The following is a 121,896-nucleotide window of genomic DNA, read 5'->3' as shown; positions in this document are numbered from 1 at the left end:
TGTCTGTTGGTCATCTGTGTAGTCTTCCTTGGAGAAATGTCTGTTCAAGTCGCTTGCCCATTTTTAAATCAGATTGTTTTTGGTAGTACAACTTTTTACTTAAGAACTGTTAGGCAGAAGTTGGATATTTTAAGCAGATTAAAATGGGACTGAGGCCGAGGTGGCCATATGGCACTTTAGAGAATCTCTGTTAGAGTTTTACTACTGCAGGTCGGAGGCGTGAAGCTGGCTCTGGGCGGGCTGGCTTCAGGTGGGCAGCCTTAAGCCCCACAGGCGCCCAGGCAGGAGGGAAGGTACTGAGACCCTCATGGACGTGATGAGGTGGACGTGGCCCCGTGAGGCCTGTGCGGGCAGCAGCTCCTGGGAGTGAGCGGAGCAAAGCTGGGGCAGGGCGGGTGTCCAGCCTACAGGCTGGGGTCGGTCGGGCAGGCTGGGTGCGAGCCACACCGTACTGCAGCCCGAACGCCGGGACTGAATTCTTTAGGGAGAAATGAACGCCGTCTACACCAGAGAGATGAGCAGTCTAGGGAGAGTCAGGGAGCTTTGGGGCTGGGCTAAGCGGGGTCTGGCGCCCAAGATCCGCCTTCAGCACAGTGTTTGTTAGGGTCGCGATGAGCGCTGGCCACACACTGTCTCCGGTGGGTGACATGGCGGGACCCACTTCAGAGAGGAGGCAATAAAAGCTGACGTTCCACAGGCCGTGCAGCTACTGGGTGGCCGAGCTGGGTGAAAGTCTGGAGATGCCCACCCGCATCGCCGTGTGTTTCCACCGCGACGAGCTGCTTCACTTCCGGGCCCTGCGGGAGCCTGATGCTGCTTTCTCGTGAGGCCTCATCCTCTGTAACGTAAAACAGGAGTATCCCGCCCATTGGATAGAAATTTTCTAAAACACATCAGACCATGTTTTTGTTGCTTTCTAAGACAGAGTATGTGGAAGTTAGCAAAATATCTGAAGAATAATTTTGCCCTTTTTCATATATTCAAATAGATTTTTCTAAAAACATCAGTTTTGGCCCAGCGCTGTAACTTAAGTCCTTCGGTCTTCACTTTGTCCCGTGAAGCAGACACCGAACCGCGGTTCCCACGTCATCTGACGCTTCTCATGGATGCTGAGTTTGTTTCTCCTGAGCACGTTGCAAACTCCCACGGTGGATTTGGAAATAAAATCACGGATTGTTTTTTCTTTGCGTCCATCAGGATTCTTCTTGTGCTGGACGGAAACCCCACTGCAAGGAGCTTCAGCAAAGAGGGACTTTGTTGTCCCGTGATTGGGACGTCTTGGGGAGAATGCCACACTGCGTGTCTCCAAGCATGTCGGCGGGTTCCACACACACGCACGCACACACACGCACACGCACGCAAGTGCGGCGCCCATGGCCTCATCCTCAGAGGACAGTCCTGGCCGCACTAACACAGATGAGACCTCACAGGCGGTGGGGCAGGGTCTTCCCCGATGGTGGTGAGTGACGCTCTCCCCCGTCAGGGCCAGCTCTGTCCCAGCTCCGCGCTCTGCCGCTCTGCGCAGCCTCTCCGAGAGGCAGCCTCCTCGGAGGTGAGCTGCCTGCGTTGAGGAGGGGCTGGGGCAGTTCTGAAATTTACCGTGAGGAGCCTGTAGGCCTCTGGTCTCTCCCTGGAAGTGAGACTGTTTTGTCAGGAGAGGCTAGTTTCCTGGGACTCAGGTGACCGAGATGCCATTTGATAGGAGATGGGGCCCTATAATCGTCCCTTTTTGCCTGGAGGGGCCACCCATGTGGGCGGGGAGCCGCGGACCATGGTAGGCGGTCCTACGGGACCTCACCGGGGAGGGCAGTGCTGGATTCCTTCTGGAAGGGATACTGATATGCAGAAATAACACGCCAACTGCCTGTGTTTGTTCGATACTCCTTTACCGAACATGTATTAAATGCTAGGCCGTTGGAGTGCTAAAGGGGAGAAGACACAAGGTAAAAGTGTGTAGCCCCCGCTTCAGTATTTGTGGGACTCTCAGATGAGTCACGTGAATGACTCCCGCTCTGTATCTTTGTAGTATTTCACGGATACATTCGTTGACTCCTTTAGCTGGTCTGGTCCTTGGCTATGTTCCTGATACATCATGCATGTGAACGTGGAGATTTCTCGAGAGCCTGGGCACTTCCCGCATAGCATTTCCTCTAACTGTTGTAACAAACCGAAAGCTAGTTTTACAGGTGGGGAGAACGGAGAGGTAGACCAGTTGGCCGACAGTCACACCCTCTTCACGCTGAGCTGTGGGTTGAACGGAGTTCTCTGGATTCTAAGGTCCGGGGCCACCCCACGCGGCCCTCCTCTTGGTGACACGTGCCCGGGTCCAGCCCCTGGCCATGCCGGGCTTGTGTGGTTTATATTTGGACATGTGCTGTGCAAAACGATGGACACCCTGTGATTATCCGGTTGTTAGATGCAGTGCACATCTGTGCTAATAACTATAAATAAGATGTAACTTGGCGACTGGGCACGGCTCCTCTTTTAGGAAAGGCCGTCCTGCTAAATTAACCTCAGCATGAGACCAGTGAAAGCTTGAGTAGTTTCTGGAATAAAAACAAAACCAAAAAACCTCCCCAACACACAACCCCCCCATGAGGCCTCCTTTTCTTTCCTCTGGGGCTCGCATCTCTCGAGTTGAGTGCTCTGCACAACAAGTGGTAACCCGCCCCCCCAAATTCGAGCAGCTCTTAGACTCATCTGGAAGCACCAGCGAATGGTCCAGGGAACCGGCAGCTCAACAGGATTTAAAAGAGGTCTGAAAACTTGTGCGTAAACATTGAAAGGGGTCGGAGGAGAGCCAGGCATGGTGGAACGTTGGCCCTACCCTCTTGTCCTGAGAGGAGAGAGACACCTTCTGTTGCTCTGGACAGGCACTTGGCACTTTCTGATTTTCATTTTTTCCAACTCGTTGACTTTTCCTTCCCAGGATCAGGCTGATGACTGATGATGCAGGTCATGAATTTGGGGCGAGGCCGTCCCTGTGGCTATATATAGCATCTTCCCAGGCCATAAATGGGAGGGAAGGCTGGGCATTTGGAGGGAGAAATAGCTTTGCCTTCTTCAGCCAGAGCCTCGTCGTGGGTGAGCCGGGCGAGGCAGGGCTTCTCTCCTCTTGGCCCTTTTCCTTTCTCTCTGGGTAAGTTTTCTTTTCTCCGTTCCTTTTCTGATGTGGGGCTTTGCAAGGAGGACTAGCAATGTGTGCTGTGGCTGGGAGCAGTCCGCTCTCCCAGGTGGACCTGTTTCTGGGGGAGGCAGGGTTAGCTAGCATGCTCCCTGAAGCACAGAGGAGACAGCCAGTGATTCGGCCTGAGGTCCGCATTTCTGGGACTAGATTTCAGGCCTTGCTTTGCTTCTCACGGTCACGATCTGGACTGTCATCACGTGCGGTCCCCTCAGAGCCCTGGCCGTCCACCCGAGGTCTGTGGCATCTCCTGCGGGGCCCCGAGCCCATCATTGCGGTCTGAGCTTTCACGAGAGCCTGGGCCATGAAGGAGTCTGTGGGCACTGTGCAGATTTGAAAAGGTGTGGAATAAAACTGGCTATTTTCTGAAGAGACGGAGAGTCATTAGGTCATTAGCATCGCCCTGGACGCTGGTGTCTGGGGGCCGGGAAGGCAGGCAGCTCTCAGCCTCTGAGGCTGTCAGCTTAGCCCGACAGCGCCTCTCAGCTGTCTTCTCGTCTGTGCGTTCTGATGAGCTGTCATCCTGCAGAGTCCCTCGGCTCGGTGCCCCTGCTGGAGCCTGGTGCCCCGCCCCCCCCGCGGCCTTGGAGCTGGGCCTGCAGGGAGGGTGGTGGGGCGGGGGCCCGCGGGGAGGGCAGCAGGGCTCGGGGAAGCGGGGCTCCGGCTAGGAGGGCTTCACTTTCCCACCTCCCGGGCTCAACCCTTGCTTCCCGAGCACCAGTGACGCAGGTATACAGAGTAAGTGGAGCAAAGATCATTTAAATGGATTTTTAAGTAAACCAGGTCTGGTTACACTTGCAGCGAGTGTATGTGGAGCAAGTGCTGAATGAGGGACGCCGGTCCTTTACTGAGACAGGGAGAATCCGGGGGTAAACTGCAATGTCTCTGATTGGAGATGATGGCAACTGTGTGGGTTGCTGGAAAGTTCTCCTGTCCAGGAAGCTGCACATGATCTGGTGGCTCAATTGAATTTGATCTGCTGGAGCGTCAGGACAGGAGCACTCAGGGTCCTTGGAAGCCGGAGAAATCTGTGGCTGCAGGACAGCCCTCTGCCTCTCCTGCCACGGCTCGGAAAGGTTATTTGAGAAACGCCGCAGAAATTTAGCTGCCAGGAATCAGATGTCACACCATGTAGGGTTTCTCATTGAGGGTGATTTTAAGAGGATTTTGTGCTCAGTGACTATTTCTTTTGGTGCTGAGCAGTGTGGAAAAAGCTTCGGGGCAAGTGGACCCCAGTGCCAACGAGCTTGGGCAGAGCCCATCTTGGGGTCCGAGGGTTTCGTTACTTGGGGGCCTGGGCCAACTGTGTGTGTCAACTAATCCTTCTCGTTCCTCTTGAAAAGCTTTCATTTGGTGTGTTCATCGACTTCGACATTTTTAGGTGCACAAACGACAGTGTCTTTTATTAGGTGGAAGTCAGTGCATTGTAGTTGAAGTTTCCATGAATTAAAATCCTTCTTGGTGCATGGAAGATGGGCTCCAGATACCCTTCGCAGGAAAGCGTTAGGTCTGAGCATGTCACAGACGCACGGTCCCCTGTACTTGAGGATGGGCTCACGTTTCACTTTGGTGTCATCATTCTGAGATGTGTGGGAAGCCTTCGTGAGCGGTGGGGACGGGTGGGGGCAGTGGGCCGGGTGCAGAGGCAGAAGGGCGGCGAGGTGGGACGTTGGCTCTGTGTCCAACGGACCACGGACCTGGGCGGATGATTTTCGCCCCCCAGAGCTCCGTTTCCTTGCAGGGAAGGCCAACATTCACCCAGGACAGAATGAGCTCATCCATGTCCAGTTGTGGAGTCTCCTGTGGTTTCAGGTGAATGCCTTGTGCCCCGGGCTGCAGCTGCCAAGCCTGTGCTGAGTCTGCAGGGAGCAGGTTTCCAAGAGAGCTCCTCGCTCCAGCTCCAGGGTGCTCAGGGACAACGGGGGAGGCTCTGAGACATGAGGCTCCCTGAGTGGCCTGGACGTGGGCGTGGCTGCACGGTGGGCCTGCTGCTCTGTCTGGGTTGCCCACGGCATTGAGGAAAGCCAGCCCAGGCCGGGGAGGGGGGTTGGCGATGACACAGTGGCACAAGGGTCCACTGTCTAGGAGACGGAGCTTGCTACCACCCACGGAGCCGGGGGCTCCGAGATGGTCCTATCCTTGAGATGCTGTGGTCTGTGATGCAGGTGTGGCTGCCCCGGGCAGGTGCTCCACGTGTCTGTGGAGTAAGAGATGGGTAGAAGTCAGGATAATCCCATTGGCAGAGTCCCGGATAGCTCCTGACAGTGATGGCCCTCGGCACGGTGTTTCATTAGGTGGGAATAAATGCAGAGACGTTCTATTACTGCCGTGGCCCCCAGCTGCCTTGGGGGGGGGGGGAAGAAGCTATAGCAGGCGTTCTGGTCAGAGCGAGGAGCGCGGGAGCCCCATGCCCTTGATCCCAGCCCCACGGTGCTGACTGTTACGAGGTGTATGCTCCTCACACAGGAAGCGTTGAGTGCCGGCAGGCCGACAAGCGCACGCCGGCTGAGGTCAGCAACGTGGCGAGTGCTGATCGTCCGTGGAGCATGGGACAGGACGCCGCGAGATAGTTCAGGGGTCACCGGGCTGTGAGGGAAGCTGACCTTTCACACTCAGAACAAAAGCACAGGTCCCACTGAGTGCGTCTTGCCCCCTTTTGGGTTGTGAGCTCCCCCAGTTTAAGCATGTCAAGATAGCCTATCCTCTCTTATCACCTGGGCCATTTTTGGACTCTTCCCTTGGCCAAGAAAGGCAAACAGGCCTGAAGGTCAACTCGGCATAAATGTAAGAGAATACTGAGACGGGACGCGACCACGGGCACGATTGCGCCTACAGGCCGCGTTCCTCATTGCACTGTCGCAGCCTTTTACTCCGTCGGAGCAGGTGTGCTTGGCGAGAGGAGGCTGCCCCAGACTGCGGAGACGCAGCCCCCGACCTGGTCTGACTTCAGCTCAGGGAGCTGACCCCAGCACACCCATGGACTCCAGAGACAGTCAATGGAATGCTTGCCATTATGGGCGGAAGGCTTTTCTTGATGATTCGTCTTGATGGACTCCCTGGAAAACCCGCTGAGGTGCAGTTGAGGATATTTCAGATAGTAAAGTGACCAGATGCATTTGTTTCAGATACGTTTTCCTACCTACACCACTCCCTTCATAACAACAACGGCAAAGTCAGTGTGGTAGGGACAACTACCAGTTTTGGCTGTTTGATACCCCATGCCAAGCACAGTGCCAAGCATTCCATAGAAGCAGTATGGAGTATCAGAGTTCGGAGGTGAGAAGGGCACCCAAGGCCATGTCCCTGTGCAGGCTCAGAATTCAGTCCCAGGTCTATCAGTCCCTGCTCTTGACCTTCACGTTATGACACCTCTTTCAAAGCTGGGGTGGAACGGAGACACTCTGTTTGCATTGAGTTCCATTAAATGCGGCATTCTGTTGCATACTTATCATCAGATTGATGCTAACGTGCTATAAAACACGTGCTGGACCCTCAATGAATATGAGGTGGTTGCTTGACTAGTTGATTTTTAGGAGAAAAAATTGGTATTGCTGTGGCAAAGTATAAAAGGCCCAGAAATAGACGTCTGATGGCCTCTGGGTGGACCAGCCCTTTCTACATGTTTTTAGGGAAATCCTTTCTCCTCCCTGGCATCCTGTCCCCACCCCCAGTACAATAGGGGTTTGGATAATCCCTAAGGATCTTTCCAAGCTCTGTAATTCTGTGCTTCCCGTGAGGAGTCCGCTTGGAGGACGGTCTGTATTTGGTTGGCTTTCTAACGCACACTCCAAATGCTGAACGGCAGGGTTTGGAGGGAGCAGGTGAAGGTTCTCCCATCTCAGGACGGCACCTGCCCCTTGTCCACTGCTGGGCCGTGTCCCTCTTGTCCCTGGCGCTGGGCCGTGGGGACTTGCCTTAGAGTTCCTTCTTTGAATTGGGGCAGATTATTCTAATTTGAACACCAAGGACAAAAGTGGAGCTCAGGGGCGCCTGGGTGGCTCAGTTGGTTAAGCAACTGCCTTCGGCTCAGGTCATGATCCTGGAGTCCCGGGATCGAGTCCCGCATCGGGTTCCCTGCTCAGTGGGGAGTCTGCTTCTCCCTCTGATCCTCCCCCTCTCATGCTCTCTGTCTCCCATTCTCTCTGAGATAAAAAAAAAAAAAAAAGTGGAGCTCAGATTTGGAATTCCTTTGCTCCTTTATTTTGGAAGTTAGTGCTCACCGAGAATTAGGAATACTGTCTATGTTATATTTAAAGAGTTGAGTAAGCCCTAAGTTGGCGCTGTATTTATTTTGAGTGAGCATAGGCTGCAAATGGCCTGGGGTCCAATGCCTGCCCTACTTCAGTTCTCAGACTCCACACCACAGTATGGATCTCAGTCATTCCTTGTTTCCAGAGAATTTAACCAAAATGTGCTCACTTGCCCACATCCCCCCGGCTTTCTTGCTGGCCCCAGCCCTGCTCGCTGCCCACCCCTGCCATGCGAATCTACATGTAACTGGTGAGATGCGATTTTAGAAGAATGGATCTGGACAGTGTCCTGGAGACGAGTTCCCTTTCTACGTCCCCTTTCGAGCAGTGAAGACCCCTGGCTCCCGGGGCAGACGCCGAAAGCCCCTGTGTATGGTTGCAGTCTTTCCAGAGCGATCTCTTTTTATGTCTCTTAAAGCATCCTGAGATGCTGTGTTTTCCTGCCTCCTACCTTTGCTCATGGGATGCCCCGCCCCCCGCCCCATCTCCGCCTGTCAGCCTGTCCATGGTCTAGGCTCTTCTCAAGCATCGCCTCCTTCAGGGGCCCTCGCTTGGCTGCCGTCTGTCCTGTTACATGTGTTCCCTCCTCGCTTCCCAGAGCAGTTTGGATCTCCTGCTCTTATCTTGCATTCTAAGTATTTGTTTACTTCTCTAATCTGTGTTTTATTTTTATCCTTATCACTCACATTGCTTTTCATGTTGCCTTGAACAAGCTGGGTGTTCTATAAATATTTGTTGAGCTCACAATTAATTATTAAAAGAAGCATAGTCCAGTCTTCTGATTTTCACAGAAGCAAACCAAACACTGTATCTGGTCCCAGGGAACTTACTAGGAATCCAGACTCGTAGCCTGAGATTATTTCCACTTATATAATGTTTCTTCCATCCCCTGTCCCCTGAACGAGTGTTACTAATTGAAGTGATTTTCCCCTTTGGAACAACTGGAAATGCTGGTGTAGAAATTGCAGGAGCAGGACTGCATTTGAGAAGGAGCTCAGCGCTGTTTGACATACTCTTTGCTCGTAGGTGCACACCAAGATGTCGCTTGTCACAGTGCCCTTTTACCAAAAGCGACACAAACACTTCGACCAGTCGTACCGCAATGTTCAGACGAGGTACCTCCTGGATGAATATGCTGCGAAAAAGTAAGTTGAAATTCAGTGGTTGGGCCAGTAGAGCTTTGGTTGTGGGTGTCTGGTGTTAAAGGAGCTTTATCCAGTCCCCTGCAGCCTGGACATGAACTGGTTTGGGGGGCTCAGGGATGGCATGCTCCCTGATGCCCATGCCTCGCACTGGTGGGGACATTCAGCTCTCCTGGCTGCACAGCAAACTCCGTGTGGGAGTACTGCTGGGATCCCGGTGGATCCCGGTGGATCCCGGTAGACTGGCTCTGAGCCCCTCATTTAGATTATGAAGGCAGAGACTTTTTAGTAAGTGCTGTTTGACTTTGTGCCTCTTCACACATTTTGCAGAACTAGGATCTAAAAAGTCACCAACACAGAAGGGCAGCAAGAAGGGACAATGGGAAGAATACCAGTGGGAGAGAAGCTTATGGGGGCAAAGTAAAGACCACATGGAGGCTAGGGCGCCTGGGTGGCTCAGTCGGTTAAGCGACTGCCTTCGGCTCAGGTCATGATCCTGGAGTCCCAGGATCGAGTCCCACATCGGGCTCCCTGCTCGGCGGGGAGCCTGCTTCTCCCTCTGACCCTCCCCCCTCTCATGTACTCTCTCTCATTCTCACTCTCTCAAATAAATAAATAAAATCTTTATAAAAAAATAATAAATAAATAAAGTTTCATTGGGCGCCTGGGTGGCTCAGTTGGTTAAGCGACTGCCTTTGGTTCAGGTCAGGATCCCGGAGTCCCAGGATCGAGTCCCGCATCGGGCTCCCTGCTCGGCGGGGAGTCTGCTTCTCCCTCTGACCCTCCCCTCTCATGCTCTCTGTCTCTCATTCTCTCTCTCGCAAATAAATAAAATCTTAAAAAAAAAAAGATCACATGGAGGCTGATGTCAGTCGTTTTGCTACAATAATAATAAATGTAGCGGAAAGGTAAATGTATTCACTGCATCAGGGGCTCGTGTGAAGCCACAGATCTGCCAGCTTCGGAAGCACAGGGTCCTCAGGGACGTGCCACACCTGCCTGGGGACAGCCGTGCTGACCAACGGAAGACACTGCGGGCGTGCTGTGCCGTGGCCTCCGGGGCTTGTGCATGTCCCTGGCACCCTATATTTAGACCTGCCTATGGCCCTTGTGTTCCGTTGCCATCCCTGTAACAAGCAGCCAAACATCCACAGCCCTCCCAGCAGCCTCTGGGAGCTTCAGATCCCTTGAGATATTTATAATCGTGGCATTAGGCCAGAAGCGTGGCAGAAGGCACTCGCGGGCACGTGTGGAAAATGGCAAGGGTAGGAGAGGAGCTCATGTGTGAAGGCGCCCCTCTGAGGACACATGTGTGCAGCTGGGGGCAGTGCCTTGCAGGGATGTAGCTTTCTGTGTGTGTGCACGTGTGTGTGAGAGCGCATGCGTGTGAGTGTGCATGCGTGTGAGTGTGCAGCTGGGGGCAGTGCCTGCACAGGGATGTAGGTTTCTGTGGGTGTGCACGCGTGTGTGAGAGCGCATGCGTGTGAGTGTGCATGCGTGTGAGTGTGCAGCTGGGGGCAGTGCCTGTGCAGGGACGTAGCTTTCTGTGAGTGTGCATGAGCGTGTGAGAGTGCATGCATGTGTGAGTGTGCAGCCGGGGGCACTGCCTGTGTAGGGACGTAGCTTTCTGTGGGTGTGCATGCGTGTATGTACACACATGTGCTGGTGTGGTCAGGAGGGCATGTACACGTGTGTGCCTGCACACATGTGTGCACGTGCTCCTTCGTGTTCGTGTGCCGGCACGGTTCAAGGCTGACGTGCGTGCAGGAGAAACGGGGTGTGGTTTGTTAGGATGAATTTGCACCCTCCTCTAACACGTCGGATTGTTTCCGCGTCCCATCCAGGCGCACCTCCAGCCACTCATCTTCCCAGAAGTCTTTCTCGCAGAAGTCGTCTTCCCAGAGAGCGGCCGGCCAGACGGCGTTTCGGGGGGCGACCTGCAGTATCTGCGCGAAGAGACTGAGCACCGAGGCGCTGGAAGAGGAGGAGCAGGAGAAGAAGAGGCGGTACGCTCTGTCCCCCTCTCCCGCCCCACCCCACCCAGCACCGCGGCCGGGGGCTCCGGGGAGGGTCTGCGGCCACAGAGGGAACGGTGACGGGCGTTTAGCCGAGAGCCCGCCCGAGAGCCTGGAGGGTCACCCTTGCCTCTGCGAAGGCCATCGGCTGCCGCTGTGCGGTGCCCGGCGTATCGTTCCCCGTCTCTAGCTCAGTGAGTCCTACAGCATAACCATGTGGGGCATTTTCCAGCTCGTTCTGCACAACCGAACTTGCCCACGGGGCCACGCACGCGGTGGATCCCGTGTCCGCGCTCTGTCCTGTCCCACGCTTCTCCCATGAAAGTGCCGAGACCTGACAGGTTGAAGTTCATGTCGAGTTTCCCCCGACAGCCTCTTTAGCTGGGACGCAGGGCAGTGAGGTTGTTGGCCAGCAAGGTGATCTTCCAAACAGGCTGGCATTTCCAGCGGGTGTCTGAGTGGAAACATTGTGACGGCCGTGCCCGGCATTGCAGGGGACTCAGCTCATAGGGGAAAATGTCCCAGGAATGACATGGATTAATGAGGACGTCAGTCTTCGAATTGTTTCCAGATCACAGAGAAACAGGTGGTGATCTTACAAGAACAAAATAGTGAAGCATCTCATGAACACTTTGTGTTATACCTGCTCTGTTTTCCCCCTCACCTCCCCCGGTTATTTCTAGAAAATGTTTTCTGTATTCTAACACACTTAAAACCTGAAGGAGAAAATGAGAATTTGGCAAACATGTTTCATTTTGAACCTTGCACTACAATGAAGGGACCTGTGTAACAAAAACGGGCAGCTGGAAAGATCAGGCTTTATTTTGCACTTTGAATGATCTTTTAGATGCCTTCTGCAAATTTTGCCGTGTACATTTTATGGTAAAGTGAGGATTTCTTTTGTGAGAGAGTCACTTCAAAATGTGCACATTACCCAAATCTGGATTTTCTGTTACTGGACTATTTAAAAAATGGTTCTATCTTTATTTAGTGTGTGGGTATGGGAGTGAGAAGTTTAGACCTTTATAATTTTATTAATTATTCCTTGTGGTGACCTTGAGCATGTCACAGAAACTTTCTATTCCTCAATTTCCACAGGAGTGAATGGGGGGAATGTCAACTTCTGTTAATTGGAGGGGTCAGGGAGTGTGTTACCGTGATTCACATTGTTTTGGCAATAATGACTTTTGGGACAGTCCCCACTGTTGGAAGTCTTTCTGAGACACACAAGGCTACGTTCCTGCAGTAGTCCTTTGACCCCCAGCATGTATGTGGGTTGTAGCCTGGGTCTCTCCAGCTCATTTTGTTCTTCCCCTCCTGTGGCAGATCCTAGTTTAAGGTATGGGACAAACTGGTCCTTCTCGAAAGATGAATCCGTGGGTGCATCACTCTGATTAACTGCTATGTCTCTGTATAAAATAAAAACCACGGGGGGTGCCTGGGTGGCTCAGTCGGTTAAGCGACTGCCTTCGGCTCAGGTCATGATCCTGGAGTCCCGGGATCGAGTCCCGCATCGGGCTCCCTGCTCGGCGGGGAGTCTGCTTCTCCCTCTGATCTTCCCCCCTCAGGCTCTCTGTCTCCCATTCTCTCTCTCAGATTAAAAAAAAAAAAAAAATCTTTAAAATAAAAACCACGGAAGCATCGCGTGCTTTGAAGATCTCAGCATGGCCTTCTGGAGGATACAGGAGATTAGATGCTTTTCCTTCTGTCCTGGTGAAAGACGGGCCCCCGTGCGTCATGCCCAGGCTGTCCTCGGGGCTTGTCACTAAGCGTCAGTGTGTGATGGGTGACATTCTGCGGGAGAGGCCGAGGCGGGCGTGGCAGTGGGCTGGGCGGTGCTGGGGGCACAAAGACGGCACTCGGGCCAGATCGACGGCACCTCACTCTCGACTCTTACAGATCAAGAAGCTGAATTTTTTATTGAATCCCTTTTATTCTTCCGGAACACAGACTTACTTCTTACCTGCATCTGTTGATTCAGGAGGCTTTCATGCAGCCCTCCAGTCATTCAGAATCAGCAGCCTCCCCAGGAAAACAGGCGGTTCTTAAGAGCGCCATGCAGAAGAAAGCGCACGGGGAGTGGGGTTCAGGCTCTCCTTACATTGTCTGTGTTGGCGTTGGCTTTAAACAGATGCCAGCCCAGCAGGGCCTAAGCACTGGGTGCCAGACCCCCGGGCGGCCAAGCTCCTGGCCTTAGGGACGGGGAGACGGCGTCCTGAGAAGGTGGAGTGAGTTGCTCCGAGGTACAGACTTTACTGAGCATGTGTGAGTCGTCGTGGGGTCCAGAGGTGTAAACAAGTCCGTTTTTAGGGGCCTCACACTCCCTTTGTGACTCTGCGTCCCTTCCTGACGTTGTGCATTATGCGCGTCCCGGGTGCACGTCTGCTCACAGAAATCCGCAGAAGAGCGCCGGCCTCCGAACCGTGTGATTGTGCGCCCCTCCCAGTAAAAGGAGGGTTGGCGCATCTTCTCCCGTAACTGTTTTATTCACGAACCATACGTCTGCCCTTCATACAACTGCTTTGTGTATGGTACTAGCCCTCTGGCCAGACTGTAGTCTTGAAAGAAAGAGATAAAATTAAGCAGAAACAGCTTTTCTGCATTCCTCTTCTTGCTCCCCACGTGAGAAAATCCTGGGGGAGAGCACGTGTGGTCTCCAGACCTTCGATGACCACTCACCCTTTCTGTGTCACGGGAGTAACGTCGCTTCTTCGCCCCGGCAGGTACCAGTCTCTGGTGGCTTCTTATGGGGAAGCCAAGCGGGAGCGTTTCCTCCGGGATCTGGCTGAGATGGAGGAAAACGTGCACCTGGCGCGCACACAGGCTCAGGACAAGCTGGACAAATACGTCATTCAGGAGATGGTAGGGGGACCTCTGGGGCTCCTTGAGAGGCGCGGGTCTGGTCGTGGGTTGTCCGCATGACGTGCGTACGGCCCGTCGGCAGAGGGCCCTGCTTGCCCACGCCACGCCCCTTCCTGCAACGCGCTGAGCTGTCCTTGCTTCCCGGGCAGGTGGAAGACAAGCTGACCGGGCACAGACACTCCTACTTGGAGCGGATGCGCAGGGCCCCCGAGATCCTGGTGCGCCTGAGGTCCCACACCGTCTGGGAGAGAATGTCTGTGAAGCTCTGCTTCACCGTGCAAGGGTTTCCCACCCCTGTGGTGCAGTGGTGAGTGTGGGCGGGCGGCCTGCCCCTGGGTCCGAGGAGGGCTGGACTGCACTCTCTCTCGAGGATCTGGGAACAGCTGGTGCCAATGTGTGGATGAAGAAGAGCCACCTGAAGGGATCGCGGGGCACACCCCCCCTTCCATTGCCCTCCGTGTGTGAAACTCCATGGGACATACATTTATAAACACTCACAGAATGGCCGCCATAAATGCCTTGCCGGCGCTTTTATTTTGGTGAAATCGACTCCGCTGAGTTTTAGAGGAGTTTTATTTGAGAATAAGTTCCTTCAGATGATCTGAAAGGTGGGGCCACATGTGGTGCTGCGGTCGACTGCACCTGGTGACGTCCAGCATCGTCTCCAGGCCCCAGACCCTCGTGTTTCTCCATCTGTTGCATACCTACGTTTGTTGCCCCACTTGCTGGAAGTGGTAATAACATTCCCCAAGTTTATAGCCTGCTGCAAAGACCATACGCATTTTGCTCGTAACCTGACTGGGGCGCTCAGCCCAGGTCAGAAATTTAGTTCCAGGTTCTGTGGTTGTTCGCCAGGCAGGCTGTGGGGGCAGCCACCCACCAACGCTCGGTCTCAGGGAGACGAGGTCCTGCTGTCCCGGGGGGGGCGCGGGGGCCAGCTTCCTGCAGGCAGGATCCCATAGAACTCCCCAGAGAGGCTGGCCTGGGACGCAGCTAACACTGGCAACATTCTTTTCTTAGGGAGTGATTTATCCTGAGTTCCTCACGAAGTCCAAGGACACCCATGGCACGCTCTGCCATAGGTTGAGGACGGCCCAGATAGGCTGAATTCTGCAGGAGCTGCTCTCTACTAAGCGGACAGACAGACCTGGGCCCTGGGTCACCCCTAGTTACTGCACTGTGCCAGCCCGAGGTCCTGGGAAGTGGAGCTCACAGACGCAGGGCGATGCATCCCTAGGGGCCCTGAAGAAGGCGGGGACAAAATGCAAATTCCCCCCTGCCTTTGCAGTAACGTGTTTCCCTCTTGCAGGTATAAGAATGGTAGTTTGATCTGCCAAGCAGGAGAGCCGGGCAAGTACAGAATCGAGAGCAAGTACGGCGTGCACACGCTGGAGATCAACAGGTAAGGTGTCGGGCATGGCGGGCGCCCTGGGACACCTGCTTCAAACACTCAATGATCCAAACACAGGAGAGACCTCACAGTTAGAAACAGGAGGTCAGGGGGCACCACGTCCATTCTATGCCATGGGACTTTGGTGGTATTTCTGACTTAAGCTGTGGGGGAAGCTTCCGGAAGCTTGCTGTCCTTGGTGTCGGACCCCCAGTAGGCAAACCTGCAGCTCTGTCCAGGCTCCCGCTCTGGGAGCAAAGAGAATGGCTGGTTTAGGGACAGACGGTGGCATTCAGGTGCGCAGCTGACCGCAGATGCAGAAGACTTCCCAGACCTGCCCAGCAGGGGGCGCATCGCGTGCCAGGTTTGGGGACCAGTCCCTAACTAAACTCAGGCTCCTCAAAGAAATACAACTTCTATCTTTTTTCATAAATTGAAAAAATGTAGAATACAGATGAGGAAGAGAAAATAAAAATCATTCATATTTCCCACAGCATCAGTATTTTGCTGTAAAGATAGCATTTCATTTTCCTCGCACGGCATGTGCTCACACACACACTTAGATTTTTTTTTTTCAAAAGTGAGATTCTGCATTTCTTTTTCTGCTTCTGTGTGCACACAGTTTTTATTTCATAAGAAGATCATAACATGGTGCAATCCACCTTTTCTCACAGTATATCATGACATTTTCCCATGGCTCAGCTGTTAATCTCGCAGGTAAATGGGGCTCGTTACTGCACTGTAATTAGGGACCGCAACCAGAGACCTGGGTTTGGATCCCCGATCTACCGTGTGCCCTGTGACTTCGGATGGATCATTAACTCTTCCTGAATTGTAATACTTTTATCTGAAAGTCATTATCAAGAGACAGATGATAAAAAATTTTATCTTTTCTGTTGGCTTAATGGGAATGATCATGAAGACCAAATATATTTTTGTATGTTATGTAGACATGTGGTGAGTGTGTGTGAGTGTGTGTGTGTAGTAAGTTATATCAAGTCCTTTCTAGGAAAAGATGAGGGATACTAATATAAATGCAAAAAATCAGTAAGACATTGGGATATATAACTTTATTGATTTTATTATTACTAACTTGTAGAGCGACCACATCATAATTAGGCTCAGTTTACTTAGAGGTAAAATAATCTGCAATAAAATAATTCTCAGTAAAATGGTCCCACTGGAATAATCCCCAAGGTGACTCGGAGAAGTCACGAGTTAGTACGACAGAGCATTCATCACGGAACCTTCTCCCTGATGCATTCTTCGACCGAGGGGATTCTTTCCTTTTTTATTGAGAACTTTTATACATCGGTTCTGCTGAAGAAAAGGTTACTCTGATGTGCTCCTTCTGTGTGACCAGTGTGTTAGGCTCAGGCCCGCACACCAGAAGGGAAGGGGGTGTGCACCCCAGGAGCATGTGGGGGCACGGATGAAAGCCATGGAGAGGAAGCATCAGAGGTTGGGACTCTGCCAGACCAGCCTCGCAGCCTTCTTGCTGAAGGCGAGCCAGACAATGGGATTCATCTGGGGAGGGGTGGTGAGGCACCTGCTCAGACACGGGGGGGGGGGGGTCCCCCTGAGCTGACTCAGCAGGGTTCCTGCACGGGAGGACCAGGCCCAGGGCTGAGGTTCAGAGGAGCCTGACCCACGTTGGTCCAGGAGAGAATTCACCGTGTCCCCGTTTCCACCCCGTGGGAGGATGGTTTTACCGCGTTTCTTTGCTTTTCTGCCTTGCACTCACTGGGTCTTCCTCTCCCTCCTGCCTGAGTTCTTCCTCCTTCTGGTTCCCAACTTCGGACTTGGGTGGGAGCCCAGGCTTGAGCCCCTCCAGGCGCTGCCCGCCCGGCACTCCCAGGCCGCACCTGTGGGGGGCACCGGCCGGCCGCCAGCACCAGGCTGTTCAGCCTCCCCGCTCCTCACGCGGGTGGCGGGCCGGCTGCCTCACCCATCGGACGCGGCCTTGGACGAGCCTCTGGAGGAGGCCTGCCCGGTTCCCCATCACCAGAACCGCTCTCCACCTGCAGACTCTTCAGAACAGGAGTTAGAAGGTTGTGATTAAGATGAACATTTGTGACACGTGGTTTCCCAGGTAAATGTGGGGCTGTTACAAAAAGCTGAAAGGCCAGGCCTTCTGGGCCTTCTGGGGCTGTTTAGTGAGAACCTCCTGTGCGCCAGGCACTGGTCCAGGCACTTGGGATACGGGACAAAACCGAGGTCCTCTTCTTTGAGGTCTTACAATCTGCCGTGAGAAGGTGAACCGTAAGCACAATAAAAAAGTGAATTATATAGTAGATCAGGAAGCCAGGGTACTGGGCGTGGGGAGAGGGGAATCTGTTGGTGTGGGGGTGGGCTGGGCTGTGGGGTGGAGCAGGGTGGTCAGGCCGGCCCTAGCTGAGGAGACATCCTCTGGGCAAGCCTTGGGGTTGGAACACCCTGGCCCCTTGCTGTAATTCTCAGAGAATAAGGTTCTCTCCTTTGATTTCCTAAACATGTGGCTATTTGAGTAGCCAGAAAGCCACACTGTGTAGAAGGAGAACATCGCCTTCACTGTGGAGAGTGGAGAGTTCAGGCTGTCTCTTCTGTACCCGGGTGAGCTGTGGCCGCTTGGGGGTCCCTAGGTCAGCCCGAGTTTTCACCCAGCTCGCTTCCGAGTTAACAACTGCATTTACAAGGGAAAACCATTTCCCGTTCTCAAGTATGAAACTTTTACACTTATCCTGGGGGTAAGACCAGCTTTGAACCCAGCGCACTGACAAACACGTGAGTCTGTCAGCTGTAAGTTTGTAAACTGAGGCCCGGGATGCCATGGTCCGTGGCTCAGCAGCCCAGGTCCCCGTCAGACACCCTTGGAGTTTGCAGAAACGGACTTGCCCAGCACTCCTATCTGCCCGGGGACCCTGTCCGCAGCTGACGAGCGAAGGGGGAGCCTGCTGTCTCCGCACAGCTCAGCTGTTCATACCAAACTGCTGAGTTGCCATCATTTGATCCGTGGCCGTTTTGAGTGCGGTGGAATGTGCTGCCGGCTCGGGAGAGAGGGAGCTCCCCCTTCGGCTGCCGGGGTGACGTTTGCCCCTATGAATACTCCCTGGCTGCTGCCTGAATTCTTCAAGTGCTTCTGACCCTTTGGTGCTGTTCGAACTTAGACTGTAATCGACATGATTTTATATGCTCATAAGATTTTCCCCGGGGACTCATAATGTGAGTCCTGTTTCTTCACATAATTTTAATGCCATGTTCATGTTTTTATGAAAGCGTGAAGGGTGACCTCGTGCGGGTTTTGTGTCCAGCCGCGGCCAGGCTGACCTCCTGGGCACGTTAGTTTAGACTTCCATATGCAAACTCTCATTTGAGTTAAATTCCAGTAAATTCCAGTGTGGACACGGCTTCCAGGGGAAGGACGCTGGGCCTGAGTCCCCAGGACAGGTCACGGGCAATGTAAGCGTTTGTCCAATTACCCTCCTGAAAGGAGATCAGAGGGCATGACTTTCTCCTGTGCAGTTGCCTGGGGGACACCTTGGGACTTGGAGATGCACAAGTGCCCCATGGAAGTTTGTGAAGATTGAGACCTCTGTCTATCCTGGGAACCCGTCCAAACAGAACATAAAACCCTCTGCCTCCTAACCACGTGCATGCAGTTTCTCGCAGCGTGGAGGACGGGCCAGAAGCAGGCTCTGGGGGCCGGCTGCATGCTGTAGCCTTGAGGAGGAGAGAGGAACGGAGTCCTGCTGGGGCGTGGGAAGGCATAAGGGTCCCCAGGTTACCTGTGCACAAAATCTTGCATAGGGCACAGCCTCTTCAAAATCTGCATGCCCAGCCTGTCCACCCCTTGGCTTGTACTCTGCGCCGGCACCCGGGTCCCATCCTTCCCGCAGCCAGCGCAGCTCCATCACGGGGCAACACAGGTGAGCCAGGCCCCCAGTCCAGGCAGGTATGCTTGCTGATGATCATCTCTGTGTGTCCCGGTGTATGTTATGCAACATAAAACACTTGCAAAGGAGAAATGCAGAAACAATGTAACAAGAGTAAACATCACAGAAGTGAGGACTCACACCTCCACACCGGCGGGCTGTGTGTCCCGTGCATCCCCGCCATGGGGCACGGGGATGCACGGGACAATTACAGGAAAGCAGGAGGTCTGCGTATTTGGGGGGCTTGCACTTCCTTACACCCCAGGGGACACCACGGGCACATCCGTTTCTGGAGAAATGCACATGCGCACACCCACACTAAAGGACGTTCCAGCTCCTAAGCGCAGGCTTCCTTCTCCCCAGCCCATCCCTCCCGCTAAGTACTACGTGCTAATCGGTCCCTTGACAGGCTTGTCAATGCTAACGTGTTAGGTGGTTCTCCTCCATGTCTTATTCTCATCTGGAAAACCAGCTCAAGATCTCGTGGGAGGAGCTGCTGTGTGGTGGGCCACCTTGCCCTCCCTGGGGGAGGTCTGGTTTGAAAACTCTGGGGGACAGTTTGAGAACCACTGGTATTAAATCCCACCCAGGAGGGTTTGTGGCAGAGGGATCAAGAATACAATGCCCGACTGGACAATGCCAGTGAGATCTCTATACACTCTGAGGACTTGCGGACCGTGTAGCAGTAGGAGCCGCCCCCCTCTGGGAATTGGTAGGGACACTGGCCGGGGGACAGTGTCTCGGCTCAGCGGGGTCGCCCCCTGGCCAGACCAGCCCTGCTTTCTGTGCTCCGTGGAAGTGTTGGCCGCGTCGCTCCTCCTCCTAAGACTTAGTCCCTGTGTGCTTGCAGTCAGGCTCCAGGTAGGAGACTTGGATCAAGCGGTTTTCACAGGGTGCCATGTAGCTCTGCAGGTGGCCCGGGCCGGTGATGCTCCCGGCTGTGCCTGTGGGATGCCCGGCTCTCCCTCTTCTTACCTGTCATGATATAGCCCGTGGGGTGTTGGTTGGAGGGAAAGGTGTGCGGCTAATCCCAGAAGAAGGATAGCTTCGTGTTTACAGAATGCACTGATGAAAATATAATGGTTTCACTGTTTAGAAGAAATCACACAAGCACAATGCTTAAGGGTAAGGAAGAGAAGTAATCATGCCTTCTGCGTAGACCCCCTGCCCCAGCCGCCCCTGACGGTCTATGTGCCTGAGGGTGCACGTGCTGGCGCGGAACGGTAATGCTCCGAAGCCTCCTCTCCCCGTTACTGGAGGCACTGTGTGCTTTTTGGTCAAAGGAAATATTTTCAGCTCCAAGTGGAATAGGGAAGAAAGTCAAGTTACTAACCATCCCCTAAGAACGGGTTTGTCTCTGGGGCATTGGCTCCTTGACGCATTTTAAAAGAAAGCCTGGAGTCAACTTTTTCTTTTTTTCTTTTTTATCTTTCGTGTGGGATTTTGTGTGTAATTTCTCTCCCCGGATTAATATCACGGCCCTGATGCCCACTTCTTGGACAGGTGGCGGAAGCTGCCAGAAAGAGCGCAGCTCCTGGATTTACGTGCACCTTGTTTACCCAACTTCTTCAAGTGTCAGCGTTCTCACCACGTTAATACATAATCGTGTGTGTTTTCGAGGGCGCTGGAGGCTATTACACAGGATACGTTAAAGTAAAAGTAACCAGCAGAGCGTCTGGTATTTTGTAGAAAAGCTCAGCAGATGCCAGATCCTCCTCCTTACATCCCTGGTCCCGGTGACACTTTCTGGTGGGAACATAGGTCACAGCCAAGAAAATAAGCTTCAGCTTTTGTAAGATCGATCTGGGGGGGAGGGGTTGCAGAGGAGCTCCACCCTGGAGGGACTGGGGTCTGGTCGTTGCTGGGTCATTGTTGTTTCTGGGGTGGACATGCATCCTCCCTGCAACTCCTTAATAATGGCTGCCTCAGGCGGGTCTCGTTCAGACACCAGAACACCCTGGGGTGGCTGCTTCATATCTGGGTGATATTTTGGGGTTTGGGGATAATCTCCCATACACACGGGAATCGCTGGTAGGGAGGGAGGTGGAGTGGATTTTCCTGGAAGTTGAGGCCCGTGGAGCCTTCCCACTGGCAAGATTAAGCCATGAATTCTACCCACGTAGAAAAATGGAACCAGCAGGGAGCAGAGACTTCCCCTTGAGGATGAGACAGGCTTTTCAGAAATGCCCGTCCATACGGTTTCCCTCAAAGACAAAGGCCAACCGTAGTCTGGAGCCAGACCTTGCCGCGTCTATAATTAATACCTTGTTCCGAGGATGGAACTGGCATTGTTCTTCAACAAATCACTCATGAACAAAGGATCCAGATCACACAAGTGGCTTTCGAAGAATGCTAGTGTTTGCGTCTGGGTCACTGGCTTCTGGAGCGGTCCCACAGTGCATTTAGGACACTGCCTTGCTTTCTCCCTCCAAGGGCAAACTTTGACGATACAGCAACCTACTCGGCCGTGGCCACGAACGGGTATGGGCAGGTGTCGACCAACGCCGCCGTGGTGGTGAGAAGTGAGTCGTCCTCCGGGGGTGGGGGGCACGCCTCACGCCTCCCGCGTCTGTCCGTGCCCTTCACCCGGTTCTCTTGCAGGGTTCCACGGAGACGAGGAGCCGTTCCACTCGGTGGGACTCCCGATCGGATGTAAGTCAATGGTTTTCCTTTGTGTGCATAAAAATGTGTAGTGACGTAGCATGTGATTACAAAAAAAGTATTTCTAAGGGTCGAATCTTTTTTTAAATCATATTTCAAAAGACTCTCCCAAGTCTTCCCTGGTGGTGTTAGTCCGCAGATAGTCTGTTCCTGTGTCATTCTGTGGCCAGGTGGAATTTTAAGATGCTGGTGAAATTGGGAGACGTTCCATTTTGAATTGGGCGGAAAAACGCGAATCCAAATTCTTGACTCGAATGCAGGCTCCCGTCATAGTGTCCTGACCCCCAGGCCGGATCTCCGTGCCTGTTTAGAGCAAGCAGCCGCGTAGATCAGGGCGAGGATGTGAGGCGGTGTTTGCTCCGAGGCCGGCTGCGACCTGCCTGGAGAGGGCTTCCTGTTGCTGAGGGGTGTGATGCGTCCCTAGTGTGTGTGTCTTGTCCCCGCTGGCTTGTACCCCCTGCTAAAGCGTTCCTTCTCCGCACTTGGGAGTGTGCGTGCAGGGCCGCCTGCTCCATGGTGCTGGGGAGCCCACCCGCCCGTGCTCTGCTCCTAGGGTGACCTGCAGTGGCCCTGCAATGGGGCGAGTCGGTGTCCCTCTGAGCCGGCAGGTGGGGACGCCGGGCTGACCCGAGGCCGCTGGGCGCCGAGAAGGCAGCCATGCCCGTAGCATCTCTAGGACCAGGACTTGGTAGACCCACGTACTGTGGCTTTTTAATGGTTTGGGAATGAGGTTCAGGATTGACCTGCCCTTCCCAAAGAGTAACCGTGTGCCCCCACAGCAGCTTTGATTGTGTCGTAATTTGGGGTCCAGACGTTACAGGTCAAGCATGGGTGAGGGAAGACCCGATCAGAGCAGCGCCCGAGGGGAAAGCCTTCTGGCAGCCGCTACATACCTGTGTGTCCTTGGCTTTTGGTCATGTCTGTGTCAGTTGTGCGGGATTGTCCTGCGCCCAGCGCTTGGGGGTCGTGCAGGAGCACGGACGGGCGAGCAGGACAAGGTCAGGGCCCCCCGGGGGAGGGGCAGGGCGACCTGAGGATGTGTGTGTCGGTGCCCCCCCGAATCCACGGACGATGCGGGGTCCGCTGGGAGGACGGCCGTGCCGAGGAAGCTGGCGGGGAGCTCAGAAGCCCTCCCGGGTCCCTCTCCTGTTACAATTCTGTCTAAATAAAACCTTGCAACATAATAGATGCCCATGTATTCACCATCTGTATTCAACACATGTGAATATTCCGCCATTTTTTTTCAATTGCTTCTTAAAAACCAAAGTCCAGTTGGCATCACACAGAACTAACCATTTCAGATGTACACTTCGGTGACCCTTGGTTATTTTTAGGCGCTAAGGGCATCGGGAGGTGATGAAACTCCACCCTCCCTCCTCCTTCCTCCCGCCCCTCCCCCACATCCTCCTGGGAAGAAACCATCCTCTGGAAGTTCCCAGCCATTTAGCAAGATCTCCCCTGCGTGCACCTGTTTTAAATCATGAATTTTTTGTATGTTTGTTGGCAAATTTACTGTGCATTTTCTTCTGAAATGTACCCCCCACTAAACATTATATTTTTGAGATTTAATTTTGCTACCCCTGGATGTAGTTAATTCGTTTTGTGCCGATCAATATACCACGGTGTGTTCTGAAGACCAGAACGCTGTTGGCTCAGAGCCGAGGTGACTTTCCCGAAGCCCCACAGGCTGGGGCATTCGGTCTACGGCGCGTGGCTCGGCCTCCACGTGGCCTCCCTGTGCCTCTGCATCCTCTGGCCCGGAGGACGAGCCGCGTCTCCATGACGGGTCTTCCGATTCCTCGGGAGGGGCTCAGTCAGCTCAGCTGCTACCACATGCTCTGTAGCCTGGGGGCTCAGACCACAGGCATCTACTTCTCACAACTGGGGAGAAGTCAGAGGTCATGGTGGTCCGAGTGGGGGGGCCCTCCTCCTGGTGTGCGGGCGGCACCTTCTCGCCGCATCCGCACAAAGAGGAGAGAGCCCGGGTCTCCTCATGGAGCCCACCGTCATGACCTCCTGCTAAACCTCATCACCTTCCAGAGACCCCACCTCCTAATACCTTCTTGCTGGGGCCGAGGGCTTTGACGTGTGAATTTGGGGGACACACGTTTATCCCCCAGTGCAGCTGTCTGGAGGGCACAGATGCGGGTGGTCGTGGGGGAATAGCGCGCCTGCTGCGCGTGCACCAGCCTGCCCCTCCCGCTGTAACCGTGTCCCCCTCATCTGCGCAGTACCCCCTTCGTCTGTGATTCCGTACATGCACTTCGACGTCCAGTTTTTGGAGAAGTTTGGGGTCACCTTCAGGAGAGAAGGCGAGACTGTTACTCTCAAGTGCACACTGCTGGTAACACCAGAGCTGAAGAGGGTGCAGCCACGCGCCGAGTGGTACAGAGACGGTGAGTACTGGGCAGGCACGGCCGCCCCAGCCGGGGACGCTCCTTGGGGCGCCCCGCACCGCTGCACGCACCCTCGGCGTCACCGGGGGCGAGAGTGAACGGGAAGCTTGAGTGGTGCTTTGGCATTCGTGCCCACCACGGTGATGGCCACAGGCAGCACGGCAAGCAGAGAGACTGGGAGCTGGGAGCCTGCCGTGCACCTTGACCTTCACCCCGGGTCAGGGAGAGGTTAACAGGGATGCCCGAATTTAGATGAGTCATAGGAGATTTTTGTATAGCTTCACAAGAAGGGTCTTTCTGCGGTTAAACAGAACAAGCGAGGTGTCTGTATCTGCCTGGTCTTCCTTGGCTGAAACCACCGCTCACACTGATCAGAGGCCGTGGAGTACTGGGCTCTGTTCTCAGTGTGACGCTTTCCTTGCATCCGGTCTGTGAGAGAGGGATGGTGTTGTAGGTCCCTGTGACGGGGGGCCTCCCCCGGGGGCGGGCTGGTGCAGACTCCCCGCCCCTCTCCCACCTGCGCCCTTCTGCGGGGCTGTGCTCACAGCCCTGTGCGTGTGGACGGCGCTTCCCTCTTCTTCTCTGGCCGGGGGGCTCCTGAGGGAAACTGGCCTTCTGTGCAACCCGCGAGACTGTCCTGCTTATATTTACTTGGGACCTAACACAGTTCAGAAGATGACAAAGAAACACACACCAGCCTGCCCAGCAGGTATTTATAATCCAGCCAGGGGAAAATAGAATTACAAAGCAATGTCCTTTTAAAGTGTGAGCAATGTCCCAGAACGGGGTGTGACGATTTGCTAAAGACACGGCACTGACCGCGTGTGCTGACAACGTGGAGCCCAGCGAGGGGGAGAGACTCTTTGTGGTGACAGAGGAGGTTTAATTTGCCCTCTGCAGTTCTAATTTAAGACATAAGATCTGACCGAAGTTCCAAAATTCTCATTTACCCTTTCTGGAGAGAATGCAATAGATTCGAGGAGAGTTTTCTTCGGATCCCCAGCGGACAGTGATGTCCATTTTGGAGTGTTTCCTAGTGACTAGAAAGTCCTGGATTCCCGGGGACGTGGCCACAACAGGTGCGCGAGAACACGCGTGCTCAGAGCCGCCAACAAGCATCTTCCCCACGTCTACTGGATCCTTGCGGAAGTTAGGGGGCTTAGCTGAGCCAGGTGCCCCACGTCCACGGTCATGCTCAGACCTTCACGGGCCCTGGGATTCAAGTGGAGACCAGCGGAGACCATTCTCTGTGGCTTATTTGTAGACATTAAACTGTAAGGAGGTTTTTTTCTTGTTGTTTTTCCCTCTTTAAAATTAATGTGCTTGAGGAACCGGGTGACGGTGCACCCCCAGCTGATGTCAGTCCGAGGAATATCACTGTCTGTCAGGCATGGCAGGTGCGCTGTGCAAACAGGACGTGTGGAATTGGGGCCCTGATTTAAGATAGATTAGGACTCGAATCTAATCAGAGAGGAAAACCAGGGTCACTTATGATAAAACCCGGGACCACCATTGGGTGTAATTTGCACTTGAGGCCGATTTGGCAAGCCACGAGATGGTTATGGAGCCAGTGATGGGGTGGGCCTTTGCTCAGGGAACGGGCTTCTGGCTAGACCTTCCCTCAGACCGAGCCCGAATTCAGCGGACGGCCCGAGGCTCACATTAGACACGTGCTGCCCATTTCCTATGAACATCCAGGTGAGTAACTGGGCAGCTTGAACATCAGACTGACTTCCCATGCTTGTGGGGGCTGGGGGCCCAAGACCCAGGCGCCGGCAGACTCCCCTCCCGGCTTGTAGCCTGGGGAGCCTTCCCTCTCTGCTCCAAATCAATGACTTCATCATCCTGCCCCCCGTTCCTGCCTGGAGTATTACATTTTAAAATTGTATGTTGCATTACATCACGTTATAATATATTTTTATTGCACTTACCTGTGTATCAGGTCCTGTGCTAATTCCTCTGGGAAAGAGAGAAAAATTGATAAAACACCTTAAAATATCTATTTTTCTGACACTTCCTGACACTTTCTATTCACAGTGCTGCTGAGTGGGCTTAGCCCCTTAGGCACCATGAAGGAAAAGTTAATACTCTGTGCCCCAGAGTACTTTGTGGGGCAGAGTACTCCTGAGCCTGCCAGCGAGTTTGAGACATTAAAAATATAAACAAAACTCCTTTTTCTTATACGCATGTGGTTTTTATTGCAAAAAACCCCAAATTATAATTTCATTCACCAAAAATCACTCTTAACCACTCGGCTGTGGAATATATCTCTGTGTCTGTGCGTATATGTTAAAACAGGGAAGATACCTTCACTTGGAAATGTCCTTCGTGTCACAAGACGCCATACCCATGTCTCCACGACGGCAATTATTCTGAGACACCGTTCGCTGGAGGGCCCTGTGCCCCATTACGCAGTGGTCCGTATTTGCCCCGGGTCTCGGTGTTGGAGTCGGTTTATTTTTTTCCCGTTAGGAACAATTCTCAAAGGAAGTCACCATCACGCACCTGTTCACCACCTCGGGGCCCGTTCTCAGAATGTGTGTTGGGCGCCCAGACAGCGCCCCTGCCTGAAGGCTTTCGGCTCACGTTCCCGCTTGTGCATGAGGCCGCGCTCCCGCGGCAGGAGGCGGCCGGCGTCTCTCTGCCCTTTCCAAGCATGGATGTCACCGCGTGGTGGTGGTTGCCCGACGAGGAGGGGGGCAGGGCTCGCTCCTCTTCCGTCTGCTGCTTCCTTGGTTTCCCCCGTTGGATGTTTCTTCCCCAGGCTTGTCCTCTTGTACAGCTGCAAGACCGTTTGTTGCCGCTTCTGCAGTTTGTTGCTAAGGCACAAGGCGGAGGGCTTCCGTTCCACGAAACCTGGCGGTGGACGCGGTGAGACACCGTGGGGCGTGCCGGGCCAGCCGGCTGGGCCCCGGTCCACCGCCATCCCCACAGGCCGACACACGCTGTCTCTGTCCCTCCCGACACTGACCTTGGTCCTGCCCTGCAGATGCCTCTTGCCTCACCATCGGCCACTGTGTGTGTGCTCCTTGTGTAAAACACGGCTGTCCAGTCACTGCGAGGCTGAGGCTTCCTTCCTCCGTGTCAGGCTCGAAAGCCCTGCCCCCCACGCCAGGGCACCTTGTCCACTTTTATAGTCCGATTTCCTTGACGGTTTCTGAAGCAGTCCTGCACTGAACGCTCTTTCAGATGTGCTAGTGAAGGAGTCCAAGTGGACCAAGATGTTCTTCGGAGAAGGCCAGGCCTCCCTGTCCTTCAGCCACCTGAACAAGGACGACGAGGGCCTGTACACCCTGAGGATTGTGTCCAGAGGGGGCATCAGCGAGCACAGCGCCTTCATGTTTGTCCGAGGTACGTGGCCTCAGGTGCGCAGGCAGCATGGCGAGGGCGCGAGCGCGGGGCGACGGGACCCCAGACGAGGATGGAGCAGGTGCACGTGCGGGGCGGCTCGCTGCGCTCCTTGGAAACCTCCTGATGGTGGCGTTGGTGTTCCTGTCCTGTGTGCACGTCAGCTCGTGTCTGATAAGCAGCCCATGATGTAAGGAGATGGGATCGGGAGAGGAGCAGAATCCTAACTTTTGTCTCTGTTGATAAATTGGTAAAATGTGGCAAACGACTTCTAAGCATGAACACACCTCTGCTGCTAATTCTCGGGAAAATTCAATAGTAGAGAGGGGTCCCGAGTAGGGAACGCTGGTTAGGGACACCTGCTCGTGCCCCAGGCTTGCTTATGAGACGAGACCACGATGCTGCGGCTGCTGTTACCACCACCACCGACCTCAGCGCGTGTGCGTTCAAGGCGCCAGCGTGGTGGCTGGCTGCCCAAGAGCCTCACGCGCAGCCGCCCGCGTGCGGCCCCTTTACTCCTCATGCCTTCCCGCTGGGGCTGCGTGACCGCCTTATGGAAAGGAGAACTGGGCCCATGATAAGCAGTAGTGTTAGCCGTTGGGCACGTTATATATGGGCACATGCACATTTCATACTTACGCTGTAGGAAGTGGACACGTGGATCTGTGAACTGGATAAAATTATGTCTATCCCGTGTAGACGATGCACACGGATGTCCATACACACACACACGTGTATCTGTGCATGTACAGAGACACATACAGGCCTGTGCATATATAGTCTGAAGTTCTTACACTGATCCCGTAAGCCAGTGCCCTAATTCTCTGTCTCAAATGCCGATGTGGAGGCTCAGAGGGGACTTCTCCAGGGTGGAGCAACTGGGGGTCAGCTGTCTGGGCCCACAGCTGGAGCCTTCTCTTGCACACTCACAGCCCCCAGGCTTTTCTGAGCCCCTGGTGGAGCCCTGCCCTGCAGCGACTCCCAGGCCCCCTGCGGTGTCTGGCTTAGGGACCCCTCCTCCCCAGGGCCCAGCTGAGCCACCCTGAAGATCCCTTGGTTCTAGTTGGCGGGCACTGCTGTCCTGAGCCTGTGGCCCCCGAGGGGGGCTGCCCTCCGTTCTGACAGCCCGCCCAGTCTTACCCACCCCTTACTCGCTGTTTCCTGCACCTTTATGCCTCCCACCAACTCCAGGTCACATGGGCCTGGAATAACCCTATCAGCATATTATTCTTTCCAAACTGCAACTGTTGGATCAGAGCATAAAAAGAAGGGCTGTATCATCAGGGAATATTATAACTTAAAAAAAAAGGGAACACATGTAAAATAAAGCCACTCGCTCGCCCCACCCCCACGAGACAACACAAACTTGCAGGGCTGGGATTTTAGATCCTTCTACAAAGTTTTACCATCTTTATTAGGTTGGCATTGGAGTGTACCTTCCATTCTCTGTGTATGCCTTCTGGCAAGACGTTCCACCCCATAAAAAGGCAATAAATACAACATAGCCGAGATTGCCTTGCTTATTCAGCACTGGCAGCAGGAAGAAAATAACGCACTTAGGGGGGAGTTTAACTGTCCTGATTACTTTCTGAGGGTTCTGAATGTGAAAGAAAATATCTGGCTCAATGTCAAGGAATCCTTAGCTTTTAGTATGCTGAGGAGAACCGAACAAGACGGTACAACATTCACAGTTACCCAGTAAGGAAGGGCAGACTGCAGATAAGGGAACTGAAGGTTTGCTGTGTCCACTTTCTGACTAGCCCTGCTGGCCTTCAGTGCCCCTGTACCGAGCATCTGAAAACCAAACGTACCTGTGGTGCGCTCACCAACGGGTCAGGAAAGTTTCAGTGCAGCAGGGGCCCAAACATTTGCTCACCACTTGCAGAAAAGAAAAATTTTGTGTCCTCAATCTTGTAAGGACTTTGAGAGATAGAAGCGTCTAAGGTAGTACTTCTCACGCATTAAAAAGGCCATATTATTATCATTATTTCTTCGGTCAGTTTTTGATGTGACGTTATGTGACAACCCGCCATCAAGAGAAGGTGACCTTCAATTTTAGAATCAATCATGAAAAATCATAGACTTGAGTATTTTATAGAGAATAGAGCATTTTTGACTTTAAAAACTCATAAATATGTTTATATTTCTTGTCACCAAGCGATCATAGTCAAAAAATAGTCAAGTCATTTAGACGTGAGGATTAAACAGGGAGTGGACTCGAATCGGGGAGACAGAAGTGTGAGTTTGAAGAATCGGGCAACAGGCTTTCCAGCGCCCCTCCCCCACATGACTTTTCTTCCCTCCCCCGATGGCAGACGCTGACCCGCTGGTCACCGGGGCTCCGGGCGCGCCCATGGACCTTCAGTGCCACGATGCAAACCGCGATTATGTCATTGTGACTTGGAAGCCGCCCAACACCACCACCGAGAGCCCCGTCATCGGCTATTTCATTGATCGGTGAGTGCCCACTGCCTTCTTCCAGGGCTGGAAACGTCCCTGAAACTGATGTTGGCACGGACAACGTCTTTGGGAATTTCTCTAAACTCAAGTTCATGACACTGTTCTTGGTCGGATCAGGTATTTCACTCTGGTTATTTAGCGCTCCTGACTGAGTAAGTGGAACATGGAGGGGTTAAACGAGTAGGTAGATTTCTGGGTGTTGTAATTGTTTGCCTGTTCAACACCCCATATTGAATCCCCTCCAACTTTTCCAGGCAGACTGAACCCCGGTTCTGGGTTCTGGGGAGAGTTCAGTCCTGCTTCTCCATCTAGGGGAGGAGAAAACAGGCAATATGGAAATGTAGCTGGGAAGAATGCCGGCCCATTCGTACCCAGGTTTCATTCTTCCTTTCCATTAAACTATGCTTTCTTATTGCTTCCGAGCAAAAAAATATTGCCATTGCAAAGGAAAAAATGTTGGAATTTACCTTTGAGTTAATCACTTAAACGTGGGTCATCATTAAACTCACTGGAGTCTTAATTCTTTCACGTTCCTTTACTTGGTATGGTGCTCAGGGCCTGGGAAGGAAACCAAGCAGAGCCAGTGAATTTATTGGAAGTGCATTTTATGCCCCAATTACACACTTCAGTCACCGAGAGAAATTGCAGTCCAAGAAAATGAATTCAGAAGTAACACAACAGGGTCTAAGGAGGGTGGCTCTGGGGAGGAATTTTAGATGTTGTATGTATAACACACAGTAAAATAAGATGTTTATTTCAGAAAAATCATTCAAGTCTGGTTGTTTTTTTGGCATTAGGTTGGTTAAATTCCCTTTTCCATACCAACAAAGCTACTTGTTTAGGTAAAACATTCACCATCGGGATAGTATTTGGAAATGTTAAGGTCAGATTTGTGGAGTGCATTGGTCAGAGTTTCCCTTGATTTAAAACACAGAAAAACAAAATAAAGCGATTTTCTGTTTTCCTGTGACATTTGAACATTTTTTCAGCCATTTGACAAAAACCATTTCACAGCCCTTCTCAGCTAATGATCCACCCCCTGCCCTCTTTCATTAAAATGGATGAACACACAGAACCTTCGGGCCGGGGGAGGAGCCTCCCACCCTGCAGCAGCCAGCTGGGGGGTAAGCTGAGGTGCGCCCCCGCCAGACTCTCAGTTTTGACCGTGTTCTGGCCATAACAGGTTAGCACACGTGGGTCACAGAACTTGCATTAAAATTCTGGATTGTTAGGAGAAAAAGAGCTGGTTCTTTCTAAAGCGAAATACACAGCCCTGGCTTGAACAGCTCCGAAAGATGATATTTCTGAACCTGCTATGCTCTCCTGGGGATTTGACATGACATTTTGGTGCTGAAATTTCTCAACCTGTGAAAAATGGAAGGTACTCTCTGCATTTTCAGGTGGCTGGTCAGGACTTAATGTTTTCAAAAGACTTCCAAATTCCACATGTGACGTGCTCGGAAGGCACATCTCACTAACTTTGGAACAGACTGAGCCAACATTCTGGAGAGATTTCACTCCCCGAGGCTCAGTACAGGGGGTGCATGTGGGGGACCAGTGGTGAGGGCCATTTGGTTACCTACGCCCTGGCATTGGGCACGCGGGGGAGCTTAGTGCACCCGCTGATTCTGCCATGTAAGTTGGAAAGAGGACTGTCAAGGATACATCTCCCGTGACTTTTGGAGGAGATTTTGCCTAAATGTGGTTGAAGGCAGGAACTGATCTTCAAGCTCTAAATTATAAAGCTTCTAAATAAATAAATAGATATACTTTACATTTCCTAAATAGCTCTGTCTTTTGCGTTTGTTTATACTTCTGCTTATGTAAATCTAGTACAGTAACAGTATTGATTTCTACAGTGTAAGGAAATTTCCTGTTATAGTTGACCTATGTGTATTTATTAGACCGATATATTTGGTATTCTCTGCTCGGTTTTTTTTTTTGCATTTAGTTTTTTTATTTATTTAGTTTGCAAACATGCATGGGGGTCTTTGTTCTCTGCTCGTTTTTATTTGAAGATGTGAAGTGGGAACAGACAACTGGGTTCAGTGCAATGATACTCCTGTGAAAATCTGCAAATACCCCGTGACCGGACTCTTCGAAGGAAGGTCGTACATCTTCCGTGTGAGGGCGGTCAACAGCGCGGGCATTAGCAGGCCTTCCAGAGTGTCTGAGGCCGTGGCTGCCCTTGACCCTGTTGACCTCAAGAGATTACAAGGTAAGTTGTGCAGATGTCAAGCCGCCGCGGTGCCTTGGAAACTTGGGGCTGTTTTCTGTGATTTGTTCTTTCTCTTCCATGCTCGGCTGCATATGAGTCTTAAGGGCGCCTTCGCGGGCTGAGCGTGGCGCGGTGACATTTTATGGTGTCCGTATGTCCACCAGTGTCACTTTACGAGTGGGTGCGGCCAGGCTCCCGTATATAGTCCGACACCAACCACACCACCTTTCTTTTTTTTTTTTTAAGATTTATTTATTTGACAGAGAGAGACACAGCGAGAGCAGGAACACAAGCAGGGGGAGTGAGGGAGGGAGAAGCAGGCTTCCCGCGGAGCAGGGAGCCCCATGCGGGGCTCGATCCCAGGACCCTGGGACCATGACCTGAGCCGAAGGCAGACGCTTAATGACTGAGCCACCCAGGCGCCCCCACACCACCTTTCTAATGCTCTTCACTGCAATCCAGTCAGATTGGTTCAGAATTAGAATTTTCTTGATGATATAATTTCAACACATGGTAAGACTCCGAAGGCTTTGAAACCAAGCCGCTTTGTTTCCGAATGGTAATTTCACATGACGCGGATTCCTGAAAGGGACTGGGCCCCCAGTTATGGTGTGAAGCGAGCCCCTACGTTTTCCTTACCTGCGTGGTCTTTTGAGCCCAGCGCAAAGATCCGAGAGGCGCTAAATACGAAGACTGCTTCAGAATATCAACTCGGGTTGCTCTGGAGTCGTGGGTGTGTTGGAATCGCAACGCAGAGGGGATTTGGACCTCGTGACGAGTTAGGGAAACTGGGGCTTTCTGGAGGAAGCCTTGGGCTGCCAGATTCATCCTCTGCCTTTCTCTCTGCAGCGGTCCATTTGCAGGGGGATAAAGAAATCGTAATCCACCAGGATGAACCTGAAGGTGAGTGCCCCTTCGGCACCACGGCCCCGCTGCGTGTGCCGTAGGGATTCAGGCTGGTGGTCGGAGCCCAGAGTCGCCGACAGACAGCAAACATCCAGCTGGCGGGTATAGTCTAAATGTGTAAACACTGAAGCCGTAGATCAAGTCTGTGAGCGTGTGGCCTGTAGAAGTTGGAAAACAGGAACGAGGCAGATTGAGGGAGAAGGTTAGGGTCCGGGGTCCTCCCGCGTGGTTTTATCGCTTCCGTATGGGTTCTGGGTTCTCCTGGGGCCTCGCAGAGAAGATCAAATTGAACCCGGGCCTTTGTCACTGGCTGAGGCTGGGCCCTTTCTCTTACACTCTGTGAGTGGAGGACTGTGTCAGTTTTTCTTTTTAAGCAAAAATTTTATCTCTAAGCATTTTAGCCGACATGGACTGAGTTCTTCCCGTCAGTATCCTTGGCCTGACAGTTTGCATTTCCCTCATTTATATTGGATTTTATGAACACTTCTCTTCGATATTCCTTTCAGAGATGGCTAGGAGGATCGATTTATTAAGGAGAGGAATCTGGCAGTAATAATCAGAAATCCAAAGATTTTAAACAGACTTATAATGAGAGTTCATAGGGGACAATGAACAAGTTACAAATGAAGAAACATGAATTTGGAGATGTCTTTTGAAGCTCTCCTTTAAAATTGCTGCAGTCCTAAAAATATATATATATTATATGTATTAAATATATATATTTATATACATGTAAATTTAAAAAATTGCTGCAGTCCCAAGCACTATTTCCCTAGATAGCTGCAGACTCAAGAGTTCATTGGTCAATTTTCATATTTGCCCCCAGATGGTCTCCAGACATTGGATCTTCTGCACCTATAATGGTATCTCGAGAACGCATAATTCCCAGAGGGACACCCCACAGTGACGTATAAAGTCTTAGTTAAGACCTCCACTTCCAGACATACTTAGAAATTGGGGAAGATGCCCAGTAAATAAGTAACAGAAGGAAAATAATTCAGGAAAGGTTGACTTTCTATGACTTCTAAATAACGGATTGAAATGTGGCTATTTGAACACGTAAAATCTGGCTCCTACTTACAGAGGAAGCCGTGTTCTTGTAGCAGGCCTTTACCCGGCCTGGGTAAAACGTGCGTTTTTGACATGAGAGAGGGAAGGGAAGTTCTCTTCGTTACCTCCAGGGGTAGATGGGATCAGTGAGGAGGGAACCTTCTGAGCTCTCCTACGTGGGCATGTAGGCGTTCAAATAAACCTACCCCCAACGAGGAGGCAAGATCTGCATTATGTAAAGGTCACTGTGCCAAGCAGTGGGAGCATGAAACAGTACAATCGAGCTTCCCGCAGGAACTCTTTCTGATGGAAGAGCAGGAACTGTGCTCTTCGGGGGAGAAGAGCCATCTCTCCATACATAGATAGAGATGTGCTGGGCTATAAATAGCCAGCTATGAAGTACCCAATCCAGAACTAACACACTGTAACAGACTTAGCTTTCCAATCGATAAAATGGAAGTTTGGTTTATAGACACAGTAGATCTTCTTTCCGACTGGAATAGAGTCACAGATACCATTTGTCATCTTTCTTCCTACATTTCCTTTCCATTAAAAAAATTTTTTTATTTATTTTATTTTTTAATTTAAATTCACTTAATTAATATAGAGTGTATTATAGTTTCAAGGGTAGAGGTGATTCATCAGTTGCATACAACACCCAGTGCTCATTCCATCACGTGCCCTCTGTAATGTCCATCACCCAGTGACCCCATCCCCCCCCACCTCCCCTCCAGCAACCCTCAGTTTGTTTCCTATGCTTAAGAGTCTTAATGGTTTCTTATGAGAAGGCAGGTTTTCTGGCTCCCTGGGGCCCATGGCTTCATTTTATTTGATGCACTCTCGAATGCGGGCAACATTCCTGAGGCTCTGCTCTTAGAGCTGGGCATGCGGGGCAGAGGCTAGGACCCTCAGCTGGAAGGCTGTCCAGCTGGGACACTGAGCCTTACGGGGCTCCCACTCTTTGGGATGAGGCTTTGCATGCCTCAGACGGGCAGTTCCCATGATCTTGTGCAGACCCGGGAAGAAGCATAAGCTCCTGTGACTGGCTTTAAGGTCTGCAAAGTTCATGAGTTTACTTTACTCTATTTATTTATTTTAAATTTTATTTTATTATGTTGTGTTAGTCACCATGCAGTACATCATTAGTTTTTGATGTGGTGTTCAGTGACTCATGAGGCACGTATAACACCCAGTGCTTATCACAACACATGCCCTCCTTAATGCCCATCACCCACTTACCCTATCCCCCCACCACCCTCCCCTCTAGAACCCTCTGTTTCTCAGAGTCCATAGTCTCTCATGGTTCATCTCTCCCTCCAATCCCCCCCCTTCATTTTCCCCTTCCTTCTCCTAATGTCCTCCATGCTATTCCTTATGTTCCACAAATAAGTGAAACCATATGATAGTTGACTTTCTCTGCTTGACTTATTTCACTTAGCATAATCTCCTCCAGTCCCATCCATGTTGATGTAAAAGTTGGGTATTCAACCTTTCTGATGGCTGAGTAATATTCCATTGTATATATGGACCACATCTTCTTTATCCATTCATCTGCTGAAGGGCATCTCAGCTCTTTCCACAGTTTGGCTATTGTGGACATTGCTGCTATGAACATTGGGCTGCATATGGCCCTTCTTTTCACTACATCTGTGTCTTTGGGGTAAATACCCAGTAGTGCAATTGCTGGGTGGTAGGGTAGTTCTATTTGTAACGTCTTGAAGAAACTCCATACTGTTTTTCAGAGTGGTTGCACCAGCTGGCATTCCCACCAACAATGGAGGAGGGTTCCCCTTTCTCCGCATCCCCGCCAACATCTGTCGTTTCCTGACTTGTTAATTTTAGCCATTCTGACTGGTGTGAGGTGGTATCTCATTGAGGTTTTGACTTGTATTTCCCTGATGGCTAGTGATGTTGAGCATTTTTTGCATGTATCTGTTAGCCATAGCAAATGCCTTTTCTAATTAAAAAAAAAATCCTTAGAGAAAGAGATTTCCTGATGCTTTCAAGCAACCCATTTCTGGGTTCAAGCACGTGCTGTTAGGAGGTTCTTCCTGTTGCTACCCTTACTCTTTTCCTCACAGAGGCCCGTCTGTTTCCTTTGGTGCTGTGTTAGCCAGAAAAGAACTGGTAAATGCCATTACGTCTTAATGAAAAAGGAACACTCCTTTGTTGGTTAAAAAAAATCGCTCCTCTGCTATTTTATGTTTTGTTTTTTTTTTGCTCAGTTTTTCTAATCAGTTTAATCTTTATGTCTTCCGCAAAGGTTTTAATTACTGTGGGTGCTCTTCTCTTCATATCATCCAACTTTTCCAGCCGTTCTTGCGTTGGTCCCTTGAGAAGTGCACAGTGTGTTCTGGAGAAGGCCAGAGCGGGCTTCCACAGACCACAGCCAGACAGGGTTCCTTCTGCTAATTCCACGTCTGGGTGCTCAGGGCACTGTGGCTTTGAGCCGCTGCCTTGAAGGAATCGTGTGCTCTGACCGGTGTGGTGCTCATTATATGTGTGCATTCTCTCGAGCTCTGTCATCTTGGGGATTCTGAAAATTCCAAATACAGTTTGTGCTTCAGTGACTTAGAGAAGAACCTCCTGGCAGCCTGTGGAGGTTGTGGTCTCCTTGGGTGGATAGAACAAAAGGCAGGATTTGCAATCAGGGGACGGAGGCCTGGGCCCCTGTCCCGCCACCCCATAGCCAGGGATCCTGGGAAAGCTTGCGGCTTTCTGAGCCCCATCTTCGCCCCATACGGATGTGACTCATGAGAGCGGGGCTGCAGAGACACGTTATGCTAGCAAAACAGAGGCTCCAGCAGCGCCCGTCACTCAGCGGCACCTGATCTGGGGGAGTACCCCGGGCACGCATGTGAGCTGCCTCTCGTGTTGGCTTTCTTTTCTTTCTTTTTTTTTCTCTTTCTTTCTTTCTTTCTTTCTTTCTCTCTTTCTTTCTTTCTTCCTTTCTTCCTTTCTTCCTTTCTTTCTTCCTTGTTTTCTTTCTCTCTCTCTCTCCCTTCCTTCCAAAGATTTATTTATTTGAGTGGGGGGAGGGGAAGAGGGAGAGAGAGGATCTCAAGCAGACTCCATGCTGAGCATGGAGACCGACACGGGGCTCGATCTCTTGACACTGAAATCACCACCTGAGCTGAAACCAACAGTCGGACGCTCAACCGACTGCACTTCCCAGGCGCCCCTCAGTTTGCTTTCATTTGCTTCTCTGTCTGCATTCTCCTCTCAGCTGTTAGAAGGGTTGGTAATGGAGATCAGCTCAATTCCTTGGCCTCTCCTTGCCCCCCGGGGTCCTTTGAACCCTCTCCTCTTCTGTCCGTAGTTGGGGTCATCTGTGCATCTCTAGCACTCTCGCTGCTGCATGGCCTAGGGTGGTCCCGAAAGGCTCCAGGGCTCAAGCCTCTGACCCCAATCAGGGGTTCCCTGCTGACAAAAACTGGACTCTTTCTTGTTCCCCAGCAGCAAATGAAATGCTCCTTATTCCCTTGTCTCTGGGCCTGGGAGCTCCGTGCTGGGTCTGAAAAGAGCGAGTCGCTCAGATCTGGAAGGCAGCTCTGCGTGCAGGGGCTTGCCTCTTCTCACTGCCTGTACTACCTGTCTAGCCTCCCTCCGGTCCCTGCGTTTGCTTCCTGTGTCGTCCAGCATCTCGGAAGGAACTCGGATTCAGCCCTGGGGGCTCACCATGCTTCACCCTAGGACGAATTCCTGCATATTCTCTCTTGAAGGCCTGTGTCCGCATCTCTGTAGGTGTGGACACAGCACTTGGGTCCAGAGCACGCCTGTTGGGTGTCCTGAGGCCCTGCTCCACCCAGCCCTCACTGGCACTTCCCTGGAGACACCCGGACTCCTTGCTTGAAACCCAACCCACTTGCCAGAACGCTCCTAGATAAGGCTGTGCGGCGTTTCTGTGCCCGTGGGGCCTTTGAAATGGAATGCACTCTGTAACAGGACTGCCGTGAAATGAAACCAGGCTTGTTTGTGCTGTCTCCACGGGCTTGTTCAATGCCTTGCTGGCAGCACAGTCCTGAGGGAGCAACTGGATATCGAGGAGGGCTCAGAGATGTCCTGGGGACGTTCAAACCATTTTAATCATGTGCCAATCTAATTGGAAGCTCATAATATTTTGTATTGCAACGACAGGGACTGTGGGTCTGGAAAACCTCCGCCTCGTAGGAAAAGCTCTCCTATGCAAACATGACGCCCCTGACACCGTAAGTCCCATTAAAACAAGATGTGCCTCATGAGACAGGCATAGGAGACATCTCTGATCGCAAATGTTCCATCCTAGTTGTTTGCAAAAGGCTGAGTGATGTCACTCCAGAATTTCAAACATATAGGTATGGATTACGGTGCTTGGGAAGATGCCGGGGAGGGAGAAGCCGTGCGCTCTGGAAGTTGATACACAGTTTCGGAGCTGTGAGGGCACGGGGCCTGAGGAGCGTACCCGTAAGCGGAGAGGGCCAGTAGAGGAGGGATAATCCCATTCCACAGGCTCCGTGTTGCAGGACACAGACGCTCGGACCTCCTCTGCGCAGGTTCCCAGCGCAGCCAGGGCTCCAGTCCTGGTTAAATGCCCTATTTTTCTGGGTAATTCTTCTGCCTCCCCTTCCAGCTGAAACTCTGGAAGATTTTGGATTAGATTCTTTTTTTTTTCCTTATGAACTGGTTTATATTAGCAACAAAAATAATTAGGTGATCTTAACCAGTGCATTATACTTGGCTTGGAAAATCAGTTGGCTTGCTATCCCAAAATAGAAACGAAGCAAAAGACAGTTTGGCATGGCCGTTTTTGGTGCCTGGTAACGCACCCAAGGGACGGTGCTCTGAAGATGGGCTCCGGCGACCCAGGTGACCTGGGGTTCATCCAGCACTAACCGAGTTTATCACTCCTGCAGGCGACGTTCAGATTCCAGGGCCTCCCACCAACGTGCATGCTTCGGAAATCAGCAGAACATATGTTGTCCTCAGCTGGGACCCACCTGCTCCCCGTGGCAAGGAGCCGCTGATGTATTTCATCGAGAAGGTACTCTGCGGTCGCGTTTCCTGAGACAGCAGCTCTCTGTAGGATTTCACATTGTGCGACTCCGTGTGTTTTAGGGATGCGCAACCATTAGGTCAGTCGTCGCAGCCTTGACCGCTGTTAGTTACTGGGGAGCTGGGGGCGCTGGCTGAGCCATGCATGCGCGGTGAGCCCCGGCCACGCACGTTGGTGTCGGGGGATAGTGTCCTGGTCCAGGCTTTGCTGCCTTCGTGTGAACAAGTGGGTCACTTCACGTCTCCAGGCTCCGGTGCTCCCACCGAAATGGGGCATCTCTAAGTTTTCTTCCTGCTGACACATTCTAGCTCGCAAGTTTTGAGGACGGCGTGAGATCTGGGCTGGAGGGCACTTTGCGGTGGCGCGGCGTTTGTAATAAGCTGCGTGGCCACTTGGTGGCGGTCTCGTACAGGAATTCACTCGAGATGCCAGGCGAAGGAATCGTCGGTTTGAAGACCAGCTGGGGACGCAGGGAAAGAAGTAACTTGCGCAGTGCAGCCCTGCACACACACGCGTGCACACATGCACACATGCGTGCACACACACGCACATGTGTCTAAGCAGCAGGATCACAGACGCACACACACGTGCACACACACATGCGTACAAGCAGCAGGATCTCAGGCACACACACGTGTGCACACACGCACACACGCGTGCACACACACGCGTAGAAGCAACAGGATCAGAGGCACACACGCGTGCACACACACATGCGTACAAGCAGCAGGATCACAGGCACACATGCACACACGCGTGCACACACACGCACATGCGTACAAGCAACAGGATCAGAGGGACACACGCACACACACGCGTGCACACACACGCACATGCGTATAAGCAGCAGGATCACAGGCACACATGCACAGGCGTGCACACACGCACACACGTGTGCACACACTCGCACATGCGTGTAAGCAGCAGGATCACAGGCACACACGCACACACACGCACACACGCGGACACACACATGCACATGCGTATAAGCAGCAGGATCAGAGGCACACATGCGTGCACACACGCACACACGTGTGCACACACGCACATGCGTACAAGCAGCAGGATCACAGGCACTGACGTCCATACTACCTGCTAGGCCTCTCCTGCTTTAGTCCGTCCTATTGGGCCAGATGCAGCCTGGGACCCACTCCTCGGCTTGCCGACCTGCTGGCGGGCTGAGGGCCACGGCGGAAGGAACCGTTAGAGTCCCGCCCGTCCCACGAGTGGCTCTGTGACGCCCCACTTATCCCGCAGTGCAGGCGATGGTGCTGGGAAGGGCGTTGGCGTGGGGGAGCTGGCCGGGGGCGGAGCCTGCCGTAGAGACAGGAGCGCAGGTCAGCAGGTGATGCAGAGCAGACGCAGGGAAGAAACGAGCACGGTGTCCAGGCTCCGGGACGCACACTGGCCCTGCAGCCTTCCATGCTCCCTTATGTGGGGGCTGTCCCTGGAACAACGCAGGGTGGAGAATTCTGGGGGACACCGTGTGGTGTTTGCGTCATGGGAGCGCCGCTGGTCGGCCAGGCAGCTCTGTCCCAGGAGGAAGAGTATGTCCTGGGTCCTCTCCAGAGGCGTCTGCCACCAGGGCCGGAAGCACTGTCTTAGAAGATACATTTCTAAACGGACGACCACATCACCGGGGTTCCTCTGGCTCAGCCACCTGCTGCCCGCAGTGGGAAGGGCTGGGGCCGGGGGGCCGGGGGTCACCGGCCATACGCGTGTTGATGGGGGTGAGGAAGGGGAGCCATGGTGCTCAGCAGTCCCAGGAGGCAGGGAGCCACGTGAGAGCCCAGGGGAGGCCACGCTACGTGTGAGCAAGGAGGTGCAGGCCAGATGGGTGGCATGTCTCCCTGTGTCACAGTCCGCTCCTGGGGGACAGTCCCTCCCCAGCCTGTCCAGGGTGCTCTTTTGGCACCTTAGTTCCTACCAAGGCCCAGAAGGAACCACAGGGTATGCATTCCTCTCACTCCATTTATGCTTAGCCCAGGGATGAACCAGTAGGAGCTGCAGCTCTCCATCGATGCCGTTGAAATGGGGTGGCCTGTTGCATCCCCTGGAGCGGGGTTGTCCCCACGGACATCGTCTTCCAGCCTCCACTTCCTGATGAGCAGCTCCTGACTTAGCTTTGGCTCCCCAGCTTTACTTGGGTTTCTAGAAGCTTCACAGTACAGCTTCCCTTGCTTCCTCCCTGTCCCCATTCCTCCAGCGTGAGGCTCCTTTTCCCTGATCAGCCTCCGCTGGGTGTCCCCCTGATGGAGAGCACATGGGGGCGCCCCGCTTCGGACACCTGTGTCAGCACCAAGAGAGAGACTGCACTTCTGCTAAAATGACAGCTTTAAATGTGGACCTGACTCCTAGAAGCCGGGGTGCTTGAGGTGCTTTCCCAGCCCGGCAGCCGTTAGCAGGGCAATGTGCCCTGCCATTACTTCCTCAGGATTCCCTCAGAAAGGAAGAAACGAAGTGAAACGTGGAATGGAGCCTTCAAAATAATTATCAGTGATAAACCAAATGATAAAAATCAAACCTGCAGTAAAGGTGCAGAGACAGTATAGAGAATAAAATGAAAATCACCGCTAATTCCATCATTTGAAATAGTCACGAATAATGTGAGGTGCAGATATTTATGATCTCTTTCTCTATAGTCTTTTGTATACTTGATACGTCATAGATACAATTTGCATCCCATGTCACATGTAGCGAAATGCTGTAATTACTCTCATCTGATGGAGGATCTTTGTAAGGTGGCCCTAGTGACTCCATTTTCAAATGTACAAATGTAGCATGATGGGTCTCGTGCTACTGCTGGTTATTTAGGTTGCTGTTTTCTTATTATTATGGTAACAGCTGCAAAGTAGTGCAAGTTTTATTCTATTTAGTTATTATTATTATTTAAAAATATTTATTTATTTATTTCAGAGGGAGGAGAGCAGGGGGAAGAGCAGAGGGAGAGGGAGAGAGAGAATCTCAAGCAGACTCCGCAGTCTGCATGGAGCCTGACGCAGGGCTCGATCTCACGACCCTGAGATCACGACCTGAGCTGAACTCAAGAGTCAGATGCTTAACCGACTGAGCTACCCAGGCGGCCCTAAAATAGTGAAAATTTTAAATTGAAATGTGACCAGCTGAGTTATGATGGAATTTTATGAACACCCTAAATTATCTTTAATCCTTTATAGTTCATTTCACTTTACTAAAACTACAACCCTGTGTATTAATTGCCCTAAGTTTTTTTTTACAGTTCATTTGCTTTCATGTAAAGTTTTTTACTGGTAAGCGTTTCCAACTTTGGATAATTTCTTGACTGCTTTTCCAAACTGCCTTCCTTTTTCATAAAATTCAGAAAAGATTTACTGATGGTGCAGGATGTGCTTTACCGTCTGGACATCCCCGAAGATTAATTTGGCTAGCTAGAGCAGAACCTTTCCTCCAACACACCTTTGGGGACTTCCTGGCTTCCTCATGTAAATCCTGTGTCTCTTTGCAGTCCGTGGTTGGGAGTGGGACCTGGCAGCGGGTCAACGCCCAGATGGCCGTGAGGTCCCCTCGGTACGCCGTCTTTGACCTTGCTGAGGGGAAGCAATACGTGTTTCGGGTTTTGTCAGCCAATAAGCATGGCCTGAGTGACCCGTCGGAGATCACCGCCCCCATCCAGGCTCAGGATATGATTGGTGAGTACAGCCTTGTTGGTGAGCAACATGGTTTGAGCCCCGAGTAAGGGACATCAGATACCCTTCCGTGTGCTGAAAAAGACAACTAATGTTGTATATGAGTCAAAATTAAAGCTGCCTTAAAATCTCAGTTGACATGAGATGGAGATCTCTCTGCCATGTTTTGGTTGGTACTCAGCATTTCTCCAAAGTTCCATCTTATTTTTATGAAACTAATAAATGGGTTAGAAATATTTTTAGGCATTGGTCACTTTTTGAGAAACCTTGAACACACTGGAGTTTCTTGCCTGTGTGGCTTGAAGTTCCCGCTCTGCAGATGCCATACAAGATTACAGAAATTCTGAATCGCCCTGTGGAGAAAATCCAGGGTCAAATCATGATTGGATTTTAAATCCCCTTACAGATTCCAGCCAATCCGATAGAAGGTGTCTTATTTTCTTAAAATTGTTACTACCCTGTTAGCCAAAGCATGTGTGTCATGAGAAGATGCTTTTTAATATAGTTCTGGGGGGTGGGTACAGGAGACTGCATGATTGTAATTCTCTGTGAGTCAGGTAGGACAGAGGATGGTCCAGCAGCTCCTGGCCCCCCCTGGGTGGCAGACCCCCGCCCACTTCCCCTGCTCCTCCCTCCTCGTCCAGACTTCGGGGAGCCATTCCCTGTGGACAAAGGGCTTGAGGGTCTCTGGTGCAGCTTCCGGACCTCGGTCTTCATTCACGGTTCCTCGCTCTATTCCTCTGCACAGTTGTCCCCTCTGCCCCGGGCCGGGTGCTGGTGTCTCGGAACACGAAGACATCGGTCGTGGTGCAGTGGGACAGGGCGAAGCACGAGGAGGACCTGCTCGGCTACTATGTGGACTGCTGCGTGGCGGGGTCCAGCGTGTGGGAGCCGTGCAATCACAAGCCCATCGGCTACAACAGGTGCGGGGGCCCCGGACTCGCTGCGTGGGAAGGACACACAGCCAGCTGGGAGCCGCGCGGCACTCAGAGCAGCGTGCGCCCCGGCAGATGCTCCTGTGAGGCTCCTACACGAGGGTCTGTTTTCTTCCCCGCGCACGAGGGGCCAGGACTCGAAAGCTGACAAGCTGGTTCCGGGCATGGGGCTGAAATCATTAGCGTGTTGATGAGAGAACTCTAGAACCTTGGCCCTTCTGGAGTCATTAGCAGCTAAGGCTTACCTCCCAACAGGAAAGTTTAAACTGCCTCCTCGACTCGAGAGGCATTTTATTTTTCCATATTGAGTTTTTGAACTTTTAAAAATGGCTTTGTTCACATAACTGACAGTCTTCTGCTCTAGCCACTGATTGAAGACAAAGCCGGTGGCTGTCACCTCTCTTGTGCGGGGCGGGGGTGGGCGACATCGGCTTGTCCTGGGTGGAGAGGAGCATCTGCTCCCGGCATTGATTTACCCCCGCTCCTGCCAAGTGTGGAGTGTCTGATTTTAGTAAGCTCTCTCCAGGGTATGCTTCTCGGGTAAATAGAGGCAGCAGTCAGATTCTCCACTGTGGATGCATTATCGCGGATGGCTCAGCCATCTTTCCCTTTTCAATCTACTTTTTAAGAAAAATAACTTGGGAAAAGCTGTGGCTAGGAAGGAAGAGATGTCGCTGAGAAGAGTATCGGTTAGATGTTGTTTCAAGTCCATGGGCAGCAAACACAGAAAGAGATCTCAGGACAAAAAACTTAAAATAGCATTCCCGAGCCAGAGTTTTATAAATGGCCACTAAATGTTTGTGGGCTCTGAGAGATGAGCGGGACCTGCTCACGTGGACGGGGCGCTGGCCTGTGCTGAGCTCCTCCCACACAGGTTCCCACTCGATGCTTGTAGTGATGCTGGGAGGTGGGGACTGTGGTCCCATTTTATAGCTGGGACAGCTGACTCACAGAGCCAGTGACCCATACTGCGAGGAGGCAGTTTAAACTTTCCTGTTGGGAGGTAAGCCTTAGCTGCTAATGACTCCAGAAGGGCCAAGGGATCCGCGGGTGTTTGCTTTCTGCGCCCCCCAACCTATGCCCCTCCCGCCCCCAGTGTAACCAGGCATCATGGCCTTCCTTCCTGACCCTGCGTGTTGATTTGCATCCGTTAACTAAAAATGAAACATAGAGTGGATATATAGTATGCATATATAAAGAACTCAGACAAGTGAAGTTCCTTCTGTCCCAGTGAAAAAAAATTTGGAGCGTTCCCAATGATTTTACTTCTGCTGGAGGAGGGAGGGGAAAGGCTGAGGTGCGTGGTTGCGCCCCTGACTGGTGTTTTGCTCAGGTTTGTGGTGCATGGCCTGACGACCGGCGAGCAGTACGTGTTCCGGGTGAAGGCTGTCAACGCTGTCGGCACAAGTGAGAACTCACAGGAGTCCGACGTCATCAAGGTCCAGGCTGCCCTCAGTGAGTAACCCAGGGGCCATCGCAAGCTCTGTGGGAACAAACGTTCTTGGTGCCGAGAACATGCTGTCTTGGGGAGGCCTCTCATCCACCAGCCACGTGTCTTGGAAACACGGTGGGGGTGAGGGAGGAGTGGTAAAATGCCAGCAGGGTGCACGCTGGGGACACGCGGCTTCACTTCAGGTCACATGTCCCCATGTGTGTGCCCCGCATCGATGTGCATCTATCGGGATGAACGTCTCTTTCAAATTTAATGCTAATCTAGAAAAACATCAGTGGCCTTTCCAGTTAGTCTTAGTTCAAGGGGTTTTAATCATCTCAGAGAATTCCAAACGTTGATGTGAACTTTGTGGTTTGTTCATCAATGGTCATCATTAAAAATGATTTTAATCAAACCAAACAATTTGGGACCTAATTTCAGAGGTGGGCCCTGGGAACATGAGTGTTGTGATTGTCGCCCTGGTGATTTCATGCAAGATGGGCCACACGGCAAACACATGCCCTGGGACATTTGGAGCATGAATGTCACGTTACTCATTTTGAGTCATACTGATATCCTTTCATTTCTGAGAGAAATGTTTTGCTCTTTAATTATTTTTGTCTCCAATTAAATTTTAAATGCATTTTCAGAAGTTCAGTTTACTCTCCTAACAACATATAAAGTCATGTTATAGAACATCCAAGGAGTGTCCAATCCAATACTGCTTAGGGAGTCAATATAGTGCAAAATCATTCTTCTTTTATTTGAAGGTCATTATTCTAATCTGTCCATTTTCCCCGGGAGGGACTTCCAAACATTACCATTCCTCCTTAATACAAAGCAATTGTCTACAGTTTTATTCTGTGATGGGAACAGGTCTTCCCCCGGTCACCTGTTTCTTGGGTAACAGAGGATGCCCAGATGCAGGTCACCTGGAGCTGGGGCTGGGGCTGGGGAAAGCAGAGGCACACCCTCCCTCAGCCCTTTGGAGAAGATGGTCCAATTCCAAATGAACTCATGTGAATTCGTCCTCACTTGATGATTTGATGTGGGAAATTAAGACTGGCTGGGTGCAGCATCTCTGGTCATGGGGGCATGGCTATTATTTTTCATGGATGTAATGAGAAAGCTCCTCTTCGAGGTTTTCCTTAGAGGAGAGGGAAGAATCTCTTGTTTCAACCACCCAGGCCTGATTTAAATAATTTATTGCCCCTGTGTTATTGAAATATTGGAAGATGTATGTGTATATGTATTATTTATTGAAGGATGTGTTTAGGAATTGCAATAAATAGAAATGACAGAGAGTTACTCTCTTTAAAGGAAGAGATGAAAACACACCAGGATGGTTTGGGGTGGAGGCCCCTCCGCAGGGCGGGAGCGGTCCCCAGGAGGTTGGGCGTCCTGGGTGGAGCCCGGGATGACCTTCCTGCTCTGTGTCCTTGCAGCTGTCCCTTCACATCCTTATGGGGTCACGCTTCTGAACTGCGATGGCCATTCCATGACCCTTGGCTGGAAGGTGCCTAAATTCAGCGGGGGAACACCCATCCTTGGCTATTACATAGACAAGCGTGAGGCTCACCATAAGAACTGGCACGAGGTCAACTCTTCACCTGTCAAAGAGAGGATCTTAACGGTTGGTTCTTATGGGTCCATTTACTTCTCCTGGGTGGTTTCCCATACCGGGCAGAGTCCTTCATTCAGTGACTCAGAGTTCAAGGGCATTAGATAATGTGACACAGAAACAAAAGTGGGTTCAGAAAACTTCACAGCCTTGTGGGAGAAGCTCTGGAACTGGATCCGAGGAAGCATTTTCTTCTGAGACACAAGGGGAGGTGGAGAGGCAAGGAAGCAGGTGGTGTGGGGGTTAGCGTCCCCACTGGGGGAGGCTCCAGGCCCCTCGCCCGTCACCATGTGGTTCTGCAGGGCTGGTGCGTCTGCACTTAGCTGGTGTTCAGTCCGAGCGCCCTTGTCCGTGGCTTGTTAATCGTGGTTCTGCTAAGAAAGGCTTGTGTGTCCAGCCTCTGGGTGAGTCACTTGGCCAAATGCATGTTCTGCCAGGCAGAGAGAGAAGAAAGAACATAGATTTGGAGTAAGGAAGATCTGGAATCCAATCCAGATGCAAACCCTCAGCAGCCATGGGCTTTCTCTCCCACCTCGCTGAGTCTTCCAGTGCTCATTTGCACGGTTTAGGTCACGGGCATGTGTGTGTGTGTGTGTGTGCACGTGGGAGTGTGTGCATGCATGTGAGGGTAACTGTGTGTGTGCGTGTGCAGCGCCTGTGCTGCTCTTGGCGGGGGGTCCCAGCAGCTCACGTCACCACAACAGCGTGACACGCCTGTTGGCTACGGGACACTTAGGGTTGGGTTTTTGTTTGTGGGGAGACTCGCAGGAGATGTGGTCTGCAGCTTGTGGACAACTCTGCTCTGTAATGTAGATTTATGCAATACCTACATTGATCACCTGCTTTTTATGTCTCCGTTCTGGTACAAGTTGCCAGAACTCAAGCGTGCATGTGTGTGTGTGAGTGTGTGTGCATGTATGTGCACGCACGTGTGTCACATTACTGATATCTGTGCCCGGTCAGCCCCCAACACTGTGCCGAGCTGTTCTGGACGGCCCTTACTCCTGAGCAGAGCACCCTTTTATTTTTAGAATACGGGCTACTGCCGTGAGGTGAGCTCCATCTTGCAGGGAACAAAACCACGGAACTTCAAACACACTTGCTTTGGAGGCTCAGTATTTTTCCAGGAGGCAGTATTATCTAGATACAGCGAGGTGGGGCTGAGGGCTCTGGGCAAGGCCTTCCCTGTGTCTTTGGGGCACAGACCCTCATGGGGCTGAGGTCATGACCCGAGGGCCTCCAGCCCCTGTGTGCTGTGGGACGGTGACGGGTTGTCGGGCATCACGTAGTGAGGCTGGTGTGGCAGGGAGGCGTTGTGTCCCCGGCTGGTGGCAGCCAAGGTGCTGGCATCTGCAGAGGGGATGTGGGCTTGAGGGCAGGCCCCCCACCCCTGCTATTCCACTCGCCCTTTGTGGCTTTTTCTCCACGAGGACGAGCTATCTGTCAAGGGCGGTCGTCATGCTGCCCCCATAGGCACGGTGACGGGAGGAATGGGAATGTGGGTAGGTTCCCTGGAGCGACCACAACACAGCAGCTGCATTCACAGCCCTCCCTGACCACACTGTCCAGTTTACCCGCACAGCCCCGCCCCCCCCGCGGTTCATTCTGGGAGTCAGTCATGAATCCTCCAATGGACGGACTGTAATGAAGCTCTTATTTCCCGTGTTAATTTATTTTTTTTTTAATTTTTTTTTAAAGATTTTATTTATTTATTTGACAGAGAGAGAGAGATCACAAGTAGGCAGATAGGCAGGCAGAGCGAGAGGGAGAAGCAGGCTCCCTGCTGAGCACAGAGCCTGATGCAGGGCTCGATCCCAGGACCCTAGGATCATGACCTGAGCCGAAGGCAGATGCTTAACCATCTGAGCCACCCAGGTGTCCCTTTCCCGTGTTAATTTAAATACAATCCACGCAGGTGGAGGGCTTGACAGAAGGCTCACTCTATGAGTTCAAAATCGCTGCCGTCAACCTGGCCGGCATCGGGCAGCCATCGGACCCCAGCGAGCTTTTCAAGTGTGAGGCCTGGACCATGCCTGAGCCTGGTAAGCGGCCCCTCCTGGACTGGAGCAGCCCTCCGTGGCGTGAGCCTGCTGTCTGCAGGGCCGCGGTCTCCAACCCCAGAACTAGCGGGTGTTCCGTCTGTGCATGCTAGGGGGTCACCACCCTGTGCCAGGCACGGGGCGTAGCTGGGGATGAGGCGGCCCCCATCCCCGGCGGTGGGGTGTGGACAGAGGCCGAGCAGGTGACGAGGGTGGGGTGATCAGCGGGGACGCATGAGGGGAGAGGGAAGGCGGCCCCGGGCAGGAGGGGCCAGTGTTGATGACACAGGGTGTGACACTGGGGTTCCCAGTGTGTGAGGTCTGGTTCTCCTCCCAGGCCCTGTGGGGACCTGGGGGCCTGTAGTTCGAAAATGTGGGATTACTGCCAATCTGCTTGTATTAGGACTTTACATTTTAAAGCTGTTTTCATAAAATCTCAAAACCTGGGCCTTCATTTATTTGTACTCAGTGTGTCAGGAACCTAAATAGAATGGGTAAAATGCTCCTGTTTTTTTTTTTTTTTAAAGATTTTATTTATTTATTTGACAGATAGAGAGCACAAGTAGGCAGAGAGGCAGGCAGAGGGAGAGGGAGAAGCAGACTCCCCGCCGAGCGGGGAGTCCGATGCGGGGCTTGATCCCGGGACTCCAGGATCGTGACCTGAGCCGAAGGCAGCCGCTTAACCGACTGAGCCACTCAGGCGCCCCCAAAATGCTCCTGTTTTGAGCAAAACAAAACAATGCCCAAACAACAGACCTAAAGTTGAAGCTATTTTGTGGCCAGATTATAGTGTATTTTTCCTCCTTTTCTTTTATTGAGTGGTCCTTGTTTTAAGGAAACTAATATTTGCCCCTTAGAAAAGCCAGTAGAAGGAAAGCTATCCCAATTTCCAGAGCCTTTTTGGGGCTTCACACGAAAGGGCTTAGCCACCCTCTAAGGATGTGGCATGACTTGGTTCAGGTGCAGCCCCTGCTCCTTCTCCCTTTGCCGCCCGAGGGCCCTGGACCTGGGCTCGGCACTGCTCCCTGTGGCAGAGCTCCAGGGGTCTGAGCAGATCACGTGCTCGGGGCTCGAGGAGCAGGTATATCAGGCCGCTGGGAGGTGGGCGTCTGCGGAGACAGGCTTCCCGCGTGGGGGCGGGGGACATGCGTGCCCCTGCTCCGTGCACCTGTTCCCTCTGTGAGATGCACCTGCCAGGCCTGAGTGCTGATGTGGACTCATGAATGATTCCGGGGTGCCGGCGGTCCCCAGATGCCTCATGGTCAGGCTGCAGGAACAGCCACACGGTGCCCCTCCCTGCTCCCCGCTCAGCATGCTCCTCCAGGCGTGCGTGGAGAAAGCCTGATTTAACACGCAGAGTCGTGACGTCTGTGTGTGTCCCCGCGGCGGCAGACGCCACATGCTGGTGCATGCATGCATGGGCACAGACCGCGTTCGACTTTTCAGGTCCTGCCTATGATCTGACGTTCTGTGAGGTCAGAGACTCGTCCCTGGTCATGCTGTGGAAAGCCCCCGTGTACTCTGGCAGTGGCCCCATTACGGGGTATTTTGTGGACTATAAGGAAGAGGATTCCGGAGAATGGAGTACCGTGAACGAGGCAGCAACCGCCAACCGTTATTTAAAGGTGACGGTGTTCCTTCCCGTGTGCCCTGCCTTCCCGGGACGGGCTCTCTGATTGCTCCTGCAGACAGGCTCGAAGCCGCCCAGCCAGCCGCTCAGGCAGCACGCATGGTCCGGTGCCGCTGTGGACGGTCTCCGCGGGGCGGCGGCCACTGTGTCTGCGGTCGGCGTGCGTTTAACCCGTTGCATTCGTGATTGTTGTAGAAGTCACGCACATGGACATGTACACACGCACTCAGGATACGTCTGACAGGATGGCAGTGTGCACATTTCTCTCTTCCCCCGTCCTCCAAGTATTTCTTTTTGTGGCACCTACAGTTTACCCATCCCTGGGGGCGGCTGTGACTCCCGTCCTTGGGTGGGTAGGCCCCCTGCCCTGCGCTTTCCCTGCGTGGTCACGGGCTCTGCGGTGTGGTGTAGACGGGGAGGCCGACTGGGAGACCACGCCTGAGTCGAGCACATGGTTGCTGCCTCTGGGCAACAGTCCGACAACCCAAAACCAGATCAGCTTCTTCTGAATGAACTAATCAGCTTCTAAGGATCTAGCCAAATCAATGAGTGAGAAATCAGCTGAAGTACATTTTACGTATCAGCGCAGGTTACGGTACATACAAGCTACACATGTGCAAGGAGAGAAGCATTTAATTTTGATGTGTCCAAACGATGGGAAATCTGGCACAGTCACAAATCACATTTAAAATAATATTTCGTCCCGTAGAATTATGTTGACTGTGAACGCCAGGTTGCAGACTGGGTTTATGCCTTGAATTCTGCTTTGAAATATGCAAAGAGAAAAGGAAGACTCTCTCAAAACTGAAGAGTCTGTTTTTTCTTGCAAAGTCAGACTGTGAACGACTGTGAGTCTGTCTTACCTCCTGCTTTTCTAGCTCACTGTGCGTAGCTCTTACAGCTGGAAAAGTAAGTTCCTTTTTCTAAAAAAGAAGCATGTTCACAGTAAAACGTGGAAAGTAAAAAGTCCTTTTCACTTATCGATTCCCACGTGACATCTTCTCTGTCTTTCTAAGGTGTGTGGCCTGCACCAGGGCAGGACCTATGTGTTCAGGGTCCGGGCCGTGAACGCCAGCGGGGTGGGAAGGCCGTCGGACACGTCTGAGCGAGTGCTTGTGGAGGCCCGGCCAGGTGAGAGGTGCTGCTCGGCTGCTCGGGTCGGCGGGAGGCTGCAGGCGGTGGGCGTGCGTGCTGTGTGCGTGTGAGCGCAGGGAGCGTGGGCTCCTGCCGTGTGGTTGAGGGTGTCGAGCGGCCAACGGAACAGGCCCCTCCAGCCCCCCTGGATCGGAGCGGGGCCCCGAGGCGCACAGTCGCCAGGGATCTGTGTTTGGAACAGTAAAGCCGCATGTGGGGATGACGATGTTACTGCTGAATTTGACCGGCAGGCAGAAACCCGCGGTAGTGTCCTTGGTGGCAAGTGGCTCCTCTACGTGGTTTCACGTGCTCCGCCGCCTGGCGCTCTGTGCCGCTCCATCTTTGCGGCAGCCGACGGCGTCCGTGCCTGCCCAGGCTGGTGTGTCCCCCCAGTCCCTTCCCCCTCGGGGCAGATTCTGACAGTCCTGTGTGGGGCCGGGTGTCCACCTGGTCAGAAGGATCGAGCAGGTCCCTTCCCACCCCCCACAGAAGAAGGGCAGAGGGAGGGGCCCGCGTGTGGTGCTATCGGGGGGTGCCCACGGCCACCCGGGGCCCTCGCAGTGGCGAGGGGTCAGATCTCAGGGAGAAGAAGGGTCTTTATGGCCAACACGTTTGCCGCGGCGGGATTGGATGCGGAGGACGGAACGGACGGAGAGGTGACAGCTTAAAACCCCGTCCGCTCTGCCCTCCACCTGCTCCTGGACGGACTGCCCTCCAGCAGGTCTGCCTCAGCATCCTGGGTGACCTGGAGGGGAAGCTGATGATTCGGTGTAAACCAAGCCGCTGCCTCCAGACCCAGAGTCCGTGGGTGGAGGGCACGGCGCTCCTGAGACCCCACCTTGTCTCCTCGCTCTGTAGGCACGAAGGAGATCAGTGCTGGTGTGGACGAGGAAGGCAACATCTACCTTAGCTTTGACTGTCAGGAAATGACCGACGCGTCCCAGTTCACGTGGTGCAAAGCCTACGAGGAGGTTGCGGATGACCAAAAGTTCAGGGTCGAGACGGTGGGAGACCAGTAAGTCCCCTCGGGGGCCGGCCCCTGGGACTGCCGGGGACCCTGGCAGACACAAACAGCCAACGTGTCCCACGGTTCTTCCCTTTTAGCTCGAAGCTGTACTTTAAAAACCCGGACAAAGGGGATCTAGGAACTTACTCGGTGTCCGTGAGTGACACGGACGGGGTGTCCTCCAGTTTCACCTTGGACGAAGAAGGTAAAGTCTTCGTGACGGAGCCTCGCCTGCTTGAGTGTTCGGCACTGAAAGGTTGATACTAACCTAGGAAAGACTTGCTTGCCTAGAGAATGGGCGTGCGTTCGTGGGAGGCTGGGGTGCCGAGTGTTCATAGAAGCAAACATTCTCTTAGAAATTAAACAAACTCTCTAGAGTTCGTATTCTGTCCAGCTCCTAAATCACCGGTCCAGGGCCTGGGGCTTCTGGAGTTCCCCCTTGTACTTTTCAAGTTGGGTTTTAGCTACATTTCAGTAGCTTGGCAAGCAGGGAGTAGCCGATCAGCCAAGTAAGGCCACGAGATTAAAGCGAGACTCGCAGATGGGAGACTCCCCCTTTCCTTCCAGCACTGGATAGTCAGCATGGCAAAGGAAAATAATATATATATTTTCTGTGTGTGAAATAAGATTCAACCAGCATAGTCAAAATCTCTTGCTCTCTTACAAATAGCAGACGGCAGAAAGAAAAGTCTGTTCACAGCTGGGGAGCCCGGGGACAGGCAGGTCTGTCCTTGGCGGGCTCACACACCTGAGTCCCTGCCAAATGGCAGGTCTCATGGGGCAGATTCTTGTGCTTGTGGTGGACCCGACCCACAGTCAGGGTCAGCCCCACGGAGATGTGGAGTGAGCTGCGTCATGCCGGATAGCATGGTCAGATGTCCACGGTTCTCTGGGTCTCTAGAGCAGTTGCGAGTCCTCTGTTAATATATGGGGTCTTAGGAGAGGCCTGGTGCCTGGTGAGCAGACCCCGAAGTTCCCCACTGGCATGTTCGCTGGCAGCAGGCCGAGGGTGTGATCCCAAGGACTCCTGATTTGGATGGTTGTCCAGCGTGGGCTGGGAGGAGAGGCATGGACCCATGCTGGGAGGCCCCGTGCCGATGCCTCGGGCCCCTGCAGGGCTGGAGCAGCTGCTGGGTAACCCTGGGGAAGCTCGTGCAGATTTAACAAGACACAGCAGGAGGATGGCCGAGTGGTCCGTGTGGACGCTGCTCTCCAGGGTCCTCAGGATGCTCTTGTCCAGAGACAGGGGCCGGAGCTGATCGGGAATCTGCTCCGAATGCTTTTTGAGCTGCCTTTTCTGACCCTAACTCAGCGGTCTTCAGTTTTTAACTCAAAACATTCTTAAATAATCCTGAAAAGTGTTCTACTTTTCTGCACCAGTTTTAAGTTTGTAGATGACATTTTCACTTTAATTTTAAATAGTTGCAAAGGATGAAAATTTCCAGCATGTTTTATGATGTATGTGGACTCTAAGAAATCTTTTAGATAAAACCTTGGAACTGCAGATTTAGCTCATTTGATTTATGGAAATTCCTACCATTAGACCTAATGGGGAAGTCAAGCCAGTCACCCAGTCAGGAAAATTCTGACTTCTTTTTTCAGTTCAAGTAAGCATGTTCATACATATCTTCGTGACCACGATCTCTTTTCTAAATTCTAATTAAGAAGGAAGGAAGGATGGAAGAAATGGCTTAGAACCTTCAGTTTTTCTAACTTGCTCTTGGGACTCCTTCAGGAAGGATGCATTTATATTTATATTTTTATTTTAAATTCATGGCAGTAATGCATCACAGTGAAATCCTGGGTGGGCAAAGCATTTTGAAAGACATCTTGCAAGAGGAAGGAAAATCACAGACCACCCACACACTCTCAGCGCCAGATCGAAATTAGGAAGGAGTTCGTATGGAATTCGAGCGTCTGGAAATGGGTGTCTTTTTTTTTTTTTTTTTAAGATTTTATTTATTTGACAGAGAGAGACACAGCGAGAGAGGGAACACAAGCAGGGGGAGTGGGAGAGGGAGAAGCAGGCTTCCTGCGGAGCAGGGAGCCCGATGTGGGGCTCGATCCCAGGACCCTGGGATCATGACCCGAGCCGAAGGCAGACTCTTAACGACTGAGCCACACAGGCGCCCCTGGAAATGGGTGTCTTTAAAGCTCCCCCGTGCAGAGCCTGCTCCCACCCCCAGCCCCACTGTCCCCAAGGCTCTGCCCTCGCGTGCCCCACCACCCCTCCCCTTCAAGACAGGATTATTATATAGTGAGGATCTCAACTGAAGAGAGTATTCAAAGGTGGTGTATCTCCTATTTGCCTTTTAACTTCTAGTTCATGTTTGTTACTCAAGCACAGATTAAATCTTGGTGGTGTCAGATCCCTGCTCGGGGTTAGCCTTGTAATTATTTACAGACTTCTGAATGTATGGGTCAAAAATCAATGCATGTATTTTTCTTAATTTTAGAGCTCGAACGTTTGATGGCACTGAGCAGCGAAATCAAGAATCCCAGTAAGTAAGCGTGGGACTCTGCCTGTTTGCAGGCAGACAGCAAGCCGTTGGGGGAGGGCCTTGCTCATTAAGGTGGGAAGCTCACCAAGGAGCACTTTGGGCACGGACCGTTTCATTTCACGCATCCAGCTTCCAGGCTTGTCACCTGTTCATTGGAAACAAATACGAGTTGATGATGCAACTTGTAGAAGTTTTTATTGCATAGAGAGAGTTTTGAATTTGGGGTTTAGCGTAGCTGATCCTAATCCAAACAAGTCAATCAGGTGGAGTCTTCGGTTACTGAGTTACACTGAATACAGAGGGAGCACGCGGGGGTGTACCTCAGGGTCCACGGGAGAGCTGGATGTAGGTGCACACGGCTCACGCAGCCAGGGCTTTACCTGCAACAACAGGCTGACCTAGGGTTTTAGTTTTGTTTTTTTGGTTTTCGTAATCCTATTCAACACCCCAGGGTTTCACATCCTCAAAAATTTAATAACCAGGATTGATATTTTCCTCCAATATGCAGCTGTTCTCTCTCACAACGATGCATGCATTATTGACTTTCGATTTCTTTTCTTCCTGTAGCAATTCCTCTGAAATCAGAATTAGCTTATGAGATTTTTGATAAGGGCCAGGTTCGCTTCTGGCTCCAGGCTGAGCACTTATCACCAGATGCGAGCTACCGATTCATTATCAATGACAGAGAAGTCTCTGACAGTGAGGTGAGTTCATGTGTGAGTGATCTTTGGCTTCGGAGAGGCCGGGTTTTACTTTGGTAGTTCAGTGACTTCAGGTCAATATTCTGTGCGTGTTTTCATCCCCTTTTGAACTGCAGAAATTGGGGTGTAGCAGGTTGGCGAGATGAACGCGTGACAGTTGATTCTTGCGATATTCAGAGACTGGTCTGGGTTAGATGAGAGATCAGGAGTCCTTGAAATCCAAGCCTGCCAGAACTGAACAATGGTCAGCTTTGTTTTAGAGATGTTGAGCTTGGTGTTATGAAAAGTTCAGGTGACATTGGGGGCATGGAAACATCCTTGATGGACAGGCCTATTTATTCTTGACCTGGTTTTGAAGGCAGGCATTTTTACCCCATTGTCTGTGGGCCCCCTCCCCCCCTCACCGAGAGCTTCCCAAGGAAGGCATCCATGGGGAAATCTGTTTCTACACCTTCCCTAACCTTTTAGGCTGTTCTGTTTAGGCAAAGCACAGCAGAACTGCCAACAGCGTATAGAATGCTAGGATACAAATGCTTTTGCCCTTGTTCTGCTTTTAATCGTATGCAATGAATCCTACAATTATCGTAAATATTCCTTTCTTGGCTGTGGAAGAACATTGAGTATGTTTCAATGTATTTCTTCTTGTCTAATAATTCTAGCACACCTGCTGTAATTTCCAGCTGAAGGAAAACCTGCTCCATGGGCCCTTTCTTTACTGTTGAGTGGAGAGCGAGGGGTCTTTACCTCCTCTGCTCTTCTCCCCCGGTGCTCAGTGTGTGGCGTCTTCGGTCTGTTCAGGGTCCTACTGACTCTGGACGCCTCATCCGTGTGCACTGCACACATGTTCGTGGAACGGTTGACATGTAGGAATCACTGAGGCCATGCAGGTGCCCACTTACCGTGTCGCTGAGCTGGGCCCCTCATCCCTAGTCCAGACTTTGTTCCCATGGGTGTTTGTTAAGGCTCACCTGGTTAGATGAGCAGGTGTCAGGCAGAAATCCGGAATGGACAAAGATCATGCCGTTTTTCTTACCCTTGAGAGACAGTGACATACTCTGAGAGGCGTGTAGGTGAGATGAGTGGCTGATGAGTAGACAGCAGGCTTTTCCTCCTGCCTGCAGAAAAGCCAGCAGAGTATGCATTCTGTCCCTGGGAGAGTATACTGCATGATCAAGGACTTAGAGAAATTCTCTTTGAGCAGAGACTGTGCTATGAGATGAAAAAGAATTTAGTGTAATTGCACTTTATTTGTAGAACATCTTTTGATTAACATTTCCTACCTGCTGCATAGAGCTTGCTTTAAAAACTGATGTCTTTGCTCTGTGGCTAATCTTTTTGGGATAGGGCTGCACTATTTCACTTGTTTAATTAGCAATCCACAGGTGACTTTTCCGGGGGGGAGATTGATGTTATTTTGTGTGAGTCACATACAAGCCTGTATTTATGGCACCCATAAAATCATTGAACTTCATCTTGCTGCATAATGGCAATCGCAAGAAGCCTAATTAATTTCTAAAACGCGCTCAGACGCTGCAGTGCAGTAGCTGAGAATATTAGAAAAGCTACTGTATCGCGAAGAATCCGGCTGGTGAGAGTCCTGCATTCCTACTTCTCAGACCTGGTGGGGTCGGCTCCTGGGGTCCTCTCCTTGCAGGTGTTGGAAGCGAGCATGGTGTCGGACAAACAAGAACGGGGCTTTGTCTCATTGATTTGAAATTTGCTCCCCGTATTCAGACATAAATACTCAGAATGACGGAGCAAGCCGGCGAGCTGCGCCGTGCAGGAGTCCTGCTTCCGTCCCTGCCGGGCTCCCTCCGGCGCCGCCAGTCTGCCTGGAGGACACATGGTCGCCACACTCTGCGATCGGGACCTTTCTCAGTGACCGCTCTCTCAGAAAGCAAGCTGAGGCCATGCTTGCTTGTTCATTTGTCTCTCGCCATCGTGTCCCTCGGACCAAGTTCCAGGCTCAGTTTCCCATCCAGACACCGTCTAAGGGACCTTATACAAGTGCACACTGTGTGCTTCACAGATGTGAAATTGCGATGGAATTTCTAACCGTGAAGGTGATTTTGCTTCTGTTTGCTGAAAGGCAAGGCCAGGGAGTGGCTTTTATTCACTTAAAGCCTCAGCGTCGTATTTGATTAGGCAGGAGCGGAAGTGACACGGTTGACCGTGAGAGCACGATACCCATCTTCCCCTCCCTGTGGGTATACTTACAAATCATTTCTGATTGTCCCTCCGAACCAGCCAAACGGTAGGGACCCTCAGGGGGGCGCGAGCCTGCCTGCCGGAGCTGCAGAACCGGCTCAAGGAGGCGGTGACACAGCGGACTTCAAACGGTCCCGCAAGGCCGCCTGAGCTCAGAGACAGCGACGGGAGGGCTGAAGTGGTGAGGAGGGTTTCAGAGCAGGGGCGCCCGGGGTGAGTCTGGGGGAGGCGGACAGGAGGCCAGGCCGGCCCTGCTGCCGCCCATGATGAGGGCTGGCGGTGGGACAAACAGGGAGGTGCCAGCCTCTGGAGGACGGAGGTGGGCCGTCAGAGACATCTGGAGCCTTCCAGGCCAGGGCCAAGGGTTTAGAAACGGTGCCCGATGCTCGGGAGGTGAACTCACAGATGACCTGGGCAAAGAGGCTCTTTTGCTCGTATCCACATCCTGAACGCCGTTGAGACAGTGGCCTTTGGACGCCGGGCTCTGAATGTGAGCGTGCGTCAGAGAATGAGCGCTGTTCTCATGCGCTGTGTACAGGTTTTCCGTAAAGCCACCTGCAGATGCACATTGTTTCTGAATTCTTAGTAAGGGGAGCGTTCTAGACAGCGAGTTTCCCTGGGGTGACCCTGTTTTCCTTGCTGCCGACCGCAGATGGCTGGTGTTTGTTCTGCTCGTCCTGCTTGTCCTGCTCCCCGGGCCTCTGCCCCTGCAGGGCTGAGATCAGGGTTCAGGTTGGGAAGACCCTGCCAGACCCCCCCATGGGGCTCACAGGGAGGAGGAGACCCTGCAGGGAGCGTCCTGCGGGTCACCCCGGGGGTCATGAGCGGTCACTAGAGAGAAGGCTCCTGAGCCCCGGGGCCTCGCATGCACCATTCCCTGCCTTTGAGGTGACTCATTCCTTGGATGTGGTCCTTCTGTCCCCACGACCCCTGCTTCATTTCAGGTATTGTCTCGTCCAAGGCTGGAGAAGGCGTAGTCCATCAGCCACCATAAATCATTCTGGTGTCTGTGAGTTCATCACAAATGAGGGGAGCGGGGTGTGAGAGAAAGCTGAGCTTCAGATGGGCTGGGTGGTGCAGGGACGTGTCCCTGACCAGATGTTGTTGGGGGGGGACTACAGTGTGGGGGTGGCGGACCACGGCCGGCAGGGCACCACGGACGGCGAGATGAGCTGGTCGGTGAGAATCCCACACACATTTATTTGGTCTTTCCCGCCTGCTGGGCGCACAGGTGCTGGGCAGAAAGGGTGGGGACAGTCTGAGCTCTGAAGGCCTCGCCGTCCAGCAGGATGGGCAGGCGGTGGGCGGACACGTGGGCCGGGGTGGGGTCTGCCCTGGAAGGGGGGGCGTGCGCGGCAGGGATGTTATGGGAAGGGCACCCAGCCAGCTCCAAGGGCAGGTCCTGGTAGGTCCTCCCTGCACCAGTCGGGTCTGGGGGGACGGGGAGCCCCCGTGTGAGAGTCTGCACCAAGCAGTGGCCTCAGGAGTGAGGGGAGCCCGAGGTGCCAGACTTGCCTAGGCACGCACACTCCTCCGGAAAATCTCTGCGCACCCGACACCCAGCCTCGGTGGCCTGGTCTGCGCAGCAGCCTTGAAGCTATGGTTCTGAGTCCTCAGAGCTGGGGACAGCGTGGTGCCCGATGGCTGGTTGTCGCTGGCCACTGAGTTGCGTGGTCCGCGTGGGGTATGCTGACGTGCACACCGTCTTTTCCCTGCGTCCTTGACTGTGTCGTGCCTAGATGCTTATTTTTGGGTGTGTGCAGTCCCTGCTGGAGTCTTCCGGGAGGGGGCGGCTCCCGCATCACCGAGTGGGCACGTGCGTCCCTTGGTTCATGTGCGGTTCACCAAGAGGTTTCCTGGGTTTAATTTCATTTTGCGTTTTTGTGTATGTCACAGCCCGTTAGGAGGTAGTGGCTGATGCAATTGTCAAAGTCAGAGGTCAAACCGGGAGGAGGAGTTTCACTGTAGCATTGATTCCGCACCTCCACCGTTGCTTCCAGAAACACAGAATTAAATGCGACAGAGCAACTGGCCTTATTGAGATGGTCATGGACCGGTTCACTGCTGCGAACGAAGGCACCTACACTGTGCAGATTCACGACGGAAAAGCCAAGAATCAGTCCTCCCTGGTTCTCATTGGAGACGGTAGGCTATCCTGAGTGGTTTTGTATGCCCGTGAAAGAAAATTCACAGGGAATTGTTTGGACTACACAGAGGCAAACGTCTTCCATTTCTTTTTCCCTTGAATATTGGCTTTAGCATTCAAGGCTGTCCTAGACGAGGCTGAATTTCAAAGGAAGGAATTCCTCAGGAAGCAAGGTAGGTACTGGACTCGCCCCCCAGGAGCCCGAGCGGACTCAGGATCGAATGTTGTTTACGGCAGATTTGGTTCAATGCCAAAAGGCTGTAGATGCTGTTTTAAATAATCATGAGGTTAGACTGTTTCTCATCTGTAGAAACATGGGTATTTTTCTGTTCTTTGCACGTTACATTTATTTTCGTCTGTGTTTTGTCTTGCTTCTACCTTTAAAAGCCCCAGAATCTACTGTTCAGTATTTCCTGTTATTGTGAGTCAAGGACATGGTCAGGGTGGCCAGGCCGTGTGGTCGACCTGCTAACTAACTCGTCTCTCCTGTTCGCGGCTGAGACGGAGGTGATCCCAGACCCTCATTTCTCCTTGTGTAAGACACTTGGACGACCGGGCCACGTGACAGATGACAGATGACTGTAGGCGCCCTCCAGGGACGCGCATTTTATTCCTGCCACACCCCACACAACCCTCCGGGTCAGCCAGCGGGTCCCCTCACCGTCTCCCTTGTCCACACGCACATTTCCACTCTCTGTGGTCTGGTCATCCCACAGCGACATGCCTTTCCACGGTCACCTCTGCATCCTGGGGGCACCGTCCAAAGTCCGAGTGGGGTCTTCAGGCCTCCCCGTAGCTGTCATGAGCGTGTGCGCCCCACGGCACCCCCAGCATAGTTCACCTGAGCCGGTGGTCTGGAGGCTGTGACCTGGGGCGTTCTGGGGACCGCGGCTGTCTGTTCTGTATCTTCCTACAGGCCCTGCTCAGTACTTACCACGTGAATGACATGGGGGTGGGGACGTGGAAACGTCACTGTACTTCCATACAGCACAGCTTATTCTTCTGCCAAAAATGCGTTCACAAATACAAATTGTGTGTGTGTGTGTGTGTGTGTATTTGTGTTTTCCTTTTCTTTCCCTTTTTAAAAACTGTCTCTCCACAATTTTCCCCTCAGGCCCTCATTTTGCTGAGTATCTGCACTGGGATGTTACAGATGAATGTGAAGTTCGACTTGTTTGTAAGGTGAGGACTCGGCTCCAACGAGAGAGCAGTAAGCTCTCGTTCACGGGGCGGCGAGAGACCTTTTGGGGAAGCATCTGCCGTCGATCATAGGATGCGAGAAAACACAGAGTGCTGCCCTGTGACTTTGAGTCTTGTGGATGTTTTCTTACTTAGACTCCAGGCTCTGTTCTTCATGAAGAGATTACAGTGTGGTGGCATGCAAAAGAAGATTCAAGGAGGCATTTTACAATATTTAAGATTTTTAGGAAGTGAACATATGGAGAGTACGCTATGATGAAATCCATCTGGTAATTTCCGCGCTGCTCACGTGATTTCTTTAGGGAAAGAAGTTATGTTTTGGGAAGAAGATGCTCCTTAAGTTTTGCTCTAGCAATTGAGTAATGAAGTAAGCCTCAGTTCCTACTGAATATAAAAATCTGTGTTTGGGGGAACAGACTTTAAGGAGCATCTATCTGCTACATGAGCAGTGCTATAGGAGAACCTGGGGGAAGATCAATAATGCATTGTTTTTTCCCATAAGAAGGTAATACTGACCTTAATATGGTGCTCATTTCACAGTATTGGAATGTACCATATCATCATGTTGTATCCCTTAAACTTAAGTGATGTTATATGTTAATTATATCTCAATAAAGCTAGGGACAAAAAGTTAAGGGGTGAAGGCAAAGGAAAGTGGGATAAGGGATAGAGCAGCATTCACCTGGGGAGATGAGAATGGACAGGTCAGGACCATAGTGTGAGGGGCTGGTCTGAGGAGATGAGAATGGTTGGGTCAGGCCATGGTGTGAGGGGCTGGTGTGAGGGGATGAGGGTGGACTGGTCAGGACCATAGTGTGAGGGGCTGGTGCGCAGGGGCCAGAATGAGGATGAGGGTGACAATGGGGTCATTGTGGGGTGGGATGCTGGGCCGCCGGCTCTTCGGTGCAGCTGAGTGTCAGATGAGGGACCTGGGGTTATGTGCAGAAATGTGCAGGGTGCTGACGTGACGCCTGGGCAGCATAGAGCCGTGGGACTGGGGATTTGAGGAAAAGTGGTGTGCAGGCGGGTGGCGGGTGGTGGTCTGGGGCTACCGGAGGGCAGCGCACACCCTGGGTAAGGGTCAGGTAGACCTTGAGATGCTGTGATTACATCGACCTTTCACGCCAGTCCACACTCATTGTTCATGTTGGTGATGAAGTCCTAATTAGATTTCCTGTTTCCATCTCTTTTTATGTGGTGTAATAACTAAAGCTAAAGTTTTGATATTTAACGTGCTCGTGGTTGTTATAAATTCGTTTCAGAAAAATACCTAGAATTATTTTTCTTTTCATAGTGAGTTTCTTTCCCCAATATTTTATTTTATTTTATTTTTTTTTTAAAGATTTTTTATTTATTTATCTGAGAGAGAGAATGGGAGACAGAGAGCATGAGAGGGAGGAGAGTCAGAGGGAGAAGCAGACTCCCTGCCGAGCAGGGAGCCCGACGCGGGACTCGATCCCGGGACTCCAGGATCATGACCTGAGCCGAAGGCAGTTGCTTAACCAACTGAGCCACCCAGGCGCCCCTTTCCCCAATATTTTAAAAGGAAGACTCAGAGACAAAATCATATTTAAAATAAAAAAAGTTTACTGACACAGAAATTGCATGGGTCTGTTCAACAAATGAAAACACAGTAGGTATTTGCAGGGAAAACCCCGAAAGATCCCTGAGGATAGGCTGTTTACTTGGGAAACAGGATGGGAAAGACAGCAGTCTTTTCAAATAATTGTCATGCAGAAAGGGGGTGTATCATCAGGTTTTAGACCTCAGCACGGCCAAAATCAGTTCTTTAGATCTCCAGCGGCTACGGACGGCCAGCCCCGGCAGAGGGGCTCTCTTACCGTTGGTTCATTCTCTTTCTGCTCACGCAGCACCAAGCGCATGTTTACGCGGCCGTGGGGCACATGGGAATTCTCCTTCCCGGGGCGCTCTGAGATCATCCTACTGCCACACAGCCTTCTGTAAATACGTGGTGATATTTCAGGTCCCTGGCCGAAGTGAGTCACAAGTTTTTAAACACAGATATTGGAGAAACTGAACACACAGTAACTGAGATTTGAGCATTTTGTAGTTTAACACACTTACTTTGTACATTTGTGTCCCTAGCTCCTGTGATTCTGTAAATTGTTCTACATAGTTTTCCCCTTAGTAATACATTAGATGATTTTTTAAATGTACTTGCATAACAAAACATATGGAGAAAATTAATGCAAGGGTATGTACTTCACAGAAAACCATCTTTTATATTTGTTTATTTATTTATAAAACCATCTTTTAAAAGAAAAGTTTACCATAAATCTCCATCAGACACAGAAGAAAATCTCCTAGAAAGTTCTTGTACAGCAGACGTGGGGACTGGGGCGCTCCCTCTTGAACTGAGTCAGGCGTGTGCCACATGATGTCTCGGGGGTCTTGTTACCCTCTTTTCTAGGTATTTATGTACATTTTCGGTGCCTGTATTTAAGGAGCAGAAGGGAGAAATCGCAGAGAGTACAGAGGAAAGACAGTGGGTCCTTGCGGGGCATAAGGACCCCCAAGCTATGGGACAAGGAGGCCAGTGGAGGATGTCTGTTTCAGGTGACAGAGATTGGAGCTCACCAGAAAGGGTTGTCTTTAGCACTCAAGCACCAACGATTTAAAACTTCTGGGAAAACCAGAGTAAAGGGAGGCAGCACTGAATTGAGGTAAAGGACGTAAGGGTTGGGCTGGCACTGGGTTATGGGCACCAAGATCTTGAAGTGTCAGGGGAAGGAGGTTGTCTGTCTGGCTACAGTCCATCTGCCGTTGATTGCCAGCTCGTGGTCCTGCCTTGGGAACGGAGCTCCTGCCTCCCGGTCCGGGGGGGACATTCCATCCACGGACTCAGCAAGTGTTTGTAGGCTCGTTTGTAGGACACATACTGCCGTGTCCTGGGGTGCAAGTGTGAGCAGCGTGTTCCGGATCCCTCCTGTCCAGGGACTGTGCTCTGGGCGGTCACTGGTGACCCCGGCTCAGGGCCGGTGCGGGCGTTCTGACCTGTGCGAACTAAGACACGACCAGAACCAGTCATGCTGTCTGAATACTGGTAATTTTATTTTCTTTGTCACTGACATCACTTCTGCTGAGTCCGTATGGGGTATAAATGCAGAATCATCCGTCTCAAATAGTCTGTTGTGGCCAGTTCGTTCCATCCGTAAGAACCAGGCCTGTTTCTCATCCGTGGGATGTACACATCAGGGTGTGTGAATCAAAATGCTTCCTCATCTTTGGAATTCTGCAAAGCTTAGTGTCAAATCTGAGCTTATGTTACAGACTGAATTGTGAGGAAATTTACTAGAAGGGAAGTTCCCGTTCTCATTGGGCTTATTTGGTGTTACGGTTTTATCCCTTCTATACAGATACATCTGAAATGTCATACTGCCAAAAAAGCAGCCACTGACCAGTCTTATAGCCCTCTAAGAAATTTCCCATTATTTACAAATTTAAAATATACTGCCTACAACTTGTTTTTATTACTGACATTTCATATAAATCAAAAGCTCCTCACACTATCTAATTTCACGGGCTAGGACGATTTGTCCTTCTGTGTGCAATGGTGAGGGCTTAATTATTTTAGAAGCTGGAATTTAGAAATGTATTTGCCATTATTAGGATTGACAGCTTTTCCATGAGCTTCTCTCTGAGGCTATAATAAAAATTGATGATATATTTTTTTAAAAGGCTGTGATTTAAAATCCATAAAGGCTCCTGTGGGTTAAAACTTTTTTTTTTTTTTAAGATTTCATTTATTTGAGAGAGAGAGAGAGATAGCGAGAGAGAGCACAAGCAGGTGGGAGAGGGAGCAGCAGACTCCCCACGGAGCAGGGAGCCCAATGTGGGGCTCGATCCCAGGACCCTGAGATCATGACCTGAGCTGAAGGCAGACGCTTAATGACTGAGCCACCAAGGATCCCCTCCAGAGAATTTTTTTCTTAAAAGCCGGAGTGATTCACATCCTAACCATCAGATTTCGGCCTTGTAGGTTGCAAACACCAAGAAAGAGACAGTTTTCAAGTGGCTGAAGGATGATGTACTGTATGAAACAGAAACGTTGCCGGATCTGGAGAAGGGAGTCTGCCTGCTGCTCATACCCAAGGTACGCCGTGTTGCATGGAGCAGGATGGAGGTCAAACTAAGACAGGTCTTTCAAATAACTTGTAAACCCTGCATTAGCTCCCATTTTTAATCCTGAGTTTCCATGGTTTGCAAAGGGAGTGTATTATCTAACATTTATTACATTTTCTGTCTTGTCATTGATCTTACATGCGTACAAGATATGTTTTATTTGCAGTTGTCCAAGAAGGACCTCGGTGAATATAAGGCAACCTTGAAAGACGAGAGAGGTCAAGATGTCTCTGTCCTTGAGATAGCTGGCAAAGGTAAAAATAAAACCTCCTTTGTCCTCCCCCAAAGAAATTCATTTTGCCATCAGGATGCAGTGTGCTAGGAAGGCGCATCCATCTATATCCTGAAGATACGCGCTCTTTCCTTAGCAGTACGCAGCAGAAGAAAATAAATCTGTACTTTACTTCCATTCAGACCTGCTTCAGTGTTTTGGAAAAATGCGTGGTGTTATTTTGTGTTTATAGGAAATGTCATTTTAGTCCATCATCATAAGCTAAATTTTCTCCCATTACTAATGTAGTTAAAATGATTGAAACAGAGGGGAAGTGATTCAATTAAATGTATAGTTGGATTTATATGGAGTAAGATTTCCTTGTTCCTTGCGTAAAAGGTGAACAGGTAAGAGGGATTTATGACCCACAGGAGTCTTTATGGATAAATGTTGCTATTTTAATGTTTCATTTTTCAAATGAACATCACGACTTCCTGTATCAATTTAATTAAACATGAAAATGCTGCCTTCTGATAAAAATATACATCGTAACGGTACATTTCCCTTCTTCCTTTCAGTATATGATGACATGATTTTGGCAATGAGCAGAGTCTGTGGTAAGTAAATGCCTACGGATTTCCAGGGTATGAATCCCCATGAAATCCCCATTTTCTGAGATGAGAACTGAGCCTACAAAGGGGCGGCGGGGGCAGCCCTCCCGCTGCTCCCTGACGCGATCCAAAGGGGTTTGCAGCACTATATTTAGAATCTATATCTTATTTAAAAAACCCCCAGTTTAGACCTCCTGATTAGCCACTTCTTCCGATTTGCCTTAGCTTCATTTAGATGATTGCTTTGTCCATAATTGCTCTCAGCATCTTTATTACCAGTGCTGAACGGCAATAATGAATTTTAAACCTCTGGCTTTGCCTCATGTGTATGAAACCCTTTTTCAGCTTTGCAAATACATTCTCCCTCTCCATTTCCCCTTCCACAGCAGCCGTGAGAACGAAGAGAGGGGTTAGTAATTCAGTAACAACAGCTCCTATTTGGGTCGAGCTTTGGGCTAAGAATGACAACATTTTATTACTGTGGGCTTTCTGGAGAGGCCCTGATTTAGATCTTCAGAGCTGGTGTTGGGGGCGGGGACGGGGCCCAGCTGTGGGCGCTCTGCCCCCGAGTCCAGGTTCTAACCAGTGGTGACACACGTCTGGTGCCAAGCTTACTTGTGGCTCACATGGGGCTTTCTGACGTTCTTCTGAAAACCTTTATTTTTCATGCTTCGCAAAGTAGCGCTGAAGGTAGATTGTACTCATTTCTACCTGGGCTCGGTCAGAGAAACACGACCGCGTTTTAAGCGAGTTTTAGCCTTGTGGTGGTGGAGGGACCGAGCGCTGCTTCCCGGCCGCCGCGCCCCTTGGTGGAGGCCGGTGGGCTGTCTGGAGCCCCACGCTCCGTGGGACAGCTCCGTGGGACGCACCCGTGGCATGCTCCGCGGAGGCGCTGACCGCGGTCCTGGAAGAGTGAGCGTGTGTGTGCAGAGTGGCTCTCCTGTTCCCCTGGTCTGGCGCAGGGAGGACCGTGTGCCGAGAACAGACCGGGGCCGCCCGCCGCACACACGAAGCCTCTGTCCTCTGAGGAGGCCCCACACACGACACGGCCCCGCACGCGGGGGGCAGCCGTGAGCGCCACTGGACGCCCGACGTGTGTGTGTTGGTAGCATGCCAGGCTTCCCGCAGCCCCCATGCCCTGCGCCCGAGTCCGGGGCCCCAGCCTGCCCTCCCAGGGCCCTGCCTCCTGCCTGGCTGGCCTCGCGGCGGCCCCCTGGAAGGCTGCAGGGACATCTCTGGGCCACCCAGGTGTCCCAGCGTCCTGGGTGTCAGTCTCGCTTTGATCCTGCAGCAGCATGTGTGGGTTCCCGCTGCGCCTGCACGCCCATCACAGCTCACCATCCCCGTGTGCCGGGGTCCCTCTGCGCTCTCCCGGGAGGCGGGAGCCTGTGTTCTTGGGCCTGGCGGGGGCCACCTGCATCCCCATCCTCGGGGCAGCTGTGCACCTGCCTCCCCAGCTTCCTCTGAGAGTGTCCGTAGTGCCAGCTGCACACTCACTCGCATGCACGCAGACTCACACACTCACACATAGACCCACACTTGCATGCAGACTCACACTCACACACATAGACCGACACTCGCATGCAGACTCACACTCACACATAGACCGACACTCGCATGCAGACTCACACACTCACACAGACCCACACTCACATGCATGCACACACACATGCACGCAGACTCACACTCACACACTCACACATAGACCCACACTTGCATGCAGACTCACACTCACACATAGACCCACACTCACATGCATGCAGACTCACACATGCACGCACACTCAAACACTCACATACATAGACCCACACTCACATGCATGCACACACACTCACATGCACGCAGACTCACACTCACACACTCACAAATAGACCCATACTTGCATGCAGACTCACACTCACACTCACACATAGACCGACACTCGCATGCATGCACACACACTCACATGCATGCAGACTCACACACACTCACACACAGACCCACACTCACATGCATGCAGACTCACAAACTCACACATAGACCCACACTTGCATGCATGCAGATTCACACTCACATGCACACAGACTCACACTCGCACACTCATACTCACACATAGACCCACGCTCTCATGCACGCAGACTCACACTCACACATAGACCCACACTCGCATGCAGACTCACACATGCACGCAGACTCACGTTCACATACTCACACTCACACATAGACTTACACTCACATGCACATAGACTCATAGTCATACACATGTACTCACACATAGACCCACAATCACAGGCATGCAGACTCACACTCACACACTTACACTCACACATAGACTCACACTCACATGCACACAGACACACACACTCACACATAGACTAACACACAGACTCATACACATGCACTCACACTCACACATAGACTCACACACATGCAGACTCACACACACACACAAATGCACACACACAAACATTCACAGTCTTACAAACAGACTCATATAGACTCAACTCACAGGTTCACACACACATGCACTAGACTCACACCCATGCACTAGACTCACACCCATGCACTCGCACACAGATTCATACACACATACAGACACACACTCACATGCATGCAGAATGACACACACAGACACACACACAGACTCATACACTCACACACATGCAGACTCACAACTCACACACAGACTCACACACTCACATGCATGCAGACTCACACACATACACACAGACTTACACATGCACACAGACACACCCGCACACAGACTCACACTCACAGGCTTATACAAAGTCTCATACAGGCTCAACTCATACACAGACTCACACACACAGACCCACACACAGATTCACTCAGACTCACATATAGGCTCACACTCACAGACTTACACTGACACACAATCACACACACAGACTCACACACTCACACAGATTCACTCAGACTCACACAGAGACTAATTGATTCACATACAGACTCACACATGCACAGACTCAGGAAGATACACCCTCACACACTCACATGCACACACAGACACTCACAGACTCATACTCATGCACAGAGACTCACATACTCCCTGACTCCCACACACTCCCACACTCATCCATCTGTGTGCTGCCTTGTGTCTCCTTTCCGTGGGGGAGACACACTGTCCACTTCCCAGAAGGCTTGCCGATCGATGCCCACAGTGCCCTGGGCGTGTCGGGGGTGGTCCTCACCTCGCAGTCCACACCTCACTGTAGCGGATAGAGTCCAGCAGGTCACATTTTTAAGCCTCAAATATTACAATGTATTCTGTCTAGGTTTCAAATGAGCCCTTGCTCTCTAACCAGCGGCTTCATAGAATTAACAGAGCCTCATTTTGGTGTAAGTGATAACGGACAGAATTGCACTTACAGTGTCTCCTGAAATGGCCGGAGCAAAGATGCAGAACACGGTCTCAGGGCTGTGCTGGATGTTCTATAAACGTGGGTTTTTTTTTTTTTTTTTAAGATTTTATTTATTCATGAGAGATAGAGAGAGAGAGAGAGAGGCAGAGGGAGAAGCAGGCTCCCCGCGGAGCAGGGAGCCCGATGGGGGGCTCGATCCCAGGACCCTGGGATCATGACCTGAGCTGAAGGCAGATGCTTAACCGACTGAGCCACCCAGGCGTCCCTAAACGTGGGTTTACAGAAGTCCCACCTGGTGCGCAAGGGCGCCTGAGTGGGCCTCCGCCTTACTGATGGCGGTCCCGTGGCGCCCGGAGAGGCGTCTGTGGTCACGGTCTGCAGCTGTGCATAGCGGCATCAGGTGCAGCCCTGGGTTCAAGAGAAGCGGGGTCCTCTCTGGCCCTCCTCCTCCTCCTCCTCCTCCTCCAGGGTTTCCTTCCTGGTCTTCCATCTCATCCGTGCGAGGGACCCTTTGCAGAGTTTGCTCACTCTGGCTATTTAAGGTTCGAGCAAAGTGAGAGGCTGGTGGAGCTGCGGGAGCCGTGTTGGGGGGACGCGGGGGAGGCGCCCATCAGCTTGGCGGGGCGGCTGCTTCTGCCCAGCAGTGTGCTTCCTGCTGGGGCTGGTTGGGCCAGCCGTGTGGGAGGTGAGCAGAGCAGGTGAGGTGGGGGGAGCCTGCTGCGTAGCACATGCACGCCCACCCAGCCGCCTCGGCTCTCCCCAGCCAAGCTCCTGCCCCCCACCACTGAGCTGCTGCCCTTCACACCCTGAAGGGCAAGGTCTCAGGTACGGGGCAGGGGTGCCCTGACGTGGACAGGTGGAGGTGATGGGGTGTCTCTGCACCCCGTGTGGGTGTTCCAGTGACCTCCCTGTTGGCCGCTCCCCATCCCCCACCCCCCTGGGGCCCCAGGTTGGGGACTTGCACTCTGCCTGGTCATTGATTCAGCCCTCTGCTCGCACAGCTCCCTGCCCTCACCCCTGCTCTCTGCCTTCGAAAAGTCTGACATGGCTCTCGTCTTTGCGTTCGGGTGTGTGTGTGCTTCACGTCTCTGTGGGGAGGGGTGAGTTTCAGCAGGAGCCGAGGTCACGGAGGCGACTCACACTCACACTCACACATAGACCGACACTCGCATGCAGACTCACACACTCACACAGACCCACACTCACTCGCATGCATGCAGACTCACACTCACACTCACACATAGACCGACACTCGCATGCAGACTCACACACTCACACAGACCCACACTCACTCGCATGCATGCAGACTCACACTCACACACTGCCCTGAGCAGGCTCACAGACACCGTCTCGGGGGTTCTTCCAATCACTCCGTCAGGGAAAGTGGTTTTCACTCTGTGTTTGTTGGATGGTCTTCCGTTACGTGTGCTCATGTGAGAGTAAATGGAAACCAAAGAACACCAGAGTCACGGCCATTTTTATTTTGGTTTCTATCTCTTTACATAAAGTCATAAATACACCTTATTTCTTGGGGTTTTTTTGGCGCCACGTATTTTATGATAATCATCCATGTTTTATATCAATACTGTGTCCACAATTTCTCATAATTACGTGGTGTTTCATAATTACGTGCTGTGGTTTAAAGTCTTCCTTATGGGGATAGCAACCATTGTTCATTATTTTAAATAACTATGCAATGTACCTCATTGGACAAAGAGAGGCTGATTTCAGTATTTGGGAATATTTCCTTCGAGTGAGCTCCCAGAAGTACGAGGACTGTGTGGAATACATGGGTATCTTGAGGATTCGTGATAGAAGTCTCCGGGCGGCTTACCAGTTAGCAGATGGTGCGTTCAGAAGTCCCTTCTGCACCACACCCTCCTCAGTGGTTTTATCACATCATTTTCTTCCATTTTGCTGATTCTATAAATAGTATCTTCTAGGTGCTGGAATACCGAGTTCATGTAAATGCTCTGAAGTTACGTATCTAATAACAATCTCTGCCTCGAGCTCAGAGCTTTTGCCGAAGTGAGAGGCTGCTCAGTAGCTTCCTGTCTCCTGACCCCTCGCCTCCCCCGGACCACCTGCCCCAATCCAGTCAGGCTTGGTTCCTACTCCAGACACACAAAATAAGTTCTCATTTCCTAGGGTTTTCTTACTGCCTCTGGCTTCTCCTGTTTTCTTGTCCAGTCTTCGATCATCTCAGAGGATGGACTGTAGCCTTTCATCTCCTTGACTCCTTCCTGGATCATTTCTGCTGACTCACCCTCTCCCTTTTGCTGATCTTCCATAATACTTAAGTTCCAGATCAATTAATGCAGAGTTTACTGTGTTACTCTGCTGTTTGCAAGGATTTTCCTCCTCTTCTTAAGCTAAGCTGCCAAGGGGCAGATGTTGAGCCTTTTCCTAAAGTTACATGTCATTTACAGTGGTCAGCAAAGAGATTTTCACATACATGTGGCAATGGCAGATGCTTATGGAGTGAAGGAATATGGCGTGGGGAAGGTTAGAAGAATGCATGCATGGAACATACACATGGGCGGCTGTGTTTACCGTGGGACAGAGCAGAGACACCTGCGGTTGCCCCTTTGTGTTCTCACGGCACACATACCGCTTTTCTTGGTCTGAGTTTGTTTTGTTTTCTGCAGGGGCATCTGCTTCTCCACTAAAGGTACTCTGCACCGAAGAAGGAATAAGACTTCAGTGTTTCATGAAGTATTTTACCGAGGAAATGAAAGTGAACTGGTATCACAAGTAAGTATAAGTGTGATCGGCGGTGGCCACAGAGGGAGCAGTGCCCAACACATACAGCTGGTCGCCATGCTCCTGGCCGCGTGTCATGGAGCTGCCCATCCTCTTGAAAGCCTTGGCCCGGGCAGGGGACATGATGGCAATAGGGAGGACCTCCAGGAGGGCAAAGATAAAGAAATGCCTGAAGGTGCCAGAGTCACATTTCTGCAACGTCTGGGCTTTACCAAATGGGGTGACACCCATTTTATCGGCAGTCTAGCAGGCAGCTAAGGGAAAAATAATATGTAGAGACCACACTCCCAATTTCCAGTCTGTCAGAGTCTCACTAGCTTGATTAAGAAGAAAAGGGCCAAAATAAGCCCAGAGTTAAAAGAGGAAAGGAAAAGACGAGGCCCTGTATAAACAGCAGGTTTTCTGTGTCTCACGTTGCTTGCTCTGCTGCTTCTTCAGGTGAGTGGGGTTCACTCCCAAAGCACCCGAGACTTCTGTCATAGTCACGGCACGGCGAGGCCCTGTGTCCCAGCCCCTGCGGTCTGGCTCTTTCAAACCCACACCCCAAGGGTATCCCTAAAGCAGCTGCTCAGAGCTGCAGGGCTCTGAGCAAACAGGACTGCGGTCCGGGACCCCCCCAGAGCTGCGGAGGAGGGAGCTCCAGCTGGGGCAGAGGGGCAGGGCACGCACCTTCTGGTCCATCTCTACTCTGACCCGAGGACACAGGCAACATTCTTAGCCCATATTTCCAGTGATGTGAGGATAGCAACATCTTAAGCTCCTCAGTGATTCATAGCCCATAGCGTCCACATCATGCCTTTGGATATTATATTTCTCTAACACTTCAGAAGGCAAATTCTATGGTTATGGCTATTTCACTTTTAAAAGCATTATTTGTCTAGGTGCATGTATTTGTGGGTAAAGTGTGAAGTGCTAAAAGGATAAATATTCTTGGGGTTTTTCCCATTTAAATCCTGATGAGCTATGCTTTTGTTTCCAATGTTTTATTTGGAAACCCAAAATAAGAAGTTTTGGAGTCTCAGTGCATCTGCGTGGGGCATCTTCTGGCTCTGTGTTTTTAACAGTGTGGAATCCAGTAGGAGGAGGGGTCATTACAGATCCTGCGGGAAGGGTCTGCACATTAGAGGCAGAGTCTTGTTGTCAAGGGCCCCGATAACAGGAGCCGTAAAGATGGAAACTGGTGTATTTTTGTGATACAATTTTTTGTAAGGATATATTTTCTTAGACAAATGGGTAAATCTGTGTCTCTAGCTGAATCAGGCCTTCCTGGAAAAGGAGAATTAATGACTTCCTTTCCTTTGCTATTTTGTTCTGTACGGCATGCTGTCCTGCAGTAGGTCCTGTGTGCTTGTGAGGTGTGTCTTCTTCTCCCTTGTAAAGCTGTCCATCCCCGGGAGAGGATGCTCCTTCCTCCACTCTTCTCCCAGCGAGTGGCAGGCTCTGCACCAGGTGCTGGGGGTTCAGAGATCGGACGTGCACTGCACACACATGCATGAACATACATCAGTGTGAACGCACATGCACGCCTGCGTGAATGCACACCGCTCACCCACGTGAGCACACTCACAGCTGTGTGAACACACACACCTGTGTGAACGCACGTGCACCTACATGAATACACACTGCAGACATCTGTGTGAATGTGCACCACACACGCCTGCGAGATGCACACCACACACACCAGCGTGAATACACACTGCACATACCTGTGTGAACACACGGTACTCACACCTGTGTGAGCACACGCACACCTGCATGGATGCACATGCCTATGTGAACGCACGTGCACACCTGTGTGAATGCACATCACACACCTGCGTGAGCACACTCACACCTGCATGAACGATCCCCCCCACACCCACGTGAGGGCACACACCTACATGAATGCACACCTGTGTGAACGTGCACCGCACACACCTGTGTGAACACACATTGTTCACACCCACGTGGATGCACACTCAAACCCGCATGGACACACACCTACATGAATGCAATGCACACCTGCATGAACGTGCGCCCCACACACCCGCGTGGACACGCGCACACCCGTGTGGACACACACCTACATGAATGCACGCCTGCATGAACGTGCAGCGCACACACCCGTGTGGACATGCACACCCGCGTGGACACACACACATCTACATGAATGCACCCCTGCGTGAACGTGCGCCACACACGCCCGCTGGACACGCGCACACACACACGAAGACGTGGACGGATCAGTGCCAGCACTAACATGAGATCTATGTCAGAGTAGCAGCCGCTTTGCATTAAACGCTTTACACACATGATTTCACCAAAGCCCTGAATTAGGCACTAACACCCACTTTTATCGATGTAGAAACTGAGGTTTAGGCAGAGGAACATGATCGGTGAGTTCCAAGTCCCACAACTAGTGAGTGGAAGGGCAGGGATCTAAATACTAGTTAATCTTACTCTAACCAGTACCCTGCTCAGGGGTGTCAGGCTTGTGGGGGCTTGATGACGGACAGACAGACAGACAGACAGATGGAGAAGTCAGGGCTCAGAGCAGGTGTGTGACTCATGGATAAAGTGGCATCAGACGGAAAGGTCGCAAGAGCCTGGCAGAGAAGGTGGCGGTGTTGGAGACCTCCGTGGGCCCGAAAGTGGCCTCGTTTGTACGTTTTCTCTTCTCCAAACAGAATATGCTCCACAACCAACCAAGTCTTTCTTGAGCACTTTTAGGACTAAAATATAACTTGGACTTCTATCCTACTGGACTATTGAACGATATTACACTGTATCTTGCAGATACAGTTGCAGATATAATGTTTGGTGTATTTCAGTATTCGACTATTAAATAAGTTCTTGTGGAAACAGAAAAATAGAGGAGAATATGAAATAAAATCTGCCTCGGAGACTCATGACAGACACAGGGCGGCCCAGGGACGTCACAGGTGCAGACTTGATGGTGGACACCTGAATAGTTTGAGTCAGTAGGCGGCACGGGATTGACAGAGGATGATGAGGATTTGGAGAAGTGCGAGCATAAGCAGGGACAGTTGTTCTTTGGGTAAAAATGCTGAGGAATCCATCCAGGTGGGCGAAAGCGCCACTCCAAGGAAAGGGCTGCAAGCCTCTTCAGAATGAGAGTGACACTCAGCAGAACCGCTCTTCTGAAAAAGGATTGTGTCCTCCTGCTCAGAGGTGAAATTCGTACGTCATCCAGAGCACAGATTGCTCAGGTGCTGACCCCTGGAGCCTTAGCCGCTTCCCCGCCACCGAGGAAATCTCAAGCAAAAAACCCCCGCTGCCTCGAGTCTCACAATATCTGTTCTAATTCAGCTGGGGGGAAATTTCTCCCACGGAGGTGCCCTTGAAATCTAGTGGACCAGCATGTCTGAGGTCACTCGGCATGTCACGAGGTGGGAAGAGCTGAGCAGGGTGTTGGGATGGCACCTTGGTCCCCGGGGACCCTTGCCTGGAACAGATGCCCAAGTGGACGCTTCCCGGTCTGTCCACTCACGCACCTGTCCGGAAGCGCGGGGCGGCCAGTGTTCGTGATTTTGGCTATCATGGGGGCAGTAGTAAAACTTGCTGGGTAGTTTAGACACCTTGCAGGCTGTGTTGTTTTGTGGGACCCTTGCAGGTGGCTGGCGTTCCTCAGGACCACCTCCTCCAGCCAGATGCAGATACCTCCTGACTTTGGGGGATTATTGCTGATATCTATGTTTGTCCTCTAACGGGGAGGCAGAATCTGGATGGAGGTCACGTGAACATCTGACCAGTGTGATAGGAGCAAACTGTTACTTTCCTACTGGGACAACACATCCATGTTTACACCTCAGGTCTCTTGGAAAAGCAGCCTTGGCTGGCCCATCTTTGACTTAGTTTTTAGACTTTTGCACCCGTGTCCCTTCCAACTACTTGTTTTAACATATCATAATTTAAAATCTTTCACTGTAAGATACAAAATACTTTAGGCTCATAGGAAAGTTGCAAAAGCAGTACAGAGAGTTCCTGTGTGGCTTTCGCCCGGCTTCCCGGGAGAAAAACTGGGAGGTGAATGGTGACATGGCCCTCCGCACTGAGCTGCAGACCTAATGCACGTTGTGCCCGTTTTCCAGGATGCCACTGTGCATTAACCATCCTGGCTCCTCAGTGTCCTTGAATCTGGGCCAGCTCCTCAGTCTGTCCTTCCTTGTCTTTCATGAACTGGGTGCCCCCTGAGCATTCTGGTCCCGTGCTTTACAGAGTGGCTGTCCACTTGGGTTTATCTTGTGCTTTCCCATGATGAGATCGAAGGCGTTCCTTTGTGGTCGGAGTGCAGTGGAAGCGATGCTGACATAGTTCTCACCTGGCTGACAGGTGGCTTCTCAGGTCTGTCCCCTGCAACGTCACTAGCTTTCCCTTTGTAATTAGTAAGTATCTGGGGGCAATACATTGAGATTTTGCACATCTCTTCTGCACAACATTCTCTGATTCACTTATTTCACCTGCGTAATACCCTCTAGTTCCATCCACGTCATTGCAAATGGCAAGATTTCATTCCTTTTGATGGCTGCATAATATTCCATTGTATATACATACCACCTCTTCTTTATCCATTCATCTGTCGATGGACATCTTGGCTCTCTCCACAGTTTGGCTATTGTGGACATTGCTGCTATAAACATCGGGGTGCACGTACCCCTTCGGATCCCTCCTTTTGTATCTTTGGGGTAAATACCCAGTAGTGCAATTGCTGGATCGTACGGTAGCTCTATTTTCAACTTTTTGAGGAACCTCCATACTGTTTTCCAGAGTGGCTGCACCAGCTTGCATTCCCACCAACAGTGTAGGAGGGTGCCCCTTTCTCCGCATCCCCGCCAACATCTGTCGTTTCCTGACTTGTTAATTTTAGCCATTCTGACTGGTGTGAGGTGGTATCTCATTGAGGTTTTGATTTGTATTTCCCTGATGCTGAGCGATGCTGAGCACTTTTTCATGTGTCTATTGGCCATTTGGCTGTCTTCTTTGCAGAAATGTCTTCTTGAACGTTGTCGAATTCAATGGGAAGCAGCTGGAGAGGGCGTGCTGGGGAGCTATGTTGACTCCGGGGAGGGGGCTGGAGGCTGGAATTTGTCCCGGGCAGGTGGAACAGTGTGTGGCCCTGTCCTGCCAGGGGTTTCACTGGTATCCGGGGAACAGAACTAGCACGTGGCCCAAGAAAATGTGGGGCTCTGGGAGAAGCTGACTCAGAGCTCAATCCTGCAGCTCAGCCTGGATTAGGGGTGAAGCACGTCCCTGTCCTGAGGCAATGGGTTCTTTCTGGAGCTGGGGCTCCGGGAGGGAGCGGGATCACCGCTGCTGAACCGTGGCATCCCTGGCTCAGGGAGCGAGCGTCTCTGCAGCCAGAGCTGGAGCCAAGGAACACGTAGCTGTGGCCAGGAACGCGTGGGGCCCCAGGGGAGCAGGACACAGGCTGTTGTGTGACTGGGAGCTCATGACCCCCCGCCCCAGTGGCTTTTACCCTTCCTCACCTCTGAGTGCCGTCCCGTGGATGTGGATGGTCTTCACCAAGAGACCCCATCAAGGCCGTGGAGGATTGCTTTCTGTAAGTCAGACTCGAATGGCAAACAGCCCAGTCGCTGTGGAGTGGGAGCTGCGGTGGTTGGCAGTGTGTCCGTCCGTCTCTGCTGCTGGACAGGTGGTGTTCAATGCATCGAAGGCAGGAGGACGTCTGTACCTACCTAGAGCTGCCCTGCGAGGCTTGCTTGGGTGTATGGTTGGAACACAGAAGGCTGAGACAGAAGAAAGCCGTGTTGCTGTCTCCTCCGAGCGGCCTGCTGATTTTGTGGACAGAGCCCCATCAGAACGGGACGTATTTCAACAGAATGTAAGCTCCTCGGAGGCTGAAATGGTCACTGTTTCCCAGAGCATTTTTCCGGCGATCCTGGAGCTGCACGAGTTTCAGGCGTTGAGGAAAGCTGGGTCCGATGTGGCTGATAACATGCAAACTCCGATCACTTTCCTTCACGGCCCTGAAGCTCATGGGCTTCCAGCCGTGCCCCACTGAAGCCACTCTGGACTCTGTGTTCCTGTCCGTCTGTCTCTTGCACGCACTCAGGGGAAGCAGACGGCTGGCCATCTTTATCTGTGTGTCCAGAACACAGCAGTTTTCCTCTTTGAGGACGATGTGTTTGAATTCATGGAAATAAAGAAGAGCACCTCTCCAGCCCTAAGGCCCACAGAGCACGTGGCACAGGGGAACCCCCCCCGGGGCCTGCCATACGCGGGGCTGCCTCTTCGGGAAACTCTGAGCTGCCTGCTCTTGCACAGAGTGGATTCAGCCAGTCCTTCTCCCCGAGCTGTCAGGGCACAGCCTTCGAGGCAGAATGCAAATCCCCGGCATGGTCCAGGTCACCCCTTCCCAGCAGAGCAGGGAGTGAGCTGCAAATCCCAAGTATCTTGCCATTGCAGGGAGGGGGGCGGTGCTGCTCCCAGCACGGGACCTAGTGTGCTGGGATGGGTGGAGGGAGGGCCTTATTCATGGCGTGGCTCACGCTAAAATCCCCGCCGTGCCGGGGAGACTCTGTGTGCTTAGTGAGCGCAGACAGCCGTGTTGGTGCTATGTGGTCGGGTGTGCGTCTGGCAGGGTTTAAGGCTGACCCTCAGGAACAGCTATAGCAGATGGAGTGGGGCGTGACAGACAGCCGGGGCTGTTCGTGTTGGAAAGAAGGTGTCTCCTTCTCTGGAAGAGGCTCTCCATACACGTTAGCTGCTGTTTACTTGGATGAGGTGCATTAGTCCATAAGCTGTTAGGGTGGGCTTAGTTCCCCACCAGCCTACGATGGATGATTTGCCAGCTGGTCTATCCAAATGCCGATTGTCAGTGCGTACAAGGCGTGAAGAAGGCCCTTCTTCATCCGGCTGTGATGTTCGTGTTGCGTGTTGCTGTCTGTTTATGTTGGGGTGTTTGCACACGTGGGCTCCTCACTGTCCCTAGCGTTTCAGGCTTGGGACTGATTGCCCAACCCACAGCATAGGATATTTTCTTTGAAAGAGTGTTTCTCTCTGCAGAACCGAGAATCACTATGTACAGTTGAATTTTCTATTTGTGCATGGGAATGAGTAGGTCTGAGCGCTGGTGCCCCCGGGATACACTAACTCCCCATTACCCTCTTCCCAGCCCCTGGCCGGCACCATCCCACTCTCCATCTCTGTGAACTTGACTACTCCAGGAGCCTCGCTGTAGAATCGTTAGTCCTTGTGTTTTTGTGAGTGACTTCTCTCACTCAGCAGAATGTAATGTCACCCAAGTCCACCCATGTTGTAGCAGGTGTCAAAATTCCGTCCCTTTTTTGGCCCGAACACTGTTGCATTGTGTGTGTACCTGGCATATTCTTCATTCATCCAGTGATGGACGCTTGGGGTGCCGTCATCTTCAGGCTCTTGTGAATGATGCTGCTGTGAACATGGGTGCGGATACTTGCATCCCTGCTTTCAGTTCTTTGGGGCTTATATCCACCAGTTGCTGGATCATATGGTCATTAGAAAAAGATTTTTGAGAGTAAAAAAATGCCATGCTATATAGAGCATTTTCGAGTCTATTACATTGTAGCCAACAAGCATATGTTAATAACAACGTATCTTTAAAAACTAGGTATCAGGTTCAATTTTAGAAGGTTTTCAGATCTGAGCTACTGATGTAGTTAATAAATTTATAATATCCTGAAAAATCTATTGTGACATGAGCACTAGCGAGCCCGATGGGGCTCCCCACCCAAACACGTGTCCGTTGCCCCATGGCCATCTCGCGTATAGTATGAGGTTCTAAGTTGAGATGAGTTTCTGTTAACTTTTTTTTTTTTTAAAGAGATGCCAAGATTGCATCTAGTGAGCATATGAGGATCGGAGGCAATGAAGAGATGGCCTGGCTGCAGATCTGTGAGCCCACGGAGAAGGACAAAGGAAAATATACCTTCGAGATTTATGACGGCAAAGATAACCATCAGCGCTCACTCGACCTGTCTGGTCACGGTAAGATAATTATTCTTTAGCTCCTCCTGATTCTGTGTTCAGTGACCCATTGACAGTGCTAGACCAGGAAATGCTCTGATTTTATGAGTTTCATTCAGAGAAAATTATTTCTGGATAATCAGTTTATTCCTTTGGCTGTTTGTCCGTTTTCATTAAGCCAGTTCACGGGTAAAGCACCTGAGTGAGTGAGGGAAAAGCCAAACACAACGAAACCATTAAACCGTATGAAACATTTCCTTACAGCGTTCGATGAAGCCTTGGCAGAATTCCAGCAGCTGAAGTAAGATTTGCATGTCCGCACGGATTTACATGTCTGCATGATGGTCTGTCCCCGGAGGGCCGCTGGGCGGAGCGTGGGAACATGGGGGCCCCCGGTGCCCACATAAAAATGACAGTTGATGCAGTTCAGTGTGCATAGGGCAGGCATCCTTCTAAACTGTACATGTTTTTATAAACTAACTGTCTAGAGTCATCATAACCCTGGGTTGCTTTAAATGATGAAAATGACAGGTTTCTGAAATAGTTATAATTATGGCAACAGAATATACAGAATGATTTTTTTACGGTTATATTTTTGGGTTCTTTTTAAAGACTTTATTTTTTTCGAGCAATTTTATCATAGCAAAATTGAGACGAAGGTGCAGAGATGTCCCGTGTACACCCTGTCCACCCCATGCATGGCCTGACCCCAGCACCCTCACCAGACGGTGCATTTGTCACCAGAGATGACCCCACAGGGACACGTCCTCACCCACAGTCTGCGGGGGACCTCAGGGTTCCCTCCGGGTGTCGTCCATTCTGTGGGTTTGGACAAGTGTATGATGACCCGTGTCCACCACTGTAGGATCACACAAAGCATATTCACTGCCCTAAAACCCTCTGTGCTCCCTGTTCACACCTCCATCCCCTGTCCTCTGTCACCCACTGACCCTGGTCCTTTTCCTGGCTCCATGGTTTGGCTTTCCCCGAGCACGTCCTGGGCTTGCAATCCTGTAGCGTGTAGACTTTCAGACAGGTGTCTTTCATGTACTGATCTGCATTTAGGGTTCCTCCCTGCCTTTGTGTGGCTTGAAGGCTCATTTATTTTTAGTGCTGAATAATACCCCATTGTTCCGAGCAACTTTTGAAAGAATCCCTCGAGATTTCTAAACATGGAACTGAATTTTGGAGTATCCAAAAAGGAGAGCAGTCACTGGCCATACTAGGTTATTCAGGAAATGTGTGTGGAACGGAGGAACGGACGGCTAAGATAAGTCAGTGTTTTCAAAAATATCTAGAAATCTCCAGTGCAATCTGGTGAATTTGGTGAAAAAAGAAATTTCTCCAACCTCACGCTCAAACCCTGAGCTTTACCGTGGGTTTCACCTGCCGAGAGATGGGGCAACCCACCACGGCCCTCAGCAGCGGCAGGGGGGACGTTCTTGTAAGAACACGTGTCCTCCTTCCTCCTTCCTTTCGCTTTCGTGTCCAGCAAAGCTCTGAAATGTGTGATCTTGTTGTGGTCCCGTTTTCTCACGACTGTCTTTTTATTCTCTCTGCTCCCGTTGATTTTTAGGGCCGCTGCTTTTGCAGAGAAGAGTAAGTACATGTTACATTATAACGAGCACCACTTACTATTTTGCGTGGGGCCAAAGGGCCCACATTCAGGGTGTTAATGTTGTGTGTTAAATGGTAGATAGCAAACCTGCTCGCCCAGATTGGAGAAGCTTCCATGACTCCCAACACCCACATTCCCGATCCTGCCAACACATCCTGTGCCACCCAGCCCAGCCTGGCCTTCCACTTTGGCTCCTTGTTACGTCTGGGGTCTCCTTTCTCCCTTCTACCCTCCGCCCTCTTGCTCCGTGTTCTTTTATGAGATGCTCAGGCAGGTGTGGCCATAGGTAGAGGATGCAGAGCGGAGGCCAGCAAGTCAGTGTATCAGTCTCGCCGGTCTGAGTGAAGGGAGGCATGCCGCCCAGAGCCACCTGGGGAAGCACCGGGTCAGGAGGTGGAGGCAGGAGTGAAGGGTGTGCTTAGACCATGGCCTTTGTTGGCGTTTCCTTGGGACAGGCAGGCAGGGTGTGGTAAATGATCTAGGACTGGCTCGTTTGAATTATTTCACTGGGCTTTGGTCCGTAGGGGTGGCCCGCAGCTGTGTGGCACCAGGCCCTCGGAGGATCAAGGTAGAGGAATATTGCTCCCAGGTGCAGGGGCAGGTGGGGGAGGCAGCTCGGAGGGGCGTTGCCTCCTGGGTGAGGATCGGTGGAGGCATCCTCGCTCCGGGTAGGCTGGTTGGCCTCTCACAGGCTGGGCCCTTTGCTCTCTCTGAGAATTGGCTACCCCAGGAGGGGCCATCTCCTTAGCCAGGAAGGTTTCTAGGATGTCAAAGCATAATATACAGAAATTAGACTCCTGTAGGGTCCAATGCCCTTAGAAAGCTCTGCCCTCCAGACGCACAGGACCCCTCTCCCTTCCAGGATGCGTTTAGCTGTATCAGGTTCCCTGCGTGGAGCCTTTGGTGAGCTCACGCATGTCCCTCCTTCCCTGGCGGGCGTTCACAGCCGTCCCTGCACAGGACCTGAGACTCCTCCTGAGCCCCCCACTTTATATACACAGTAGTGGGAGCCCCTCCCTGTGTCGGCTTGTATCCACGTGCACTCAGCATGGGGCCAGCTCTGTAGAAACGTCCCTGTTGGTAGTTTTCTGAACCGAGTCGCCTTCATGTTGCAGATCGTGGCAAGGTGATTGGTGGCTTACCTGACGTGGTGACCATAATGGAGGGCAAGGTAAGAGCACACAGCAGGACACGGAGTTAGGACGGCACGGGGTTTCGGCAGTGCAGTGCAGTCCCCCCCCCATAGTACCTAGCCTGGGGAGCCTGGGGAGGGGATTGCATGTTGCTCAGCCCCCAGAGGACAGGTTGCTCCCCACCCACCATGATGCTTGTCTTAGGCTGCTTCTGGTAACACTTATGTTATCAAAGGATGGAAGAGTTTACTCTTCTGGACCCACAAACAGCAGCTTTAGGAGCATGGAGACAAGGTGCATGATTCAGGCATCACAGAGCAGGTGTGTGGCAGCTGTCGGTTCCAGGCTCTGGGCGTCCACCGGTCCTGGGCGTCCACCCGGTGCTGGGCGTCCACCTGGTCCTGGGCGTCCACCGGTCCTGGGCGTCCACCCGGTGCTGGGCGTCCACCCGGTGCTGGGTGTCCACCGGTCTTGGGTGTCCACCAGTCCTGGGCGTCCACCCGGTCCTGGGCGTCCACCGGTCCTGGGCGTCCACCCGGTGCTGGGCGTCCACCCGGTGCTGGGTGTCCACCGGTCTTGGGTGTCCACCAGTCCTGGGCGTCCACCCGGTCCTGGGCGTCCACCGGTCCTGGGCGTCCACCCGGTGCTGGGCGTCCACCCGGTGCTGGGCATCCACCGGTCCTGGGCGTCCACCGGTCCTGGGCGTCCACCCGGTGCTGGGCGTCCACCCGGTGCTGGGCATCCACCCGGTCCTGGGCGTCCACCGGTCCTGGGCGTCCACCAGTCCTGGGTGTCCACCTGTCCTGGGTGTCCACCTGTCCTGGGCCCTTGGCAGCAGTAACTGCACAGGGAGCAGGTTGGCCATGCCCTGTAGGAAGGCGGAAACCACCTGCGTCAAGTGAGAAATGAAAAGCATCTCTGCTCAGTTGTCAGGGTCACTTTGGAATTTATAATGGAAATGGCTAAGTGGAGGTTTAGTTTGTGGCCGGTCAGTGGAGTTACTGACATCTAGTTGCTACCTCTAGCCATCTTCAGCCATTCGTACCCAATGTCCAGGGTTCATAGACACTTGAGAGAATGTCATTAGGCCAAGATACTAAAACGTACAGGCCTTTTCTTTAGCAACTAAGGAAAGCCTAGAGAGTTCCTGAGCTGGAGTCGTCATGGGTCTCACAACAAGGATGGACCGAGATGTAAGCAGCAGCTCCATGGTCTCGTGGGCTGAGCACACGGTCCTGGGCGTCACAATGTGTTTGCTCCATCTGATTTACCACTTTTTTTTTTTTTTTTTTTGATTTACCACTTTTAAGACAATATCTTCTCTGGATTTGCCAGAGGAACTGGCAAAATGGATCTGTGAGTTTGAATACAAAGGAAATTTGGAAGCAGGCTAAATACATCTCCTGTAAAATGTGGAGTTTAATTCCCTCTACATTCTTTAATTGACATCGGCCATGGATTAAGACAGAATAAATAGAAAAAATTATCACTGATTTTTCTCACGAGCTGCCCATGAGGCTGTGAGCTTGTTTGCATCCTGCTGTCTTTGGATCCCTCATGTCTAGCTTGGCGCTTACGCATAGAAAGAGCCTCTTGACCAACTGAGCTATATGTGGGGTGGACAGACACTTCGCTGACCCATCCCCTTGGGAGAGGCAGTATGACTTCCGTGTTTCTAACCCTCCCTTCTCTGCTCCCCCCGCCCCCCAAAAGACCTTGAACCTGACCTGCACCGTGTTTGGAAGCCCTGACCCCGAGGTCGTGTGGTTCAAGAATGACAAGGACATCGAGCTCAGCGAGCACTTCTCAGTCAAGGTGGAGCAGGGCAAGTGCGTCAGCATGACCATCAAGGGCGTGACCTCTGAGGACTCGGGCAAGTACAGCATGCACGTCAAGAACAAGTACGGAGGTGAGAAGATCGACCTCACCATCAGCGTGTACAAACACGGGGAGAAGATCCCCGACATCTCGCCGCCCCAGCAGGCGAAGCCGAAGCTCATCCCGGCCTCGGCCTCCGTGCTGGCCCAGTGAAGGAGCTGCCGCGGGCGGGAAGGCCACCGGAGGGCGGTGTGCTGGTTCAGATGGGTGACCGGAGTGAGGTCACGTGCGCCGACGGTCCAGCAGGCGTCAACGCTTTTAGTTTGGCACTTGGTTGTTATTCTCTTATGTCCCTCCAAGGGCGAAAGCTCAGCTTGTTTGCACCAGGCTAGAACAAGGTCTGCGGATACCAGCGGAGGGTGGGTTGCAAGGTGCCCGCTCGGATTTCCGTGGCTGCTGGCCCAGGACGCAAAGGCCCCAGCACGTTGGTGGTTGCGGCGTGTGGGGCAGACAGCCTAGCGGCTCTGGAATCCTGGCTGTAGAGCCTTGCACGCGTGTGTTGTCTGGTTGCACTCCCGTTTTCTCTCGCTGTAGACGAATAAAACTTTATAAAGGCAATTGGTGTGGTTCTCCTGCATCAAGCTGTACCCGACCCCATCTGCTGCTTTTCCGGGCTCCATTATGGATCGGCATGTGGTGGCACAGCCAGGGGCACACGAGCGTGCAATCCAGAGACGGGGGCGCGGGGGGTGCAGATCACACGCACAGTATTTACCCGGCCGGGCTTGGTGGCGGCCCCGAGGCTGGCAGGGGCAGCGACCCACACGACCATCACTCCTGAGACGGTATGCATCTCGTGCGGGCTTAGAGATGTTCCGAGCACGGATCTAAAAGTCTCCGTGGAGGAAAACAGGACGTGTGGATGGCCATGGTCCTTTTTAGTGTGCTAAGTAACTGGTCCGGGGTGTCAGAAGGAAGAGAGGCATCACTGGAAATGATCAGAGCAGTAGCCGTGGAAGCACATGGAAATTGGCTGACTCTGGGTCTCTCCGTGAAGTTCAACAAAATGTATGGCTGAACATGGCCTTTCTTTGAACTCTTTCTTCCCTTTTTGGGAACAGGCTGAAATTCCTTAGGCGTCAAATTCCTACCTCAATATTTTAGTTTTATATTAAACATATTGCTTTTATCAGAAAAAGCTTTGGTAGTTCAGAACATTTTTATGTATCTCTCATTAGGGCCAATCCAAACTTGATGAGATTGTGCTATTTTTGCTCTCTCGGGCCCCAGCAGATTAGATGATGCCCACCCCCACAGGGGCGGAAGGGGTTTCTGAGCTCAGCCCCCCGACTCACATGCTCACCTCCCTCAGACGCCCTCACAGGTGCCGTCTCCTGCAGCCCCGTCAAGCGGACCCCACACCACTAGGGTGGCGAGCCGTCCTCCGGGCTGGCACGCCCAGAAGCACCGGCGCCTTCTGCCCTTCACGGCAGCATGTTTCCATCTGTGACGAGGGGCTGTCAGGTGTCACCGCACAGCTGCCGTGTGTCCCCTGCAGCTCACGCACTGTCTGTGGGGACACTTGAAGACCACGGCAGTGTCCTGACGTGGTAGCCGTACCGGTTCTTGTCTGCGGGCAGCTCTCCCGTGGTGGCTCCAGCCGCGCCGGCTCAGCCCGGTCGGCATGCTGCTCATCCCTCGCACACTCACTCATTGTGTCCACACCTACCTTTACCCCTCTGCATCTCACTGCGCCCGCGGGCACCGGCTTCACTCGCTGGGCTGAAAGATTCGCCTGCCCCGACTCACTGTTGCGCCCCACTGTCCACCTTCAGCCGGACGGCAGCGTCTGTCTTCAGCGCGCAGTGTGGGCATCCTCCTTCCTGGGCGAGTCGTCTGTGCGCCGTCTGTGTCTCAGCTCTCCTCGCGCGCCCCTCCACCGCCTCTCTCTGCGGCATCCGTGGGCCGGCTTCGCCTGGTGGCCGTAAGCTCCCCTAATAAGGCTGATGTCAGGGTTCCCACGTGGTTTCCCCTGACGCCTGTTGCAGTAGGAGAGGCCCGTGACCCAGACAGGACCTCCCCCCCGCTCACACCCACGGCTGCTGGCGAATGACAGCGCCCTGGCCGAGGACAAGCAAGGACATGCGGTGTCCACGCCTCCTCCCGGCTCAGCGCCTGAGCAGCTTTTTCATTATGGGCATGTCACTTGGACTCTGTAAGTCTAGTTTCCTTTTACCTATAAAAAATCAGGAAATGATGCTTTTTATGAGAGAGTGTGATATGTATTCTGAAGGCTCAGTTATAGAAAGAATGAATTTTGGATTCATGTGATTATGAGATATGGTGGTTTGGGGTGCAAGTGGGCCTTTTAAATAAGTCAACCATCTGTTGAAACTGTCTGTCAGTTCTGTTTCTAGGGCATCTCATGAGAATAGTTAGATACAGATTCATTTAAATCAGCCCCAGAAGTGGGCTTCGTCTGGGACTCCGAGCCTGTCCGGAAAACAGGGGTGTGTGTGGGAATGTAAGCAACTAAAATGTGATTCAGCAAAACTCGTCCTCATCAAACAATCATGTCGCAAGTCATGGGCTTCCAAAACTGAGACAAGGGCTAATTAGGGTACAACAGACCCAGACCTTTCTTTGCAGCTGTACACATTCCTACTAGCTGCCCATCACGCAAAGAATGCGTTAATGCTTCCGGGTATATATCTAAAGAAAATGAAAGTACTGTCAGGGAGACTCCTGCAGCCCATGCTCACTGCAGCGGTATTCACAGTCGCCAAGACGTGGAAACAGCCTAGGGGTCCGATGATGGATGAATGGATAAAGAAGATGTGCGCACACACACACACACACACACACACTGGAATAGTACTCAGCCATAAAAAGGAAGGAAATCTTGCCATTTGAGACAACATGCATGGACCTTGAGACCATTATGCTAAATGAGGTAAGTCAGAGAAAGAGAAATACTGGGTCATCTCACTTATATGTGGACTCTAAAAAAGTAGAACCCACAGAAGGAGAGTAAAATGGTCATTACCAGAGCCTGGGGAGGGGAAGTGGGGAGATGTTGGCCAAAGGCTACAAACGTCCACTTATAAGATGAGTAAGCTCTGGGGATCTAGTGCACAGCATGGAGACTACAGTTAACGATACTGTGCGATGTACTTGAAAGTTGCCTAGAGAGTAGACCTTAAAAGTTCTCACCACAAAACAGAAATAGTAGTTATACGATGCGACGCCACGGTGGTAATCATTTTGCAATATGTAAGCGTGTTAGATCTGTGCCTTGCACACCTTACACGTCGTTACATGTCAGTTGTATCTCAATAAAGCTGGGGGGAAGGTATTTGTAAACCTGGTCAACTCATGTGAGAAACATCAAGATTTTGCATCTTCTAAAAATAAGATTTTAAGATTGCCCATATCCTATTTTTAAGAAATAATTCACGGATTTCCTCCTCTCTGCTCTCAGGCTTGCCAGAATGAAATTGTGTGAGGTCAGAAAGTGAGCTGGAGACCCCTTTCTGGGAATGATGTTTTCTGTCTGTCTGTCTGTTTTGTTTCCCTTTGAGCATCAGAGGGGCATGTTGGCAATGCTAAAACTTCTGTGGGGCCAAGACCGGGAACAGGGAGGTACCACTTATTTTGTAGCATTTAGTACAGCTCACCTTATGTCAAATGAATCCTGATCGCCAAGACGCACAGCAGGTAAACAAAGGGGAACGTGGGCCCCGTGCAAGGAACTCACAGCTCCCAACGGGACACATACTATATAGTCAACAGACATGACAGCGAGACGTGTCTCTCACGGCCTCAGAGCTGCATCGCTGTTTACGGAGAAGGAGACCCATCCTGGGGATTTGGGTCGATGGCCGACCGTGTGACAGATGCCACAGGTGGAGCTTGGGTTTAATACATGTGCCTCATTCAGTGGGTGACAAATGTGCTGCTCTGTGCAAAACGTTTTTTTTTCCCCTATGAAACATTTTAACCCAGGAGCGCAGTGGGAACCGTGTGTGAACGTTAATGGCTTAGAAAATTAAAAACCATAAATAGATTTAGAAATTACATTTCATAAAGAGTACATGCACAGTAACAATAGCATTAAGCCAATGAACAGATGTGTATCCACGGCAAAAGGTACTGAGAGTGTTTCATTAGCGGGTGGGTATTTGTCATAAAGGTTTTTTTTTTTAATTGATTCAAACTATTTTTTTTTTTAAAGATTTTATTTATTTATTTGAGACAGAGAGAATGGGAGACAGAGAGCATGAGAGGGAGGAGGGTCAGAGGGAGAAGCAGACTCCCTGCCGAGCAGGGAGCCCAGTGTGGGGCTTGATCCCAGGACCCCAGGATCATGACCTGAGCCGAAGGCAGTCGCTCAACCAACTGAGCCACCCAGGCGCCCTATTTTTATTTTTTTTAAAGATTTTATTTATTTATTTGAGACAGAGAGAATGAGAGAGAGAGAGAGCACATGAGAGGGGGGAGGGTCAGAGGGAGAAGCAGACTCCCCGCCGAGCAGGGAGCCCGATGTGGGACTCGATCCAGGGACTCCAGGATCATGACCTGAGCCGAAGGCAGTCGCTTAACCGACTGAGCCACCCAGGCGCCCGATTCAAACTATTTGTTAACTAAATGAAGGTAGGTTTGTGCGTTTGTGGATGTGGGAAATGTCTGTCACCCGTGTGCTGCCCAGAAAGCCCTTCCTCCCATCCTGGGGTTCTGGCGTAGCGCTGGAGAGATGCTCAGTCTCTAGAGGAGGGACTTCTAACCCAGGTCAGGGTGCACGTACAGTCTCTCACCCCCAGATGAGCGTCAGGTGGACGCCTCCGTGCTCGGTTCTCATCAAAATGGGGCAACTGTGACTGGTCAGACCCACGCGGCTCTCCTGTCTTTCTCTCAAGAGGACGTGGAAAGAAGGGAAGGCTTTTGCAGGATGTGGCAGGCATTCCTTCTCCTTCCCATTCAGGAGGTGAGGAGAGGAACGGAAGCGGCCCTGAGCTCCAGTGCAAACCCGCCCCGCCCCAGTGACCCGCCTGCCTGACATCCTCCAAGGCGAGCCCCGGCTGACAGGGGTCTAGTTTGCTCTGAAGGACATAAGGAGCCCGCTTCTTGTCCCTCTCTCCCTGCCCCCACCCCTGTGATACCCCTTGTCCCTGCTCAGTCTCCCAGCCCGTTGGCAGGCCAGCAAGGGCCCAGACCCCTGAGCCGTGAGGGCCGAACGCCCAGTGTGGACGCCCCGCGAGCCGGGGACAAACCTTCGCCTCTCGGTGTCTCCTTCTTCAGCTGTCCCTTGGGGACGACAATGGCGCCCATCCCCAGGGCTCCGTGGGGAGATTTGTGAGGATGCGTGGCCATATGAGGAGCACGGGCGAGGTGCCTGGTTTACAGCAGGTGCTGTGTGTGTGCTAATACCCAGCATTACTAGTATCAATGCCTAATATTTAATATTTTGCCTATATTATCTTTTATCTTGATTTTTCCATTTTTTTCCTCATCCACACTTGGTTGCTTTTTTCCCACCATCTTTTCTGTGATTTCTTTAAAAATTTTAGGCCATTCTTTATCATTTTCCTTCAAGGGAGATTTCATCTGGAGCCAGGGCCTCTCTTCCTATCCTTTACACACCACCTGTATGAAGACTTAGGGATACTTTTTTTTTTGTCCTTGCATTTACTCTGTAAACATTCACTTAAAAAAAAATAAGCCTTCTTGGAAAGATGGGATTGTACCCCAGTTCTTTCAAAATTATGGTTTTGTTGCTCTTCTAGCAGCAAACTGAGTTTTGGTTGAATGAGTGGTCCTCACTGAAATAACAGGTCAGTCCAGCCCGTCTCTCCATCACGTCTGTAACAAAACTGCAGGTAGCAGGTGTGGTTCTGGTGTGAAGTGCGGTACCCTCAGCCCACGTTACGTACCTGACACTTGGCGTGCACCCCACTCACAGGGTCACATGGCACGATGCAACCGTGAATCCGAGCCTGGCGGTCCGCCATCTCTTGGGCAGTGTGGACGGTGCCCGCGTTGGTCTCCCGGGCCCAGCTGCAGTGCGAGCTGACCTGTGGCCCGCGGTCGGGGGCGGCCCCAGCACTTCGGAGCCCGCGGGGATGGGCAAACGGAAGCACTGGCTTCCCTCGTCACCCTTGGTGCACTTGCTTGTTAGACAAAAAACTCTCTGTTAAAGCCTTTCCAAGGCCAGCTTCTCCGTGGCTTCGAGGTTTAGGCTCAAGGGATGCTGGTGGTGTACTGGGGAGCCTTCATGGTCCTGTTCCCACTGCACGACCTGCCCCAGACTCAGGCGGGCCCTCAGCTGAGCGGCTGTCGGTTCCCCTTCGGAGGGAAGTGGCACCATAATCATACCCTTGGCGGCATCCCTGCCCAGCCTTACAAACACTTCTGAGTGCTGAGTTAAAGGAACATGGAGAGCGGGCCCCCCAGCCAGCGGCCCTGGGTTCCGGGCCCCGCGAAACCTCTAGATGGCGCTCGGAGAACAGGCATGGACTGCCGCCTCCTTCCCAGATCCATCTTTTTGATGCAAACACATCTCTTAGTGAATGGAAGATTATTAAAGGCATTACACTTACCCAGTGACAAGGACAGGTCTGGCAAATTACTGTTTCCAGGAAATAGCAGGTCATTTTGAAGGCAATGATACAGGCTCTTAATCTTCACATGATACCCATGAGAAGGAATAAAACACACCTAGTGAGATATTACAAGGCTCTTGTTACATCAGTGAAGTCATCAAAATATGTGAACTATCTATACATTAAGTTTGGGGTATGAATTTTAAATATTCCATGTTTCAAAGAGGTGTGTCAAACGCAGCCGGCTCGCTCATTTGTCAAAGCAGTAAATTACACAGCATTGAAATTTTTCACATTAAGTGTCTGATCCTGCAGAACCATCAGTCAGGGACAGACGTGGTCAATCAGAGGAGTTTCTGGATCTTCAGGGAACTGTGCTCCCCCAGGTGACCTTGGGTGTCCTTGAGTATTTTCTCAGTGGTCATTCTGCGCCTTGATTTTTTTTTTCCCACAGTGCTTTTTTTTATTCTTATGTTAATCCCCATCATTACATCATCAGTTTCAGATGAAGTGTTCCATGATTCATTGTTTGTGCATAACACCCAAGTGCTCCATGCAGAACGTGCCCTCCTCAATACCCACCACCAGGCTAACCCATCCTCCCACCCCTCTCCCCTCTAGAACCCTCAGTTTGTTTTTCAGAGTCCATCGTCTCTCATGGTTCATCTACCCCTCCGATTTCCCCCCCTTCATTCTTCCCCTCCCGCTACCTTCTTCTTCTTCTTCTTCTTCTTTTTTTTCTTAACATATATTGCATTATTTATTTCAGAGGTACAGATCTGAGATTCAACAGTCTTGCACAATTCACAGCGCTTACCAGAGCACATACCCTCCCCAGTGTCTATCACCCAGTCACCCCATCCCTCCCACCCCCTACCACTCCAGCAACCCTCAGTTTGTTTCCTGCGATTAAGAATTCCTCATATCAGTGAGATCATATGATACATGTCTTTCTCTTTTTGACTTATTTCACTCAACATAATACCCTCCAGTTCCATCCACGTCGTTGCAAATGGCAAGATCGCATTCCTTTTGATGGCTGCATAATATTCCATTGTATATATATACCACCTCTTCTTTATCCATTCATCTGTCGATGGACATCTTGGCTCTTTCCACAGTTTGGCTATTGTGGACATTGCTGCTATAAACATCAGGGTGCACGTACCCCTTCAGATCCCTCCTTTTGTATCTTTGGGGTAAATACCCAGTAGTGCAATTGCTGGATCATAGGGTAGCTCTATTTTCAACTTTTTGAGGAACCTCCATACTGTTTTCCAGAGTGGCTGCACCAGCTTGCATTCCCACCAACAGTGTAGGAGGGTTCCCCTTTCTCTGCATCCCCGCCAACATCTGTCGTTTCCTGACTTGTTAATTTTAGCCATTCTGACTGGTGTGAGATGGTATCTCATTGAAGTTTTGATTTGGAATTCCCTGATGCCGAGCGATATTGAGCACTTTTTCATGTGTCTGTTGGCCATTTGGATGTCTTCTTTGGAAAAATGTCTGTTCATGTCTTCTGCCCATTTCTTGATTGGATTCTTTGTTCTTTGGGTGTTGAGTTTGATGAGTTCTTTATAGATTTTGGATACTAGCCCTTTATCTGATCTGTCATTTGCAAATATCTTCTCCCATTCTGTCGGTTGTCTTTTGGTTTTGTTGACTGTTTCCTTTGCTTTGCAAAAGCTTTTTATCTTGATGAAGTCCCAATAGTTCATTTTTGCCCTTGCTTCCCTTGCCTTTGGTGATGTTTCTAGGAAGAAGTTGCTTTGGCTGAGGTCAAAGAGGTTGCTGCCTGTGTTCTCTTTTAGGATTTTCATGGACTCCTGTCTCACATTGAGGTCTTTCAACCATTTGGAGTCTATTTTTGTGTGTGGTGGAAGGAAATCGTCCAGTTTCATTCTTCTGCATGTGGCTATCCAATTTTCCCAACCCCATTTGTTGAAGAGACTGTCTTTGTTCCATTGGACATTCTTTCTGCTTTGTCAAAGATAAGTTGACCATAGAGTTGAGGGTCCATTTCTGGGCTCTCTATTCTGTTCCATTGATCTATGTGTCTGTTTTTGTGCCAGTACCATGTTATCTTGATGATGACAGCTTTGTAATAGAGCTGGAAGTCCGGAATTGTGATGCCGCCCGCTTTGCTTTTCTTTTTCAACATTCCTCTGGCTATGCGGGGTCTTTTCTGGTTCCATACAAATTTTAGGATGATTTGTTCCATTTCTTTGAAAAAAGTGGATGGTATTTTGATGGGGATTGCATTGAATGTGTAGATTGCTCTAGGTAGCATTGACATCTTCACAATATTTGTTCTTCCAATCCATGAGCATGGAATGTTTTTCCATTTTTTGTGTCTTCCTCAATTTCTTTCATGAGTATTTTATAGTTTTCTGAGTACAGATCCTTTGTCTCTTTGGTTAGATTGATTCCTAGGTATCTTATGGTTTTGGGTGCAACTGTAAATGGGATCGACTCCTTAATTTCTCTTTCTTCTGTCTTGTTGTTGGTGTATAGGAATGCCACTGACTTCTGTGCATTGATTTTATATCCTGCCACTTGACTGAATTCCTGTATGAGTTCTAGCAGTTTTGGGGTGGAGTCTTTTGGGTTTTCCACATAACGTATCATATCATCTGCAAAGAGTGAGAGTTTGACTACTTCTTTGCCGATTTGGATGCCTTTGATTTCTTTTTGTTGTCTGATTGCTGTGGCTAGGACTTCCAATACTATGTTGCATAGCAGTGGTGATAGTGGACAATCCTGCCGCGTTCCTGACCTTAGGGGGAAAGCTCTCAGTTTTTCCCCATTGAGAATGATATTCGCTGTAGGTTTTTCATAGATGGCTTTTATGATATTGAGGTATGTACCCTCGATCCCTATACTCTGAAGAGTTTTGATCAAGAAAGGATGCTGTACTTTGTCAAAAGCTTTTTCTGCATCTATTGAGAGGATCATATGATTCTTGTTCTTTCTTTTGTTAATGTATTGTATCACATTGATTGATTTGCGGATGTTGAACCAACCTTGCAACCCAGGGATAAATCCCACTTGGTCGTGGTGAATAATCCTTTTAATGTACTGTTGGATCCTATTGGCTAGTATTTTGGTGAGAATTTTTGCATCCATGTTCATCAGGGATATTGGTCTGTAATTCTCCTTTTTGATGGGGTCTTTGTCTGGTTTTAGGATCAAGGTAATGCTGGCCTCATAAAATGAGTTTGGAAATTTTCCTTCCATTTCTATTTTTTGGAACAGTTTCAGAAGAATAGGTATTAATTCTTCTTGAAATGCTTGGTAGAATTCCCCTGGGAAGCCATCTGGCCCTGGACTTTTGTTTTTTGGGAGATTTTTGATGACTGCTTCAATTTCCTTAGTGGTTATAGGTCTGTTCAGGTTTTCTATTTCATCCTGGTTCAGTTTTGGTAGTTGATACATCTCTAGGAATGCATCCATTTCTTCCAGGTTATCTAATTTGCTGGCATAGAGTTGCTCATATGTTCTTATAGTTGTTTGTATTTCTTTGGTGTTGGTTGTGATCTCTCCCTTTCATTCATGATTTTGTTGATTTGGGTCATTTCTCTTCTCTTTTTGAGAAGTCTGGCCAGGGGTTTATCAATCTTGTTAATTCCTTCAAAGAACCAGCTCCTAGTTTTGTTGATCTGTTCTACTGTTCTTTTAATTTCTATTTCATTGATTTCTGCTCTGATCTTTATTATTTCTCTTCTCCTGCTGGGTTTAGGCTTTATTTGCTGTTCTTTCTCCAGCTCCTTTAGGTGTAGGGTTAGGTTGTGTACTTGAGACCTTTCTTGTTTCTTGAGAAAGGCTTGTATTGCTATATACTTTCCTCTTAGGACTGCCTTTGCTGCATCCCAAAGATTTTGAACAGTTGTGTTTTCATTTTCATTGGTTTCCATGTATTTTTTAAATTCTTCTTTAATTTCCTGGTTGACCCATTCATTCTTCAGTAGGATGTTCTTTAGCCTCCATGTATTTGAGTTCTTTCCGACTTTCCTCTTGTGATTGAGTTCTAGTTTCAAAGCATTGTGGTCTGAACATAGGCAGGGAATGATCCCAATCTTTTGGTACCGGTTGAGACCTGATTTATGACCTAATGTGATCTATTCTGGAGAATGTTCCATGGGCACTAGAGAAGAATGTGTATTCCATTGCTTTGGGGTGGAATGTTCTGAATATGTCTGTGAAGTCCATTTGGTCCAGGGTGTCATTTAAAGTCTTTATTTCCTTGTTGATCTTTTGCTTAGATGATCTGTCCATTTCAGTGAGGGGGGTGTTAAAGTCCCCCACTATTATTGTATTGTTATCGATGTGTTTCTTTGCTTTTGTTATTAATTGCCTTATATAATTGGCTGCTCCCATGTTAGGGGCATAGATATTTACAATTGTTAGATCTTCTTGTTGGATAGATCCTTTAAGTAGGATATAATGTCCTTCCTCATCTCTTATTACAGTCTTTGGTTTAAAATCGAATTTGTCTGATATAAGGATTGCCACCCCAGCTTTCTTTTGGTGTCCATTAGCATGGTAAATGGTTTTCCACCCCTTCACTTTCAATCTGGGAGTGTCTTTGGTTCTAAAATGAGTCTCTTGCAGACAGCATATCGATGGGTCTTGTTTTTTAATCCAGTCTGTTAGCCTGTGTCTTTTGATTGGGGCATTTAGCCCATTTACATTCAGGGTAACTATTGAAAGATAGGAATTTAGTGCCATTGTATTGCCTCTAAGGTGACTGTTACTGTATATTGTCTGTGTTCCTTTCTGGTCTATGTTGCTTTTAGGCTCTCTCTTTGCTTAGAGGACCCCTTTCAAGATTTCCTGTAGGGCTGGTTTTGTGTTTGCAAATTCCTTTAGTTTTTGTTTGTCCTGGAAGCTTTTTATCTCTCCTTCAATTTTCAATGACAGCCTAGCTGGATAGAGTATTCTTGGCTGCATATTTTTCTCATTTAGTGCTCTGAATATATCCTGCCAGTCCTTTCTGGCCTGCCAGGTCTCTGTGGGTAGGTCTGTTGTCAATCTAATGTTTCTACCCTTGAAGGTTACATATCTCTTCTCCCGAGCTGCTTTCAGGATTTTCTCTTTGTCTATGAGACTCTTAAGTTTTACTATTAGATGTCGGGGTGTTGACCTATTTTTATTGATTTTGAGAGGGGTTTTCTGTGCTTCCTGGATTTTCATGCCTGTTTCCTTCCCCAAATTAGGGAAGTTTTCTGCTATAATTTGCCCAGCTAGTATCTTTAAAGTGATGATTCTGAACTCTAGATCTGACATCGTACTAATGTCCGTATTGAGTAGGTCCCTGGCAGTCGGTACTACCTCTTGTTCTTTTTGTTGAGGTGATTTTTTCCATCTTGTCATTTTGTGCAGAGGAGAATAGATTAATGAGAGAACAAAATGCTAGCAGAGTAACAACGTCCCCAGAAAATATACTCTAAACAAAGCAGAAAAGACCTGAAGCAGTGGGAAAAGAAAGGGAAAGAGAGAAAAAAGAAAAAGAAAAAAAAAAAGAAAAAGAAAAAGATAAAGATAAAAACAAAAACAAACAAAACAACACAACAACAACAAGAAAAAAAACCAGAATGTGATCAAATATGATCAGGCTGGTATATAGATCAGTGCCACACACTAGATTTGGGGTGTATTTTGGTCTTTTAGGAGAAAGTGCCTCCCAAAATTTTAAAGAAAGAAAAACTTATATATGTACAAAAATAAGGGTTGATATGATGAAGGGATGGAATATGACTGTAAAGATGGAAATTATAAAAAATTTTATAAAAGGAATTGATAAGAAGTTGTTTGAAAAAAGAAAGAAGAGGATTTAAAAAAGAAAAAAGAAAAAAAAAAGGGAGAGGATGTGATCAGGCAGGGGAATAGAAAAAACCATATACTAGAGATTTAGGGTGTATTTTAATCTGTTAGAAGAAACTATCTCAAAATTTTAAAGAGAGAACAACTTATATATATAAGCCAAAAATACGGGTAACTACTATGAAGGGATAGAATATGAATCTAAAAATGAAAAATAAAAATGTCTTTTTTTAAAAAAAAGGATTGATAAGATGTTGGTTGAAAAAGGGAAAAAGAAAAATTCAAAAAAAAAAAAGATAGTTAAAAAAAACTTAACTTTGAAAGACTAAAGAATCATGGTAAAAAAGCCGTGAATTCTATGTGCAGTAGTCCCCTAGCGCTGGAGTTCTGCCGTTCTCATTGATCGGTAAACTTGGTCTTGGCTGGCTGTTCTCGCTGATCTTCTGGGGACGGGCCTGTTGCCGTGGTTTCCAAAAGTCTTTGCTGGAGGCGGAATTGCCCCGCCCTTGCCCGGTCTGGGCTAAGTAATCTGCTCGCGTTTGCTCTTGGGAGCTTTTGTTCCCTGCGAGCTTTCCCTACAGCTTTGGAGGCGGAGAGTGAAAATGGCGGCCTCCCAATCTCCGCCCCGGAGGAGCCGAGAACTCGGGGCCCCGCTCCTCAGTGAGCCCCCAGAGAAAAGCCGCCAGTCACTCCCGTCTCCCCGGTTCCGGCCGCTCTCCGTGCTCGCCCGGCCTGTGACCGCGCGTTTCTCTCTCTGGCACCCGACCCTGGGTGGAGTCTCCCAACCCAGCAGATCCCTGCGGTGCGCTCCTGCGTGGCTCCTCCCGGGGGAGGAAGGGGAGTCTCCCCGGATCTGCCGCTTGTTGTGTCCCTGCTGGAGGAGCAGTGGCCCGGCTGTGCCGCGGATCACGGTTTATGGCCACCCCGAGCTGAGAGCCCGGCCTGGGCTCCGTCTCCGCAGCCACTTCCCTGCTCCGTTACCTGGGAGCTCTGCCGCCCTCAGGCACCCCCGGTCTTTCTGTGACCCCGAGGGTCCTGAGACCACACCGTCCCGGAGGGTTCCACCCCCGCTTAGCCACCAGAGTGACGTCCCTCGGCGGAGCAGACTTTTAAAAGTTCCGATTTTGTGCTCCGTGGTTCTATCACTCGCCAGAAGCGGCCAACGGAGGCCCCTCCCCCGCCGTCTATCCTCCCGAATATCGCCTCGGATTCACTTCTCCGCACGTCCTACCTTCCAGAAAGTGGTCGCTTTTCTGATGAGAGAGTTGTTGCTCTTCTTTTCTTCAATCTCCTGTTGAGTTTGTCGGTGTTCAGAATGGTTTGGCCCCTATCCAGCTGAATTCCTGAGAGGAGACGAAATCCAGGTCTCCTACTCCTCCGCCATCTTGCTCCGCCCCTCTGCACCTTGATTTTTAAAGACATCTTCATAAGGGTATTTGGTAGAAGAAGATTTGGGAGGCATCAGGGAGTCCTGTCACCCTGTCTTTTATGGTGAACAAACATGGTTAACCGTGTGGTTTCTATTTCTTTCACATTTTAATTGCCCCTTGGTGGTACAGCTACGTAATGGGAAGAAAGAGGACGTGGAAGGTGTCATTTTTCACTGGCTCAAAAATGGATTGACTCCATTTAAACATCATTTCACCTGTGGCACTGTGATGACACTTTGTAAGCAACGGGAACATATGGAGGAGATACGTGAAAAGAGCACATGAGAAATTACAGTGGGGACTGACAATCCCCAGGGGATTCAGCTCTGTGGCACCAGGAGCCCCTCCCACTCGCCCCCCGGCCTCCTCCTGTCATCCCTGCTTTCTGTGCCTCCTGCATCATTATCTCATTCACGATATTAGTCCTATTCCCCAGGACCATAGAGATTTCTTTCATTTCTCTTCGTGTATTCCTATCAAGAAAAGGTTAATGCAGAGTACAGCGGGGGAACAGAGAATGTGCCTCTCGCCGGCTCTGGGACATACTAGCTTGCACAGTCCCGTCTCTTTCTGTGCCTTGGTCTCCTCTTCGGGGAGTGGGGCCAGTGGTTCTCAGGCTGAGCCCCATGCGCGTGCCAGAGGGCCCAACACGCCCTGCTCCCAGCAGGTAGGGACACCCCCCCGGGTCTTGCATAGGGGACGTTCCAGAAAGATTCCTTTCCAACAGGTGTTGGAATTGCTCGGTTTGTAGTTAGGGTCAGCAGTCTGAAGGCTTCCGAAAGTCCTCGCCGCAGCTAACGTGTTAGCGCCTCAGCATTCGCGTCCGTTTGGGTGAGGAGTCGGTTCCCCATCTCAGCGGCTGAGCCTCGGGTGCCGGGGGCCCCGGTGGGCGGTCGCCTGCGTCCTCCCGGCCCGGGCTGGCGAAGCGCGTGCGGGACGCGAGCTCCCGCAGGGCTGTCCTCCTGGTTCAGTGATGCCACGCGGGCCACCCTCAGTTCTGGCACGAGGCTGTGACAACAGCCAGCCTGTTCATCCGTTTGGCGTCCTTCCCTATCCTCATCGAACTACTGAGAACGTCTGAAGAGCCAGGTCATCCCATAGCGAAGAACAGCTGACCTTCCGGCTCCGCCAGGTGGGAGCCTAAGAAACAGGCCACCTTTGGGTGCGTTTCCAGGACTCACTGGCACCTGCAGAAGCCACTCAGAAGGGCCGGATTGGACCTGAAGGTCGTACGCACCTGCTGGTTGAGCGCCGGTGTGTCAGGACGGTGGGAACGCACAGGACAGACAGAGGGCTGTCTTCCTAGGATTCCTGCACACGCAGCTCAAAGCCCTGGACGAGCACAGGTGAGCCGCGGCCCGGGGCTTCTAGCAGGGAAGGAGCTGTGTTCTGCCAGGACTCTCAACAGGTAGGCGGGGCCTGTCCCCACAGGTGGGCGGGCCCTGCTCTGGCAGTGGGCGGGGTCAGCTCCACTAGGTGGGCAGGGCCATGGTGCTTAACAGGTGGTCGGGGCTTGAGGGGGGTGGTCTCCTCCAGCGGGTGGGTGGGGCCTTGGCACCTTCAAGGCCCTCCTCAAGACTGCCTTCGACCGCCGTAGATTGATTTTTGTTTTATTTATCCCTTGCATTTCCTTTTATTGTATTTCCAGTATGGTTAGTTTTCCTTTTAAAAAAGACTATTTTTTTAGAGCAGTTTTAGGTTCATAACAAAATTCAGAGGAAGGCACAGATACTTTTCATGTCCCCCTGCCCCCACCAGACGCACAGCCTCCCGCACGATCAGCATCCCCACCAGACGGTGCATTTGTTAAGACTGACGAACCTACGTGGACACGTCGTCATCACCCAGAGCCCATAGTCTACTCAGGGTCACTCTTGGTGTCGTTCATCCTGTGGGTGTGGACAGATGTCTGATGATATGTATACATCACTGTATGTCACGCAGAGTAGTTTTACCGTCCCCCAAATCCTCTGTGCTCCTCCCTCCCTTCAGCCTCCACCCCTGGCAATCACTGATTTTTTTTTACTTTCTCCATAATTTTGACTTTTCCAGAATGTTATACCATTGGAACCATATAGCATGTAGCCTTTTCATTTTGTCTGCTTTCACTAAGTAATATGCATATAAGATTCCTCCACATCTTCTCATGGCTTGATGGTTCATCTCTTCTTAGCACTAAATACTACCCCACTGTCTGGATGGATGACAGTTCATTTATCCAACACCAACTGAAGGACCTCTTGGTCACTTCCACGTTTTGGCAAATATGGATAAAGCTGCTGTAAACATCCATATGCAGGTTTTGTATGGACATGAGTTTTCAACTTTGAGGAAATACCAAGGAGCATGGTTGCTGGGTTGTAGGGTAAGAAGACGTTCAGTTTTGTAGGAAGCCACCAAACCCCTTCCAAAGCCCTCTTACCATCTTGCACCCCCACCAGGAGGACGTGGGGGCCCTTGCTGCTCCACGTTCTCGACGGCTGGTCAGTGTGTGGTCAGTGCTCCCGGCTTTGGGCCCCCCTCGTGTGTTGTGCTGTCTCCAGCTTCTGATCCTGTCCCTTCTGAGCCCTACGGTCCCATGCTGTCAGAGCATCTTCCCTGCCTTCCCAGGCTCTCTACTCCTGCCACCAGGGAGGGACTACACGGTCCTTTGAATTAAAAAAAAAAATAGTAAAAGCATTTCTAGGTGTTTGTAGAGGAATTTTTCTACAATATCCTTGTCTGCCATGTTTCTCAAATGGGAGGCCTCAGGGGGTGTTTATGTAAACAGGATATGTAAGGTGGTGTTTTTAGTGACATAGTGAGCTTAGAGGTGGGGCAGCGGACATCATCCTTCTCACATAGAGACTCTTTAATGTGGGGATGTCGTGTTTGTGGAAGTTCAATCCACAGTACACTATCTTCTAGGCTCTAACATGATTTCTAACAGCAATGTCTGCTATGGGCTTTCTTTAACACCCAGACGTATGTAAGATGCAACTTCAGAAAGTGGTGGTTTTCGTGGTCAACTGACCTTCTCAAACTTCATGCTGTTTAACTAAATTATTTTACTTGTTAGTCCATTTCCTTCTTAATGTTTCACTTCTATGTCGAAGAACACCATCCTTGAAGGCATGCCTTGTCCTTGCAGCTCTGACATATTCTAGAATGGGGAGATGGCATCCATAAGAGGGAGAGAATATGGAGCAACAGGGACTCTCTCACTATATATAATCTATATTCCCTTTTCAGGTCTTTTTGCCACAGTTCTAGTTCAAGTCCTTAAGACCTCTTACTGAGACTCACTGGCGGCCTCCTCCCTGGGCGTTCGTCATCTGGTTTCCTTCCCCCTGACCCATCACTCTTCCTAAAGCGAAGCATTGATAAAGAATATCCCTTGTTTAAAAAGCTTTGCAGGACTCCCTGTTATCTGCAGCCTTAAATTTCACTTCCTCAAGCCTGACTTTCATTTGATTTAACCCATTATTTTGTTCCATGCACCTGTGGTCTCCCACAGCCCGGCTTAGCTCTCAGGGTGACCCTCATGACTCCTCCACCTCCCTGCTCTGTCCTGCAAAAGTGGTTTGATCTCTGCCTGGTCCCCCCAACCCTTTCTCTTGCGGGACTTCCTTGAGCTGTTTTGTCACCTGCAATGTTCCTCTTCTGTCTTTCTGCCTCCTTCTGTTTGTGCAGGACCCAGCTCACACCAGGCCTTGTCCACGGAGCCATTTTTGATTCTTTAAGAAGTCGAAGCAACTTTTATCCTGTCCCTTCTTCCTTGAACAGTTTGTGCTCATATTTTTATGACATTTATTTAATCTGATGGCACAGTGCTGATGTCACACTTTATTTCTTAATCCCTCGAAGGAAGTGCATATTCTTATCCATGTCAGCACTGATTGTGTCCGCTTTCCTGCCCAGTTTTGTCGTCCCACATTCTTATTTCAGTGCAAGGGAGGTGCCTGGGGGCCTGCAGGAGCCTCGTTGGTTCTCAGTTGGGGAAGCATGTAGGACCCACAGAGGATCCTCCCTAGACTGCTCTCGAGGTCCCCTTATTTCCTGGCTTTTGCTGAACCATAATTCCTTACACCAGCATCTGCCTAATGTCGCTGGATTTCCTGCCTGAAAAGATCCTTATTTAGAGGACTACCCACAGTGCTTTAAACATGTTAGAATTCAAATCAGTTTCTGTGTCCCTTCCCCATGCCATTCCTGCCCCAGATCACAGCAGCAGCCTGTCCTGCCCCCAGCTGGTGATGGGGCAGACACTGCCTTCCACACATGTGGCTTCTTCCATTTTTGGATCTATTCTCCTGAGGTGTCACGTCTCCTTCCCTCTACATCATGTATTTTTTTCCCCTGAGAACATACTTCTTTTCTATTTGTATATTGAAGTCAGCCAGCAGCATTTTTTGCAATGGGGTGGTCTCAATTTAATCTAATGAAGGAAATGAGATTTCTCCCAAAATCTCAGTCAAGTGTTCCATCGAGGCCTATCAATATGGTAACACAGAAATTGCTTTCTTTATAAATAAATAGCCACCTAAAGCTTAAGAACTACTTACCAAGTAAATCAATAAATGAACAAGAGGTAGACAAAGAAAAACAAGGAAAGAGAATGGTAGCTCTGAAGGGTGATGGGTGTGCTCATCAGTTTGATGTGTTGCTTATTTCATAATGTATGCATGTATCAAAACATGGATCTGTATACTTGTGATATATACAGTGTTTATCAATTATACTGGGAAGAGAAAAAGAATTAGGAACTAGAACCTCAGCATCAATGTCTCCACTCAATTCCAGTGAAGTGCGCCTGGTCTTTAAGACAGAGACACTGACTACTAACTGTCCTCCTGGGAGCGGTTGGTTTTCTTCTATGCTCTTCACCCTTTACCTAATGTCATAGTTTATTTTTACATAATATTTTTTGTCATAATGGTTTAGTGGGACCTCCCGGAATGAATATATATTTTAAGTGTGACTGAATCTGATTTTAGCTATTGAAGTTAGGAAATAAAAATCAAGTGATACACAGACCTGCCAATAAACGAGCTCAGCGGGTGCCAAGCTCCCCCTGGATCACTGTGCTCACGTGGTGTATGGAAGACGTCATCACGTAAACTTTCTCGTAATACTAAGGAAGTCGCTAGAGTAGTATTTGGTGTCACAAATAGAAGCTGCGCCTTCACGTATCCCAGTGATCCTGCCAGGCATTGGAAGATGGCAAGGTTGAGCTGCATCTTACCTACGCAGGGCAGCTGGGAGGTGTGGTCTTCCATGGGGACCGGAGGAGCTGGGGGCGTGGTCCTCTGCGGGGGAGGGGAGAGCAGGGGCGTGGTCCTCTGCAGGGGGGAGGGGGGGAGGGAGCTGGGGGCGTGGTCCTCTGCAGGGGGGAGGGGAAGAGGGAGCTGGGAGCGTGGTCCTCTGCGGGGGAGGGGAGAGCAGGGGCGTGGTCCTCCGCAGGGGGGAGGGGGGAGGGAGCTGGGGGCGTGGTCCTCTGCAGGGGGGAGGGGAAGAGGGAGCTGGGAGCGTGGTCCTCTGCGGGGGAGGGGAGAGCAGGGGCGTGGTCCTCCGCAGGGGGAGGGGAGGAGGGAGCTGGGGGCGTGGTCCTCTGCGGGGGAGGGGAGAGCTGGGGCGTGGTCCTCCGCAGGGGGGAGGGGAGGAGGGAGCTGGGGGCGTGGTCCTCTGCGGGGGAGGGGAGGAGGGAGCTGGGGGCGTGGTCCTCTGCGGGGGAAGGGAGAGCTGGGGCGTGGTCCTCTGCAGGGGGCAGGGGAGGAGGGAGCTGGGGGCATGGTCCTCTGCGGGGGAGGGGAGAGCTGGGGCGTGGTCCTCTGCAGGGGAGGGGAGAGCTGGGGCGTGGTCCTCCGTGGGGTGGGGGAGCTGACAGGCATGGTCCTCGGGACAGTAATTAATTTTTCTGTTCCCTGAATTGATCATTGTTGCATCTCTGCTGCTCAATCAACATGTCATTTGCCCTCAATTCAGACTCAGATATTCCCACAAGGCATTTTTTTTTTTTAAAGATTTTATTTATTTATTCATGAGAGAGAGAGAGAGAGAGAGAGAAACAGAGGGAGAAACAGGCTCCCAAGGAGCAGGGAGCCCGATGCGGGACTCGATCCCAGGACCCTGGGATCATGACCTGAGCCGAAGGCAGACGCTTAACCATCTGAGCCACCCAGGCGCCCCCCACAAGGCATTTTTAATTTTTTTTTTTAATTTTATTTTATTATGTTACGTTACTCACAGTCACCGTACAATACATCATTAGTTTTTGATGTGGTGACTGGGTGTCATACGAAAACAATGAATCGAGGCATTTTTAGTTTGTGAGTCCATTACTTACTGTGGAGGCTTACAAGACAGAACCTCTTTGCCGTTCAGCTGTTCTTCTTCAGATATGTCCACATGGAAGCACATTCCCTGAGCGCGTGTGTGTCCTTACTCAGCTGTTTGGTCAGCCAGGGCTCCCCGATCAGGCCCAGGGGAGGGCAGACAGTGGCCAGTGGTCCCGTTAGCCTGGTTCTCCACTGCGCTCACCTCAGCTCATGTTTATTTTCAGTGAGCGTATTCTCTCATCTTGGCAAAGAACAGGAGTTGTGTACACAACACAATAATGTAAATCAACGAGTGCAGGAGAAAACGGTAGTTCTCCAGGAACGAGCGTGGCCGATCAGACCCTGCACTCTGGCCTGGACCCCACTTCTTAGCTGGGTGAGGGTCGGTTATGCCTGTCACACACCAGGATCCCTGTCAACATGGCCTTTTACATCATTATCCTGATAGAACGATCAAAGATCTTCATTCCATCTGAAGACATAGGTCAACTAGTCGCCCCAAGGAGACCTAAGTATGTGGATGTATCTCTGGGTCTTTGGTGGACACTTCCAGGGAGTTGGCCCGGAGCATAAATCACTGAAGTTGTGCCACGGGACAACAGTCTGCAGATGCAGAAAGAAGGGAAGGGAAAAGCCTAGAACAAAGAGACTTCTGTTGACCATGGCGGTGAAAGCCCGGTGAACTAGTCGCTGGGAGGGCTGGTGTGTGGACCTGGCTTTTCCATCCAGGGCTGGGCCACAGAGAGGCTGCTCCTGGATGACGAAGGTCGCTGCTTTTCTGGGGGGTCATGACTCCATGGTGTGAGCTCCAATCTCCCCTTCTGCTTTTGCGAAACTGGGGCAGATCAAGTGCTTTTCCAGGGATTTCTCTGGGCCAGCGTCCCTCCTCAGGGGCTGGGGGCTACCCACTGAGGCTCTCCTCTGCTCCCCCTAGACAACCAGGCCCTGGATATGTGAGGCCCGTGGAAATCAGACCTGCACCTTCCTTGTGGTAACTCTCTACCTCTGTGTCATGGAAATGGATTCTTGCAGTTGATGCTGACTTCATTGGATTGATTTGAGTTGATTTTGTACAGATTCATTTAACTAATACAAATAAAATATGTTCCCTGTAATTTTAACACCTATTTGCTTATCGAAGAGAAATAATAAGTAACAGTTCTCTTTTGCAATTTCAGGAAGAGGGTTCTCCATAGGACGGCTACTACTAATCTGGGAACAAATTAGGCCTAAGGCTTAAGGACATTTTTTTCTTGCTCTTTTTACTGGGGAGGAAAGAAACACTCATGGCAACACTCTTCTCTGTTATAATTAGGTTGAAAATAAATTCTTATTTTTTTTCCCATCTGTCAGGGAAAGGAAATAAGCAGATGAATCTTGTCTTTTCTTACACTACAGAAATACTACCACTGAGGAAGTGCGTGAGGCTCTAGGTGAGTCCAGGTACCTCAGCCTGGGCATAAGCCTGAGTCCCCTGTCTTAACAGAAAGAAAGCAAGATCCAAACAAAGCCCCCAAAACCCACAAATACAGTCAACAAAGTAGCTGCTTAGAATCATCCAGTTGTACGGATTGGAAAATTCAGCTTTTTTCATCTAATTATGGCAACCAAACACCAGAACCCATTTATTTCCCATTGATTTAGACCCTGTTTTTTACTAAAGGAGGAAACTTGAAAACCTAATGATTTTATTATTATCCTCAGTGGAGGAGTTAGTCACTGGGAAACAAAGGACTGAATAAGGAAACTATTTCAAAACATGGAGTTTTTTCACATCAAAAAAGAAAATGCCCCAAGCTATTTCTCTGTGAGTGGCAGGCATTTGCATCTTGCAGTTTCTATTTTTGCTGCTCTGGTGGAGGTGGAGTCAGGGCAACACCCAGAGGGAGGCCTGCAGCTCCATAGGCGAGGTCACTCACTGGGTCGCTGGAGGACCTCGGCTTCCTCCCACAGGGCGGTGAAATGAGCCGCTCTCCTGTGGGTGGTCCTGGTATATGTTGTGTCTGGCCCCCCCAGTCTGATGGCACGGAATGATCCGAGTGAAATGAAGCTGCCCAAGGAAGGGGATCCAGGAGGAAGCGCAGCTCAGCTCACTGCGACTCGGCTCAGCTCAGCTCAGCTCAGCTCATCCAAGCATGCCCAGCAAGCCCCACGCAGTCACTGATCTCCCTTCAGTGCTCTGGGTCCATCAAATAGGAAACAGCTTCCTGGAGAGTGTTATCAATGGTACAGTGTGACCAACCGTCAATGGTGGATTTCCTATCCCGTTGGGTGAAGTACTACCTGATGTTGCCGAGTTTGTGAGATGCGATCTCATAGACATTTGCCCATTATTTGAGAATAGTTGGTAGATTGCAAAAAGGTGTCATTTGCTGGGTGCCCAGGCTCACTGAGAAACTGAGATTATGTTGTATCCTGGCCCTTGGGAATGTGCCTTCAACCTGGGAAGACTCAGGACAGCATTCCTGGGCATTCTGGGGGTTTATGAAGCCGCCATGTCAGGGTCCAGCACTGTCAGGAAGCCATCCGCCGCCACCTGGCCCAGGGTACACGCTCTCTTCACTGACCCTCACCTGTCCTTTCAGCATCTACCACAGGCACCGCCATATGAAATTGGTAACCGTTATATACCTGAAAACACTACTGTTCATCAGAGACCCTCTGGGAATAGAAACATCTTCAAACTTTTGTTCCTGATTGTGAGGGGCTTGTAGAATCTTTCCCTCTGGTTACTTCACACCCCACCTGGCAGAACACCTTTGGGTTGTGAGTCTCATTACAACACCGTGCAACACCATTAGGAGCAATTAACCTAATCAGTCAACAATGGATACCTTATAATTCTCTCTTTCATGTTTATAATATCCTAAGAAACTGATTTATCCTATTTCTTTAACCTTAAACCTGTTGCGACCCAATTGGCAAAGGCTGATTTGGGCAAGCAGGTACAAAGAGGAGAAAAATAAATTCTTGAACCCTACAATAGGAGCTGAGCACAAACACTAGAATGTTCACGCACGAGCATTTAAGATATCGGGTGTAAGCAGAGGAAGGTGGAGTTTGTTATACCCACCGGGACAGCAGCTTTGAGGTCTTGTGGGTGCTTGTGCTAAAGCTGGCCTCCCCTCCAAGGCACTGCACCCCAGGCCCAGCAAGCCTTGGGGACAGCGCCAGTTCTAGAACCTGAGGAAGCAGTAAGACAGGAGGCTTGCTAAGTGGGGGCTGGGCATCAGTGCCCTGGGGGCACAGAGCAGGAGGGCAGTGACCTCCAGGACAGTTGGCTGGGGAGCTTGACAAGGCACTGACATTGGATGTGGTCCATGAACCACAGGCGCGGGTAAGGACTGCAGCAGAGCCGGAAAGGTTAGGTGGGAAAAGAGGAATTTTGGCACAGGCTGAATACTGAGAAAATGCTTTTATTTTATTCATTTACTTTTTTTGGGATAGTTATTTCATGTCATTTTTAAGTTCAGGGACTTTTAGAGAAATGGAATTTATATCATTTTCTGACCCTTGCAGATTCCATACAGAAAATAAAATATAAGGTTGACAGGCAAAGGAAGTGATCCTCAGAAAGAAGAAAACTGGAAACAGAAAAACAAAACAATAACTTCACAATGAAAAATACATTGTAAATTGATTGAACCAAATTACACAGCTCTACCTATAACAGCATGAGCAAAAGAGGGATGGTAGACATTACGTCAGCTGCATCCCAAATGTTTAGAAAGTATTCTTAAACTTATAAAAGGGATAAAGTTGTTCCACATCATCAAAGTTTGGCATTTTTTTTTTTAAAGATTTTATTTAAAAGTTTGGCATTTTCTGGGCATAATGCAAATGAACTTGGTTTATTTGTCGTTGATCGAAGTTGGCACCACTCTGTTCAGCAATCATGCTGATGCCCTTTGCCAAGTCTCGCTGAGCACATAATTCTCCTGGTCTTTCCCAAACTGGGGGGCGAACGGCTTCCTGACGGTGTCTGAAGGTTACTGGAGCATCTCGAGTGTGTGGTTTTTGGTAGGATGATAGGAAAGTGATTATACAGTGATGTGGGAAAGAAGCACCTGTCCTCAATTGTTCTACTTGGTGGGCAGGAGGTATTTGTGTAGAGTTAGAGTGGACGGTTTCTGGAACCTTGTAGAACCTGGTCTAACTTCACATCGTCACCATCTTGTTGGCTGGTAGAGAATAATCTTGAGTTTACAGGCCATGGCTCCAATCTGCTGTTTTCTGTTTCAGGTTCCAAATGCCGAGAGCAGGAAATAGTAAACCCTTGTTTGTGGTCATCACAGTGTATGCTGATAGCAAGATGCTCTAAGCTGGAACCAGTTACGTACCCGTCAAGGTGCTCTTGAAGTAAACCATCTCTGTTTTCTCTGGCTTCGTCTCCCCATTTGTAAAATCGAGATGGTAACTCTTCCCATGGTTACTATGCAGTCGGGTGATACTTGCCCCAGTTCACAAGGCAGAGATGTGGCCAACGTGGTCTCAAAACCAGTGGCTCTTTGCCCCAGTCCCTGATTCCCACGGACCTCGCCAGCACGGAATTTTCCAACTCTGCCAACTTCAGATGTAACAAGCATTTTGTTTCACTGCTTTCCACCGAGCCGTACTTCACCCATTTCTAAGAAATTGAGAGTTCCCGTGAGCTGACATCTTCTTCATTCAATTTTCCTTAGGTAGAACCCGGTGCGCCAAGAGCAGACATTGATCCTTCTTAAAAGGAATAGGATTTCTGTCTTTTTTGAAGCGTGAGCCATTGTGAGAGATTATGCTTGCTATCTGGTGTTGACGTGCACCAGAGAGAAAGCGCAGGTGGTATACCTTTATTTTTAGAGCACCGGCCATCCGGGGCTGTGAAGGCTAATGAAGAGAAGCTGTAGATCAGACAGTTTGTGCCAACTTTCTGCTGGCTGGGAGGGCGGGCGGGGCGTGGTTGGCACGTCCAGAAGGAGCTTATGCAACACGGCGCAAGCGACCCAGCACACGCCAGGTGTTCGGCCCGTTCCGACGGACAGAAGGCACTGTCAGCGTTCTTTTCTAATGAAGTTGATATCTGCATGTCTTATGTAACTCAATATTCTATAAATACCCCTAAGTCCGGGGGTGGTTTGTGAGGCCAGAGTTCCCTAAGCCTCCAGTGTGTTAGGACTCTGCCTTTGGCCGCAGAACTTTGGGATAAGCTTTTAAAAAGCAAATGCCTGTCTCCTGTGTTATGCTATGCAATCCAGTATAATCCCTGTTTCTTAAATAAAGTGGTATTTTGACAGATTGTATAACTGCTGTAAAAAATCATTTCTTTAAGATAATTTTTTATGTCAAATTTCACACATGAAGTTTGTGTCAAAGTACAAGAAAGTGGAGACATTGGGAGAAAATACAGATGTGAGAAGTGTGTGTGCACCATTTTTAGATTCTATGTTTTGTTTATATGCTTATTTGTTCTATTTATTTATTCTATGAATCCCATTGTTCCTATAGATATCATTACTTTTCATTATTTAAAAATAAATCAAACTACCCACCAAATATGTGAACATATCTATTCCTAAATTATTAATATATTATATTTTAAAAATCTCATGGACTCTAAATTTATCATAAATCATATACACTAAGCAAACAAAAGTCAAATATTTTAACAAAAATAGTTAACACTTATGCTATTAGTATTCTACCATAAATTTACAGGACACTACAAATCTCTAAATTCTTTTGTGGAGAGTAGGCTAAAAGTCATTGTAGTTCTCTTTCTGCTCCACCTCCAATCTTAGATAATCCATTTATGTTTCTATCTTCCAAATATAAAGTGGGCATACAATGAAGACGTCTTCTGAGGTATGCCACGCTAGCTCAGGAATTAGGCTACCAACCCGTGCTGGTGAGGATGTCCATAAAAGGGAATCTGTTTCCACTGTTGGTGGGAACGCACGTTGGTGATGTCTTCCTGGCACTTCACATGCAAAATTTAGGGGCATGTTACATATCAACACCATATTTACTTTGTATTTATTTATATATCTAATATTTCATTTATGTAGGTATTGAAAATAATAAGTGCTCATTGCAAAATTCAAATAATAGAAAGTGGAAAAAAGAACCAATCTGCTCACTTTTATTCCAGTTTCCTCCCTTGTGCTCTCTTCCTCCACTCTCAAACCAGGCAACCAGTGTTAAGAATTTTGTTTTTATTCTTCCACATGGAAGATTAATAATATCTTAACTTATCCTATCTATCTAATCCATCCATCCATCCATCCATCCATCCATCCATTCATCCATCCGTGTCTGTCCTTCCTTCTCTATCCATCCATCTGCTCATCCTCTAATCTATTTATCCATCCATCCATCCATTCGTCTGTCCATCCATCTATCTATCCATCTAATCTGTCACCTACCAGATAACCAGCCAGCCAGTCAATCTCTCCTGACCCTCATTTCAAAATTGTTTTGAGATAATTTACAAGAACTTGTATAGCACAATGACATAAAATAAAAGGAGATTGGGTCACAGAGAAAATAAAGAGGGGATATTAAGATTTTGAAAATTAGTGCACAGAAGTGAATGCCATGGTGTTGGTGCAGCTGTGAAATATGGAAGTGAGTTTATCTCTGAGCTCAGGAGCACCCAGAGACAACAAGGAAACTGGAGCAAGTCTTAAGGAAATACCGAAGGATTCTGTGGATGCTGTTTTTGATGTATTGGGAAAGGTAACAAAAGGGAAAGTAACTTTGGTCTCAGCTGGTTTGGTGTACGTTTAATGAAATAAAACCACTGGGCGGGGATTCCCTCGAACCATAGCCTAAGTGCCCAAAGATACAGAAACATGAGATAAGGAGCAAAGGGATCATTTTCTCGGCTCACTTGAAGTGCTGTTGGTGCTTGCGGGTCTTTTTATCTCTTTATAAATACACGTTCATTTTCTCTTGGCCCTTGTGTGCCATTTTTATAGGTGGCGTCAGGAGGTCTGATCCCCAGTCTGAGTAAATCGTCCACAGCAGCTCTCAGGACTTCTGGGCAAAAAGGCCTGTTGCAGAGCCAGTCGACCCGGTACCCGCAGAGGTACGCAGAGGCTGCCGAACCCACCGCCACGCAGTTCATGATGCTCCCAAAGGGCTGAGTGCAGAGGACTTCCCATCGGGGATGTGAATGGTGAAGTATTAAGAGAAAAAAGAAAAGGAAAGGAAAACCCCCAAAGCGCTCAAAGTGTGCAGCTCAGCAAAATCTACACACAGCACATGCATTCTCAAGGTACAGTTTATCTGACTTTAAGAATAATTTGAGGCCTTTGAATAAATATATATCCAAAGAACAAAAAATGTGCTTCTGCTCACACAACTGGCCACTTTCCTACGTAGCTTACAACTGGGAGCTGGTTGAACTCTGCACGTGTAATAGGTGTGGGTCCCAGCGCACCCTCCTTCGGCTTCCCCCACCCCTGAGCGGTTCAACATTCCTGCAAGCTCGTGCCCTGCAAGGAGGCCATTCTGACCCCAGCACCGGGTGGGAGAGTCCCAGGATTCTGTCAATTCACAAATCTTGTTTCCCTCAGTGCACGCAGTGAGGTTTCAAAGGCGAGAACCAGTTCTGGGCGACCAGACTATGCAGACAGGGAGGAGACCCAGCTGCGGAGATCCTTCCGCCTGGGCTCCAGTGGTTGCCTTGTTTGGGTGGCTCCCTCCAGTCATGCGCAGATACCTCCCAGCCTGCTGGACGGGGGCTGAAGGAGGACTGACCCCCAAACTCCATTGTCCCCTCCTCGCCCACAGCCCACATGTTTGTTGCCTTCCTTTTGTCCTCCAAACCCTGAGGGTCTGGTTGTGTGGCTTTCTTTCTCTGGTCTGTTAGCTAGTTTGACCAGCCTTCAAATGGAACTTACTGTTTGGTGACTCAGGGGTGATTTACCCCTCAGAGAGACTTGAGAGGTGGTCCAGGGTGCCTGCCACTCTTCTTTTCAGGAGGACGGAGCATGGAGATACCACAGTGGCCATGGCGTCTCCCTTGCTAGCATACTGTGGGTCTTTGGGAGCTGTGCTGCCCTTGGATCCAGATAGGAGCTACCTGGACCTCTTCCCTGACCCTCTCAGGCTGCTTCCTGACCCACAGAGTTAAAGGGACATGCCCATCGGGGGCCTCACATTCTCTGATGATTGGTCTTTGGTCTAGAGATTCTTGGGCTTCTTCCCCAGGTCCTTGTCTCTTCACCAGTCTGTACCCAAAAGGTACCTGTTTATAGGGATGAACAGGTGCATAGGATTTGGGTGATCACGGGTGGGCATCAACATGGGTGTATGATGCCACCTGCAGGGTAGGAGGACCCCAGGATGAGAAGGCCAGGGTGTTAGATGAGGCCAGGACCCTGGTCTCCTCGTAACCCACCCTCACCTTCGAGGCAGAGCTCTGGGAAGAAGGGTGGGTCTCAGGAAGAACCAGACCTCCCTGGAGGTCATGAAAGTATATTTGCAAAGGGTGGGGCTTCAAAAACATTCCACTTCACTGCTAGTTAGCTTGGTTTTACCTTTAAAATATTGAGTGATATGATCTGTGGATGTCCATTTCTACTCTTGCTCCGACTTTGCAAGTTTCATGAGAGGACATGCCGAAACGTGCAAAAAATTGATTTCCTGAAACAGATCTGTAGTGTATTCTGAGCTCTTGCCAGGCACGAAGGAATTAATGGCCTCTAAGCTTTGAGCCAAGTGAGAAGAGCTAGGATTTAGTGTTCATCCACCTACTGCAGGGAACAGACCCAACTGCTGGTAATGGAATAGTGTCAAATCAGGCAGGTAAGATTTAGTAACCCAGAAAGGATGGCCGCATGATAGGTGGGATTCCAGGAAGCATTTAGTATCAGGAATGTTTAACAGGATTTCTTGATGGGCAATCTGGGGTTTGGGACATGGGCAATTTAGGGGCATCATAACAGACAGACTGGCCAGGAGATATCAGGACCCCAGGCCCAGATTTCCCAGGTAGATGATGAGAGAGAAGTCACAAGAGCTTTGGGGGATCCAACGTGTTTTTGGAAGGAGTCCAAGTGTAGGCAATTAATGGTGGGACTCACCTGCAGAACCTGGTGGTCGTGGTGGTCTGTGAGGAATCTAAGAACAAAGTTATGACTCACTTAAGATGCCTGGGGCCACAAGGCACAAGAGATGACCAAGCAAGAAGATTCCCTGAGTATGGCTCCTGGCTTTCCCATCCCACCCGGATTGGAGTGGCCCCAGACCCTGAGCATATACCTGGATGTGAATTGGTCTTACTATGGAGAGAGGAGAACTGTTTGATCAGGTGAACACGTGAATGAATGATTTCTAACAAGGCAACTACACTAATGTCTGGGGACTAGTTTACCCTCTGAAATGAAGGTAATGAAAATTCAGCATTCTGAGTGAGATTAAGGAAGAGCAAGATGTGGCAACCTAGGAAATAACTTATAAGCGTGTCGTTGATGGGATTGCACACTGTTGTCCAGGTCTACATCAAGAGACTAAGAGACCAGGGTGATATGTCAGAAGGAGATGACTAGAATAGAATCAAAGTTAATCTACATCCTCAATTAACTCGTAACTTTTTAAGCAACAGATAGTTTTGTGAAGAATAAAAAAAGCATAATTTACTAACAATCCATCATTGAGGGATTCCTATTGAATAGAAACCAGGGAGAGGAATCATACTTTCTTGTTGAATCCTTAATTTACAGTCATGGGGTTTTTATAGGAATGGCAACAAGAGGATGATGAGGAAGATGATGGAGATGATGAGGAAAATGATGGAGATGATGAGGAGGATGATGATAATGAGGAGGAGGAGGATGGGGATGCTGAGGATGATGATGATGTGGAGGAGGAAGAGGTGAAGGAGGGAGAGGAGGGGGATGGGCAACGACAATGTATCTCCTGGGATGATGACAACAAGGATGTCACCTCCTGGGGTTGGGCCTGTGGTCCTCTCCCCACCTGGGGATGATGAACAGAAGAGACATGTGCCCTAGAAGTGAAGAAGCAAGGTGGCTGCTTCCATTCAGCATGGGCAAGAAGGACAGCCCGATTTGGGGAATGCTCCTTCCCTGTAGCAGCCGGGGCTGCGTGAAGCTGCTCTTGGACACGAGGTGGGATCTGGGCAGTATTTGGGTAAAGCTGCCCACTTAGGACCCTATCCAGCAACCGATTTCCTATTACTTTTAATGTCCAACCATCAGTATTTCATTAAAAACAACAACAAAAAACCCCCAAAAAAACCCAAACTGGCAATGTCTACACATTTTGACATATCAACAGATACCAGAAATCACCAGGGCTGTAAGTAACTAGCTTAGTGCATGTGCTCTAAGAAAGTGCTCTAAGAAAGTGCAATTAGCACTTTCTCATGAGAGACAAGGCACATTTGATCACATTATGGTTAACCTTTTCTTATTTCATTTATCAAGCCAACCTGTCAAACAGATGGGCTTGCTTGGGTTTAACCTTGCTCTGTCTTAGAGTCTCAAGGAGAACTTTTGTATATTTATTTTGCTGATAAGGGTTTTTTTCCCCCAATAGTGTTTATTTACCCACTTTCATCTTGAATTTAAATTGCTTCCCTCCGCCAAAGGGGCATTTCCATAAAAAAAAAAAGTTTTATACTTTTCACACGTGGCTGTGCGGATCCTGTCAGAAGTATGACTACTAAGGGTTGTTCATCAAATTCAAGACACGAGGAAACAGCAGATTAATTTTTGGCTCCGTGTGGATTAAGGATGTTTTCTAAGATGTAGTTGGGGACTGATAAGCAACTGCCCGTCCCCGGCCCCGTGATCTCAGCGGGACTCTGAGGAGCTGCCATCTCTCTGCTCCTGGGCTCTTAGAGGGGCATTGACCACACCCCCCTGCCCTGGGGGAACTTGCACGTCCCCGGGGCCCTGCTCACAGCCCCCTGCCCAGATGCCTATTCTGCAGCAGGAAGCAGCAGGGAGGGTGGGGGTGGATTCTTCCCTCCCTGCCTCCCCTCCTTCCCACCTCTCTTCTTTGTTATAGTGGGAACTGCCGTTGCGACTTCCCAAATATTCACTTCTTTGTACCCACACAACTCAGCGAGGTAGAAGCATCATTTCACAGATAAAGAAACACACTTTGTAAAGGCTGATATGGCCGGCGGGACGTTTCAGCTCCTCCCGTTTGGCGCCCTTCCTTCTTTTCCCTCCCTCCCGGGCAGCCCCCGGGATGGCCCCCCGGGCCCAGCATCTACCTGCTGGTAGGACAGCAGAATCCACAGGACGCACTGTTGATTTCATCTGGTTCCCTCGTAGGCCTTTTCTTTCTTTCTTTTTCTTTTCTTTTCTTTTTCTTTTGTGTGTGTGTGTTTCTTGTACATTTCTCAGCACTCGACTCTCCATTTCTGCAAAATCCAAACCAACAGCCAACACACACAGAGCTCCCTTGAGGAGCGCCAGAGAGTGGGCCGTCAAACAAATGAGATGAAATGCTTAACCGACCTCCTCCTTCCTTCTGCAGACAAATAATAGTAATATATAAAAATCAGCCCCTGCGGAAATCCAAATCAAAACCTCAATGAGATACCACCTCACACCAGTCAGAATGGCTAAAATTAACAAGTCAGGAAACGACAGATGTTGGCGGGGATGCGGAGAAAGAGGAACCCTCCTCCACTGTTGGTGGGAATGCAAGCTGGTGCAGCCACTCTGGAAAACAGTATGGAGGTTCCTCAAAAAGTTGAAAATAGAGCTACCCTATGATCCAGCAATTGCACTACTGGGTATTTACCCCAAAGATACAAAAGGAGGGATCCGAAGGGGTACGTGCACCCCGATGTTTATAGCAGCAATGTCTACAATAGCCAAACTGTGGAGAGAGCCAAGATGTCCATCGACAGATGAATGGATAAAGAAGAAGTGGTATATATATATACAATGGAATATTATGCAGCCATCAAAAGGAATGAGATCTTGCCCTTTGCAACGACGTGGATGGAACTGGAGGGTATTATGTTGAGTGAAATAAGTCAAAAAGAGAAAGACATGTATCATATGACCTCACTGATATGAGGAATTCTTAATTGCAGGAAACAAACTGAGGGTTGCTGGAGTGGGGGGTGGGGTGGGAGGGATGGGGTGGCTGGGTGATAGACACTGGGGAGGGTATGTGCTCTGGTAAGCGCTGTGAATTGTGCAAGACTGTTGAATCTCAGATCTGTACCTCTGAAACAAATAATGCAATGTAAAGAAAAAAAAAAAAAGAAGAAGAAGGTAGCGGGAGGGGAAGAATGAAGCGGGGGAAATCGGAGAGGTAGACGAACCATGAGAGACGATGGACTCTGAAAAACAAACTGAGGGTTCTAGAGGGGAGGGGGGTGGGAGGATGGGTTAGCCTGGTGGTGGGTATTGAGGAGGGCACGTTCTGCATGGAGCACTGGGTGTTATGCACAAACAATGAATCATGGAACACTTCATCTAAAACTAATGATGTAATGTATGGGGATTAACATAAGAATAAAAAAAAATCAGCCCCTGCATCAAGCTGCTGGTTTGGTGACCCCTAATATGAATTATGGGCATTTCCATATTAGCTGCATGTACAACCTACTCTGTCAGTCCCGCTCTCCTGTACAGACTGATGAATAATGGAAGTGCCTTTTTTATGTTTCACTGTAAGTTCGTGGAGGTTTTAAATGCTGCCAGTATGTCTCTGCAAATTAATATGCTGAATTAAAAACCAGAATGGAATGATTAAAATTCCATTAAAATGATCTATAAATCTTTCATTCTAAGAAAGGGCAGTATGCATACTACATTATCCTCACAATCTAAGTGGGAATAATTAGTCTCACTCCAATTAAACTTTGAGTTATGTGTATGTAGGTAGATGCAGTCTAATATCTCAGTGTTTTTTAAAAGATCATTAAAGGCTAGAAGAGTCACAGAACAGGAGCTTCGCCACAGAACATGACTCTATTTAGAGGTCATTAGAATCAGAAAGATGGAACACCCGCTGGTGAGTTCCCGAAAGGCCGCTCCATCACAGACGGTAGCCAAACATGGCAGCTTTTGATCCCGACTTCTGGCTCGTAGCGTGGCCATTCACTGCAGCCAAAGATTCACGCTGCAAATAGGACTATGCCTGAATTCTCTGGAGTTAAAGGGAGTTTCGCCGGTTGTCCATGGTTTTCCCCACGCTGTTCATGCGAGGAGGAGTGACCTTTGAGCAGAGTCTCTGCGGGTCTTAGGATATCCCAGATTCATGAAGAACCAGAGATCACCTAAAGCACCCCCTTATTTTCCCAGGTGTCCCATGGAGATGGTACTTGTGCTGGAAAGCAGGTGTTCTGAGTAAGGTAGGCGAGCTGGATGGCAGGGTGGAGCGAGGGGGCCCTGGGGACCAAAGGGGCTGGAATCCACAAGGTCGTCACCACCTGTGGACCCTTCGCTTCCCTGAACCCTCGTTTCTCAACAAATGGGAGTTCTTTTTCTTCACGCTCGTTTGCTCTCAGGGAAGGGTGCTCCCCTGGGCTCACAGGCGGATGCCTAGAGTGCTCTAATCCCTGGGGAGGGCCCCTGCTAGCCCCTGGGAACACTCCTGAGTCTGTTCCCCAACCTGCACCTGTCAGGTAGACACACCTGGTCTAGGCGCTGTCCTCTTTGTGGAGCACAGCGAGCTAGTCCCTGGACGTGCCCATCACGCAGGCTTCTGCCCTGCAGAGCCAGAGGGCTCCGAGGATGGGGTGACCAGCAAGCAAATAAAGGGCTGTGGAGGCTGAAGAGGAGCGTGAAGAGGGCGGGCTGGGTGTGCACTGTGGCCCCGGGGACCGTGCAGGTGCGTGACCTCCACAGGACACCCGTTTGCACATCGTGACTATTGTGATTAAAGGCATGACAAACACAGTTGTGCAGATCATGATTTCAATTATTTTGAATAAATTCCCAGAAGTGGAATTGCTGGATCGTAGGGTAGTTTATTTTCAGTTTTGGGGAGGCTTCATACTTTTGTCCACAGTGGCTGCATCTGGGAGAGGCCCCACAGTGGGAGCCTGCAGACGCCCCCTGACGGCCACAGGCTTTGTGTCTGGCCCAGCACTGCCTGTCTGCCCCTCTCACTTCAGCTACGGTCAGCCGGCCCAGGACACCAACTCCGTGTTGGCAGGTGTCATTCGTCACCCGGGAGAAGGTTACTTACTGAATGTCACTGTGGTGCCCGGGCTCATCTACGAGCAGTAACTTGTAAAAGGTAAGCAATTGACTCTGCGGGCGGGTTTGCTCTCCGTAGAAACAGACTCTGTCTCCCTGGGGCCATATCCGGCTGCCCCGTCCCTGTGGGCTCAACTTAAATAAAGACCTCATATATAGATTTTTAACAATATGTATTTTTTCATGATTTTGTCAGCTTAAAGTACTCAGTGAAGGAGAATTTAAAAATAAAAACAACAGGAAGATACATAGAAGGCCATTTAATTTAATTAGTACCAAATTAAAATAGCACCGAGAGGGCTTGGTACAAGGTCTGACACGCCGTGATGATGGATGATGCTCATGTTTGTTGAGAAATTACTGAAGTTCTTTGTGGTTGGGCTTCGTAAATGTCACGGCTCTTGGATTGGAACAGAGAATCTCAGGGAACACGTGACCACGGTCACATTTGCTGATCCACTACATCTCTTCATTTGATCGACATACTTGTCTTAGCTTTGTCCTCGCATTTGCTTGTGTTGATGAAATGCCTCTAAATTGAAAATTCATATACTTTATAATTGGGGCTTTGTTTTGGATCTCAGTGCTACGTTTTATCTTTAGGTGGGAAAGAACACGTAACAGGATATTTACCATGTTAACCGTGTTTACCTGTACAATTCCCTCCTGTTAAGTACATTCAGGTGGTTGTGCGACAGGTGTGTAGAACTTACTCACCCTGCAAAACTGAACCTCTGTCCCCACTAAACACTGATTCTCCCATCCTCCTCTCCCTCACCTTTTGCAACTGACTTGCTACAATTTTGATTCCTTCAGATACTACATATGAGTGGAGTCATACAGTGCTTGTCTCTTTGTGTCTGGCTTATTTCAGTTAGCATAATGTCCTCTGGGTCCCGCTGTGGGGTCGCAAATGGCAGGATTTCCTCCTTTTTTAAGGCGGAATAATATTCCGTCACGTGTACACGCACATTTTCTTTATGCATTCATCCTTCGATGGACATTTGGTTTGTTTCCGTATCTTGGCTATTGTGAGTAATGGCATGATGACGTGACGAATGTAGTTGTACAGATATCTCTTTGAAATCCTAATTTCAATTCTTTTGAATAAATACCCAAAGTGGAATTGCTAGATCGTAAGGTAGTTCTACTTTTTCTTCTTGAGGAAACTTCATACTGTTTTCCAGAGGGGCTGCACCAGCTTGCATTCCCACCAACAGTGCACGAGGACTCCCCTCTCTCCACATCCTCGCTGACTCTTGTTCTCTTCTGCTCTTTTGATAGTGGCTATCCTCATGAGCACCTTTGTTTCCATGTTATAAAAATACCCGGGGTTCACCTACACCCACGGGTGCTGTGGTCAGTGGGGAGGGTATTGATTTGCCTCTATCGAGGCGGGTGTGGTGAGTGCGGGTCTGAGTGGGCTCGGCTACCGCTTCCTAAGATCACCACCTCAAAGACTCATTTATTCTCTCCATCTTTACACCAGAAGCTGTGAAGGATGGAGAGTGGCTCTCAGAGCTGCCATGGGGCACGTACTCAATTGTGGGTGTGAAGATGCTGCGCAAATCATGGAGTTCTAGGAGCAAACATGATGGGAAACTCTAACAAAGGTCTGCTCCTGACTTAAGGATGTGTAGAATGTGATAATGTTTTTTAAGTTAAAAATAGTAGCTGACAGGCTCATACAGTAGGTTCATGCCATGATTCCCTCCCGACCTTGCAGAGGTGGGGTGATAAAAAGCTGGAATGAAGACCCCTGCTTTCCTCCTAGAAAGTCAGGGTGCTAATGTGTGTGTGTTCCCTCCTGGCCTCCCTGACCCTTCATGTAGCCGAGTCCACATTTGAGCATCTGCTTCTTGTAGGACACTTTTCTTGTTAGCAGATTCTGTATCAGTCAGGAATACATGTACCAACAAGTAACATGGCAGAACTTACCTTTGTTTAAAATATAGAGTTTTACTTTTCTCACAAATCAAGGAGATGTGAGGAAGCCAAAGGAAAAAAAAAAGATAACAATTTACAAAACACTCCTTAATGACTGGTACATTAAGCCATGTGATGCCAAGTAGACCCTAGTCGAAGAAAAATCAAAACTGAGATTTCCTGCCATTTATAAAGCACACTTGATATCAAATCTGATGGAAACCAGCAAAAACTATACTCAGGGGAAAGAATATCCCTAAACTCATATCACTGGTAAAGAAAAAACCCCTTGTAGAAGAACTTAATATCAATCTTGATAAATTTAACAAAGAATAGCAAAATAACTAAAAAATTAGGAAGGAGGAATTACTAATTAAAAAGCTCAAATTAATGAAATGAATTATGGAAAGAAGAATTTCCTGTCCTTTAAAATTATGGAATTCGATAAACTTTTCAAAGGCTGATTAAGGAAAGAAAATGAGCAAAAATGTTTAAGATTAATAATAAGAAATCATAGTATTAGGTCAAGTCTGAAATGGAAAACTTAACTGAATATTATATGTAGATTTATTGAAATAAATTTGCTGGAGTATTTCAGGTTTTTCTACATAGAGTATCATGTTGTCTGCAAAGAATGAGTTTGACTTCTACTTTGCCAATTTGGATGCCTTTTATTTCTTTTTGTTGTCTGATTGCTGAGGCTAGGACTTCTAGTACTATGTTGAACAGCAGTGGTGAGAGTGGATGTCCCTGTCGTGTTCTTGACCTTAGGGGAAAAGCTTTCAGTTTTTCTCCATTGACAATGATACTTGCTGTGGGCTTTTCATAGATGGCTTTTATGATATTGAGGTATGTTCTCTCTATCCCTACATGGTGGAGAGTTTTTATCAAGGAAGGATACTGAAGATGTTGGCAAGGATGTGGAGAAAGGGGAACCCTCTTACACTGTTG

General features: G+C 50.3%; 1 protein-coding gene across 1 annotated transcript; it reads left to right on the top strand.

The window, feature by feature from the left end:
* Nucleotides 1-3,022: 3,022 nt before the first annotated feature.
* Nucleotides 3,023-85,285, top strand: MYOM2 (myomesin 2). The gene is made up of 37 exons (XM_045879584.2): nt 3,023-3,139; nt 8,461-8,579; nt 10,421-10,582; nt 13,315-13,453; nt 13,603-13,760; nt 14,763-14,855; nt 21,188-21,276; nt 21,356-21,406; nt 23,647-23,811; nt 27,001-27,162; nt 29,475-29,616; nt 31,638-31,837; nt 32,687-32,740; nt 38,686-38,813; nt 42,310-42,493; nt 43,239-43,413; nt 44,759-44,880; nt 46,303-46,490; nt 48,394-48,520; nt 49,964-50,142; nt 51,164-51,278; nt 52,140-52,296; nt 52,386-52,492; nt 54,744-54,788; nt 55,356-55,492; nt 59,698-59,842; nt 59,957-60,016; nt 60,958-61,025; nt 65,044-65,157; nt 65,353-65,440; nt 65,976-66,014; nt 72,019-72,124; nt 79,956-80,119; nt 80,363-80,399; nt 81,675-81,697; nt 82,832-82,887; nt 84,563-85,285. The coding sequence occupies exons 2-37, from the start codon at nt 8,473-8,475 to the stop codon at nt 84,878-84,880; spliced, it is 4,404 nt and encodes a 1,467-aa protein (XP_045735540.1). The 5' UTR covers nt 3,023-3,139; nt 8,461-8,472; the 3' UTR covers nt 84,881-85,285.
* The last annotated feature ends 36,611 nt before the right edge of the window (nt 85,286-121,896 follow it).

The sequence above is a fragment of the Mirounga angustirostris genome, unplaced genomic scaffold (genome assembly GCF_029215605.1).
Source record: "Mirounga angustirostris isolate CCGP_5_RB_7025 unplaced genomic scaffold, mMirAng1.0.hap1 SCAF_2, whole genome shotgun sequence".
Classification (NCBI taxonomy): domain Eukaryota; kingdom Metazoa; phylum Chordata; class Mammalia; order Carnivora; family Phocidae; genus Mirounga; species Mirounga angustirostris.
Note: the sequence above shows the minus strand (reverse complement) of the source record. Positions and strands in the feature narration are given on the sequence as shown.

Excerpts from the sequence above, each read along its gene's own strand:
- MYOM2 (XM_045879584.2), top strand. The coding sequence starts at position 8,473 with ATGTCGCTTGTCACAGTGCCCTTTTACCAAAAGCGACACAAACACTTC. Across the intron at positions 13,454-13,602 it reads AATACGTCATTCAGGAGATG|GTGGAAGACAAGCTGACCGG; the intron begins GTAGGGGGACCT and ends CTTCCCGGGCAG. Across the intron at positions 51,279-52,139 it reads GCTTGTGGAGGCCCGGCCAG|GCACGAAGGAGATCAGTGCT; the intron begins GTGAGAGGTGCT and ends CTCGCTCTGTAG.